Below are 144179 nucleotides of genomic sequence, written 5' to 3' on the forward strand. Positions count from 1 at the left end.
AGAAGAGCTAGGTAGATTTCTGTGTGTTCAGGGATACAGCCAGTATTGGAGACATACGCCTTTAAGACCGGGAGGGCAGTACTTACAGGCAGTGACGAGGCAGTCATGTGGTTGGGTTTACAACCAATGAGAATGCAGAAGAGAAAGACTATTTAAAGACAGACACACAGGAAGAAGCTCTCTTTTGGGGAAGCTAGGAGCACTTCAGGAGGTAAGATTTTATCTCTGAGCTCTGACCTCTCGGCTTTCTCTTTTACATTGGCTCTGTGTTTCTTATTTTAATAAGACAATTGGTTACATCTACACAACAGAAGGATTGATCCTGTTTTTGTATCCATTTTCTCAGCCTATGTCTTTTTATAGGTGAATTGAGACCATTGATATTAATGAATATTAATAACAGTGATTGTTAATTCCTGTTATTTTTGTTGGTAATTGTTGTTTCTCTTCTTTGGTGTTTGTTGGTGTGGAATTATCTATTGCCTGTATTTTCATGGTTGTATCTAACTTCTTTAGGTTGGATTTTTCCTTCTAGTGCTTTCTGTAGGGCTGGATATGTGGATAGGTATTGTTTAAATCTGTTTTTATCATGAAATATTTTGTTTGCTCCATTTATAGTGATTGAGAGTTTTGCTGGATATAATAGTTTGGATTAGCATCTATGGTCTTTTAGTTTCTGTACTAGTTCTGTCCAGGACCTTCTGGCTTTCAGAGTCTCCATTGAGAAGTCAGGTGTTTTTCTGATGGGTCTGCCTTTATATGTTATTTGGCCTTTTTCCTTTGCAGCTCTTAATATTATATCTTTATTCTATATGTTTAGTGGTTTGATTATTATGTGGCAAAGGATCTTTTTTTTTTTTTTAGATCCAGTCTATTTGGTGTTCTATTAGCTTCTTGTACCTTCATAGGCATTTCCTTCTTTAAGTTGGGAAAGCTTTCTTCTATGACGTTTTTGAATATATTTTCTATGCCTTTGAGTTGGTATTCTTTTCCTTCTTCTATCCCTATTATTCTTAGGTCTGGTCTTTTCATGGTGTCAAAGATTTCCTGGATATTTTATGTTAAGACTCTTTTGACTTTAGTGTTTCTTTGACTGATGAATCTGTTTCCTCTATTGTATCTCCAATGCCAGAGATTCTCTCTTCCATCTCTTGCATCTGTTAGTTATGCTTGCATCTGTAGTTCCTGTTTGTTTACTCAGATATTCCATTTCCAGCCTTCCCTCAGTTTGCATCTTCTTTATTGTTGCCTCTATTTCAATTTCCAAATCTTGGACTTTTTCATTCACCTATTTAATTGCTTTTTCTTGGCTTTCTTTAAGGGATTTACTGATTTCTCCCAATTATTTGTTAGTCTTTTCTTTGAGTTCTTTAAGGGCAGTCTTCATTTCCTCTTTAAAGACTTCTATCATCTTCTTACAGTCATTTTAAAAGTCTATTCCTTCTGTTTCTTCTGCTTTGGGATGTTCAGGTCTTACTGATGTAGCACCAATAGGTTCTGATGGTGCCATATTAGTCTTTATGTTGTTGACTGTAATTTTGTACTGGTGTCTACCCATCTTTTCCTCCATTCCATGAAAGTGCTGTCTGGTTTTAACGGAGACTCTATGGGTTCGATTGACACTTTTGGTCTGATGGGCGCTCTTGGTCTAATCCAGGCTCTTGGTCAAATCTGTGCTGATGGATTTTGTGTCTCAGGGAGCAGAACTTAGTCTGCTAAGAGCAGAGTGAGCTCTGTCTCAGGGAGGAGCTATTCCCAATGGGTGCAGAGTGGGACCTGTTTTCAATTCCCAATTGGTGCAGGGTGGGCGTATGTTTCTGGTTTTCACTGGTGTCACACTGGGCTGTTTTCTAGGGAAGGAGGCGGGGAAGGGGCAGCTGGCTAGTCCCTGGGGCTCCAATGGCTTAGAGGAGAGGCACAGGGTGTTCCCTCCAGGGCCTAGGAAATAGGGACCTGGTCTGCCGAGTCTAGAGATGAGGCCTTGCATGTTCCCAATTGGTTCAAGGTGGACTTGTGGCTCTGGGTTTCCCTGGTGTTGCAGTGGGCTGTTCTCTTGGCTGTAATTGAATTTTGAATATGTCTGTTGCCCATTAATTTATAGATAACAAGAATAGCTAAATAAAGTAAATTTTCAGCAGTAGCTTCTATTTGGAAATAGATTGTCTGTATGTGAGACACACTGAGGGGCTCTTCTACTTTATTTAAATATATATTTCAGAAAATCTTACTGAAAAGTTAATTAAGTTCAATTTTTACTATACTAAAGGATTTTATGAAAAAGACTCAATTCATTAAGCAGTCAATGTTTTCTAGATTGTGTTTTGTTCTTAAAATATTTCAAAGAGTTTTCATCAGGTTTAACAAGAATAATGTAGCACTTTGGGAAAAAGATGCATCCTAACAGTCCTGCACTTGAAGTCAAGATGGAGAAGACCTCCACAGCCACCATGGCCTTGTCCTTGGTGCTGTGGTAGACAAGGAGGAAGGTGACCCAGACACTGCAGAACACCAGCATGCTGAATGTCAGGAACTTGGCTTCATTGAATGTGTCAGGCAGGTTCTTGGCCAGGAAAGCCAGAGTGAAACTCCCTAGGGCCAGGATCCCCAAGTATCCCAGCACACAGTAGAAAGCAGTAAGTGAGCCCTTGTTGCACAAAATGATGATGTGACTCTGTTCAGAGTATGCATCTGCCTCAATATAGGGAGGCGAGGTTCCCAGCCAGACTCCAAGAAGAATAAGCTGGATCAGGACACAGATGGGGATGACAGAGTTATGGATGCCTGAGACAAGCAGCCTTCTCATTGTCCTTCCTGGCTTCAGGGCTCTAAAGGCCAGAATTACAGTTATAGTTTTGGTCAAAACAGTAGAAAGAGCCAGAGTGAACACAAGTGCAAATGCAATTTGCTGCAATATGCAGGAGGCTGTGCTTGGGTGGCCAATGAAAAGAAAGGAACATAGAAAACAGAGGAGGAGGGAGATGAGCAGGATGAAGCTGAGCGTCCGGTTATTGGCCTTAACAATGGGTGAGTCTTGGTGTTTGAGAAAGATCCCCAAAACTAAAGCTGTGCTGACAGAGAAGCACAGAGCTGTGCAGGCCAGAGCCTTTCCCAGAGAATCCTCAAAGGACAGGAATGTCAATGACTTGGGAAGGCAGTTGTTTCTTTCAGGGTTTGGATACTCTTGAAGTGGGCAAGGGATACACTCCTGCTGATCTACGGGAGGAAATGAATCAACATTTAAGCTTCTATGATTATTTACATTTTGTACTTCAGCCATGAAGAACACTGAGGTTGTTTGTAGCCTTGTTCATTCTGCCTTACTATCATGTCAAGAAGGACACTAACTCTTTAGACATCCCCTTCCTAATGGCTGCCATGAATACCTCATGGTACACCATGTGTTGACAAGTTTATTCTTGTTTTTCTAGGGTAATGAAAATAAAATTGTAATCTACTTGTTCAATTGAAATAAAACTGTCAAGTAATCCTTTAAAGAATTCTAAACTTAACTCACACCAGCTTGATCAGTCTTCAGGTGCTCATGTGTGTAGTCAGAAAGATTTTTTGTGTCCCCACCTGCTGGCAGTAGGGACATATCTCTCTCAATCACATCCCTCAAGTAAACACACAGAGGCTTATTTTAATTGTAACTATATGGCCATTAACTCAGGCCTACCACTGACTATCTCTTACACTTAAACTCAGCCCATTTTTGTTAATCGATATGTTGCCATGTGTTCTGTGGCTTCACCTGTGTCCTGTTACATGCTGCTCTCTGGACTGCAGGTTGGCCTCTGCTGACTTAGCCTTCCTCTTCCCAGAATTCTTCTTGTCAATTTATCCTGCCTATACATCCTGCCTGGCTACTGGCCAATCAGAATTTTATTTATCAACCAATCAGAGCAACACATTCACAGCATACAGAAAGAGATTCCCCATCACAGATGCGTGCCAAACCAGTCAGAAAACAGTGAACCCCTGCTACACCAAAGGCCAAGCTAACAGCCAGAAGGACAATTTCCAACTTGAACAAGGATTCCCAACTAGGCTAGAAAACTAAAGATTAAACAGAAACCGAGAAAGAAACTACCAAACCAATGAAGAGTAACTCAGAATTCAGGGACTAGAACTAATCATTCCAAACCTAGATGCATAAATGCCAGTATACAAATACAATAAACAACAGCTAGAGCAATATAACCCCACAAGAGCCCACCCATCCTTTGACATCAAGACCTTAGTATTACAACATTGCCAAAGCAAAATAAAATGACCTTGAAACAACTTTATTGAATATGATAGAACTCCTTAAGGAGAAATGAAATACTCCATTAAATAAATTGATGCAAAGCTAATCAAAGAATAAGATGAAATGAACAAATCTCTTAAATGACGTCAGGATAGCCAAGAATAGTGCAAGCAGGTAGAGAAAAGTATTTATGGTATGAAAATTGAAATAGAAGCAATAACAAAAACACAAACTGATGGATTTCAAGAAAAGGACAATCTGGGTGAGCAAACATGAACTACAGATACAAGCAGCACCAACATAATAAAAGAGATGCAAGGTGTTGAATGCAATAGAAATAGTTTCATTGGGCAAATAAAATACTCAATCTAAAAAACTCCTAACACAAAACATCAAGGAAATCTGGGACACCATGAAATGACCAAATTTAGCAATAACCATAAAAGAAAAAGGAGAAGAATCTCAGCATAAAAACATAGAAAATACATTTAACAAAGTCATAGATGAAATTTTCCATTACTTAAAGAAGGACATGCGTACAAAAGAACAAGAAGTTTACCAAAACAACAACAACAAATAGATTAGATCAGAAAAGAAAGTTCCCATGTCACATAATACTCAAAAAGCTACATGTACAGAACAAAGAAAGACTACTAAAAGGTGAAAGGGAAAAAAGGCTAAGTAAAATATAAAGACTGGCCTATAACAACCACACAACTTCTCAACAGAGATTCCAAACCACAGACTTTAAAAGACAACAGATGGTCCCAGCCTGTCCCTGACGACTTTCCTTCTGGACCAGAGGTGAGTGCCTGGGTCCAACCCGAACCACATCCCTGGCCACCAGCCACTCCTGAGAGGCCTGCCCAACTTGGCACCAGGTTCTGGCCACCGGGCAGCTCCCCTTCTAGCCCCATCGGAGGGATCCCCATTTCCAAGGCCCCGGCAGCCCCTGCAGTCTCCGCGCCCTGCCCCCACGCCCATCTGCCCAAGACCCCAGCCACTTCCTGAGACTTAGAGACCGGCCCCCAGCTCCCAGCCTGCCCCCGACAACTTCCCTTCTGGACCAGAGGTGAGTGCCTGGGTCCAGCCCGGACCCCATCCCTGGCCACCAGCCACCCCGGGAGGACCTGCCCAACTTGGCACCAGGTTCTGGCCACCGGGCAGCTCCCCTTCTAGCCCCACCGGGAGGGATCCCCATTTCCAAGCCCCCGGCAGCCCCTGCAGTCTCTGCGCCCTGCCCCCACGCCCATCTGCCCAAGACCCCAGCCACTTCCTGAGATTTAGAGACCGGCCCCCAGCTCCTAGCCTGCCCCCGACGACTTCCCTTCTTGACCAGAGGTGAGTACCCGGGTCCAACCCGGACCCCATTCCTGGGCACCAGCCACTCCTGAGAGGCCTGCCCAACTTGGCACCAGGTTCTGGCCACCGGGCAGCTCCCCTTCTAGCCCCATCGGAGGGATCCCCATTTCCAAGGCCCCGGCAGCCCCTGCAGTCTCCGCGCCCTGCCCCCACGCCCATCTGCCCAAGACCCCAGCCACTTCCTGAGACTTAGAGACCGGCCCCCAGCTCCCAGCCTGCCCCCGACAACTTCCCTTCTGGACCAGAGGTGAGTGCCTGGGTCCAGCCCGGACCCCATCCCTGGCCACCAGCCACCCCGGGAGGACCTGCCCAACTTGGCACCAGGTTCTGGCCACCGGGCAGCTCCCCTTCTAGCCCCACCGGGAGGGATCCCCATTTCCAAGCCCCCGGCAGCCCCTGCAGTCTCTGCGCCCTGCCCCCACGCCCATCTGCCCAAGACCCCAGCCACTTCCTGAGATTTAGAGACCAGCCCCCAGCTCCTAGCCTGCCCCCGACGACTTCCCTTCTTGACCAGAGGTGAGTACCCGGGTCCAACCCGGACCCCATTCCTGGGCACCAGCCACTCCTGAGAGGCCTGCCCAGCTTGGCGCCGGGTTCTGGCCACCGGGCAGCTCCACTTCTAGCCCCACCGGGAGGGATCCCCATTTCCAAGCCCCCGGCAGCCCCTGCAGTCTCTGCGCCCTGCCCCCATGCCCATCTGCCCAAGACCCCAGCCACTTCCTGAGACTTAGAGACCGGCCCCCAGCTCCCAGCCTGCCCCTGACGACTTCCCTTCTGGACCAGAGGTGAGTGCCTGGGTCCAGCCCGGACCCCATCCCTGGCCACCAGCCACTCCTGAGAGGCCTGCCCAACTTGGCACCAGGTTCTGGCCACCGGGCAGCTCCCCTTCTAGCCCCACCGGGAGGGATCCCCATTTCCAAGCCCCCGGCAGCCCCTGCAGTCTCCACGCCCTGCCCCCACGCCCATCTGCCCAAGACCCCAGCCACTTCCTGAGACTTAGAGACCGGCCCCCAGCTCCCAGCCTGTCCCCGACTGCCATTCTGGACCAGAGCTTGCCCCTGACTTCCCTTCTGGACCAAAGAGTTGGACAAGAGAACTCCCTTTTGGACAAGAGAGAGAGTCTTCCTGAGTCTGTCAGCTCTTTGTGAAACAAGTCCACTGATAAGACCAAGAAGGAACCACAAGGAGATGGGCAGACGTCAAAGCAGAAGTACATACAGCAAAATGAAGAGCAATACAGCATCACCAGAACCTAGCTCGCCTCTAACATCTACACCTGAACACCAAAAATTGGAAGAAGCAGAAGAAAGTAGCCTTATGAGTAACTTCATGAAGAAGGTAGAGGCTTGTGTAGAGGAAAAGACAAGAAAATTGGAAGAACGCTGTAAACAACTAGAGGAAAGGGCAAACAAATTAGAAGAAAACAATAAAGCCCTCCAAGAAAACAATAAAGTCCTGGAAGAAAACAATAAAGCACTGAAAGAAAATCATGAAAAAGCAATGAAACAAACAAAGGAAACAGTCCAAGAACTGAAAAGGGAAATTGAAAAAATAAAAAAGACACAAACAGAGGGAATGCTGGAAATAGAAAACCTGAGTAAAAGATCAGGAACTTCGGATGCAAGTATAACCAACAGAATGCAAGAGATGGAAGAGAGGATTTCTGGCATTGAAGATACAGTAGAAGAAATAGTTCCATCAGTCGAAGGAAACACTAAAGCCAACAAAGTCATGAACCAAAATGTCCAAGAAATCTGGGACACCATAAAAAGACCAAACCTACGAATTATAGGGATAGAAGAAGGTGAAGAATACCAACTCAAAGGCACAGAAATATATTCAACAAAATTATAGAAGAAAACTTTCCCAACTTAAAGAAGGAAATGCCTATGAAGATACAAGAAGCCTATAGAACACCAAACAGACTAGACCCCCCAAAAAAGTCCCCTCGACACATAATAATTAAACAACTAAATGTACAGAATAAAGAAAGAATATTAGGAGCAGCCAAGGAAAAAGGCCAAGTGACCTATAAAGGTAAACCCATCAGAATAACACCCGATTTCTCAATGGAGACATTGAAAGCCAGAAGGACCTGGACAGATGTAATGCAGACACTAAGAGACTATGGATGTCAGCCCAGACTAATATACCCAGCAAAACTTTCAATCATCATAGACGGAAGGAACAAGACATTCGAAGACAAAGCCAGATTTAAACAATACCTATCCACAAACCCAGCCCTACAGAAAGCACTAGAAGGAAAATTCCAACCAAGGGAAGTCAGATACACACTTGAAAACACAGGCAATAGATAAAGCCACAAGAGTAAACCCCAAAGAAGAGAAGTACACACACACTACCACCAAAAATAACAGAGATGAAGAATCACTGGTCATTAATATCCCTTAATATCAACGGACTTAATTCACCTATAAAAAGACATAGACTTACAGAATGGATACGAAAGCAGGACCCATCTTTCTGCTGCATACAAGAAACACATCTCAAATTCAAAGATAGACACTACCTAAGAATAAAAGGCTGGGAAAAGACTTTTCAATCAAATGGTCTTAAGAAACAAGCAGGGGTAGCCATCCTGATATCCAACAAAATAGACTTCAAACTAAAATCAATCAAAAGAGATCAAGAAGGACATTACATCCTCGTCACAGGAAAGATCGACCAAGATGAAGTTTCAATTCTGAACATATATGCCCCAAACACAAGGGCACCCACATATGTAAAAGAAACATTACTAAAGCTTAAACCACATATAAAACCCCACACATTAATAGTGGGAGATCTCAACACCCCACTTTCACCACTGGACAGATCTCCCAAATCGAAACTTAACAGAGAAATAAAGGACTTAACTGATGTCATGACCCAATTGGACCTAATAGATATCTACAGAACATTCCATCCTAACAAGAAAGAATATACTTTCTTCTCAGCACCCCATGGAACTTTCTCTAAAATCGACCACATACTTGGCCACAAAGCAAATCTCAACAGATACAAAACAATCAGAATAACCTCCTGTGTTCTATCAGATCACCATGGTTTAAAGCTAGATTTCAACAACAACAAAAACTACAGAAAACCTACAACCTCATGGAAACTGAATAATGCTCAACTGAATCACCAATGGGTTAAGGAAGAAATAAAGAAAGAAATTAAAGACTTCCTAGAGATCAATGAAAATGAAGACACCACATACCCAAACTTATGGGACACTATGAAAGCAGTGTTAAGAGGGAAATTCATAGCACTAAATGCCCACATAAAGAAGTTGGAGAAATCGCACACTAGTGAATTAACAGCACATCTGAAAGCTCTAGAACAAGAAGAAGCAAAGTCTCCCAGGAAGAATAGACGCCAGGAAATTATCAAAGTGAGAGGTGAAATTAATAAATTAGAAACTAAGAGAATAATACAAAAAATTAATGAAACAAAGAGTTGGTTCTTTGAGAAAATCAACAAGATAGACAAGCCCTTATCCAAACTAACCAAAAGACAGAGAGAGAGAATCCAAATCAACAAAATCAGAAATGAAAAGGGGGACATAACAACAGACATTGAGGAAATCCAGAGAATTATAAGGTCATATTTCAAAAACCTCTACTTCACAAAACTGGAAAACCTAAAAGAAATGGACATTTTTCTGGATAGATACCACATACCTAAGTTTAATCAAGACCAGATAAACTATTTAAATAGTCCAATAACCCCTAAGGAAATAGAAACAGTCATTAAAGGTCTCCCAACCAAAAAAAGCCCAGGACCAGATGGTTTCAGCGCAGAATTCTACCAGATCTTCAAAGAAGAGTTAATACCAATACTCTCTAAATTGTTCCACATAATAGAAACAGAAGGAACATTACCAAACTCCTTCTATGAGGCTACAATTACCCTGATTCCTAAACCAAACAAGGATGCAACAAAGAAAGAGAACTACAGACCGATCTCCCTCATGAACATTGATGCAAAAATACTCAATAAAATACTGGCAAACAGACTCCAAGAACACATCAGAACAATTATCCACCATGATCAAGTAGGCTTCTTCCCAGGGATGCAAGGGTGGTTCAACATACGAAAGTCCATCAATGTAATACACCATATAAACAAACTCAAAGAAAAAAACCACATGATCATCTCACTAGATGCAGAAAAGGCATTTGACAAAATCCAACACCCCTTCATGATAAAAGTCTTGGAGCGATCAGGAATACAGGGAACATACCTAAACATAATAAAGGCAATATATAGCAAACCAACAGCCAACATCAAATTAAATGGAGAGAAACTCAAAGCAATTCCACTAAAATCAGGAACGAGACAAGGCTGTCCACTCTCCCCATACTTATTCAATATAGTACTTGAAGTTCTAGCCAGAGCAATAAGACAACATAAGGAGATTAAGGGGATTCAAATTGGAAAGGAAGAAGTCAAGCTTTCCCTATTTGCAGACGACATGATAGTATACTTGAGTGACCCCAAAGATTCCACCCAGGAATTGATAAAGCTTATAAACACCTTCAGCAACATAGCAGGATACAAGATCAACTCAAAAAAATCAGTAGCCCTCCTATATACAATGGACAAAGAAGCTGAGAAGGCAATTAGAGATACATCACCCTTTACAATAGCCAAAAATGACATAAAATACCTTGGGGTAACACTAACCAAGCAAGTGAAGGACCTATATGACAAGAACTTTAAGGCCCTGAAAAAAGAAATTGAAGAAGATCTCAGAAAATGGAAAGATCTCCCATGCTCATGGATAGGCAGGGTTAACATAGTAAAAATGGCAATCTTACCAAAAGCAATTTACAGATTCAATGCAATCCCCATCAAAATACCAACACAATTCTTCACAGATCTGGAAAGAACAATACTCAACTTCATATGGAAAAACAAAAAACCCAGGATAGCTAAAAGAAACCTGTACAATAAAACAACTTCTGGAGGCATCACAATCCCCGACTTCAAGCTCTACTATAGAGCTACAGTAATAAAAACAGCCTGGTATTGGCATAAAAACCGACATGTGGACCAATGGAATCGAATTGAAGACCCTGACATTAACCCACACACCTATGGACATATAATTTTTGACAAAGAAGCCAAAAGTGTACAATGGAAAAAAAAAGCATCTTCAACAAATGGTGCTGGCATAACTGGATATCAGCGTGTAGAAGGCTGCAAATAGATCCATATCTGTCACCGTGCACAAAACTTAAGTCCAAGTGGATCAAAGACCTCAACATAAATCCAGCTACTCTGAACCTGCTAGAAGAAAAAGTAGGAAATAGTCTTGAACGCCTTGGCATAGGAGATCACTTCCTAAATATAACACCAGTAGCACAGACACTGAGACAAACAATCAATCAATGGGACCTCTTGAAACTGAGAAGCTTTTGTAGAGCAATGGATACGGTCAACAAGGCAAAGCGACAGCCTACAGAATGGGAAAAGATCTTCACCAACCCCACATCTGACAGAGGACTGATATCCAGAATATATAAGGAACTCAAGAAATTAGACATCAAAAGGACCAACAGTCCAATTGAGAAATGGGCTTTAGAACTAAACAGAGAATTCTCAACAGAGGAATCCCAAATGGCTGAAAGACATTTAAGGAATTGCTCAACTTCCCTAATCATCAGGGAAATGCAAATCAAGACAACTCTGAGATACCACCTTACGCCTGTCAGAGTGGCTAAGATCAAAAACACTGAAGACACTTTATGCTGGAGAGGATGTGGAACTAGGGGAACTCTCCTCCACTGCTGATGGGAATGCAAGCTTGTACAACCACTTTGGAAATCAATATGGCGCTTTCTTAGAAAATTGGGAATCAATCTCCCCCAAGATCCAGCTATACCACTCCTGGGCATATACCCAAGAAATGCTCAATCATACCACAAGAGCACTTGCTCAGCTATGTTCATATCAGCATTGTTTGTAATAGCCAAAACCTGGAAACAACCTAGGTGCCCTTCAACTGAAGAATGGATAAATAAATTGTGGCACATATACACAATGGAATACTACTCAGCAGAGAAAAACAACGACATCACACGGTTTGCAGGCAAATGGATGGATCTAGAAAAAATCATCCTGAGTGAGGTAACCCAGACTCAGAAAGACAAATATCGTATGTACTCACTCATAGGAAGATGCTAGATGTGGAACAAGGATGACTAGACTGCTACTCACATCACCAGTGAGGCTACCTGGAAAACGGGACCCCAAAAAAAGACACAGAGAAATGGACGAGATCTACATGAATAGCCTGGTCATGAGTGGGAACAATGAAGGGCGACAGTCGAGGGAAAGAGTGGGAGATCCTAGCTGGATCAAGAAAAGAGAGGGAGAACAAGGAATAGGAGACCATAGTAAATGAAGACCACATGAGAAGGTGAGAAGGGGAGGAAGCAGAGAGCTAGGGAGGCCCACGGAGATCCACAAAGATACCCCCTCAAAAGACTGCTGGCAATGGTCGCGAGATGGCAGGAACTGACCTACTCTGGTGATGGGATGGCCAGACACCCAGATAGTGGTGCCATAAACCCCATCCAAGGACTGAGGAATCTGAAGGCAGACATCCACGGCTGGGCCCCTGGTGGAGCACTGGGAGTCTAATTAGTGAGAAAGAAGAGGGTTTATATGAGTGAGAATTGTTGAAGCCAAGGTTGGATAAAGCACAGGGACAAATAACCAAATGAATGGAAGCACAGGATCTATGAACCAAAGGCTGAGGGGGCCCCAACTGGATCAGGCCCCCTGAACGGGTGAGACAGTCATTTGGCTTGATCTGTTTGAGACGCAGCTGTGTGTTGGTGCCGGGTCCTGGGCTCGTTGCATGAGTTGGCTGTTTGAATCCTGGGACTTATGCAGGGACACTTGGCTCGGCCTGGGAGGGGGGAATGGACCTGCCTGGACTGAGTCTACCAGGTCAACCCCGGTCCTCGGGGGAGACCTTGATCTGGAGGAGGTGGGAATGGGGGGTGGGCTGGGGGGAGGGGTGGGCGAGAGGGGGAGAACGGGGGATTCTGTGGCTATTATGTTGAACTGAATGGTGTTGTAAAATAATAATAATAATAATAATAAAACCAAAAAAATAAGGAAAAAGCAAAAAAAAAAAAAAAAGACAACAGATGACAGCCCAGACTAATACACCCAGTGAAACCTTCAATCACCACAGATAGAAAAAAAAGTCAAATTTAAACAATACCTACCCACAAATCCAGTCCTATAGAAGGTACTCAAAGAAAAACTCTAACCCAAGTTAAATAACACCAGACATACACTAGCAATAGATAATCTTTCACAGCAAAATCTAAAGAAGGAAACACACACACACACACACACACACACACAAAAAAAAAAAAAAAACTATCACCAGCACCAAAAACATAATAACAACAATTACAATCACTGGTCATTAATATCTCTCAACATCAAGAGGCTACATTCCACCAATAAAAACACACTGGCTGTGTTTTGTATCCATCCACCAGAATGGATACAAAATAGGATTCACCCTTATATTGTATACAAGAAACATACCTCAACATTAAAGTTAGATATTACCTCAGAGTAAATGATTGAATAAAGATTTTCCAATCAAATGGACCTAAGAAGCAAGCTGATGTAACTCTCTTAATATGTAACAGCATAGGCTCAAACCAAAGTTAATCAAAAGAGATGAAGAAGGAAGTTCATAATTGGAAAAATCCACCAGGATGACATCTCAATTTTGAACATCTATACCTCAAATGCACATTTGTGGCATTTGTGAAAGACACATTTCTAAAGTGTACATCACACATCGAGCCCCCACATTAATAGTGGGAAACTTCAACACAACACTCTTGCCATTGGACAGGCCATCCGGATAGAAACTAAACAAAGAAATAATGGAATTAACAAACATTTGACTCAAATGGACCTATCAGGTAACTAAAAAACATTTCACCCAAACACAAAAGAATATGTCTTCTTCTCAGCACCTCATAGAACCTTCTCCAAAATTGACCATATACTTAGTCATAAAGCAAATCTCTGTAGCTATAAAAAATATTGAAATAGCTCTCTGTATCCTATCAGACCACCATGGGTTAAACGAGATAAAGCCTACAAACTTAGGAAAACTTAACAATTCTCTAAAGAATGACCACTGGGTCCAGGAAGAAATAAAGAAAGGAATTAAAGCCTTCCTAGAATTCAATGAAAATGAACACACAACATAGGCAAACTGATGGTACACAGGGAAAGTGCTGCTAAGAGAAAATTCATAGCACCAATTGCCTTTATAAAGAAATTAGAGAATTTTCATACCAGAAACTTAACAACACACTTGAAAGGTGTACAACAAAGAGAAGAAGGCCTACCCAAGAGGAGTAGGTGTCAAGAAATAAAAGTGAATGCTGAAGTCAATAAATAGAAACAAAGAGAATACAGAGAAATCAATGAAACAAAGAGTTGGTTCTTTGAGAAAATCAGCATGATAGTCAAACCCTTATTAAAACTAACTAGAAATCAATGAGAAAATATTGAAATTTACAAAATCAGAAACCAAAAGCAGGACATAACACACACTGAGGAAATCCAAAGAATCATTAGGTCATAAATCAGTACTTCACAAATCAGTACTCCACTAATTTGAAAAATCTATAGGAAATGGATAGTTTTCTAGATAGGTACCACATCCCAAATTTATATCAAAACAGATAAGCCATATAAATATACCTATAACTCCCAGGGAAATAGAAATCATCATTAAAAGTATCCCAATAAACAAAAGCCCAGGGCCAGACAGTTTTAGTGCCAAATTCTATCAGACCTTCAAAGAATAGCTTATACCAATACTCCTCAAATTATTCCACAAAATAGAAACAGAAGGGACATTGTCAATTCATTTGATGAGGGCACAGTCACCCTGATACCTGCAACACACCAAGACTCAAAAAGAAAGAGATTTACAGACCAACTTCTCTCTTTAACTTTGATGCAAAAATACCCAATAAATTACTTGCAAACCAAATCCAAGAATGTATCACAAAAATCATCCATCAGGATCAATTAGGCTTCTTCTCAGAGATGCAGGGCTGATTCAACATACAAAAATCTGTCAATTCATCCACCACATAAACAAACTGAAAAAAAAACACATGGTCATCTGAATAGATGCTGAAAAATCCTTTCACAAAATCCAACACGCCTTTCTGATAAAAGTCTTTATGAGATCAGGAATACAAGGAACACACTTAAAGATAATCAAGGCAACATATAGCAAGCTGATAGCCAACATTAAATTAAACTGAAATTCAAAAGATTCCACAAAAATCAGGGACAAGACAAGGTTGTCCACTCTCCCCATATTTACTCAACATAGTACTTGAAGTTCTAACTAGAGCACTAAGACAAATAAAGGAGACCAAGAAGACACAAATTGGAAAAGAAGAAGTCAAACTTTCACTATTTGCTGATGATATGATAGTATACATAAGTGACCCAAAAAATTGTACCATGGAACTCCTACACCTGATAAACACATTCAGCAGAGTGGCTGGATACAAAATTAACTAAAAAACCAGTACCCCTTCTTCATACAAAATGATAAAGGGGCTGAGGAAGAAATAAAGGAAAGAATCCCCTTTACCATAGTGTGATGATAATGGAGTAACCTCTGAGAGTATAAAGTAAATTAAATGTTTCTAATTATTAAACTTGGTTTGGTCAAGGTGTCTCTTCATAGTAATTGAAACTCTAAATAAGACACCACAAATTTTATATTCCCTCCCTCCTTTTCTTATTTTCTCCCTCTGTCTTTAGGATAGAAAATATTCTAAACACACACACACACACTCCATAAAAGCAGAAATGAAATTAAACAAACAAAGAAAAAAAAGGAAAAAATTCCCACTAAAGCAAAATGAGAAGAAAAAAGTGTACAAACATACAATTGAGTTCATTTTTTATTGGCTTTCTAATGATTTGAATGGGGCCTGCCCTCAAATGTGTTTAATATATCCAATAGGACCCATTTGTGGGAAATTGATTTTATTCTTTAACAACTGAATTATATCCCAATGTCTAAATGTACCAAATGTGCATTATCTATTATCCATTGCTTGATATTTAAGCTATTTCCAGGCTCTGACTATTGAAAGTAGAGCAGCAATGAACATGGTTGAGTAAGGGTCTCTGTAGTAGGGTGCAGGTCCTTTTGATAGAACCAAAGTGTGGTTTATCTGGATCTAGAGGGAGAATTATTCCCAGCTTCCTGAGGAACCGTCACTGTTTTCATAGGGTCTGTACAAGTCTGCACAACCACTAGTGATGGATAAGTAAACATTCTCCCTTCCAAAGACCTTTGCCAGGGAATACTGTCATTTGTTTCATTGACTTTGCAATCCTGTAGTTTTGATCTGTATTTCCTAGTGACTAGAGATATTGAACATTTTTGAGTGTTTCCCAGCCAATTCAGTTTTATCTTTTAAGAAAACTCTGCTTCCTTCTGTACTCCATTTTAACTGTCTTGTATTTTGATGTTCAGTTCTCTTTTGAGTTCTTTACACATTTTATATATTAGCCATCTCTCAGAAATATAATTGGTAGAAATATTTTCCAACTTAGTAGAATGTAACTTTGCTCAATTCTGGTGTCCTTGTTATACAGAACCACTTCCACACCATGAAGTCGTATATATTAATTGATGTTCTTAGTGATTGTGCTAATGATATTCTCTCCAGAAGGTCATTCCTGTGAAAATTGGTTTAAGGGCACTCCCCACTTTCTCCTCTATGAGGTTCAATGTATCTGGCCTTATGTTGAAGTTATTGATCCATCTGCAGTTTAGTTTTGTGCAGAATAATTAGTATGTGTCTATCTGCATTCTTCTACATGCAGTCATGCAGTTAGATGAGCATCATTTTTTGAAGATGCTATCCTTTATTTAGTGTGTATTTTCAGGTTCTTCATAAAATATCAGGTGTCCATATGTGTGTGGATTTATGTCTGGGTCTTCAATTCAATTCCCTTGGCTTATGTGTTTGCTTTTATGCCAATACCATCCTTTTTTATTACTTTAACCCTATAGTAAAACTTAGAACTGGGATAATAATACCTCCATCACATTTTAATTATTCATGAATGTTTCAGCAACATCCAAATTCTTCATCCAAACTCTGCATCCAGCCGGATGTACCCCTACACTTCAGGCATCAGTAAGGACCCACATGCTGTACAAAAGCCCAGGACATTCGTTGTAATTTATTTCATTACATATAAGCCATTTTCAACCTCTAGACATATCAAACTTATATATAATCTCTTTTGCCACAATTTGCATTGTGTATATGAATATTAGGAGAAATAAAACATCCACATGCCCAAATATTATCAAAAAATACCAATAATATCACAGATAATGACAGTATATTCTCTCCAAATATACCAGTCTGGTAGAAATGTTTGCCAATGAGTATTACCTAATAAAATTCAGGACACAGACTGTAAAAGAACACTCCTTATAATCATAGAGTAATTTAAGCAGTTGAAAGAAGACACAAACAGGGCTGGAGAGATGGCTCAGCGGTTAAGAGCACCGGCTGTTCTTCCAGAGGTCCTGAGTTCAATTCCCAGCAACCACATGGTGGCTCACAACCATCTATAATGAGATCTGGCATGCAGACAGAACACTGTATACATAATAAATAAATAATTCTTTAAAAAAAAAGAAGACACAAACAGTTTAATAAAACTAAAGAGAAATAACTCAAGGAGAATCAATGCCATAATGATGCCCGAGAAAACACAAACATAAACCTGAAGTAAATGATGAAGACAATGCAAGACTTGTACATGGAATTCAACAAAGAAATAGAAAGTGTGATGAAGACTGAAGCTGAAATGAGGACAGGACTGAAAAAACACATCGGCCAGCCAGAAACTCTAGGACAGCCTTCCATGTCAGAGGAAATAAGCAGAAAGGAGAAGTTAGTATCCAAGATAGAATAGAGGATAAAAAATAATCAAGAAATATGAAAAATTGAAACGGAAAAGGAAGTGTGGGATGCTTTGAGAAAACTGAATCTTTACATTATTGGCATAGATGATGGAGAAGAATTTCAGGTCAATGACATAGACCAGTTTTTCAATAAGGTCAGTTTCATAGAAGAAGAGTTACTGAAACCATGGAAAGATATCTCCAAATATGTAGAGGAAGCACAGAGTACACCAATAGACAAGACCAGAAAAGAAAATCCCTACAGCATATTATTACTAAAACACTAACAAAGAAAAATATTTTAGAATAAATTTTAATTATCACTTAAAAAACATAATAAGAAGGTGTGCTGAAAGCTGCAAGAGGAAAACAAAAGACAAGGCAAATATAAATGAAAATCCAAGAGAATAGAAGCTGATTTCTAAATGTAATCCATGAGAGCCAGAAAAGCCTAGAGCAAAGCATATCAAGTCCTGAAAGACTATATTGGCCAGCCTAGAGAAATGTACCCAGCAAAAATAACTGCCAAACTGAAGGAAAAATACAAACTTTCCAAGATATAAACGGCCTACAATATCATATCCACCAAACCAGAACTAAGGAAAATACACGAAGTTATATTTTAGACTGAAGAGAGCAATGAATACAGCAGAGATGTTGGAAAGAAATAAGAAGGCATAATTATTACAACATGAAACACCACTGCGACCACAGAAAACAACAACAGCAGAGTGACCAAAAGTAACATAAGTTTCTACAATATCTTAAATATCAATGGCCTCAATTCTTCATTTAAAAATGTGGACTAGCTGAATGGATCATAAAACAATATCTGTCTGCCTCTTCCCTTCAAGAAATATATCTTGATTTTAAAGATAAACACCACCTTAAAATAAAACGACAGAGAAAATACTCCAGTTACAAACATTCAGGAAGCAAGCATGCATGCCACCATGACATCTGGCAAAGTAGATTTTAATTTAAAACTAATTAGAAAAAGTAAAACAGGAAACTACATTCTAATCAAGGGAAGAGCAATCAAAAAAGACATTACAACTCTACACGTGTATGCATCCAATTCCGGGGCAGCTAATTTTATGAAAATTGTACTGCTGTGTTTAGTGACACATTAACAACAATCTACTAATAGTGTGTGAATTAAAAAGCCCTCTTTCTCCAACAAACAGGGCGTCTGGGAAAAAATAAAGAGAAATATATCAGAATTAAGTCACATCTAAAATCTCCTGAACTCAACAGATATCTACATAGTATCCCCCACAAACTGCAAAGAAAATTTATTCTACTCTTTAACACATGGGAGCACTTCAAAAATAGACCAAATCATGGAACACGAAACAGGTATTTACAAATTCAAAAAGATTGAAATACCTGTCCTATCTTATCCCAATACAACAAAACTTAAGCTTGACAGCAAATATATCTGTAGTAAATACACAGACTGCTTGGAGATGAAACAACTCAGTACTTACTGAAGAATGAGTCAAAGAAGAAATCAAGACAGAAATAAAAAAAAATTCCTGGAACTAAATGAAAATAAACACAAACCAACAAAACTCCTGGGATACATTGAAAGGTGTTTTACAAGGGAAATGTACAGCTCTAAGTGCCTACGTTAAAAGTATCAGATGGAACACAAGTAGATGGCTTAATGATGCAACTCAAAAATTGGAAAAACAAAAAATGCAAACACAAGCCAAAATAATGGCAAGAAATAATAAAATATGTAGCATGAATATTAAAGAGTCTTATTAATAAAAACAAACCTGAGGCCAGTTATTGGGGTGAATGCTGGAAGATCAGAGAAACAGAACAAGCCACAGCTTCCTCACTTTGACAGTTATTCAGCTGATCCTGTTTCCTCAGACAGGAAGCTTCTGTGTCCTCATCCCAATGGCTCTCCGCTGAACTGCTGCTAGAAGCCTAAAAGCTTAACCAGCCAAATGCTTCTAGTTTCTGGCCCTCATGCCTTATATACCTTTCTGCTTTCTACCATCACTCCCTGGGATTAAAGACTTGCTTTCTGGGAATAAAGGAGTGAGTTACCATGCTTGGCTGTATCCTTGAATACATGAATTTCTGCCTCTGGAAAGCTAGGATTAAAGGCACGTAATACCACTGCCTATCCTCTATGTTTAATATTGTGGATATTCTGTCTCTGACCCCAGATAAGTTTATTAAGGTGCACAATATTTCGGGGAACACAAGACCACCACAAAAATCAGAGCAGAAATAAATGAAAGAGAAACAAAGAAAACAATACAAAGAAGCAACCAACATAAGAACTGACTCTTTGAGGAGATAAATAAAGACAGACACTTGGTTCAAGTGGCCCAAAGAAAGAAATAGAGGAGTCAGATTAAGAAATCAGAAATAACCAAAAAGAAAAAAAGAAAGAAAGAAAGGAAGGAAGGAAGGAAGGAAGGAAGGAAGGAAGGAAGGAAGGAAGAAAGGAAGGAAGGAAGGAAGGAAGGAAGAAAGAAAGGAAGAAAGGAAGGAAGAAAGAAAGGAAGAAAGGAAGAAAGAAAAAGAAATCAGAAATGACAGGGAAATATTACAACAAACCCCAAGAAGCATAGACCAATGTAAGGGACTATTATAAAAAACAAAAGAAAATCTGTATTCCAGTATTCTTGAAAACCTATATGAAATGGATAAGTTTTTAGATTCGGCCAAACCATTAAAAAATCAAAACACCAAGTCAACAAGCTAAACAAACACATAATACACAGCAGATTGAAACAATAAATTCCTTCCAGCTATAAAAATGTCCAAGTCCAGATGAACTCACAGCAGAATTCCACCAGACATTCAAAGAAGATATATAGTCAGACCTTCTTAAAATATTTAAAAAATAGAAGAGAAGGATCATTTCCAAGCTCCCTTAGAAAGCCATTTTCATTCTAATACCAAAACCAGGGAATGCCACAACAAAAACAAGAAATCTACATGCCATTATCCCTGAGAAACATAGACTCAATAAAATGGTTGCAAATAGAATACAGACTCACATCAAAACTATTGTATACCATGACTAAGATAGTCTTATCATTGAAATGTAGGAATAGTTCAACATATTTAACTCAATAAATGTAAAATCCACATAAATGGATTATAGACAGAAGTCACATGAACATCTCAATAGATGAAAAAAGGTGACAAAATTCAACTCCCTTTATCATAAATGTTCTAGACAATATACAGAAAGAGGGAACATATCTCAACACAATAAAAGCAATATATAAGGAACCCATAGGCAATATCATTCTCAATGTAGAAAAACTTAAAACAATTCCACTGAAGTAAGAAATCAGACAACTAAGTCCACTACTCCCACTCCTTTTCAATATTTCAAAGTATTAGCTGGAGCAATAAGGCAAGAAAAGTAAGTTAAAGGAATACAAATAGAGAAAGAATTCAAACTATCCCTATTTGCAGATGATATGGTATTATACACTAGAGATCCCCCAAAATATACCAAAAAAAATTCTTGAAATGATTAACAAATTGAACTATGTGACAGGATACAGAATCATCTTGCACAAATAAATGTCCTTTTTTATACACTAACAACAAACATAGGAAGGAGAGCATGGACACACTCCCATTCACAATTCTCCTAAAGAAAATAAATTACTTAGGAATAAATCTAAGCAAGGAAGCAAAGGACTTTGACAGGAGAACTCTAAGCCCTTGAAAAAAAAAACAGGAAAGACAATAGAAAATTAAAAGACATCCCATCCTGTGATCACTGATTGGTAGAATTAAGTTTATAAAAATGAACATTCTACTGAAAGCTATTTATAAATTCAATGCAAACCCAATCAAAATCTTGATCACATTTGTTGCAGATAGAAAACAACTATAACAAAATTCAACACACCAAGGAGACCAAAATAATACTGAATAAGAAATAACTATGACAGAAGGATTACCATTCTGAATTTTATGATATATTACAGAGGCATTGTTAAAAAAAAAACGACCAAAACTTTCCGGAAGCCATTCCCCGGTGGTGGATGGGTCCTGAGGAGGATGTAAGGAGTTCGCAGGCGAATGAAGTGAGCCAGGCCATGGTGGTCAGGAGAATCTTGCAACCTGACTGACTAGCAGCCAGAGTGTTTCTTTATTTATTCAGAATTTAGTTAGCAGAGATACATTCATGATGTTCCAAAACATAGATCATATCATTTTTGTTTTTGACATATGTTTCACTTCCTTTTGCTCATCTTTTAGTCACCATTAATAAACTATGACAGAACAGAGTTATCATTTCCAATCATTTTCCCCCAAGTTTTGACATCATTCATAGAGTTATCATTCTTACTCATAAACCCCATAACCCAATTTTTGAGAATCTAGAGGAATATGACAGCATGTGCTCAGGCTGGTTGTTTTGGTTGCTTCAAGGACATTAGACCAAAACAAAATCTTCAATCACCCTGGGCATTTTGTCATGTCCCAAGCAGTGTATTAATAACTCTTAGTGGTCAGAGTACCCAGGAAAAATCCTCAGGCTAAAGCTGCTGCAGTTATAATTCAAATTCTGGCATAACATAATCAATGTTCACATTTATATCCTTATAGAATTTGTCTATATGTCTAATCCTGGCATTCTGTTATTCCTTGGTCATATGACATTATAGTGGCTCTACATGAGCTAACTTCTAAGAGAGGGAGGACCTAACACCTCATAATTTTATCATCTTTCCACTCCACACTTTGCTCATCAATATGTCTCTACGTAGGGCAGACTTGTGTGGTGGTATTGTGTTCTCCAAAATACTGTGTACCCTAATAAACTTATCTGGGGTCAGAGAACAGAAAAGCCACTAGGTACTTAGGATAGGCAGTGGTAGCACACACCTTTAATCCTAGCATTCCAGAGGCAGAAATCCATCTGTTTAAGGCCACATTGGAAACAGCCAGGCATGGTGACACATATCTTTAATCCCAAGAAGCGAGGCAAATCCCAGGGAGTGATGGCAAAAACAGAATGATATATAAGGCTTGAAGACCAGAAACTAGAAGCATTTGGCTGGTTAAGCTTTCAGGCTTCTAGCAGCAGTTCAGCAGAGACCCATTCTGGATGAGGACTGAGAAGCTTCCAGTCTGAGGAAACAGGATCAGCAGAGGAACTGTCAAGGTGAGGTTGCTGTGGCTTGTTCTGTTTCTCTGATATTCCAGTATTCACTCCAATAACTGGCCTCAGGTTTGATTTTATCAATAAGAACTTTTAAGACTCCTGCTACAGAGTTGTATGCCACATAAATGTCTGAGTGTACAGTGGGAATAGACTTATAATCTGAACTGGGGCCAACTCCTCTAGCCCACCAGACCTTGTTGACCTTTTTGAATTTACTTTGTCTTGAATATCTTGCACCAGTGTAAGCACAGGGACAGATGTGTCAAGAATGTCTCATAACCTCATGAAGAGACCTCTGGCTTCTTCTTTATGTTACAACCTCCAAAGCATAAGGAAGACCTTCAATTAGATAAGTTTATCTCCCTCAAAGTTGGGGGGGGTAGTATGTTCAGGACTTTCCTGGGTAAGCTTAGAAGCAGCATTCCTTGGAGTAGGCATAATTGATTCATATGGAATTTTCCATCAGTCCAACATCCCCAAATTGTACAAATATTAAAAGTAACCCAAGTATGTAACAGGTAGAGATGAAAACCAAAGGTGGCATGGCAGTCATCATGTGGCTCAGATCTGCTGGATCTTTGTCAAGCAGCTGTGCTGGATTTATGACTTCTGCCATTACATTGAGATATGGCTGTGCCAAAAACATCAACAAATTAATATGGCACTGGCAGAAAAATATACCTGTAGATCAATACATAAATCCAAATCTCAAATTTGAGCACCTGTTAGATTAGTCATTTAATATTTAATAAAAACACTAAAAACAAGATTGAGAATTGAAAGCATCATGAAGACATGTTCTTTGAAAAACTGGAGTTCCACAAGTAGAAAAATGAAATTACACCCATATCTAGCACCGTTGCAAATTGTGACTCCAAAGGATCAAAGACCTGAACCTGAAAACAGGAACACTGAAATTGTTAGAAGAAAATATAGGAAAACGTCTCCATGATCCAGGTTCAGGATAAGACTTTCTGAATATGACTCCATTTGACTAAGAATTAATGCTAACAACTGAAAAGTAGGACTTCATGAAATAAAATGCCTCTTTACAGCCAAAGAAACAGTCAACTGAGTGGGGATAAAGCCTGCAGAATGGGAGACAATCTTTGCTGGGTATATATCTGACAGTGGATTGATATCCAGAATATACAAAGAAATGAAAAAAAACAAAGTCTTAAAAAACAAATGACCTATTCTATAAGAAATGATCCTGGAATCTGAAATGAGATTTTCAGTTGGAAATAAAATGGCTAATTAGTAATTTAAAAAAGTCTGCCATCCTTAGCAATTATGGAAACATAAATCAAAACAACTTTAGATTTCATGTTACCACAGGAAGAATATAAAGATCCACAGAACAACCGACAAATGCTTGAGTGACACAAAGGAAAAGGAAATCCTCATTCATTTATGGTGGGATTGTAACTGGGGAAGCCACTGTGGAAATCAGCATGGGGAAAGTAATTCTGCCATATGACCCAGCAGAACCACTCCTTGTCTTACATCCCTAGGACTCCACATCCTACTCCACAGGTATCTGCTCTGCATGTGCAATGCGGCTTTGTTTAAAGAAATTAGGAAATAGAAAAACTTCTAAATACTCTAGAACTGACTAGTGGATAATAAAACTGTGATACACATAATTCATGTAATCCATTTGAGTATAAAGAAAAATGAAATCATAAACACTGTGGATATATGGGTGGAACTAGAAAAGATTATATTGAGTCAAAAAATCCTGACCCACCAAGACAAATGTCACATGTTCTTTCTCATCTGAGGCTCCTATCTCCAAATCTTCAGATGTGAGTACATGTCCTGGAGAAACTGCAGAAGACAGGAAACTGAGCAGGAACACTGCAGGAGCTGGAGAATAACAGAATGGAATAGCAGAGAAGAGATGACCAGAAGGGGGACATGCAAAAGAGGGAGACTCTAATCGTGGAGGTAAGAGAGAGATAAATACAGGTGAGGGAGGAAAGAGACTGAAATAACAATAAGGATGTCCAGAATGAGCAATGTGATCAAAAAGGAAAAAAGGGATGAGGGAACTTTAGGGAAGAGGAAGGGAAGTAAATACAGAACAAGGTGGGAGGTGGTAAAATATCAGTAAGGATGTCTGAAAACCACAGAGTCTCATAATATTACTATAACTAGAAAAACCCTACAATACCATTAATTCTCTTTATACTGATACATATAGCTTTAATAAACCTTTCTCCTCAGGGCTGATGCTCCTCTCTCCAAGAACAAGGCTATAAACACAAACCCAACACCAGACATGAGAAACTTCCTTTGGAGCTGTTGTCCAGGGTTCTTGAAGGGTTCCCAAAGCATACCGCCTATCACTGCTGCCTTGTTCATCCTGCAGAGTTGAAAAGTGAGTCCCTACTGATGACGACACCATGTACTTCAGAAACAGAGTCCAGAGACCCATGAGGTGGAACTTATATAAATGCCCTTTCCCTAAGGACTGGTTTCACAGTACCAGAAGACATCATGCAAGCTTCCAAATGATGGAGACAACCAACAGTCCTAGCCTGCTATGTCCACTAAGAGCCATATCAATGACCAGCATAGTACAAAACCTTAAGGGTGTGGTGGTGGCATGCATACCTTGACAGTAATCAACAGCTCTTTAAATAGGACTCACTCAACAATAAAGAAACCATTCCTATGCCTGAAACCTAAGTACGCAGTGATAGTGAAGTCATGATTATTACTAATTTACAAAACCAGCATGATCTGTAACAACAATCTGTAAATGTTTGCCCTGATTCCCACAGATAATTGTAGTCTTTACTCCCCAGCAAGAAAACTTCTCTTTACAACAGATGAGACCATTATGGACCGACCAATCAAATGCAGAGTTGTGGAGGGCACCTCCAGTGGATAAATCTCCAATACCATTCCCAAACCTAAGGCTCACAGAACATTTCAGATTAGGGTGTGGAAAGATAATAATAAACGAAAGTTCAGGGGTTTGTCTGTGAGATTGTGTCTCCTAGTAACATCATAAGCTAAACCCATACATAAGTCCTACCAACATGACCACCTAGATATGTGGAACTGACCAGAGACAACAGGGGCAGACATGACAAAGTATTCAGGAGAATGATCACAATGCCCCAACCCTACCCAAAGAACAGGATGCAACTACAAAATGTTGAGAGGGGGAGAAATGGTCTTCCCCAGGGAAGAGCACAGTTTGTCACTCAAAACAAAATGGTCAGCCCTAAAAACATATATTCAAGTAGTGTCATATAGAACAATCCAGTTATATTAGTAATTCATATGTATACATGTATCATTGTAATCCAATCTATGAAAAAAAGGCTGTAATGTGAAAGAGAGTAATAAGGTGTATATGACACATTTCACATCAAGGAAAATGAAAGAGAAATAACACAATTTCATTATAATTTCAAAATCAAAGGAAAAGGAAACAAAAAACAAATGCTTGATATAGCAATTGCTCTAAGAATCAGGGTAGGTATTAGTGTAATATATAATTCTGTAGAGAAAAGGGCTTACCATGCAAAACTGATAACCTGAGTTTGAATTCATGTCAAAGTCAAAGAAGATGCCCCAGCTCCACAAAGGTGTCCTGTGTTCTCCATATGTCAGCTAGGGCACATACATGCATCCACACATGCACACACACACATATCAAAATAATCAGAAAAGTTACTTTTAATAATCTTTTCTTTACCTGAAGACATCCACTAAGGAATTAGATATTTCCAGTTATCCTTCCCTTATGATGATGACAATCACAGAGCACTCTGCCAATAATTTCACCTATGGTAACATTAGCTTTCAGAAAAATAAATTCTATTTAATTAATCTCCCTGACTTTCATTTTGTTGTGATAATGTATTCCATTTGTTATACAGTTGCTTAGTGTTGTTTTTATTGAAGCCAGTAGTTAAATAGTAGATTGTCATCATTATTAGAATTTCATATTCTACTTTCACCAATTTTTGTTTATGTTATCTTTCCTTATTTAAATTGTAATATAGTTACCTCATTACCTCTCTTCTCATTTTCCCTCTATTCCCTCTCCTGGACTCATATAGTCATATTTTCTGTTAAATTTATTCCTCTTTTTCATTAATTGTTGATTTGTGTGTGTGCATGAATGCATGTATTCCTAAATACCACCTGTTATATCTGTATAATATTAGCTGTATATATGATCTCAGGGCTGACCATCATCCTAGACAAAGGTCAACAGCTGTACCTTCCGGTATAATGACTTGTCTTTCATACTATGTTTAATATTCCAAATGACAATTCTAAATGTTGTAAACTTAATTCTTTATATGGTACATTTAGGAAACAGCCCCACATGCACTTTTCCAGGACTTATTTTCAGGAAATAATCATTGGATTAATTTATTCAAGGAATGCACATGCATCCTGAACACTTGCATACCTCATGTTGCCTGGCAGTACATAGCATGGATCACTGCAAGAGCTGAGATGAAACTACCAAGTAATGAAAGGCAGTTTGGGGAAGTAGGGATGCAGATGACACAATAACATGAAGACTGCTACTCAAATATTCACACATTGTGTGGCATCAGCAGTGATTACTAATGAATATGGGGATGAGTGGAAAAGATATGGAGAACGCTGCTGCATCACAACACCACGGTCATGTCTTAGTTTTCTCCTTCTACATTCACAAGCAGATTGAGGAAAATATTAATTCTCTACCTGTCTGGTTGGAAATGTAATTCTCTGGACAAAGCATACAAGAAAAACAGCAGATTGGTCTTTCATCTTCTAGAATTTTCCAGAAACCTGGACCGCAGCTCTGTGTACATACAGATTGAGGAGTCTGAGGGCAACACAGAAAAAAATCATCATATTTTGTGCATCAGTCACAGCCTTAAAATATTTTTAAGCTAAACTACCTAAACTGCAAGCAGAATCTGAAAACTGTACATACGTATGAGGCACTGTGATTTCTCCATACAGTAGTGTAGAATGTAGAGTTGAAGTTGTCACACTTCCCGATGCTGAAAGTTCAAAATTTCATTATGGTTTCCCAAATGTGACTAACTTCTCCTGGCTTTTGTGAAATGTGTAGGACATCTATATACTCTCTCCTGTGAGGCAGAAAGCCAGAAATCCTTCCTTGTATGAATTATGGAACAGCTGAGTTGTCAGACATAAACCCAGACACATTTCTCTATCCATTTCTACCTTTACCTTCCCAGCTTGTAGTCACAACCATTCAGTCTGATTCACATTTCCCATGAAAGAAGGTATGACCATTGGTGGATGGCCACAGCTTCTCCTGACACCATCATGTGTGGATAGTCCACAGATGCTGAATTATGATCCATTACTGTGACTTTTATCCTTGACTCCACATATTCAGAATAGTGCTATGTTTTTTTCTTCCAAACATTAGTGACATCATCACTTAGAATTTTCACCAATTGCCTTCTTGGTTAATCACTTAATAACTATACTTCTAAGAGTCTACCAGTGCAGATTAGACTAAGAGGTGAGTCTACTCTCATAGCTGATCATCCCAGCCTCCAGGACGTGGGCCCAAGGGCACAACCCTGTGCACCCTCACCACCCATTGCAGTCCCAGTTTGAGGCTAGCAGGCAGGTCTCTTGCAGGCAGGTCAGAATACCACCATCCCCTACTGGATCCTGTAAGTAAAAGCCCCACCCCACCTCCTAAACCCACTCACCCTTTGAAACCACAGCTGCTCCCTGAGACACAGAATCCATCAGCACCAACAAGACCAAGAGCTCCTATTAGACCAAGAGTTCCCATTGGACCAAGAGTATGAATCTAACTGAGAGGCTCCCTCAGACACAGACACCACTTTCACCAAGTAGAGAAAGAGATGAGTACACACCAGTACAAAAATACAGTCAACAATATAAAGACCAATATGTCAACACCAGAACCTAGTAGTTCTACATCAGTAAGACCTGAACATCCCAATGCAAAAGAAGCAGAATAAATTGACCTTAAAAATGATTTTATGAAGATGATAGAGGTCTTTAAAGAGGAAATGAAAAATTCCCTTAAATAAATTGAGGAAAGATAAACAAAAAACTGGAAGAAATCAATAAATCCCTTAAAGAAAACACAAAAAAAGTAATTAAACAGGTGAAGGAAACAGTTCAAGATTTGAAAACTGAAATAGAGGCAATAAAGAAGATACAAACTGAGGGAAGGCTGGAAATAGAAAATCTGAGTAAATGAACAGGAAACAAAGATGCAAGCATAAATAACAGAATGAAAAAGAAGGAAGAGAGAATCTCTGGTGCTGAATATACGATAGAGGAAATAGATTCCTCAGTCAAAGAAAACATTAAAGCCAACAAAGTCATAACAAAAAATGTCCAGGAAATCTGGGATACCTTGAAAAAAACAAACCTAAGAATAATAGGGATAGAAGAAGGAGAAGAATACCAACTCGAAGGCACAGAAAATATATTCAACATAATCACAAAAGAAAATTTTCCCTTCATAAAGAAGGAAATACCTATGAAGATACAAGAAGCCTATAGAACACCAAATAGACTAGACCCCCAAAAAAGTCCCCTCAACACATAATAATTAAACCATTAAACATACAGAATGAAGAAAGAATATTAAGAGTAGCAGAGGAAAGGCCAAGTGACTTATAAAGGCAGACACATCAGAATAACACTCGACTTCTCAATGGAGACTTTGAAAGCCAGAAGGTACTGGGTAGATGTAATTCAGACACAAAGAGACCATAGATGCCAGCCTGGACTAGTATACCCATCAAACTTTCAGTCAGCATAGATGGAGTGAACAAGGCATTTCAATACAAAACCAGATTTAAACATTACCTATCCACACATCCAGCTCTAGAGAAAGCACTAGTAGGAAAATTCCAACCTAAGGAAGTCAGTTTCTATTGTGTGGAACAATTTGAAGAGTATTGGAATCAGTTCTTCTTTGAAAATCTGGTAGAATTCTACACTGAAGCCAACCCCACAATTGACAGAGGACTGATCTCCACAGTATATAAAGAACTCAAAAAACTAGATATCAAAATGCTGAACAATCCAATTAAAAGTGTGCTAAAGAGCTAAACAGAGAATTCACAAAAGAAGAACCTCAAATGGCTGAAAGACATTTAAAGAAATGCTCAACATCCTTATTCATCAGAGAAATGCAAATCAAAATGACTCTGAGACACCACCTTACACCTGTCAAAATGGCTATGATAAAAACACTAATGACAGTCAATGTTGGAGAGGATGTAGAGCAAAGGGAACACTCTTCTACTATTGGTGGGAATGCAAAATGTACAACCACTGTGGAAATCAGTATGGCAGTTTCTCAGAAAATTGGGACTGTAACTACCTCAAGTCCCAGCCATATCACTGTTGGGTGTATGCCCAAGGAATGCTCAATCATACCACAAGCATACATGCTCAACTATGTTCATAGCAGCACTATTTGTAATAGCCAGAATCTAGAAAAAACCTAGATGCCTGTTAACTGAAGAAAGGATTAAGAAAATGTAGTACATATACACAATGGAGTACTACTCAGCAGAGAAAAACAATGACAGCATGAAATTTGCAGGCAAATGGATGGAACTAGAAATAATTATCTTGAGTGAGGTAACCCAAACCCTGAAGGACAAACATGGTATGTACTCATTCATAAGTGGATTATAGATATAAAGCAAAGAACAATCAGACTGCAACCCACAGAACCATGGAGGCTATATAGCAGGGAGGACTCTAGAATGACTGTGGCTTATAATAAGTTATGGTTTTACTCAATTACTGAGCAGGTCTCAATGAAACATTTCACTATTAAGATAAGAATGTATACTGTATCAAGCTGATAATAGAAAAATAAATAAATTAAAAAAAGAAAAACTAATTTTAAAAAAAGGAAGTCAGATAAATCCACAAAAACACAGGCAATAGATAACCCCGCAGCAGTAAATACCAAAGAAGAGAAAAACACACACACTTCCACCAAAAGATAACAATAATTAACAATCACTGGTCATTAATATCCATCAATATCAATGGGAGTAATTTACCTATAAAGACACACAGGCTAACAGAATGGATACAAAATCAGAAACCATCCTTCTGCTGCATATAAGAAACACACCTCAACTTCAAAAACAGACACTACCTCAGAATAAAAGGCTGGAAAAAGACTTTCCAATCAAATGGATTTAAGAAGCAAGCTGGTGTAGCTAACCTAGTATCTAATAAAATAAACTTCAAACTAAAATTAATCAAAAGAGATCAGGAAGGACATTACATATTAATGACAGGAAAAATCTCCCAAGATGAAATCTCAATTCTGAATATTTATGGCCCCAAATACAAGAGCATCCACATATGTAAAAGAAACATTACTAAAGTTTAAATCACAAATCAAACCCCACATGCTAGTATTGGGAGATGGCAACACCCCACTCTCACCAATGGACAGGTCTGCCAGACAGAAACATAACAGAAAAATAAGGGAACTAGGAGATATTATAACTCAAATGGACTTAATAGATGTCTATAGAACATTCCACTCTAACAACAAAGAATATACCTATTTCTCAGCACCCCATGGAACCTTCTCTAAAACTGGCAACATGCTTGGTTACAAAGCAAATCTTAACAGATTCAAAACAATTGGAATAACCTCCTGTATTTTATCAGACTATCAGAATCTAACTTTAATCAATGAAAATGAATGTACAACATACCGAAACCTGTGGGACACTCTGAAAGCAGTGCTAAGAGCAAAATTCATTGCACTAAATGCCCATATAAAGAAAATGGAGAAAGTTTATACTAGTCACTTAACAGCACACCTGAAAGCTCTAGAGCAAAAAGAAGCAAACTCACCAAGGAGGAATAGATGCCAGGAAATAATCAAATTGAGGGCTGAAATCAATAAAATAGAAACAAAGAAAACAATACAAGAAATCAATGAAAACAAAGAGTTGGTTCTTTGAGAAAATCAACAAGATAGATTAGCTCTTATCCAGACTAACCAAAAGGGAGAGACATAGCATCCAAATTTACAAAATCAAAAAGGAAAAGGGAGACATAGCAACAGATAATGAGGAAATCCAGAGAATCATCATGATTCTGTACTCCACAAAATTGGAAAATCTAAAAGAAATGGATAATTTTCTGGATAGGTACCACATACCAAAGTTAAATCACGATTAGACAAACAATTTAAATACATCTATAACCCCTAAGGATATAGAAACAGTCATTTAAAGTCTTCCAATCTGCCCAGGTGTGGTGGAACATGCCTTTAATTCCAGCACTTGGAAGGCAGAGGCAGGCAGATATCTGTGAGTTATAGGCCAGCCTTCACTAGAGAGCAAGTTCCAGGATAGGCTCCAAAGCTACACAGAGAAATCCTGTCTAAAAAAAAGTCTCTCAACCAAAAAAAAAACCCACAGGACCCAATGGTTTCAGCAGATAATTCTACCAGATTTTCAAAGAAGAGCTAATACCAATACTCTTCAAATTGTTCCACACAATAGAAACAGAAGGAACATTACTAAACTCCTTTTATGAGGCTACAGGTAGCCTGATACCGAAACCACACAAAGAGGCAACAAAGAAAGAGAATTACAGACCAATCTCCCTCATGATCATGGATGAAAAAATATTCAGTAAAATGTTGGCAAACTGAATCCAAGAACACATCAAAAAAGTTATCCCCCATGACCAAGTAGGCTTTATTCAATGGATGCAAGGATTGTTCAACATATAAAAATCTGTCAATGTAATTCATCATATAAACAAACTGAAAGAAAAAAAAACATGATCATCCCATTAGAGGCTAAAAAATCCTTCTACAAAATCCAACACCTATTCATGAAAAAGGTCCTGGAGAGATCAGAAATACAAGGAACATACCTAAACATAATAAAGGCAATTTACAGCATGTTAACAGCCAACAACAAATTAATGGAGAGAAACACAAAGCAATTCCACTAAAATCAGGAATAAGACAAAGCTGTCCACTCTCTTCATATTTATTCAAGATAGTACTCAAATTTCTAGCTATAGTAATGGGACAACAAAAGGAGATCAAGGGAATATAAATTTGAAAGAAGAAGTCAAACTTTTGCTACTTGCAGATGATATGGTAGTATACATAAGTGACCCCAAAGATTCTACCAGGGAACTCCTACATCTGATAAACCCCTTCAGTAATGTGGCAAGATATAAGATTAACTCAAAAAAATCAGGAGCCCTACTATATACAAATGATAAGTGGGCTGAGAAAGAAATCAGATAACATCACCCTTTACAATAGCCACAGATAATATAAAATACTTTGAGGTAACTCTAACTGAGCAAGTGAAAGACCTATATGATAAGAACTTTAAATTTCTGAAAAAAGAAATTGAAGAAGACATCAGAAAATGGAAAGATCTCCCATGTTCATGGATAGATAGGATTAACATAGTAAAAATGACAATCTTACCAAAAGCAATCTACACATTCAATGGAATACCCATCAAAATCTCAACACAATTCTTCACAGACTTGAAAGAACAATATTCAACTTCATATGGAAAAACAAAAAACCCAGGATAGCAAAAAGAATCCTGTACAATAAAGCAACCCCTGGAGGCATCACCATCCCTGACCTCAAGCTTTACTATAGAGCTATAGTTAAAAAAAAAAAGAAAAGAAAGAAAAAATCAGCTTGGTACTGGCATAAAAACTGACATGTAGACCAATGGAATCAAATTGAAGACCCTGACATTAACACACACTCCTATGAACACCTGATTTTTGAAAAACAAGTCAAAACGGTACAATGGAAAAAAGAAAGCATCTTCAACAAATTGTGCTGGCATAACTGGATGTCAACATGCAGAAAACTGCAAATAGATCCATATCTGTCACCATGCATAAAACTCAATTCCAAATGGATCAATGCCCTCAACACAAATCGAGTTACATTGAACTTGATAGAAGAAAAAGTAGGAAGTAGTTGTAGTTGAAAGTTTCCCTGTGTCCTGGCTAGCTGGCTATAGGGACAAATCTCTCCCACTTGTGTCCCCCAAGTAAATACACAGAGGCTTATATTAATTATAACTGCTTATAAAAGCTCAGGCTTATTACTGACTAGCTCTTATACTTAAATTAACCCATAATTCTTATTTATGTTTAAACATGTGGCTTGTAACTTTTCTCAGTTCTGCCTGGTCATCTTGTTTCCTCTGTGTCTGGCTAGCACCTCCTGACTCATCCTTTCCTCTTCCCAGAATTCTCCTCATCTACTCACTCTGCTTATACTTTCTGCCTGGCTACTGGCCAATCAGCATTTTATTAAACCAGTGTACAAGGGCATTATCCCACAACAAGTAGTCTTGAAGGCATTGACATGGGAGACCACTTCCTAAATATAATACCAGTAGCACAGACACTGAGAGCAACAATTAATAAATAGGACCGCCTGAAACTGAAATGCTTTTGTAGGGCAAAGGACAAGGTCATTAAGACAAAACAACAGCCTACAGACCCACATCTGACAGAGGTCTAAATTTCCAAAATATATAAAAAATTCAAGAAACTAGACATCAAAATACCAAACAATCCAATTAAAAAAATGGACTACAGAGCTAAACGAATTCTCAACAGAAGTATCTCAAGTGGCTAAAAGACATTTAAGAAAATGCTCAACAGCCTTAGTCATCAAGAAAATGCAAATAAAAACAACTCTGAGATACCATCTTACACCTGTCAGAGTGGATATGATCAAAAACACTGATAATAGCTTATGTTGGAGAGGATATGGAGCAAGGGAACACTCCTCCACTATTGGTGGGAATGCAAACTTATACAACTACTGTGGAAATCAGTATGGCGGTTTCTCAGAAAATTGGGAAACAATCAATCTCAAGACCCAGCTATACCACTCTTGGGCATGTACCCAAGGAATTTCAGTCATACCACAAGGACACATGCTCAACTGTGTTCATAGCAGCATTATTCATAATAGTCAGAACCTGGAAACAACCTCGATGCCCCTCAGCTGAAGAATGGATAAATAAGGTGGCTCATATACACAATAGAGTACTACTCAGCAGTAAAAATCAATGACAACATGAAATTTGCAGGCAAATGGATATAACTAGAAAATAACACCCTGAGTGAGGTAATCCAGACTTAGAAGGGTAAACCTGGTATGTACTTGCTCATAAGTGGACACTAGATGTAAAGCAAAGGATAACCAGACTACAACCCACAGCTCCAAAGAAGCTAGCTAATAAGGAGGACCCAAAGAGGAATGAATGATCGCCCTGTGAAGGAGAAATAGATGAGATCTCCATGAACAAACTGAGCGGGGGGGCTTCATCTGGTAACTGATGGACACAGGTGCAGAGATTCACAGCCAAGCACAAGGCCAAGCTCTAGGAGTCCAGTTGATGAGAGAAAAGAGGGATTCTATGAGCAAGAAGCATCAAGATCACAATGGGGAAACCTACAGAGATAACCAAACCAAACTAGTGGGAACTCATGAACTGTGGACTAATAGCTGTGGAGTCCCCCTGGATCACACTATGCCTTCTGCATAGGAGAGATAGTTGAATAAATTGAACTGTTTAAGGGGAACCCTAGCAGTGGGATCAGGGTCCATCCCTGGTGCATGATCAGGCCTTTTGGAGCCCAGTGATTATGTTGGGACACCTTACACAACCTTGGTGCAGGGGGAGGGCTTTGGACCTGCCTCTACTGAATGTGCCAGGCTCTTCTGACTCCCCATTCGAGGGCTTGCCTTGGAGGAGGCAGGAATGGGGGGTGGGTTGGGAGGGTAGGCTGTGGGGCGAGAGGAGGGAGGAGAGGGGGATCTGTGGTTGGTAATAAACTGAATAGAAAATTTCTCAATAAAAAAGAGGAAAAAGGAAATTAAAAATATATTTATATTAAAAAACTATATTCCTATTTTAATATTAATAGTTTTGAAAACTGTATATGCAAGGATATATTTCTGTCCTTCCCTTAGACATGCTTCTTGCCATGATTGGAAGTCAGTGCCTGTCTCATAAATATCTACATATTAATAGGCACATGGGGCTGGAGAACCAGCTCAGTGATTCAGAGTACAGGCTGCTCTCACAGAGAAACCTGAGTTCAGCTCCCAGGACACAAACCAGGCAGCTCACAAACATCAGTTATAATGAGAAATTGCATAAACATTGGTAATTTATTTCCTCTTTGTAAAACCTGTGGGCATGTTTGAGTATGAGTTATCTTAAACAGAGGGAAAATTAATCATCAGCATGCATATATATATATATATATATATATATATATATATGGAAAATATGTATATATTTAAACACATGATTGTGTGCATGTATGTGAATACTCACATAAACACACACTCATATATACAGTCATGATCGCTGATTTATTCATTCACTGCAGCATGAATGAACACACCCAAATTGAATTTCAATTTAAACTAATTCTATCTACCAGCATTATCCATCAATATATGTGTGCTTATGTGTATATGTATATGTACCTGAACATGTATATGCATATCTATACATATATCAAAGTCAAAATCAAAAGATTGATTTATTTCTAAATTGAAGATATCAAACAGAACTAAGGAGATGGCTCAGTACTTAATGTACTTGCAATATAAGCATGAGGTCCTGAATTTGATCATGCAAAAGGGAAATATAGAAAAGTGAGGTGTAGAACTGTGTTCCTGTATTCCCAATATTGCATTCATGGAGACAGAGTATCACTGTCCAGTTGAGTACAGCTAAATCAGAAAGCAAGGGGTTCAGAAAGAGACTATGTTTAAAATAAAATGAAGAAAAACTGAGGAAGGTAACCAGTGCTGACTGTGGCCTCAACGAGCACAGGCAGTGACATGCATGAGAATTCACACACAAGCTCACAACAAGAACTAAGAAATTAGAATATAAAAATAATTTAAAATTTCAAAGAGACATCACAATCAGTTCTCATAAATCTTTGCAGATATTTGTCTACATATTAAATATTGAAATTCAGCCAGACCTGATTGAAGTTGCTTGGCCATTTGATCATAACTTCATTGATAAACAAGCCTTGATCTCGTGGACTCCTGGAGACAAACTCTCCTACTTTAACTAGAAATGAATAATGATTTGTATGTCCCATAAAATTTTGTATATCATACTTTTCCACAAGATTCTTGTTCTCATCAAAGCATATTTGGTCTCCAGCAGTATTTGTAAATTGAATTTTTCTCAGAAAAGGATGAAGCTGGAGAGAGACATCAATTGGGTATGAGTAGTGCATACAAATCTCTCACTTGTGGTCCCTAGGAGCAATCCTTTTTCTCTCTCCTGACTCTGGCTATCTTTTTGAAGAGGCTTCATGTGAGCAATTGTCTACCCCACTTGTTCCACTGAGATGAACTTTTCTCCCCATGAAATTAATGTAGAAGTAGCTGAACACAAAGAAAAATGTTGTCAAAAGAGGTGGAACATAGTGCAGGGTGGACCATGTTTTAGTGGGAACAAGGCCCTGTGTCTCTCCCCAGCAAGAGACAAATGTCTCTAATTAGAAAATATAGATGTTTTCAGAGTAAATCTGGAGAAAAATGGAAGCAACACTATGTCTATTGGTTTATAAGTGTTAAGATATTTACCTTCTTTATGGCACACCATGAACCTATGTGTGTATGTTTAGGTAGGTAGGTAGGTATACATGTAGATATAGTGTCTGGACTTGATAATATTAGCAGGGGTTTATTCAAAATTCCAAATTCTTGAAAATATATATTAATATGCAGAAATTTTGTATGCCATTTGTACTTCAGGAAATTGGAAATAGACCCACTGCCTGCCTCCAATCCTTAATTCAGTTTGGGTCACAACTTTTGTCTTTCAACTTTGATAAGAACAATATTGAAGTCAAAATTAAAATCTAAATGTTCTGTGATTAAGCTAGATTTTTTAAAAGATTTCTTATATTTTTATATTAATTTATTTTGTGTATGAATTTCCTTCCTGGACATATGTATGTGCACTAAACATGTTCCTGGTGCCCGTTAAGACCAGAACAGGGTGCTGGATTGAGTGGAAGTGGACTTGGAGACATTTGTAAGCTGCTATGCAGATACTAGAAACTGAACCTGCATCTTGTCCAGAGCAGCAGTTACATCTGACTTCACAGCACTCTCTGGTCCTTAGATTTGTATTATTTTTAATTCTGTGTATTGCCTATGTGTATGTATGTATATTCACAAACTGTATTCCTGATATCTGCAGAGAGCAGAAGAGAGTGTCACATTCCTAAGACCTGGAGTTACAGAAAACTGTGAGCTGCCATGCTAACAACCAAACACAGGTCCTCTGACTGAGCATCAAGTGCCCCTAACTGCTGAGCCATCACTCCAGCTTGATTTCATTACATATTTAAATTAATACAATGGGTTAATTTTTCACATTCTGAGATTCACTATTGTGTTAACTATTTAACAACTCATTTCATAAAGAACCGTTTTTTTTTAGATATTCAGTTTTCTGTACAAGAGACACACTAACTTACCTAATATCACAGCTCTGGAAGCCATGTTCACACTGTGTCAATGTGTATGTCAAATATTATTATTATCCATAATACTAAAAGCTACATAGTACACTAAACATTCAGAGTTCATTTTCTATATATCTACCTTAGACTGAATGAAAATGAAATAAAAATGAAAAGTTTGTTCACAAAACTTCTTGATGATCACCTATTTGAAGGGGAACATCAAGGCTCATAGGTATAATTGAGTCCTAAATTTATATCAGGATGGTTTAAGCCCAAATATACCCACTTGTCACTATAAGAACGAAACATGGCCTAGGCTCATGAGCACCATCTGTATTATAATATTTAATAATGGAGGCATAGTCTTTGGTTTCTCTTTAATTTTATCTTATTTAAGAGTAAATAGTCTGTAAAAAGCAATTTCTTTCTCTGTTACAATTGATGTTATGGCAGCCTATTTTTATTTTCCATCAAAGTTTCTCCCTATGGTCTTGGGTGGTTAAATATATATTATATTTTATGTGAAAAAGCTGCTGTTAGATATGGTGGCTCTGTCTCTATCTGATGGCATCAGACATATTCCATGAAATTGTGTCAATTTTTATTATTGAACTTGCTAATTTTGACAATAATTGATTTTGGATATTTTAACAGAATTTCATCTCATAAAAATAAAACATTTGTTGAAATATGCACAAATTTCATGTCTTGAAGTCAAAGCTACAGTAGCCCAAACCATGCACCATAATTACAGACACATACACACCCACTGTGAAAGAACTCTTTCCATTTTGCCTTTTATTTTTATTATAAGATAAAAATGTGTTGTACTTTTGACTTCAGTGACTCAACTACTAATAAGTTCCCAGTGCTACCCTTGCTTTTGAGATATGCTTACCTGCCAGGGTAGAAGCCTGTCGTGGTTTGTGTCTTCATGAGATCCTATTCCTGTTGTCCTCAAAAGCATTTTATGGAGGGTGTGGGCCACTGCATACACTGCATTCCATATGGAAAAGCTAGGCTCAGAAGTGATCATCACATTTATTTCTTGTTTTGTCTTTAGGGATGTATTCTGTGGGCAGGGTTTATGATTTCCACATAGCAGAGGAGGAGGTGAGCAATAAAAATTGTCAATCCAGAATTTATTAAAGTAAAGCTCTCCTGGGTACTGGGAGGGTGTAAGTGCCTCTAGAAAGGGCTTGAAGCCAGGGATATCTCTCTTCTTGGAAAATGAGAAGCTTCCTTCAAAAAAGTCCTTCAAATAATTTTTTTCATAGAATACAGACTCTAAGTAAACTAAGTGGGACTTTGCCATGATCCACACCTTTCTTTTGGCTTTCATGATTTTATTTTCCATGCAGAAAAATACAAAGTCATCTACATCACCATAGAATACATGCACATTTGCTTGTGTATGTTGGATCAAATTCACCAACCCAACATCATATGTTAACTGAAACTTCCAATTCGCCTGGAGTTTTTCTGTAAAAGCCACACAGATATCTTCTGATACCATCTCTGCTTTTAGGTCAGAGAGGAACTCCTTTCCTTTCAGATCATCAGACACGATGATCCCTACCCACTTCCAGCCAAAGTGCACCAGTAAAGAGGTCACCCCTTGGGTTAGAGCTGTGTCTTTAGGAGACATCTGGTAAAGGGATGGGAATGTATCTCTATCACTTAGCATAGAATCAAAAGTTCCATATGTGACCTGCAGAAGCAAAGAGAAAACAAGGGGATTCTGAGTTTCTAGGTATTTGGAGTCCTCACCCTTAGAGAGAAAGTGAGTTCATTGTTCACATAAGGGGATCAGGAAACTGGATGTTGGTAAGGAGACTGTCTTCTGTGATATTAGCTTCTCTCTCTCATTGTGTGATGGAATATGGTCTTTGTCAAGTACTATAGGCTCCAAAGTTACTAAGAACTCTGAAGCAAGTGAGTGAACAATGTTCTATTCATGTTAGATTTTAAAGGAACCATGGATTTCTCTTGTTCCAATAACAATGGAACAGAGTATGTGTTGTAGAGATAGACTGCAGAAGCATTGCCAAGTGCTTTACTCTGTCCACAGGACATCACCTTCCCTAGAACCTCTGCCTTCAGGGATGTAAATAACACATTTTTTCACTGATTTTGCTCCTGTGTTAGAAAAGAGCAAATCATGAATATCTGGGGGAATTTCACCAAGCATTGTTGTATCATACTCCCCAAATGATAGGTTTGACAAAGTCATTACCAAGAAACTAATTTAAAATGCAAATCTCTGAGATAGATAGAAATTCCTGTGTATATAATTTTTTCTTACTTTAGGGTACATTAAATGTATGAACTGTTTCACTGAGTGATAATAATCAGTTTTACACTGTCTGACTTTCTAATCTTGATTATCCATAAAGTAAGTCACTCACCGAATATTTTCTCTATTTGCAGTGATGTCTACTGATGGTTGCTTTTCTTCAGTAGTGCCTGGCAAGAACCAATTGTCGGGATGTATCTAAGTGGATGTTCTCGTGAGTGGTACTCTGAAATCTACTTTCCAGAATGAGAAAATAAACTCCTTGGAACATCTTCATTTGTGATGGCCCAAGGATTGTCCCAGATTTGTTTACATTTCCTGAACTTACTATTCCTCTATCTGTCTGTCATTGAACACAAGATTAACTAATAGTTATATGTTTATACCCCAGCTTGGGCAGTTAGTTATCTGGGTTGTATGTTTGACTTATGAACAGCACTCAGCTATGAGCTGCCATAGTACATCTTGCCAATGAAGGGAGATAGAATCATGAATATTACTAAGTGATCTTCTTAGAAATACACAGTATTTACTGCTCATGTTTTTCACCATACTCCACTGTTGATCATAACAGGATCCACGTAATTCTTTCACTTACATTTGAAATCACCAGCAGGAAACACAGACAACTTCTCCATTTTCTTTTGGTCAAATTTTTTATGTGATTATGGACACCAAAACTTTGCCAACTTACTTGTGGAATTTTGTAGAGCTCTAAAAGGGTTCCAATTGCAGCCGAAAATTCAGGCCTGGTTCCCGCAATGATTCCAAGAGCTTTGTGTTGAGTTTTGCATTTGTAGTTAGGGATAAACTCACTCCTTCCAGACAGCCACATCAGAGGGCCCTCCAAGGTTCTCCGGTGGGAGTTAAAGGCATTGTAGAGGTGGAAACCCAAGGTCACATTGGGAAGCAGGTGGACATCCTTATTGATCTCCTCAATAGCAAAGTAGAAGGCCAGCAAACATTGATAGTTTTTCCATCTGTCTCTAAACAGGAGGGGCAGAATGTTGTGCACAGTTAGGCCACTATTCTCAGTAGTTCCTTAGCAAATTCAGGAAATTAGAGGTCATTAAGTTCTGAATTCTTTCCTGACACATGAAGCTTGTGTGAATGAGCCCCTGACAGCTCAGAAACATCATGGAATGACTCATGAAGTCTCAGTACTTGGTTTCTTAAAGAGCATTGTGTTTTTAGTGTTACTTGTCTGTGTCCTGTGGCTAATCAGTACATTGTGCTTATGATGTTTCTATTCATGGAAGCATTGGGCAAGGAAAGACACTAATGTTCTCTCTAGGATTGTGAATAAGAGTTTCATATCCTTTTATTTTGTAATGATTTGATTTCATACTCATTCTTGAAAAGTGTAATAATTTTGTTTGCATGCTCGCCTAGTGTTAAAGTGTTTCTTATGGAGATAGACAGAGAGCTAGTCACTAGGCATTCTGCCTCCTGTTGTAGAAAACCTTGCAACAATCCCAGAACCTACATGGTGGCTCAGAACCATCTGTAGATCCAGCCAGGAGCTCCTCTTCTAGCATATTTAGGCCCCAGGCACACATGTGGCATACACACATATACAATAAGGAAAGCACTCAAACACCTGCCATAAAAATAAATAAACTTTTTTGGAAGTGCATCTGGGGCTTGAGAAGTGACTGAGAGGTTAAGACTACTTGCTGTTCTTGGGGAGTGCTCTAACAGGTCAAAGAAGCTACTCTTTGGGTTACAATAGTGTATACCAGTTTTAAGAAGTTATGTGTTCTCCTCTGCCCTCTTCAGTCAGAAGGCACACATATAGTACACAGATAGACATGTAGGGAAAACACTCATAGACATAAAATAAAAAGAATTAAAAATCGAAAAACTAAGAAAGAAAGGAGAGTTTCTCTAAGCTTGCAGATTAAATGAGTGATAGCGTCTCCTGTGTAAGCCAGTGAAAGAATCAAAGATCGTGAAAACAGAATATGAAAAAGAGGAAAACCTCCCAAATCCATGAAGGCAGTGAAGAGTGCTAAGAATGAGAGGAAAGGAAACTTTGGAAGCAGGAAGTTGGGCTGAACTGTCTCACACATGTCATTTGGTGGTTGGGGAGTGGTCTCTAGGAGCTGCTTTCAAAACTTTGCATGACAAGGGCCTGCCTAGTCCCACTGCAGACAAGTCAGAGAATTCATGAGGCCTAAGTCCCCTGGCTTCTGTTCAAGCAGAATCTACCTAGAGGCCTGAGGGCTGCAGGAAGAAATGCACTTTGTTTAAACTGTGTTAATTTGAGATCTACGGCTAGATCCTCTGTTAAGAGAGAATCTGTTGTTCAAAACCTGGTAATTGGAAGCTATGGAGAAAGGGAGAAATTATTCTTCCCCAGGGATTATCCAATACCACATATTCAGCAGTAAAAGTGTATGCATGGCTAAAAATGTATACATGTGTATCAATGTATGCATTGTATAAATGAATACCTGAGCATAAGTGCATCTAGGTGTACAAATGTATGCATATGTACACATGCTGTATAAATGAATACATGTATATAAATGTATGCATGTATATAAATGCATATATTGTAAAAATGAATAGATGTGTATAAATGTATTCATGTATAAAAATGCATATGTGTATATAAATGTATGCATTAGTATAAATGCATGCAGGTTTATAAATGCCTACATATGTATAAATATATGCATGTATAGCATGCTATAGTCTATGCATGCTTATAAAATAATACATGTGTATAAATGCATGTATGTGTATAAATGAATACTTATGTATGGATTATGAATTTCTATAAATGCATACATGTGTACAACAAAATAAATGTGTACAAATGTATACATGTATATAAATATACATGTATAGAAGTATAAGCATGTGTATAAATGCATACCGGTATATAAATGCATACATGTGAATATAATTGCATACTTGTGTATAAATACATATATGTGTACAAATTCATAGATGTGTTTAAATGCATACATGTGTATAATTGTATGCATGTTTATAAATACATACATGAGAATCCCTGGAAAGATCTGTGTCTACAGACTGTCTGAATAGAACTTCTGTGATATGGATAGGTTGAAGTGTTGTAGGTCTAGGGGCCCATTAACTTATTTCAGGCTAACTGTAGCACCCTGAACAGCCATTTCTTGGGCTTGTCGGCAGGTGAGCTAACCTCCTATAACTAGTTAATTAAATATGTTTGAAATCTACTAACTTATGAGACAACTGACTTCCAATAACCTAAAATCTAAAAATGACATTGTATAGAATCTTGGGTCTGTCGGATAAGTTTTCACATCTTGCCTGTGACTGACTTCCTCTCTGTTGTTTTCACTAATCTTTTGATTTACAAATTTCTTATGTTTGACTACAAAAACTTCATGAAACTGCCCCCACCTTGGAACATGGAATCTGGGGTCCGCCAAATCTGTGTTCACCAGCCATAATCACTCAAATTTGGTTCTAGAATGAATTGTCTCTGCTGTTTGATCTGAGGGCTGAGTTTTTTCCTATGACACAAAAGCAATACTCAACACAAAACAATTGGTTCAGCTGGTTAAATCTGTGTACTCATTTGTTTATATACGTGTGCACCCTTCTTCATAAAACAAAATTAATTTGAGATGGAGTAGGGCTGCGAGGACAGGATAGAGTTGGAGGTAGAAAATGAAAGAGGAAATGATAGAATTGTATCTTAAATATTGAGGTGTTGGGGAGCAGAAAGATCAAAATATATTGTCTGAGATATTTTAATGAGTACTGTATTTAGTCTGCCTCATGTCCTGAGTGATAGAAAGTATAGAATGTGTAATTTAGAGAGCAGGAGTGTAGGAAAATTATGGACCAAAGGGATTAGGCAGCAGGCAAGCTATTCCAGGAAGGGCATAAGAAAGAGAGCACAGCCCTGGGCAACCACAAAACAGGCTTCTCCCCACAGAGTTATCCTGGGGTTTGAACAAAACCTCTGAGACCGTGGATCAGTAAAAAATACAGAATTGCAAACCTGTTGGTCATTGCAGGGAAGGACAAGACTGTGACATCCTGTTGTCAGTCTGAGAGTCACTCAGCAACCCTCTCGCCTGGTGATTGATACTGAACAGGTTTTCAAGTGTCAGCGCCTATAATGTTCTCATGCTATGGTGGCTTCCCGGTCTCAAGTCACCAAGGAGACATCCTCCACCTAAACAGTAATCACAGCAGTGTGGTTGGGGTTGGCCCCAAAGAATGAGAAAATCTTGCTAGTTCTCAGAATTCACAGCTCAAAGTGGCTACATGGCTCTGATGTTCAAATGGAGATAATGGCTCCTATGAGCACAGGCTGGTGGACTTCAGATTCTCATCCAATAAAGACTCAGGAACAACATAAGCCAGAGAAAAGAGAAGAGTCCATACTGTCAGCTGACCTCCCTCAATATGTTCATCTTCTTTTTTTAATTTTTATACTTCATTCAATTTTTCTCCACTCCATTTAGCAGAGTATGTATGCTTAAATTACTTGAGAATACCTTATATGAACAGCATATGTGCTCAGCAAATCTGTGCCACCCCCATTACCACATATTCCTCCCTTATCCTTCCTGACACTTTCTCCACCCAAATTCAAGTGCATTCTCTGTAATTCCCCATAGAGTCCACTCTGCATTACCAGCATATACATTGTAGTAAGGCCTTCTGCTGCAGTATGGGAATCCTCTCAGTGTTTACACCCTAAAGAAAACAGAATTTCCCATTCCTGGAAGCTATCAAATGCCAAAGGCTCCTCAGGCAGAAAGGTATTCATGATCCTCTATCCCATTAATGTATTTGGCGTCTTTTCCTGCAGGTCCTGTGCAGTTGGTTTGTGTGTGCCATGACCATGTGATGTAAGGAATAATTTCCCCCCAAATCATGCACTACTTTTGACTCTTAGAAAAGTCTGCCAGTCTTCTGACATGGTCTCTGAGCTTTGGGGAAAAAGTGCATGATAAACATGCCCCATGTAGAGCTGAGCACAGTCTCTTATTATCTGGTTGGTGATCACTTATAGGTCTGTGTAATAACCACCAGCTATTGGAACATGAAGCTTCTCTGAAAAGGTATGAAGGAAGTATGCATTGAACTGCCCATATAAAGGTAAGAACTGAGGAGGCAGGTACAATATTTGTCTATTTAGCATGATAATTATAGTAGTTCTCATTTTGGGTCAATAGCATGTCTATCCAGAGTTTCTTAGGTAAGTTAAGGGAGTGAGGCATGAGATCTGTCTAATGGAACTAGACTTAAATATGATTGTTGGAGACCGACTCTGGACAGCTGTGTCTTGAACCTTGTGTTACCTGCCACGATTTATCAAGCCTCGTGTAAATAAGAGGCTTTTAGTCTAACCTAGGAATGTAGGATTAAATAAACCTCTTTAAATCAGCTAGCTGCAGGGGCCTGGGACCAAAGTGACCTCCTGCTGACCCTCCTTAGGAATTTTCTTTGTCCTCTCCTCACTCCTGCTCCCCCTCCCTACCTGAAGCCCTGTTTATAAGCTCTAACACCCAGTCAATAAACAAGACCTTGACGCAACTCAGACTGACTCTGTCTTTCTTCATGTGCTTGGTCTCCTTTCCCTCTCACCCCCCATTGATTCACAGGTGGTCCCTCCTCGAGACCCTCGAATAACCTGGCCTGCTGGACGGGTCAAGTGGCGCCCGAACGTGGGGCTTGAGGCACGGCGGCTCACTACTGGACGGCAAAGAGAAAACGGGGTCTGGCCAGACTCACTAGGGTAGAGGTGCCCAAACAGCATCACTCGTGCGCCGCGGGCAACCTTGAGGTAAGTGCCGTCTAACAATCAATGGGTAAAGTACTCTCTAAAGAGGCTCTCTTCATTAAGGAAATGAAGATTTCAGGGAGAGGGGAATAAGAGTCAAAAAGAAAGAAAAAAAAAGATTTAATTAAGTTTTTCTATTTTGTGGAAGAAAAATGTCCCTGGCTGGTTATTAATGGTCCGGGCATCCACCCTTTGACGTGGAATAAAGTCAGAAAGGATATCAATAACTTGCTTAAGGACGGAGAGAATGTCCCCGATGCATTCTTTAGTTTCTATGGAGTAATCAGAGATGTTTTATAGGATTCAGAAAAGGATAGTAGGGTGTCACATCTTCTGGCACTTGCTGAGGACCTATTAAATGATGTGTCCGTCCCAGAAGATGGTAAGAGTGAGGTTGTCACAAATCACATTGAACAAAAGACCAAAGGACCCCACCGGGACCCTCAAGGGTCCAGAGGTTTATTGACATCTACCGGTAAGAGCGCTCTCTGTCTTGTCTCTGTCTCTGTCTTGTCTCTGTCTCTGTCTTGTCTCGTTAAGTTTTGTGCCGGTCAACTGATTTGTACTTTGCAGGCTCTCACTGGGACAGACGTGTCCGGACAGTGATCCTGGGAGGGAAAGAGAGACATCTCATTCCCTGATTTGGGCAAGGGACCCCCTAGTCCCGAGCCATTTGGGGCCACCTCAGAGGTGACCATTTGATTTTAGGAGTCTCCTCCAGGGAGTGCTCAGGAGAGGAGCATCTTTGGGTACCTTTCCCCATGGTGGGAGAAAGTGCCACTTTGTATTTTGTCCCGGGAAATTGTTAGAGCCATTTTGTGGGGGGTTTTTTTGTATGTTTTATTGTGGTCATTGTTACTTTACACTCTGTTTCTCTTCCAAGAAATAAGGTGCATGTCTGACTGACAGGGATGTGAAAGCCCCCTGATGTCTGTTTGATCAAGGACAGAGATCCTCAGTCTGGATTGTTTTTGGTGTGATTGAGACTGGAGGGTCACTCTCCATAGAGCACATCAGGCTGTCATTGTTCTTGGAGCTTTGTTGATTGTCTCATTGGGGCAAAGTTTTTCTTTCGAGTGCCCTTGGTCTTATGTGTAGTGTGTTAACTGTTCTCATTGTTGACTTGACTGTGACAGACGCTATGGGACAGTCCCCTTTTTCTCCACTAGACCTTTGCCTAGCCCACCAGAAGGATGTGGGAGCCACAATCAAGGGGCTTGCTTGCTGTGAGTGAGGCCATCATCATCTCAGTGCTGATGTGCTGGTACTTGGATTGTCTGTGTAAATGTCATCTGTTTCTGCTACTCACCTCCCTTATTTTCCTGGGGAGAAGGAGAGAGAGGCACAGCGAGCGCCACCTCCCTCCCTCCCTAGCTCTCTTGCTATCAGGACTGCAGGCAGCTGGCTGCTCTCACGTGGGTTGGGGGGGGTGTGCTCTCGGTACAGGTGGGCTAAGATTCTCATGTCCTGCTCTGGACAGGGCAATGGCTGCCTGCAACTGACAAAACTGTGTGAACACTGAACAGAGAATCTGACTTTAGTCAGAAGAGTTAACAAAAACTTTTTTTTCAGGAACACTGGCAGCCAAGGACATGCTTTATGACCACTGCTCCCCCTCCCTTCCTTTACTGTGATAACTTCAAAGTCTCTTCTGCCAGCCAGGAATTTCTCTTGTTAACCCTTCTCTGTCCTGACTGTGAAACCTCAGTAACCACCCCCCCAACTTCATCCCCTACAGACAAAGAGAAGCTAAAAACAGGATTCTTAAATGTAGATAAGAACTTAGACGCCCTTTTCCAGGTGGCTTTATCAACTACAGAAACTTAAGAAAACACAGAGTTAGGATATATGACCATCTGACAGAGACTAAGTGGTCATAAAACATCCCAAACTCCCCAAACCCCAGAGACAGCTCATAAAACTCCTAAATACGGTTGCTGAACAAACGAGAAATAAAGATAACATAAAAAACTACTGATATGAACCTAAAAGAGGGATGCGGGTGGTGGGAGACGAAGTATGTGGTCTGTGCTTTTAAAAACTAGCCTCACAAAGAAAGGCAGTACTCCTTCCAACCTCCCTGCTGTGTGTGAGAGGTTTGGAATGAGCTCCCCTGCCTAGGCTTGTAAACTTCATTTGAATAAACCTTGCTTTTGCCTTCTGTACCTGAGGTCTCCGGTGGCATCTGTGGCTTCTTTGGGGACTCGATCTGGGCATAACAGTGATATTGCTTGAAAAAGAAATGTTAAATTACCAGTTCAAGATACTGGGGAAATTATGCTTTTGTTTCTACAGGAGAAATAAAAATTTACATGGGTTTTGGTCATTTGAGTTCAATGTGTTACAAATATTTGTCATCATTTAAGAAAATTGGTTTCAAATTATTGTTGGTTAAGATAAAAGTTTAAATAAATGATTTTTTGACTTGAGAAAGCAGTTTAAGATCTAAAAATTTAAAGGCTTAAGCATGTCATGAGGGTTTAAAAAATATAATAAAACTTTAAGGTCTAACTTTAAAGTTTAAGTAAACATGTTTCAGATTTCTTTCTCTTGCTATTCTGCTGTTACATGGAGACTCCAAAGGGTCATAGTTTTAAAAATATCTGTCTATTCTGCAGGTATGAATGAAAATGTGGCCACATGTATGTTTGGTTTTGAATGTCTGAGTATGCATGCATGTCCTTCTGTGTTAAGGAATACAAGCTAATACTAGTCATCTGGCTATCCAGATACTAGTTTAAAGCATAAACGGTTCTATTTAAATAAAAACAAACTGAGAGGTATATTTGACTAATATATCTAGAGGAGAACAAATTAGCCTGGTCATTATTACCAAACTTAGAGATATTTTCAAGATTAGGCATAGATTTGTTTGGCTCAGATACATTTAATAGATAATGGTCCTCAAACCTGTCAATGATCTGATGAATATGACATTTAAATTATTTGATTAAAAAATTACTATCGGAAACAGAGACTCCCAGCTCCCCAGCTCCTAGCAATGACTCCCAAGGTCTCCAAAGATATGGAATGACAAGAAGATGCCACCTGAATTGCGAACGACACTGACCACAGGGCAAGATGCCCCAATGCAACGCCTGCCTCCAGGACCCAGCCCAGACTGTGGACAAGTAGTAGGACACTGTCAGCCTTGCATGTCCCTATTCCACTTTCTCTATTTGTAGACGATATGATAGTATACATAAGTGACGCCCAAAATTCTACCAGGGAACTTCTGCAGCTGATAAAAACTTTCATTAATGTGTCAGGATACAAGATTAACTCAATAAAAATTTAGCTCTCCTGCATACAAATGATAAATGGGCTGAAAAAGAAATCAGAGAAACATCACCCTTTACCATAGCCACAAATAATATAAAATACCTTGGGGCAACTCTAACTATGCAAGTGAAAGATCTGTATCACAAATACTTCAAGTCTTTGAAGAAAGAAACTGAAGGCAATATCAGAAAATGGAAAGATCTTCCACTCTCATTGATAGGTAGGATTAACATAGTTAAAATGACAATTTTACCAAAAGCAGTCTACTGATTGAATGCAGTCTCCATCAAAATCCCAACAAAATTTTTCCCATACCTGGAAAGAACAATGCTCAACTTCATATGGAAAAACAAAAACCCAAGATAAATAAAACAAACCTCTACAATAAAGCAACCTCTGGAGGCATCACCATCCCTGACCTCAAGTTCTACTACAGTTATAGTCATAAAAACAGCTTTGTATTGGCATAAAAAAAAAACGATGTGTGGACCAACAGAATCAAATTGAAGACCTGACATTAATCCACATGCCTATGAATATCTGATTCCTGACAAAGAAGCTAAACTGTACAATGTGGACTGTATTTATGGTTTTAGGTTTTATTTTGATGCTAAAGGATCTTCAATTAAATCTTCAACTCAAAATTTTAAGGCTCAGATTGATAGGGATAAAACTGTAAAATTCTAATCTTATACAAACTATGAACTTGGTATAAATTGTAGAAGATCATTAAGACATGCAAGTTAATGGTCAGTTGTAGTTAGATAGGCCCATAGGGTCGAGGAAATTGGCTCAGACCAGGAGCCAAGACATGCAAATAATGTACTTCCAACCTGGAGCCAACCTGGAGTCTGGCTGAGGGCAGGCAACAGGAGCTATCAGAGTTCCTGGTCACTGTCAGAGGTCCTGACTGCTGTCAGAGTTCCTGATCATGCAGAGTCTGCCTAGGACCAAGCAACAGTCCCTGTCTAAGTTCCTGATCATGCCCAGCCAATGAGGGATGACCACACAGACTAGGCACTGGGAAGAGGGTATATAAGGGCTTCCCTGTTATTGAAAAAGAGAGTTCGTTATTTGCCTTCAATGGACTCTTGGTGTCTGTGCCGATGATGCTGTGCCTTCTCACCTGCACCAATAAGGGAGCCATTAGAATCTAAGCAACAGTCAGTTACTTTATAAATGATGAAACTTTTACTGTGATCTGAACTGTGTTTTTGGCAATGCTGAGTATAAATGTAATTCATTTACAGAGGGACAAGCCATAGCCTTCTGTACATGCTATCAAGGACAAGCACAAAGCAAGTAACTGAAAATAACTAAAGGTTGTTTAAAATCAGGTATAGTTAATAAATTAGATGATGTCCCTCACACTGCTCAGAGAGATCTGCTGAATAGGGAATGTAGACTATTTAACAAAAAAAGCTTCCCCTGATACACAAAAATACCATCTTCTAGAATCAGCTTTTAAGACTATTCACAAATATGGTGGAAGAACATACTCCACCTTGACCTTTCCTCAGTTGTGCTAATGTTTACAACTGGTCTCATACCTGGCACACAATTTACCCACCACCAGGTCCGTGCCAAAATGTGGACACTATTGTGTTAGATGCCCTACTCTGCCCAGCCAAAGTAGGTCAGTTTTCCCTAGTTCCTCCTTCACAGAAACCTCTCTCAGACCTCATGAGTCTGGTGTTTGAAGGTAGATGCTCCACTGTGTGGCAACCAAAGTCTTAATAGTGTCTTGTGTGACACCCAAAAAGTGACAGCCCTGCTCCCAACAGAGTCATAGAAACCACCATGGAGAATTCCAGATGGATGCTTAGGTATCAGGTAAGTCTATGTCATTTTAACTGATACAGGAGTAGTTTTGATATACTTCCTGCTCAAATTTGTCTCTCTGATTACTGATGGTGGTGCTAACAAGTTGTTGTTTTATAAGTTTAGCAGAAGCAAGCAGACCTACCCAGCTCCTCCCAACAAGGTTACAGCTGCATGGTCAGTCCACATAATATGTGAAAATTATGTCTTGTTTATTTTTAAATAATAGGTCATCTGCTGAAGAAGGCAGACTCACAGACAGGGTCATCTTGCTGACAGGCTTCATACTGAAAAAGATACCCGCACAAACTAGGTTAAATGAAAACCAAACTGAAGCTTTCATGCTCTTACTCAGCAAAAAGAAAAAAAACCTTTTTACTATGTATTCATTAAAAGAACTTGCTTTTCAATCATTCTTCCTATTAATCAGCCATATATGTCTTCTGGTAAATGGTTGGATAGAAAAAAAAGGATTAAAGTTTATGTAAGTTTGAGGGTCTTAGGAAGGGATATATTATGTACACACAAGTTGGAAAGGTCTGAGGAAGTGACTTAAGGTATGTGAACATAAGACTTAAAGATTTCTAAGTTTCAGAGTTTTATGTTAGTAGTATGTGGAGTTCTAATAAGCTATTAATCTAGCCTTGGTAAAGTACTGGCTACTATTATTATAGTCACAGGCCAAAATTTTTAATTTTCTTTAATAGTTTACTAAACATAGGTGTAAAAGTGCTGCTGGCTGACTGTACTGAAAATATCCATGTCATGTATATATATATATATATATATATATATATGGAGAGAGAGAGAGAGAGAGAGACAGAGACAGAGACAGAGACAGAGACAGAGACAGAGAATAAAACTTGGCCAGAAGAAAAAGTACTCATGTTTGTAACTGAGAACCATCCTTTGGGTCCCCAAGTTTTTACTAAGTCTATAAAGTACAAATCTACACCAGCTGTACACAAACACTGGTTTTGTTCTTTTATACAATGAGGATTTAAGCATGAATTACATACAGTGTTCATGACAATATATCTAAAACTTTTATCTCCGAGAGTAAACTTAAAAAAATTAATGTAATCTTCAGGAAGTCTTGACTTGAATCTACCTATGACAGATCAAACAGACTCCCGAAAAAAGCTCCTGTCAGTTAACAGTTCAAGCTTCGCTCTCTACTGCCTATCCCTGAAGATAGACTCTTTCCTTCTCCTGGCCTTGGGACTCAATCCGCCTCCTGCTGTAGCATGATACTGAACTACATACAGTCTTTTCATCCTGTAAAAGCATTCCTAAGAGAACTTGAAGTGCTAAATAAATTAGGCATGTATGTTGGCATTTTTCTTTTCACATACTCCATAATAACACAACTACCAGGACTACAGGCCTGGAAGACTGTTTCCTGCTCACAGAGCAGTGCATGAATTGGACCTTCAAGAAGATACTTCTCATTAGAGGACCATCTTAATCTAGAATTAATGTTCAAATGAACAAAGGTACCAACAATAACAACAATAGAAAAAAAAGTAGGAAATATGAAAAAGCAAAGCCAAATAACTCCTCCACAATATCATAACAAACCAACAAATGAACTCAAAGATACTGAGAGAGACCAAGTGCCAGATGAGTAGTTCAAAAGGCAAAAAGATGACGTCCTAAAAGAACATAGAAACAAGCAAGCAAAACCAACTGGGCATTGAGACGAGATGCAACACTGTACATGAAAACAAAGGCTAAGGGACAAGAACAACAGCAATTATATATATATATATTACTCAGTACCAAGAAAGTCAAATCCTAAATGGAAACTGAGATTCTTCCAGGGGAGAGAACAGATAGAAATGTTGGAAATGAAAAACACAAAACCTCCAATAAAAACACAGGGGAAAGTGACCCCAGCAGAACTGACTGAGCAGAAGACAGTCTATCAGGCATGAAGAATGTGATTTCAGAACACTGCATTAAAATATCAATAAGGAATTAATAAGTAATAAATATGACCACAGTGTCCAAACTCTGAGATATTTTAAAGAGACCAATGGAAGAACCTGAGGGAGAGGAGATGCTAAACCATGTACTAAGGACATAGGGATTTAGAAGAAACTATCCAGGTCTATAGAAATAAAGAGACATTCTGACAGGAGGCATTTTAGATTCTCAAAAATGAGAACAGGGTAGAGCCTCTCCTTGTCATGTTAGAGTCAATGTGTGAAAACAATATAAGAATGTCTGTGGAATCACAGAATGGACAGACACAAAAGTTGTTTTCCCTCTTTGATCTCTACTTGACTAAAAAATAAACAAGAGGAAAGCAAAGGTCTGTAAGATTCATAATGAAGGAGGAAAGTTTGCAAATGAGCTTCACATTTTTGTGTATACAGTTCATTATACTCAAAGGAATTAAATGTGCACAGAGGAGCACGCACTGTCATGTAGCCAGAACCCTTAGCACAGTCACACAATTACTTACGGAAAATTATCAAATATATCCGGTTTGATCTCGAAAAGTATATGGCTTTTGAAGAATCCTTCCATTGTGATGTAAATGGGGACAAATGCACCTAGAATCATGTCAGCCTTCATGTAGGTGCTGGGCTTCCAGTAATCAAAGCATCTCTGATGATCCATTTCACCTAATGTAAACAAAGACTGCAGGAGTAGGAAGAGACAAAGCAAAGGAAGGGACATGTCAGGGTCTGCACCACACAGAGACAATGCCCTGCAACTAGACTGAGCTGTGGAGGAGATGATTGACTTAGGTAATGGAACAGGCTCAGACATCAACAGTGTCAGAGAAGACTATATGCTACAGCTGGCTCCTGATGTTGCATCAGGCTCTCAGGCTGCACATAGTCTATGGTTCTCATGAAAGACAAAGGCACAGACAGAAGCAAAGTCCAGACAACTGAGGGTAAGTCAGAGTGCTGAACTTCTCCTCTAACTGTAACTAGAGTGGCCCTGAATGGGCTGGCCTTTCTTGATTCTATTCCCCTCTCACACATGTGCTCTGGGGATCTCCTAGTCCTGGGGCTCTGCACCTGCATCCTCTATACTGGTAGAAAATATGTTTGTTTCTTTCCTTCTTCACCCACCTCTATGATTTCATAATGGTCCACAGTGGCTTTGACGAGCACCATAGCCCGAGACAAAATTGTAGGTCATCAATCCAGATTTTTTATTTAGATTGCTGTTTTGGAAGACACAGATAAAATTATAAACAATGAGAAAAAGCAATAGCTGGCAGCCACAAGGCATGCACTTGTAATATTCCATACAATGATTTAACAAGAGGGTGTAGTGGTGATGACAGTTTCTAGTGTCTGCCATTCAGAAGCACAATGAACTTGTATCTATCTTGACTTCCTGGTCTCCTTTCTCCTCCTTGTAGAAATAATTATAAAGATGGAGAAAGGAGTAAGGACATTCCAGACAAGTACAGATCATTTCCCACCTCAACCATTCAAAATATTAAGATTCCCAAGCAGTAATCTGTGTTCTGCTATTAGTAGACTCTGATACATCCTTTCCCCTCTACATTTTTAAAAATTCACAATGAAATAGAATCATACTTGAATTATACACTTCTTCCTCGCTCCTGTAATGCTATTAATCAGAAATACCATTGCTATACTGTTATATATTATGGATAATTATTATATTAATTAATAATATATGATTAATTAATATTTAAATTAATAACTAATATTTTAAAATAATTAATTTAATTATTAATTTATTAATAATTAAATTAATTAATATAGATCCATATAATTAAACATTATATATTAAAATAGTATAAGACAAATCAAATTTTGTGTGTGTATATATATATATTAGATAGGTAGCAACAATTTATGAAAAAAAGAGGCCATGGATTTTCAAAGGAGCAATGAGGACTACACTGGGGAATTTGGAGTACATAAATGGAAGGAGAAATCATGCAGTAAATTAAAAAATGGATGCCTCTTATGTATAACCTTACAAAATTTTGATTATTGGAATCCTCAAAAAATATACAGAGTTCTTTTCAATTCAACAATGTATATTATCATTATCATCATCATTATTATTATTATTATTATTATTATTATTATCTGTTCTGCGCACCCTGAAGTATTTCTTTAAATTACCCCTCTTTTGTCACTGAAATGTGTTCTTTGACATGCAATTCCTCACCACCCTGATATTCAGCCTCTCACAGTCACCATTCAAACATAGATCAGGGGATTGACTTTAGGATCCAGTTTTGAATGAGGTCAGACAGCATTTGATTTTTTGTGCCTTGCTCATGTTCCTGAACATAATCTTTGCATTCATCTATATGTTCAAAATAATAGGATTGGCTTTATTGAAAGGTTGAATAGTACTTATATGTATGTATCAATACATATGTATATATATATATATATATATATATATATATATATATATGCTTGATGCATGTAACAACAGTAACTGATGATAAAATTCCTGATAATCAAAGAGCCCATAAATGCCTGTATGAGAAAAATTGGAGGGAGGAAATGGATGTGAGAGCAGGCATGATTATATTACAATCTCAAAACCAAAGAAAAATGTTTTCTCTGCAAAAAAAAATCAAATAATACAATATCTTGTATTCATGAGTTGAAGGACAATCAAGTCATTTCTAATTGTGTGCACTCTAAATTATGCTTCAGTAAACATGAATGAAGATGTGTCCTTGACCAGCACATGTCATATGTTATTTTCATATGTATGATGGTGGAATCACTCACTTAGTGTATACAGTGAATACTCTATTTTTAACTGACTGAGGAATTTCGTGGTATTTTCCTTGATAACTGTGTAATATTAAATTCTCTCTGTCTTAGTTAGCGTTTCTATAAACTCTTATGAGGGAAAACATTTAATTTTTGTGGCTCTCTTACAGTTCAGAGTTTTACTTCTTGATCATGAAGGTGAGAAGCAAGGCAACAGGCAGGCAGACACGGTGCTAGAGCAGGAGCTGAGAGTCACTACATCTTGACTTGGAAACAACATCATGCAGTCTGATTCACTGAGTGGGCATGTATGAGAACTCAAAGCCTGCCTCCACAGTGACACACTTCCTCCAATAAGGCCACACCCATACCAACAAAACTATACCTTCTAATAGTGCCCCTCTGTGGCGAGCCATCCCTCACCCCCACATTTCCCCCAGAGTACTCTTGATTAGGAGCAGCAGGAAATATTAGTTAGAAGGATAGAGGAGAGAGAAATGCAGGATAGCCTCATAGGGCCTGGATCCCAGTCCATCAAGAGATGATTATTTCTGCACTAGGGTATTTAAAGGAATGCCAAGGGGTGGACCATAATGCCTCCCACCAGCACAACCAAGTGAACCAAGTGCACACCATTTCAGATACTTGCACTCAAGCCTATGGTCTAATTATCCTCTCTATGCAGACCTACTGGGTAAAGCCACTAGGAATCCTAAAAATGGGCTCCAACAGGTCCACCCTTTCTTAATATATAAAAAGCTCACAGGAATATCCATAGCTGTCATACCTCCAAGTATGGGAGTAGAGGATGATAAAGATGGCATTTCTTTTTTGAAATTGGTCTAAGATGACTACAGCAGTCTAGGCTGCATCAAGCCCTTAAAAAAAAAAAAAAAAACTCCTGATGCAACTGTATCAGACTTAAAAACTCCCATAGTGTCATCAATGACATTAACAGGTTAACATAATTCTAACATGAATATTGCTATACATAGTTACAATTCTCTCAATCTTACATCTTAAAGCAAACTCTTAATAGAACCATTTGAATTTCTTGCTAACAAAACATAGGATAAATTTCTGATGTTTTCACATCAAACTTAAATACTTCCTTAACTTCAACAAACCATGGAGCATTATATCAATAGGTTAATATAATAATTTTAACATGAACATTACTATGAACCATTATAATTCCTACAAACATACATTCAAAGGCAATATTCTCACTAAACTCATCAATACTTTCTTATAAACCTACATACAAAAACAATTTCTTAATAGAACTATACAAAACACAACATTAATTCACTCAGGAAACACTAAAATGTTTTTAAATTTAATAGACTAAGGAATATTAACACTCCCCTTTCATTTATAATTTTTTAAGCAGTTTCATTTTTACCTAAACAGTTCCATTTTAACACAAAACAATTCATGAATCACCACAATTAGCAAAGCATATGTGCATACACAAAACTGAATCTTGAGCCTAGGTAAAATTAATAATAATAATTATTATTATTAATAATAATAAATAATAATTTCTCTCCATTTTAGCAGTTCCGTTTTTAACACAAATAATTCCATAAAACTGTTTCTAAGTCACCACCATGGATACAGACTATATGCATAAGTAAATTCAAACTGTCCCATTGTAATGAAATCATTACTGTCCAACTCATTTCTTTAGTCCAAAAATTCAAATAATAAATTATGGTACCAGCCTTCCAAATATGAAGAAACCCATAACCAAAACCTTTTTGTAGTTTTATTTCATTTTTTTGTAAGTTCAAAAAGTTCAAATAAATCTGGTACTAGAATTTCACTTCCAAATATGAAGAAACATTTTACAGTCAAAAACATTTTGCAGTTAACAATTTTAGTTCAAACAAGCATCTCTGCTGCTTTCATTCTCAGGCCAGAGACACATTTGTTACAGCAGCATTTTTTGGCAGTTTTTCCTTCAGGGTGAAACTATTAGTTCCATGAGAGCTGGTTGTGGAAAGTCCTCTCTAAAGAGACTTTCTTTTAGCTATCAAATTGAAACTGTAATGTTTTTACTGCTAGGTTTTTCCATACTGTGTTGATGTTCTGCAGGTCTCAGCTGTGGATGCCTGGCCATGGCTGTTGTGCTTGCTTTGGCATCTGCCATTCTTAGCAGCATCTGAAGTTTCTGAAACCACTCAGATTGACAGCCAACAATCTGTCATGGATGCTGTTTTCTGTGTCCCAGGTTCCTTTACCACACACATTAAGCATAGACTCACATTTAACATTAGCACTTTTTCATAAACTCACATTCAACATATACTTATTTGTATTCTTACAAGCTTATATTCTTAAGGAAAGTCTACAGGACTATCTTAGCAAATGTACTTCTTATATTCATATAAGTGTATGTTCTTAAAGAAATTCTATAGGACTACCATTCAAATTTATACTCTCACTACATGTCTTAAAGGAATTTTATAGATCTATTTTACAAACTTAAGAAAACTTTCTATAGGGCTACCATAAGCAAATACCTAACTTGGAAAAAACCTAAAAGATTTCTTAACATTTACATTATTTTCCAACAAGACAGAGAGTAATTTTTCAAACTCACAAAAAGAATGAGAAGAAAAACCTTCTAAGGGGCATATCATACCTCTAAGTGACTTAGCTCTTTGAACAACATAGTGTCATTGTTAAGGCTGTAATCCTTGGTGTAAAGTTGTTTTTCCTAGTCATCGTTCTCACCAGGCTCTCTTAGCTGTTCCTGAACTGACAGAGAATGCACTCAGGAGCAGTTTTTAACTAGAGGCTGTCCCTTTACACAAATTCAAAACAGCTCCCTGTTCCATAATTCAGACAAATGTTTCTGTTACAACAGAACTTTTGCTTTGCTTTACAGAAAGCTTGGCTTTGGGATGAGGGTAAAATTACCATATTGAACTGCTGCTGTAAAGCTCTTAGCAAAAATTTTTTGTGCAGCTATTAGGCAATATAAGGCATTTTCTCAAAGGAGCCTGTATGTCAGATCTGCTACTGGTCAAAGGCAGAGCAGCTCCAAGCTCACAGTCCTTTTAGATTTTCATAGGAGCTGACATTCAACAAACTCTTAAGACAATTTTCCTTCTTCTTAATTTTTTAAAAGCTGCATTTAAAGTTTACTATGAGCTTCTTTTAATGCTGTACATGTTTCTCTGGAATCTTAAATACAACTCAAACTCATAAGCTTTTTTTTTCCTTTAAAATTATCTCTTGTGAGGCAAGCTGTTTATTTGTTTTCAACTTTTTGGAAAGTAAACCTAAGCTTTCTAGCAATGCTTGGGAAAGAAACTTCATTTTGAGTTGAAAAAGTGTTTCTGGGAAGGATCACCATCTTTGGTGGAAAAACTACCTTTCCCAGAATGCATTTCTCATATATCAGCCTGTAGCTAGAGTTTTCCTGCCTTGCCCACAGTCAGGACAAATCTTTGTCTCCCGCCAGACAGCCGCTCAGACCCAACCAAGTCAACATAGAGACTTATATTGCTTCAAACTCTATGGCCGTGGCAGGCTTATTACTAACTGTTCTCATAGCTTAAATTAATCCATTTCTACAAATCTATACCTTGACACATGGCTCATAGCTTACCAGCATTTTCACATGCTTCTTGTCCTGGTGGGTGGCTGGCAGTGACTTCTGCCTTCCTATTCTTTTATTTCTCCTTTCTGTTAGTCCCACCTATAATTCCTGCCTATCCACAGCCAATCAGTTTTTATTTATTGACCAATCAGAGCAACACATTTGCCATACAGACCATCCCCCAGCACAGCCAAGTGCAGACCATCTCAGACACCTGCACTCAGGCCCATGGTCCTAATCATCCTCTATGCAGACCTGCTGGGTAAAGTCACAAGGAACCGGAGAATGGGCTCCCACAGGACATACAGAATATTCCACAGCATCAGCCTACTGTTGTAATCTACCTTTCAGACTCCAATTCCCACAAATATCTTTGGCTCTGGGAGTCAACTTCTGGTTCCCTTTTACCAGGCTTGTTTTCATGCGTCTAGCCTGGGAGGTTTGAGTCAAGTTTTTTGTTTTGTTTTGTTTTCCACTTTTTCAACATGGGAGATGGAGAGATTTCTGTTCTCCCTGAGCTGCCCTAGCTAGGTGATTTTCTTTCATCTGATACTGGCCCCAGATCAGATTCACTCATGCCCCATTAGTGTGCACAGAGGGGAGCATCCCTAATACCAAAATTCTCTCTGGGCTTGTTCATTTGCCTCAGCCAGTCAGTGAAAAGGAACAAAAGCAATTAAAGCAGAGCTTTCCTGCAGCTCCTTTCAGAGAGACTTTCCCTGAAAGATCTTTATCTAGTCCTGCTGGTTCCTTCCTCCCAGAAGCAGAGCTTCAGATGCCTCAGGCTGCAGTTCTGTTCCTCTGTTAGCTGCCTCTGGAGGTAGGAGCTTTACTCTGCTTCTGTTTTCAGGGTCTGTGTAGTTTGTGTTCATAAATCAAGCTTCTGCTTTTCATCAAGGGAGGTATTTGTAATCCCTAAGCTCACATTAGGACAAGTGTACTTCCCTAATCAGACCTTTCTCCTGGATTAGTTCCCCAGTAGTTTGTGTTCATCTGTCTGTGCACTCTCAGACAATGGCTTAGTCACAGAGGCAACTACCCTTGAGGGCTTCACTCCCTCACTTCACTGGGAGTCAGTGGGGGAAACCAAAAGTGCTTGAAACAAAGCTTTTCTCAGAAAGGCCCTTTCTCTGATAGAAGAGAGTTTTACTCCTGGATAGTTCTTCATTCTGTCCTGGCTCAGATCTTCGCCCCAGATGGAGTTTCTATTGCTGCCTCTACTGCTGCTGCAGACAGGGCTCAGCTTTATTGCTTTCTCCAAGCCAGGAACTTCCTCAAGCTGCCCTGCACTTTCTCGAGCATCTTTGGTTAGGTTCTAGTTGCGGAGGGATTTTTGATCACCCTTTACTGGCTAGAAGAGTCAGAACTTTACCAGAGAGGATTTGCCCTGTTCTAAGTGGTTTGTTGTTTTTTTCTTAGAGTGAACCACAGGTGAGTTCCTGCACTAATATCGCCAGGTGATTCTTACTTTTTGTCCTTACAGAAAGAGAAACTGAGAATGTTCTGAAAGCTTTTCAGTTTTATAGACAGATACTAAGTTTTTTAAAGAAAGCTTTTAGTTTGAGAGAAACACAACCAAGATTTTTACTAGAAAGATTTTAGTTTGAGAGAGACAAATTTTTCCCAAGACCTCTAAACTTTGGTTTATTTCAACCACGTTTTTTACCTCTGGGAGAATTACTTTCTCCTGCCACTAGGGAACAAAAGCTACCAATAGGAATCCCTTTTCTGCCCAATAAGCTTAAGGAAGAGCTTATTTCTGCCTGTTAATCTCAAAGAAGAGCTTTTTTCTTCCCAGTTTGTGTTCAAAGCCCTAAAATTGGAAAATTAAAGACTTGGTTTCTCTGTCTTGTAGCTTAATATATTATGTTTTCCTTATGCTATTTTTCTAAATTTTTCTACACTGCCTTACTCTAAGTTTCTTCCTGCACTGTATTGCTACACTCTACCTTCCTTATATTTCATACATAGAAATTAAGAGAGAGAGAGAGAGAGAGAGAGAGAGAGAGAGAGAGAGAGAGAGAGAGAGAGAGAGAGAGAGAAATCTTGACAGAGAAGATTCTATGCTGCAGCCTTATACTTGAACATCTTTCCAGGCCATTTTTTTCTTTTTCTCTTGAGGATAACACCCCCTGCCCTATTTAACTTTTTTCACTACAAAACCAGGTCAGACCCTCTCTCCCTGGAAGGGCCTAACTCGTTCTTTCACCAAGCACTATGGATATTTCTGTTTGTTTTAATCCCTGTTCAATGGTTACATCTGTGGTGGTCCATCCCTCACCCCCACATTTGCCCCAGACTACTCTTGAGTAGGAGCAGCAGGAAATATTAGTTAGAAAGATAGAGAGGAGAGAAACAGAGAGAAATGCAGGATAGCCTCATAGGGCCTCGATCTTAATCCATAGGGCCTTGACTGTCTCTGCCCTATGGTATTTAAGGGAATGCCAAGGGGTGGAGAACAAGACCTCTCCCCAGCACAGCCAAGTGTAGACCATCTCAAACACCTGCAGTCAGCTCATGGTCCAATCATCCTCTCTATACAGACCTGCATGGTAAAGTCCATAGGAAACCTGAAAATGGGCTCCATCACCCTTCCCTTTGGGAGCCATTTTCTTTTAAACCATCATTTTCTACTCACTGGCCTCAAAAAATTGTAACAAATTAATGCAAAATACTTTCAGTCCATCTTCAAAAGTCCCCATAGTCAGTAACACTGCCAAACTCATTAAAAAGTCTGAACTTCAAAGTCTCTTCTGAGATTCATTTAATATCTTAACTCTAATCACCTGTAAAAATAAAAATACAAAGTCAGATAATATACTTCCATCATGAAATGATGGCACAGGATATACATTACCATTCCAAAATGTAGAGAAGGGAGCACAATGAGGAAATATTGGACCAAAGCAAGATCAAAAACTGGCTGAGCAAACTCCAAACTCTGCATCTCTATGTCTGATGTCAGAAAGCTCTTCAGATCACCAAGCTTGTTTAACTTGGTTGACTGCAACACAATTCTTTCTCTTGGGCCATTTGCACTCCCTGTTATCAGCTCCACTAGGCAGGTATTGCAAGGCTCTGGCATCCCCAACATCATAGAGCCTCCAACGCAATCCAGGCTACAACTTCAAAGCTTCTCACAATGTCCTCTCTAGGCCTCCAGTCAGGGACAACACTGACACATGTCTGGACTCAGTGACTTTCTTTTTCACATGGGCAATTTCCACTGCTCCTTTCTTCTGTCCTTAATTACAGAACTATATGAATGGAGCTGCCAATTTCTGCTGCTTCCTGGGACTGGAACATGCACCCCATCGTTTAAATACATCTACACCAATTTTCTGTTTTCAATGAGTACCTTCACACCTAAATTTGGGTGTTCTAAAACTTACTCTTTGACCAGGCTGGCCTCAAAACTGAGAGTTTTTCTAGCCTCTGCCTTCCAGGTGCTAGGATTAAAGGCATGTACCATCACACCTGGATCTAAGCTTTTCTTAAATTCCTTTTTACAAGTTGGAAACTTAGCTGGGTGGGATCTTGCCCTGAGGTCATCACTCCATTTATACCATTTCTAAATCTGTTTATCTCTTTGCGCAGCTTGCACCTTTTTATTATGAATCTTTATTAGAGTTACCACTAATAACCACAGGACAGAGTCTATACTAGGCTGTTTTCAGATTTTTTTCTGCCAGTGGAATTAATCCAAATTATTTTATATCTCTTCACTTTAGCTTCAGGCAGACTCCTCTGACAAGGGCAAAAATCAAGCACATTCTTTGCCAAATTATCAAAAGAATAATCTCTTGTCCATATATTAATATTCTTCTATTCTGTAACATCTTGAGCAAGGCCCCAGAGGTACATCAAATCATACTAAGTATCACCATGTTCCATGCTCATATTGGTACGGCCCATTAAGCAGGATTTAAAGTTTTCAACTGCTTTTCTAATCCACTGTTCCAAGGTCCATATTTCATGAAACAAAATCATGGTCAGGTCTATCACAGCATTACCTCAGTCCCTGGTACCGACTTCTGTCTTAGTTATAGTTTCTATTTCTGTGAAGAGACACCATGACCACAGCAAGTATTGTAAACGAAAACATTTAATTGTGGTGCCTCACAATTCTGAGGTTTAGTTCATTATCATAATGGTGGGAGGCAAGGGAGCATGGAGGCAGACCTGGTGCTAGAGTAAGAGCTGAGAGTCTTCACATATTGACTCACAGGCAACAGGAACTGGATATTATCTTGAGAATATGTGAGCCTCCAAAGCCTGCCTCCACAGTGATACACTTCCTCCAATAAGGCCACACCTACTCCAACAAGGCCTTGGCTTCTAATAGTCCAATCCCTTTGGTGGCCATTTTCTTTCAAAACATCATACCCTCTAAACTATTTTTCATGCTCCACTTTCTTGTAATGTCTCATTCTGTCCTTTTTTCCAGTAGTGATATCAATCCTTGATGGTAAAGCATTTTTAATAGATAAAGAAGAAGGATGGATCTTGTTTTCTAATCCATTCTGTTAATCTGTGTCCTTTTATTGGGGAATTGAAACTATTCTGTTGAGAGTTTTCCATGAACAATGGCTATTCATTCCTGTTATTTTGTTATAGTAGTGTGGATTTTTCTACAAGTTCTGATATGTCTCTCTGGAGATATTTATTCCCTTTTTCACCTTAGGTGTGGTTAACCTCTTCAGACTGAAGTTTTCCTTCTATTGCCTTCTGTAGAGTTGGAGGTATATATAAATATTGCTTACATTTGATTTTATCATGGAATTTTTGTATTTCTCCCTTTTTTTCTGATTGAAAGGACTCCTGGGTATAGCAGTCTGTGTCTCTTAATGTTTGTATCTATTTAGGCCCTTCTGCATTTTAGAGTCTCCCTTTAGAGGACAGGTGTTATTCTAATGGGCGTGAATTTGTATATTATTAGTCTGTTCCCCTTACAGCTTTCAATAATCCTTCATTTTTCTGTGCACTTACTGTTTGATTATTATGTGTTGATGGTAATTTCTTTTATGGTCCAGTCTTATTTGGTGTTCTTCATGCTTCTTGTAACTTTAAGGCCCTCTGTCTTTAGGATGAGGACATTTTCTTCTATTATTTTGTTGAAAATATTTTTTGACCTTAGCCTGACTCTAGACTTCTTCCTTTATTTCTATTAAGCATAGATTTTTTTCACACTGTCTTACATTTCCTGGATTTTCCCATATATGTTTTTCAGGTAACATTTCCTTTAACTGAAGAATCTCCAATGATAGGAGTCAGAGAAGTAGTACAGGCCCCTGCAATAGGATCTTTTTTTTTCTAATTGAATGTTGATTTTTTTTCAGTTTTTTTCTGGAATTGAGTCCCTTAACATTGAGTTATTATCAAAAGATGGGTACTAATTCTTGATTTTTTTTATTTTTGGTTCTATATGTGAGAGTTATTTTTTTTTAATTGATTAAAATTTATTCCTATTTAACTACAGTCACTTAGAGCCATTTATTCTTGTTTTAAATAGAAAATACAGGCCAAAAAAGTACAACAAAGAAACTGTGGTAGTTTGAACAGCCATATCCTCTACGGGCTCATATATTAAATGCATGGTCATTAGTGAGTGGCCCTGTTTGACAGGAATTAGGAGGTGTTGCCTTTTTGGAACAGGGGTTGCCTTGTTGGAGGAGGAATGTTATTGGGTATAGGCTCTGTCATTTCAGAAGACCAAGCCAGGCCCAGAGGCTCTCTGTTTCTCTCTCTCATCCTGCTATCTATGGGTTTCAATGTGGAACTCCCAGTAACTTCTACAATGTCATGATTGCCTCCATGCTACCACACAACCTGTCATTCTGTAAATGAACTAAACTTCTGAGATTGTAAGCCAAGGCTAATTAATTTTTTCCTTTATAAGTGTTGCCATGGTGTCTCTTAACTGCAGTAGCATACTCATTAAGACAATAACCAGTTGATTATATTTTTTCCAATATCATTTCCATTTATACTTCTTGGCTACAAATATAAACAAAGGAATGTTATTCATAATATTTTTATTATTTACTTTTTGAGATTATAATATAATTACATCATTTCCTCCTTTTTCATTTCCCCCTCTGAATCTTCTAATATACCTACTGCTGATTTTATTCAAATTCATTCATGGCCTGTATGGTCATTAATTTTTGTTACATATATATGTGTTTATACACACAGAGTTACACACACAAACACACAACACAAGTACAATTTGCTCAGTATGCATATTTTTACTTGAAATTACATTTTCAGGGCTGATCATTGGTAAATGATCATTTAATAATCAATTGATGTGTTCATTCATGGGAAAGAGTGTCACAGAAAATGACACAGAGACTTATTATTAATTATAAAAGAGCACCCTACTACTTAGACTTGTCCCCCCCCAGCTCCTATAATGTATTAACCCATGTCTCTTAATCTAATTTATTTTATATGACTCAGTTATCTTTACTCTGTAATGTCCATCCTGCTTTCTCTCCATCTGGCTGGTGACCCTGCCTTTCTTATTCCCAGCACTCTCTCTGTACAGAAATCCCTGCTCTAACTCTTACTAGCTATTGGTCATTTAGCTTTTTATCAAACCACAGTGACACATCTTCATACAGTGTAAAGGAATATTCCACAATATCCCCTCCCACTTTTTCTAAATAAAAAAAAGGTTTTAACTCTAACACAGTAAGATTATATACAATAAGAACAATATCAGATAAGAATAATATTCACAATTTCCTGTCCATTTGTATTTGTCAAATTTAGAGAAAATACTCAGTTTTCTGTCCTATCTTAGTCCAGTTTTATACCTAAACCATTTTGGTCATAACGTGTGTTACCATCCTAACAATATGTTTTTAGACCTTAAAACATCTTTTTGGAAAAACAGTTTAAGCTTTTATGTTTCTCAACCTTAGAAACTTTATGCCTCTTATGTAAGTTTCTTTTCTGAATTTAGTAACAAAGGAAATTGTAAAACTATAACTATCTATATCATAGACTCAAAAAGGATAGAATATTAATTGACTAAACAGGAAGTGTAGAGAAATCAACTTCTAAAACTAAGAGAAATGACAGAAACAGCTGGCTGCCAATCAGTCACCCAAGGTTCCTCTGTAAAGTTGGGTAATTCATCTTTGGCCTACAGGCCTAGCACATGTCACAGACTTTTCTGTAAAGCAGGAATTTTGAAGGATTCTCCTTCTTTGTCTTGACAAAGTTTGGCAGACACTTTCCTTTGTATACATCTTATCCAGTTTGCAGAGTGCACTGTCAGCAGTTGAGGAAAGGACAGTTTCTTATCCAAATAGCTAGCTTTGCCACAAAGAAAGCAAACTACATATGGAGGTTCTTCAATATCCATCATCCTTTTCTGCAGTAAATTGATGCTGACAGGCAAAGACATGTCTCACTGTCAAAAAAATCCTTATGTTATTAAAACATTTCAAATGCCATATTCTGTAGGTCACCTATCTACCTAAAATATATTTCTGTATCAACTTGAAACATAGATACCATCATTTTATAAATTTGATTTTTATAGAGTATTATTAACCCATATTACTTTATTATGCTAAATATCTTTCAAGGATGAAAACTTGACATTACTATTACAAATGAGCTGCATATGTACAGTACAAGAATAGAAACATATATACAGTATAACAAAAATAATGTTAATTTGTATCAATAAACAAAAATATCTTAAACAATATAGTAGAAACATAAAGTATAGATGCAGTATAACAAAAACAACCTTAAATTTGTATTAATATACAAAAATTCATAACTGTGAAATATTTGAGACTAGACATTTTCAAAAGTAGACTCAACAATCCATCCTTTTATCCCATGATTTCTATACAATATTCCCTCTTTCCCTTCAGAAAGAGATTCCTGAATCTAATCACCTTTCTTTAGTTTTTCCCTGGCCATGTCAAGCAGCAATATGTAACTAACCCCCCAAATGATGACAAACATCCATAACCCATTGAATGGCCAAAAAACACCCACCTACCTCTTGGGAAAGTTAACATCATATTCTGTATACTGCATCCTGTTTTCTGGGGGTGATGGCCTCATTGGAGGACCCTGAGAAAATTAGGATAATGCTCAAGTCCTAATTAGAATAGTCTGTGAGTCTTAACATCCAAACCAGCAAACTTGAAGCTGTTCTGGTTGCAGAACTCTGAAGAAATGGCAAGAGAAGTATTATGAAAGGCTGGATCACCTGGACCACCCATTTTCATTTCAAGATCCCCTTGTTCTGAAAACACACAACCTTCAAAGTAACATATATATCTACATTAACAAAAGTAAAGAATGTGCAGTGTGTACAAAGCAGGCAAAAATGATTTTTTTGTTTTATATTTAAGCAGGTAAAATATCATCATTATGTTGGGTTTTTTAGGTTTATTTCCTGATGTCGGTAACTAGGATTTTCAAACAGTGTCCCCTGATGAAATGTAATCTCTATCAATATTCAATGAATCCACAGCCTTTATTTTCTGTGGAAACAAAAGCATAACCTCTTCCCCAATGCAACATATATTTACTTCCATTTTGAAGTTAACACATTTATAAAATATATAAATTGGTTCAGTTTTGCAGTTTCCATAATCCAATGTTCTCAGCAGCTATTGTCCATGCCTCAGCAATCAAAAAATTTAAAGTCAACAAAACACTACATAGAATCCAGAATCTTTGTATATTTTCTCTCTATACATGGCTTATGGTTTTATATTATTTTATTTTCCTTTAAAGACTTATTTTATTATTTATGAACTATTTTTCCTTTGACTGTCTATACTCATTTTCTTTTCTTTTGAACCCTTCACAGGTTTTTTTTTAAACACACTGTAACCTGTTTAGATATCTTTTCCTTTCTGGATGTGTCTTTATTGAGCTTCTTAAACTGCTATGTCATCCAATGGTGTGGCTCATTGCTGGAGACACAACCAAACACAAACTACCTGTTCTTCTGGTTCTTAGAATGTTTACATCCCTTCCCCTGCAATGGTCCCTGAGTTTTAAGTTCAGGAGTTATATTGTAGATGTAACCTTGAGACAGGGATACAAAACTCTTCCTTTCAGTTGGTTGTGGTTTTCTGTAGTGGTCTCTGTCTGTTTCCTTCATAAGGGTTGGTTGCTTTACATTTCTTTGGTGAAAAGAACAAAGATTTAGAGTATAGTTAGGGGTTATGCTGATTTAGTAAAATGAGGCTTGTACGTGCCCTTCCAACATCCATAGGTTCGTTAGCCATGGGTCATATTTAGGTTTACATTACCAGTTATGGTTTATCTCTTGTTGATCAGATCTTAAGTCTAAGTAGACAATTGTTGGCTATCAGCATGATCTACATGCCTCTATTGCAGCTTTCATGTTATTTTGTCATGCTGATATTTTGTGTGGTTCACACTTTTATGAGATGCATGGTACCTTTGCTCCTTTGAAATCTTACATATCACTGAATATAAAAATATAGATTCTTGCTTTCTTTAAAATGAATAGCAGAAAGAGCAATGTATTGTTCTCTCCATTTGCTATATTTTTTATTTTTGCTCTGTATTATCTTTGTTTTTATTGAAAATGAAGTCCTCTCTCATACAATATATTCAGACCACACTTTCCCCTCTCTCCACTGCTCCCAGCTCATCCCAACCTATCCTCTCCCTCAGATCTACTCCCTTCATTTTTTCTTCAGAAAAGAGTGTGCCTATAAGAGTCAAAAATTCCAACAGGACAAAACAAGATACACTAAAACATGGCAAAAGCCTTCATATAGAGGCACATATGTGCTTAGATTAGGAGCTAGAAACCTCAGAAGAGAGAGAATGTTCAAGGTTTATATAATGGATCTAGGTTAGTTCATTCAATATTTTCTTCTAGTTTTATCCAATTTTCTGCAAATTTCATTTATTAAACAACTGAATACTTTTTCTTTTTTTAAGTTATAATATAGTTACATCATTTTCTGCCTTACATTTCTTCATCTAAACATTCACAAAAAGCTTTCCTGACTTTTTCAAATCTATGGCCTCTTCTTCATTGTTATTACAGGCATATATGTATGTGTACATACTCTCTATATAACTTGTTCAGTCTTTATGTTATTTGTATGTATGTTTTCAGTGCTTACCATTTGGTATTGGATAACTGATATGTGTGCTTTTTCCAAGGGAAGACTATTTTTCCCACTTTCAGCCTTTATTCATTCAATGTAGTTTTTTTGTGTGTGAGGTTTGGGCCTTAAAGTCTCTTCCTGAACTACTTTGTAATGTCTATTAGCATTTTCCTTGTTCAGTTTATGTTTATGCATCACATTGGTAAGACATAAGAGTTTAGCTCCTGATATTGGGATACACAATCTCAGCAAAAAAAAAAAAAAAAAAAAAAAAAAAAAAAAAAAAAAAACTCTGATCCTCTGCCTTTCACAGTCTTTTAGCCCCCTATTCTGCATGTTCTCTGAGCCTTAGATATGGGAATTGTTTTGTAGATGTATCAGACATGACTAGGCTCCAGAATTCTACCATTTGATTAGTTATGGTTTTCTCCCACAAATTGTTGCAAAGAAATTTTTCTTTGGTGAGGGAGAAACTATATTTATATGAGGGTATAATGATATTTTTGTTTAACATTAGCCTATTTTCTTAAAGTGATGGTTGTAGGTTTTCCATTTAAACTGCATTTGTATATTTATATCCAAAGTAACATCTATTATAGGTATTTTTAGATAGATAGTTCATAGTATGGCTGCTTAGTATTCTTTCAGATATATTTGAGTTATTCTTGTATTCTGCCACATTGCTGAAAAAGTGTACAGCTGTAGGAATTCCCTGGTAGAATTTTTGGGGTCACTTATGTACACTATCATATCACCTGCAAATAGTGAAAATTTGACTTTTTCCTTTCCAATCTCTATCCGTTTGGTCTCCTTTTGTTGTCTTATTGCTCTAGCTAGAACTTCAAGTACTATATTGAATAAATATGGGGAGAGATAACAGTTTTGTCTTGTTCCTGATTTTAGTGCAATCACTTTGAGTTTCTCTCCATTTAATTTGATCTTGGAGGTCAGCTTGTTGTAAAATGCCTTTATTATGTTTAGGTATGTTCCTTTTATTCCTGATCTCTCCAAGACCTTTATCATGAAGAGATGTTACATTTTGTCAAAGGCTTTTTTGGCATCTGAGATGATCATATGGTTTTTTTTTTCTTTCAGTTTGTTTATGTGGTGTATTACATGGACAAATTTTTGTATGTTGAATCATCCTTGCATCCCTGGGGTGAAGCCTACTTGGTCATGGTGAACAATTGTATTGATGTGTTCTTGGATTTGGTTTGCCAATATTATATTCAGTATTTTGCATCAATGTCATGAGGGAGATTGGTCTGTAATTCTTTTTCTTTGTTGCATTTTTGTGTAGTTTGGGTTTCAGAACAACTGTAGCCTCATAAAAAGTGTTTGGTAATGTTCCTTCTGTTTCTACTGTATAGAACAATTTGAAGAATATTGGAATTAGCCCTTCTTTGAAATTCTGGTAGAATTCTGTGCTGAAACTATCTGGTCCTGGACTGTGATTGGTTGGAGATTTTAATGACTGTTTCTATTTCCTTAAGGGGTTATTGGCCCATTTAAATTGTTTATCTGGTCTTGATTTAACTTTGGTATATGGTACCTATTTCCATTTCTTTCAGATTTTCCAATTTTTGTGGAGTACAGGTGTTTGAAGTATGACCTGGTGATTCTCTGGATTTCCTCATTGTCTGTTGTTATGTTTCCCTTTTCATTTCTGATTTTGTTGATTTAGATGCTCTCTTTCTGCCTTTTGGTTAATTTGGATAAGGGCTTATCTATCTTCTTGATTTTTTCAAAGAACCAACTCTTTGTTTTATTTATTGTATCTTTCTCTTTGTTTCTATGTCATTGATTTTAGCCCTCAATTTGATTATTTCCTGGAATCAATGCCTTCTGGGTGAAGTTTGCTTCTTTTTGTTCTAGAGCTTTCAGATGTGCTATTAAGTCATGAGTGTTAGATTTCTCCATCTTCTTTATGTGGGCATTTAGAGCTATGAATTTTCCTCTTAGCCCTGCTTTCATAGTGTTCCATAAGTTTGGGTATGAAGTACTATCATTTTCATTGAATTCTAGGAAATCTTAATTTCTTTCTTTATTTCTTCTTTGACTCATTGGTGATTCACTTGGGCACTGTCCAGTTTCTATAAGCTTTCTGTAAATGTTGTTGTTGTTGAAATCTAACTATGTGCCGTGGTGGTCCAATAGGATACAGGAGTCTATTCCAATTTTTTCAATCCATTCAGATTTGCTTTGTGATAAATCATGTGTTTGATTACAGAGAAGGTTCCCTGGGGTGCTGAGAAGAAGATATATTCTTTTGTGTTTAAGTGAAATGTTCTGTATATATCTATTAAGTCCATTTGAGTCATAATCTGTTAGAACCCTTATTTCTCTGTTAGGTTTCAATCTAGCATATTCACCCAGTGGTAAGTTGGGGTGTTGAAATCTCCCACTATTAATGTGTGGGGCTTGATGTGCGATTTAACCTTTAGTAATGTTTTTTTTTACATATGTGGGTGTTCTTGTATTTGGGGCATAAATGTTCAGAATTAAGACTTCATCTTGGTTGATTTTCCCTTTGAAAAGGTTATCAGGGCTGGGAGGTGAAAACCACTAGGTACTCCTGGACTTTCTTGCATCACATCAGATATGAGATGACAATTTCAAAACAACATGGCCAGCCTTGCTTATGTCATGAACTCCTGGACTTTCTTGCATCACATCAGATATGAGATGACAATTTCAAAACAACATGGCCAGCCTTGCTTATGTCTTTCATGACCGGGGGGGCTTCAGTAAGGGCTGAGGCATATATCTAGCCATAATAATTGGAGACAGAAACATGGCTTATGAGGCCCAGCTTAAGGAGAGCTGTTCTGATCTTTAAGGGTTTCACTGGGTTCCATGCTTTTCCTCTTCCACAGGCCTCCTCTTGGGACTCCACATGATCTTCATAGCTTATGCCAAGCTATGAGACAGGCAGTAGGGTGTAAGATCACAACATGCATTTCAAGAGGCCTTGACAGGTGTTGACTTGTAGGAGATGCTGAGTGCTCTGAGTTTAACCCAAGTCTCTGTATTTGACAAGACACTTATTTTTGCTTGTTGTTCTGGGAGCAGATTGAAAGGCCTGGTGATCCTTCTTGCTCCATCTGTGTGTGAATGGAAGACCTGGAGTCCATCCCAGCTCCTCTCTGGTCTTGTTCCTTAATCTGTGAGACAATGCCACCCACCTGCATTTCTCTGACATCCTAACTGTGTATGGGTTTGTGTGCATGTGAATTGCCCTATTAGGGCTCAAATATCACAAACATGGCAGTGGCAGGTTTTGCCCTTTTCACCACCCTCTCCCTTAATCATTAGATTACATTCCTAAATTTAGTCCCCAAAGTTCATTCCCTTTTGTGGACACTGACTCATTCTTGATACTGAACACCAAAGTCCAGCAATCAAAATTCATTACTCAGGTACACTTGCCAACCGGTCCAATCAGATCTCAGCAACTCACCCTAGCACAGACTTAACCTTTCTATTTAAAATTCCAATGCTGAAAAAAGCCTGCTGTGTGTTATCTGCCTTTGCCTGACTCAGAGGTGGCTCCCAATGCCATGCTTGCCCTGCTGGGAATGCATCTCTTTGTGCTGAGTATTTGGTGTCTCAGTGTGTTCTGTACTGTCTCTGAGAGGCTCCCTTACACTGTGTGTGTGTGTGTATGTGTATTGTGTGTGTGTGTGTGTGTGTGTGTGTGTCTTCAGATCTTGTAAGTTGGAGATTGATAGTAGACCTGAGGATATGCCTGATTCAAAGATTTCAGGTGCTATAAGTGCTGAGACCAGGGAGCTCCACTTTGAGCATCAATGTTCTCAGTCTTTGTACTCACCCTGGTGCCTCATTGGAATCCCATTGTGAGTTGATAAAGCCATGCTCATGGAGTGCCTCCTCCATGGCAATACTTATGATGAGTTTTGGATATCATTGTAAATACAAAATATTTCTGTTCTCACGAGAGTGGAAATGTCATCACAGATTTCAGGTAGGCCCACACCTGTGGACCTTCTAGGAGAGCTACTCTACCTCTCCAGGCCTACTGAGGGAGCTCATGGATCCCTGTCTCCCTCCCTGTTGACACCCAGCCTTTCCTGGCCCTGGGGCAGGGTAGCAAGTCTAATGCACATCAGGAGTTCCCAGTACATAGGATTCAGGATGTGACATCCAGTAGACTTGGGTAGTGCAAAATACAACCTTAATTCATGGGGTCCCTGAGGCCTGTGTTCATAGGGTTCTTTGCTCCTGGGGCTATGCCCTACCACAGGCTGAATTTGGTGAATGAGATGCAGAACACAGAGCATAAGGAGGATATGTCAGATGTAAAGAAATTACCCAAGGAGATTAGTGAGGCCTTGTACAAGTGCATGGAGCTGAGTGAGAAGACAAAAACCTACCGATGAGTGCCTGACTTGGGTGGACCCCAGAACTTGCTAGGGACAGCTTCTTGTTGTCTGAAGTTTCTCCAGTCCTGCCTGACACTGCTGTCAGGATGAATCTATCCCAGGTGCCTTCTGCAGCAAAATGACCCAAATAAACACACAGAGGCACACATTACTTACAAACTCTATGGCCAATGGCTTAAGTTTCAGGCTAGCTAGCTCTATCATCTTAAATTAACCAAATTCTATTCATCTGTGTTTTCCCACATGGCTGCTGCATTGCCAGGCTGCTGGCATGTTGCTCCTTGGGTGGCAGCTGGCATCTCTTACACCTCCGCCTTTCTTCTCTGTCTCTCCTGGACTTTCCTGCCAGAACTTTCCTGCCTTGCCATAGGACAAAGCACCTTATTTATTAACCAATGGGAGCAATACATATTCATGACATACAGAAAGACATCCCACAGCATCTTCTTCCCTTCTCCACCTTTAAACCAAAGAGAGGGCTGTGGTTCTAGTCTGTTTACCTCTTAGCAAGCAGCCTGCCTTATCGATAAGCTCTTGGACTTGTGCCTCCTAGACTGAGTTCTCCTAAGTGTTAAGAGTCTGAGAGCCCCTCCCAACATTTTCCTGTCAGCTTCCAGAACTTCTAGACAGAAAACATGGTTTGCACCATGGTTTCTATGGCTCTGGCAGGAGCTTAGAGAGCTGGTTTCTATGGGACACATGGATGGAAACTATTCCTGATGGGTCTTCTGTCTCCCTCAGACTATGGTTTCCCTCTACCTGCTCATGTTTTCCCAATACTGTGAAGAGTTAAGTACCAGGGTATGTGTTCAGGAGGTAGCAGATCCAGTCTTCAGAGGTACATGCATCCCTTTTGCTTTCAGGGTCTTCAGAAGTAGTGTAAATCTTTCGGGAATTTGGCTATTCTCTGGCTTTGGCCTGCACCACAGTGATGCTACCATGGCTAATGTGGGTTCCAGTGCAGGGTTGTTGGGAATGGGGACATGGGACCTTGCAGGAATCATGGTATTGGGTGTCAGGATTGGCAGATGGAGGTGGAGCTCATCATTTTTGGTGATATTTCAGCACCCTCTACAGTCAGCACCTGAGTGAACAGACTCAGCTGAAGGAAAAAGTGAGAATGTTGCTAGAGGACAAGAAAAAGCTACAGGGGAGCAGATTTTACTACAAGAGTCCTGTGAGGAGGCAAAGAGGCATTGTGAAGAGGCCCATGAGAAGATCTATGACCTCTGGACAAGGCAGCTGCAGGTAGGTTGAAGCAGCAGGGCCCACCTGTCTTACCATACACACATACACACATGTAACCAACCATCTACTCACTTACCCCACTGACGTACCCCATCCAATAGTTCACTTCTGTGATCATTCACAAGTCTTTTGGGGAGTTAACCTCTTAGAACAAGTGAACCCTACTGCTCTGCTGGAAGCCACAGTCCATTGAGGGAGACTGGTCAATCACATACCACTCACCTGTATGTCAGTATGGGAGGATCCATGCTATGATGGAGCCACAGAGATCTGAGTGAGTCAGGTCAAGGGTCTGGGTCTCGTTTGCTTGGCAGGAGTCATGGGAGATCAGAGGCAGACAAAGCATGGAAGGAGGAAAGCCCCCTGAGAAAGCAAAATGACTGGGGCTCATAGACATCTTTTTGGGTGGCATGTGGCATTTTACCCCCTTGTTCCCAGACTGCCATGGTGTTCTCTTTACCTGGCCAAGCTCTTGGTTCACAGTGACAGAAACTAAACACTTTGTTAGTACTGTTTGCTGTGAGTGGCATTGGCTAGTTTTCCCATCCTGGATCTTACATTCAGAAGCTTACTGGACGACCAGGGATGTGGCAAGATCTTATGACAGGCGGGGATCACTGTGGCAGATTTGAGCCAACTGCATCAATATAGCCTGCAGAAACACAGCATGCTTCCCCAGGTACTTTTAGTCCATAATGATGCAGAATTGTGGGACTCAATTATAACAGCTAGTGTGAGGAGTCTTAATCCAACTGGTAATGTCATCCTCATCCATTGTGATGTCCTCCTCACTGCATTCTGATCACTGATGATTTGAAGGGTGTTTGTCTGTGTGTGAGTATGCCTGTCTCAGTGCACATACATCTGTGGGTGTTTTGGAAGGTCTGATTATGACATCGAGTGTCCTCTGTTGCTTTCTCCCTTACTCCCTTCAGGCCGAGTCTCTCACTGAACCTAAAAATTTCTGTTCTGGCTAAGCTGGATAGCCATAGATCTTTGGATTTCCTGTCTCTTTACAGTAGAGCGTCCTGTCTTTTTCTGCCTCATATTGTTGCTAAATGGTTCATTTGGTCAGAAAGAGAACTGACTTCTTGGTTTCTCTTAATTTTTAAACATTTTTATTGCTTTGGAATTAATGTGTCTTGTAATAATAACAGAAATCAAACAATGGAGCTATTTTTAATATAAAAAGTAGACTTCTTTTCTTTCACGGCATAGAGGTAACTTCCCAGGAAAGGTCTGGTTTGTCTACAGGCTTCACAACATGGAACCTGACATTTTGATGCTCACTCTATCGTGTATGTGTCTGTGTCTAAGGAGAAATTCCAACTGATAGTTGAATGGAGTGCTGCATTTTAGAAAAGTGCTGTGGATGATCTAAGTAGCCTTCCACTGACTGACCTGAAGCTGTTTTCATATAATGTGAACTGTAATCTGGTCAAAAGTTGTTGGGTAATGACAATTGGTGAGTTCCATTCTCTGGTGCTGTCAATGTGCTCTGTGAAGGAGTTAGGTAAGTTTAGTGAGGAGATAATGATGGGTCAACTTAAATCTAACAGGAGGCTTCATGTCCTGCCCTTTTCCTCTGACAAGTGGTCCTGTGTGGTCCAACTCAGTTGTACAGAGGCTGTTACTTATCTGTATGATCAGTGAGTCTGGTGATAAGAACTTCCCTGGAAAGGGAAATAAGTTCAGGCCAGGGCAGAAGAGGCTTGTAGACAGCAGGGAGGACCCACTACCTCCCCCTGGAATAGAAAAGGTGCTGCAACATTCTTGTCTTCTCCCTTGCCTTTCTGGATTCAAGAAAAGTGTGTGTGTGTGTGTGTGTGTGTGTGTGTGTGTGTGTGTGTGTGTGTGTGTGTGTGTGTGTTTTATGTGCATCTTTGGGGAATGAGAATGTGTGTTTGAGACTCTATGTGTATGTTCCCTCTCTCATGGAACAATAGAACATCTTTAAGAATGATGGAGATGGATTTCAATGCGAAAGTACTGTGCCTAATCTAGTTAGTACCAGTTTGCCTCAGTCAAAGAACAGAAGCTGCCCATCCTTCTGCATGTCCACACAGCTAACTACAACCAAAGGCCACATAACTGATGTAAACTAAAGTTTTTCATGTATTTGTAGAGGCAGAATCATTTTTCTGCAAAGAAATTCTCTGGAGAAAAACAAAGTAATGGGGTCCGTGACGGTGAGAAAGAGGATACTGAGAGGCAGGAAAGGCTGCCTGAGGGTTTGAATCCTTCTCTACTCTGGGTTAAAGGTTGCTGACCACTGATGACTTCCCTGCATCCTGTTTTGTTTTTCTCCTCATCGCCTGCTGCCATTTTCCTTTCACCTTTGCCTAACCTTGGTTCAGTTAACCTGGTCCTTGGAGCATGGCATGGATTTTATTCTCTGAGAAATTCTGAACTTCAGAGGGTCTTGTGGTTACATCCCAGCCCAGCAGAAGTCCCACAGCTATGCTGAGGTGTGAGGTGAGGCTGTCTCAGGGCACCGCTTAGGCTCACCATACTCTCAAGTACCCACTCCATGTTGTGTCTGCAGCACTCAGAAACTGCTTTTATTCCAAACTGCTTCATACTGAGTTAAAATCAGCCTGATGGAGAGTTGGGAGAAATGAGAACTCTCAGACATTGCGAATAGTGTAAAAAGGTGCAGTCCTGTGAGAGGCTATGTATACTTACTCAGAAAGTGGAACTGCAGTCTTCAGGTGGAGCATTGATTCCAGAATGGAAAGTGGTGTCCACAGAGAATAGGGGACAACAGGGATACAGCAGGACTCTTGAGAACACCCCAGCTAGAAACGATTCAGATACCCATCATTCATGAGTGCAAACATACAATGTGGTCCATGGGATATTGTTAAATATGGAATAATATATGCAATCATTTGGCCGTGAGTTAGTCAACCTTATGTTACTTAAAGAAATAACTGACACAATCATCTTACTTGGAGGAAAGGTTACTATAGACTCCTGATTGGAGAGATTTTCTAGTTTTCTGAGGTCATTCCTTTGGGCCTAAATTGAGGCAACCTGTGGTACAGAGAGCTTCTTTTGGAGGAAGCTGCCCTCCTCGGAGGCACTGGGAAGCACTGAGTGAGAGCAAAGGACTGGTCCACTGCCAATCAGTGGTCCTGTGCTGGGGAACTAAGCCTTCAATGCACAGACTGGGAAACTTGCTAGGAGAGCTTAGGTTACGGATCATGGAACCCTGGTGTTCACCTGTCTGTGTACAGGTTTTCAAGGCAAGCAAGACATTGACTTATCTGCCCACTGAGTTCTTCTCCCAGGTCACAAGGCATGCAAGTATCACACAGACACATGGGCAGGCTGAAAATCTGCACATATAAACTAAAAATAACCTGAAAATTTATCAAAACCAAGTAAAAGTACACAATCTTCTCCACATCCCTGTTCTCAGAGCATCCTGTGTTTCCTACCTCTGGGCAGGAATATGGGTAGAGAGGGTGTATGTTAATGAAAGGTAACTTTGTTCTCCATAGTATCCCAGGTGATCTCTTCTTACATTAGTGTTTGCTGGGAAACTAAGTGTGGATGGAATGTAGTGTGCTTATATGTGTGCATGCATATAAATGTGTGTGCTGGAGAGAGAGAGTGAGAGTGAGAGCAAGAGCGAGAGAGAGACAGAGACAGAGACAGAGACAGAAAGAGAGAGACAGAGAGTGACAGAGAGAGCGCATCCATGTTTATGTACATGGTGAGGATAACCTCTCCTAAAAACACAATCTTCCAATGAACAGGAACATCAAAGACTTGAGGAAAATCTTCAGTCCCTGATGGAAAGAACCCCTTCGAGTGTCCTTGCTGGCTCAGTCAACATGAATTATGACCAGGAAACAATATGCTTCTCCTTGGTCTTATGGGGATTGTGTCCCCTTCTTCCCTTCTGAGACCTCTAGTATGCTCTGAGTATCTCATCTCTTAGATTAGATCTCCCCACAAATATTCTCACAGCAGCCAGAAACCTGGAAAGGAGATTCATTGATCGTGAAGGAAAGTGTGTCCTCCTGCATCTTTTCCATCAGGAACATCACGTTTAGAGAGAAGTGTCCACCCTTTGCAGATTTGCATACAGCACACTCCTGGTGACTGCAGACTCTCTGCGGTGTTTATCAGTTTCTCATGTGAAGATTTACTCTGGTCATAAACCGAGTAGGATCTGACAAGTTAATCCCATGCAGGGTTCTGAGCTGTAGGAATAACCAGAGCCTTCTCTGCATTGCTGTGTAGGCTCCACTAGAGGGCAGGCATAGAGTTTTCCAGGAGGTTCACATTCACCTGGATCTAATCAAAGACAGGGATATCTTTCCTGAACTGTTCCTCAGACCTTGACATACTGATATTTCTTCAAAATGATGTCTTTGGACTGTTGGAGAAATATGCTGTTTTTATTTTTTTTTAATCCAGCACAGTGTGAATTTACCATTTCAACTTCTAGCAGTTTTTTTTTTTTTTTTTGGTTTTTCGATACAGGGTTTCTCTGTGTAGCTTTGCGCCTTTCCTGGAACTCACTTGGTAACCCAGGCTGGTTTCGAACTCACAGAGATCCGCTTGCCTCTGCCTCCCAAGTGCTGGGATTAAAGGCGTGCGCCACCACCGCCCGGCTAGCAGTTTTTAAAAGCTGAGAAAAAAATTCTGCCTAGGTGCTCTCCGACCCTTTTCCCTTGGGGAAGCAGGGAATGAACTCAGCTGAAAGGTCATGCTCGATTGTCTAGCTGACTAGAGCTGGTGGGGGCTCAAAAGCTAACATGGCAGGTCCCACCAGGCTTGTGCCCCAGCTGCCTTCCTCCCCTAGGTGAAAACCTCCAGCAGGAACTGTAGCAGACCACAGCCCAGGAAGAGAGCCTCCTACAGATGGAGCTGCTGGGGCAGAAACACTATGTTCCAGGCAAGTAAGCCACCATTGAGTCCCATCCCCAGCAGCCAGGGTGTTCATGGGGTGTGTTTTCTTTCTTAACTTTTGTTTACTAGGGATGAATAGGCCCTGAATTTTCTTGCCAGTGGCACAGCAAAACTGTTTCTAAATCCTATTTTCTTTACCAATTTCTCCTGACAGCACCTCTTAGGAAAACTGAGAAGGCTGGGAGAAGCCAGAGATACCTTGAAGGCATGACATTCTACACTCCAGGTTCACAGCCTCCTCAGAAAATACCACCTATTTTCAGCTATGAACTCACTAGTGAGGCAAATATCAACCTACCATCAGGCCATCCAGCCACAGTCTTATCTACATCCATTGACTCACTATTCCCAGACAAAAGACTGTATCAGAAATAGTCTGAGATTCAGAGGACATATCACAGATTACTAAGACCCGTGACATCCATCAGCACATGGCCCCAGTGAAGGGCAAAATAACATGAAAGAGGACATGTGAGTGAGCAAGAGTTCTTCTGTCGACTTAAAATCAAGGGCTTTGACAAGCTGACTTCATATGTAATAGAAATCTGACAAGGAAGACTGTGTGAACATCACACTGCCATCCAGACAGACCACACCCAAAAGCATAAGATTCTCTCTGGTGCAGTGCTGAAGTTGACGCCATGTCATGTGCTAGTGTTGCTGAAGATAATTCACTGCAGAGAATAAGACAGTTCCTCACCTCATTTGCTCTCCCATAATGAAATTCCAACGGATCCTGAAATTTGCTTAATTTTTTGGTTATATGTTGGGATATTTATGTTTTAGATTTTGGTTTTCTTCTTTTTGGTTTAAGGTTTTGTTAATTGTTGTTATTTCTTTTATTTTTGTCACTGTTTTAAAGGTTTGCTAAGGCTATACATTGTATATAAGGAATGCTGTTTTTGAAAGCCCCCAGTGAGTAAAATGAATGTATTTTTATGAATAAAATCCAATTTCAAATTTCACTCTGAGACTCTTCTTTAGTCAGATGAAGTTTCACACTCTGTAATCCCAGAACTCACAGGCTTGGATTTATCTCAGTTAGTTCCAGGAATCTTGAGCTGCACAAGTATTTCCCAGCCATGGGTGTCAGGGCTATACAGGGGGATGACACCTTGGATGTGGAATGAATAGCCTACTCCATGGATACCCACTACATAATAGAAAAAGTAGATGTATTGTATCATTGACGTCATATATTTAGCTGCCAGTAAAATGTGATACACTGTACACACAAACTCACGAAATCATCATGTAGACCAGATTCAAAGAAAACACAAGTATATTGTTCTAGGCCTCTCAGTAAATAAGAACATTCATTAAAATTGTATAAAAGAAATCAGAAAATGACAAGCAATCTGCCTCTGGTTTTATTGAAATTAACATGAATGATAACCAGGAAGAAGAGATAATTTCCTGCAAGACATGTTGGGATATTTTGTGGTGCTTTTCTTTATACTTAAGGGTGTTTGGCCACCATGTACATGCAACTCCCACAGAGGCCAGGTAAGCGCAGATTCCACCTGGGATTTAGGTTAAAGAGGTTTGTTAGCTGTCCTGTGTGTCTTCTGAGACAGCATTGAGTGCTCTTCATGGATGAGCCATCTCTCCAGTCCCTGCAATTGACCTTTTCTTCCCAGCCATGTGTGCTGTCTTAGGTGGATTGGATCACTCCCAATCAATATTTCTTGAAACCTGTTGGGACAAGCATACTAACTGTCTTAGGTTGCCACACATCCATGCAGGGCTCTCATAGGTTCAAGATCCTGCCCCAGTATCACTGACTGTCAGACTGGCACAGATTTGCTAGATCTCTTCTAGGTTGGCAACACATATTAAGACTGTGTGATGAAATACAGAATTGAGAAGACTGTCCTGGGGTGCAAACGGGGTGAGGTCCCTCTTGATGATCCAGATAAGCATTGTTGGTAGGAACCTCTTGACAAGGTCAAGTGGATGGAGCCTGCATCAGGGGCCCCATGTCTCTGGTGCAGATTGATTCTGTACAAGACTAAACACAGGAGAGAGGTGGTTGATGCTGCTCTTTTACCACAGCAGATCTCAGATTATATTGAGAAAGTTCTTCCAGATGACTGATTGACTCTTGTGAAGCTCCTCTGGAATAGATCTGACTCCTGAGACTGACAGTGAGTCAGAGAGTTCATGTGGAAAGGAAGTTATCACATGGGTGTCCAGACTGGAGCCGTCTCATCAAGGGTGAAAAGAACCTTGTGTCCTCTGGTCTTCATGCACGTGGGAGGGGGTGCCAGGTCTTGGCCCACAGAAGCTAAGACATCTGGTTTTTCACTCCTCACTTAAGCTAGAATCTCTCCATATCATATAATTACTTGTTTAATTAGATTACTGTGTTTTATTTGAGAAATTTCAGACTCGTGTTATTTTTCTTTCTTGCCCAGAAGCTATAGAAAACTTGTAGGCTAGCATCAAAGCATCATCTGCAAAACAGGTTAATGGAATGTGACCATGTGGAATTTAGAACTGAGATAAGGCTGTTGTCAGGCCTAAACTACTCTAAAAGTTCTATACCTGTCTGGTGCACTGGTCAGGGTTTTATGGGGTAATGGGGTAACTTCTCACAGAATTAATTTCTTTTTTTTTTTTTTTTTTTTGGTTTTTCGAGACAGGGTTTCTCTTGTGTAGCTTTGTGCCTTTCCTGGAGCTCACTTGGTAGCCCAGGCTGGCCTCGAACTCACAGAGATCCGCCTGCCTCTGCCTCCCAAGTGCTGGGATTAAAGGCGTGCGCCACCACCGCCCGGCCCAGAATTAATTTCTATATATACAAAAAGATATATTTTAGAATGACTTTGAGGCTGTGGTCCAGCTAATGGAACATTGGCTGGCTAAAATGGCAAAGTCCTTGAATGCAGTAGTTGTTCAGTCCACTATGCTTGATGTCTCAGCCCATCAGCAGTATAGTCTGGAATCCCAAAGCAGTTGGCTCCAATGCCAGTGAAGGAATGGACTTGCTAGCAAGGTGAGAGCAAGCAGCTAAAGAGCAAAAGCCCCCTTCTTCCATTTCTTTATATAGGCTTCCAGTACAAGGCCTGGCTGAGATTATAGGTGAGGTTTTTTGGCTCAAAACATCTGAGGGAAAGGCATTTCTTTCCCCATCAATATTCAGATTAAAGGAATTCTTCATACTGCAAAAATCAGGATTACATGTGGATATTCTCTTTTCTAATTAAGCAAAAATACTTCACAGGTGTGCCCTTCCACTTTGGGGTTTTAGTTAATTCCATATGTAATAAATTTGGCAAACAAAAATAGCTATCACAATTGCACCCTTGTCAACTTGATACAAAATTATATCTTTTTATAACATGATTAATTTCCAAATGTAAAACAATAACCAGGTCATAACAATGCCTAAACATGATATAAATATTCCAAGTACATTGCAACCACATTAAGTATTAGACCAGCTCAAAAGTATGCCTAATATTATCTAACTATTATGTACAAATGAAAACCCTTTATAAAATTAGAATAAGTGGCAATGTACCTTGAGGTACATGCATTTAGTATCTCAAATTTAAATATGATAATCAATATTCTCCCTCTTTTGGAATGAATGTTTTTATCTATTTGTTTATTTTTGTTTTTACATCCTAACCAAAATTTCCCCTCCATCCTCTCCTCTCAGTCCCTCCCCCAACCTCCACTCTTCCTGCTCCCCATCCATTCCTCCTTCTCTTTTTTCTCTTCAGAAATGGACAGGCCTCCTGCGCATATCTGCCTGCCATGTTGTATCATGTTGTGGTGAGACTAGGCATGACTTCTTACATTGAGGCTGGACGGAGCAATTCAGTAGGAGGAATGGGTCCCAGAAGCAGGCATTAGAGACAAGTCCTGCTCCCACTGTTAGGAGTCTCACTGTAAAATACATACAGAGGACATAGGTCAGTCCCATGCATGCTCCCTGGTTGGTGGTTCAGTCTCTGAGTCATTATGAGCCTAGGTTATTTAGTTCTGTGGGATGCTTTTGGGGCTCCTGACCCCACTAGATCCTACAAATATTTAATTGTTTATTCAGTATTTTTTGTACATTAGTGTTTTGTCTTCATGTATGCCTGTGGGAGGGTGTCATAACCTCTGGAACTAGAGTTACAAACAGTTGTGAGCTGCATGCAATCTTTTTCATTTTTTAAAAATTAATTATTTCATATGATGATTGTATGGAAATCTTCCTATTGGTGTTTAAAGAAATAACATTTATCTATTTACTCATTTAGAGACAGAGAAATACATACATACATACGATAGAGAGAGAATGAAAATAGAATACACGCCATGCCATTTTGTCATTCTGTTCATATGAAGGTCAATGAACAAATTAGGAGGAGTCAGCTCCTTCCTTCCACCCAGTTACCCATCTCATTGGCCCTTCCCTGGTACTTTTCATGATCGACTCATGGCTTTCTGCCTTAGAGGGTTTTCTTGTGGTTCTGAAAGTTAGAGAAATATTTTAATATTAAGGGGCATTGTGAAAATTTTCTGCAAAATTTTGTTTCAAATGAATGATACTCTCAATACTCAATAAGAGCTCACCTTGAGTAAGAATTCTTTTCTCTCTCTCTCTCTCTCTCTCTCTCTCTCTCTCTCTCTCTCTCTCTTGGTTTTTTTGAGACAGGGTTTCTCTGTGTAGATTTGCGCTTTTCCTGGGACTCACTTGGTAGTCCAGGCTGGCCTCGAACTCACAGAGATCTGCCTGCCTCTGCCTCCCGAGGGCTCGGATTAAAGGCGTGCGCCACCACCGCCCAGCTGAGTAAGAATTCTTGGTGGGAAGAGGTTTGCTGTGTGTCTAGCTTGCAGAAACTGCTGGTCCAGAGTAATTCATGCGAAAAGGCAAAAGTGAAGTTACTCTGCCATGCAGGTAAGTGAGTTCACTGGAAACCACCAGTGAAAATGAAAAAGCACCAGGAAGGTTCCAGAATGAGTCAATGAAATGGCATGTTCTTCTTGGCATTGTGCCTTTGAGAGTCTGTCCTGTGTTCCTAGTGCACTTCTCAGGTCTAAGGCTATTGTTCACCAGTAGTGCTCTGGAGGCCCCTGGGAACAGTTCAGGTTTCAGCATTTAAACAGTTACAACAATCACCACATACTTAACCAAATGCAACATTCTTACAAGGGTCAAAATTTCCAAGGTACTTCATAAGTTAAATATCCTTCATGGTTACTGCGCATTTTAGAATAACAAAGTCTCAAAGACTTAATGAAAAACATTCCAGTTAGATGAATTACCTTATATATTTCAACCACTAAATACTTTTAAAACAAGAATTACTGAAAAGTTGATGCAAAATGACATGCACAGAACATAATATGAACACAGTCATTAATTATACCCAGGGCCCAATGCCATGCCACATGGTTGAAATGACTGGGCTCACCAGGAGGTGAATATCAGGGAAGACGCCCCAGTTGTGAAGGGTAGGGGTTTTGGGAAATATGGGGGATACATAAAGGCATCATTCCATGGTAAGGAAGGAACTCTGGTGGACATGAAGGCTATAGCCCACCCTAAGGTTCAGGACCATAACGAAATCTAGAGTAAGGGCCTATCAGTTCTGGGGCCATGTGCTCTTCTGTCCATATACATTGTAGAATTTGGGAACAGAAGCCTGATTTGAGACCAGATGAGTGTTTGGAAGACTCCCTTTCTTTGGTAGACTTGTCCTGGTCTCTAGCTACCTGCAGGGTCAGTAATTTCTCTTGAGATCATCACCACAGCAGCACTGATGCCCTTTCACCATCTCCATGGGCTCCATGGGTCACTCTGACCAGTGCCTGGGATGGTACCCCACTTCAAAACTAAGGAGTATTATGGGGCTGCTGGGTGTCACTTGGGACAGTTTTTGGCAGGAGTCTGTGAAGCTTGTGGTGACTGCCATTTGGTAGAGGCATGGGGACTCTTGGGGGTGGACTACTCCTGTTTGCTTGCTTATCCTATTGAGACTTTAGGCACTAGTGAGACATTGATGTCCTTGACTTTGTTCTTGGCTTTGAGGCTTGAAAGGCTGGCTAGGGCTGGCATAGACCAGGCAATGTGTCCTTTTCTAAGACATGCAGGTATGTACAGGGGTAACAGCTACTCTTATACCCTCACACATATCAACATTTTGAGTGAGAGTTACCTCTTTCCATCCTTCCCCCTGATAGCTGGAAGCTCATTAAGTTGGGTCTAAGAGGGACCTCTCTAAATGAGCCTGGTGCCTGGTTGGGTACACGGGGGTCCAGGTTCATGGTTAGATACTCCCCAGGGCACAGGACAGTGAGGTGGGGATGGATGGCAGCTGATGATGCTGTGTTCATCTTCTCTGATCTTCCTTGCTCACTCAGTGGCTGGGCATCAATACTATATGCTTTTATGATTAAATAATTTGATACTGATTAAGTGAAGTCCAAAATGTTGCTATTAATGTACATTTAAAATAACTGACTTTTAATTGTATAATTGCATATTCAATTAATATTACTTGAAAATACGCACATTTGAGGATTACTTCTTAAGCAAAGGATATTTTATGTAATGACAGCTAATTCTGAACCAAAATAATCTTGAAAAATGATCTCAGGTCTAAGCATTTGGGGGGGGCTTGATCCTTAGGAAGACGTGCACTGTGATAGTTTGTACTAGGTGAGTGTTCATGCTTTTCTCTGGTTAATCTCTGTTTTGTTGTGGAGTCTCTATCAAGGAACCTAAGATAGGTAGAACCAAACGATAAGACTATCCATTTTAAAAAAAAGTGCTCTCCTCTCCAAAACATCTTCTATTAGCACCACCAAAATATTGTTTTATTATGCCTTTTAAAGATATCTTGGAGGTTTGTTAATTTGAATATAAGAAGCTCCCATAAGCTTACAGGGAGTGGCACTATTAGGAGGTGTGGCTTTGTTGGAGAGAGTGTGGCCTTGTTGGAGGATGTATGTCACTGTGGGGGAGGGGGTTGTTGAGATCTCTTATGCTCATGCCATGCCTAGTGTCTCAGAAAACTTTTTGTTGCCTGTGGGATCAAGTTGGAGCTCCTTCTCCAGGAACATGTCTGCCTGCATGCCTCCATGTCCTGCCATGATCATAATGGACTACACCTCTGAAACTGTAAGCCTCCTGATTCAATGTTTTCTTTATAATTGTTGCTGTGGTCACTGTGTCCCTTCACAGCAATAGAAACCCTAACTAAGACAGTATGTATCCAACATAGTCACAGAGAACAATGGACTCAAAAAAGAATTTTACTTTTGGACCACCCTTTGGGCATGGATCTCTTACATAAACCAGCTCAGATGCAGAATACCTTGAAAGGGTTTGTACACTTAGGTGTATTTGTTACAAATGCTTTTAGACCAGTATCCTCTATGTAGACATACATCACTGCAGAGCAAGCCCAGGTCAATCAATTCACCTTGCTAAGTGGAAATCTGGGACAGCCATGTGTCATGCAGTGGGGAAGACTGAGTAGCAGCGTGCAGAGTCAGAAATACCTTTCTCTTTGTGTTCTGCCTTTTTGCCTCCTATTACCTCAGATGTGATCTTTCACCCATTTAAATAGAACTTTCCCAACACATGCAGACAGCCCACCCCCACCATCTCCTTCCCATGCTACTCACCCTAGTTACTTCTGTGTCTCCAAAGCCTAGTGTAATAAATGTTTCCTAAGCCTACACAGAACCATAAATGAGTACATGAAGAAATTAACAACTCGACTTCTAGGCAACTAGAAGATGCTTTAAATAGAGACAGTAGTGGCCACTACCATCATGGAGAATGATACCTCATGAAGTATATATATTGAACACTGCATTATTCAGGGGAGAAAAAATTAAATACAGAAAAAATTAAAATATAGGATTAATATTAAATTACTGAAATGATATGCAGGTATAGAAAAATGCATTGAAGGAAGTTTTGATATTCATTTCTAGATACTGATAGCAAAGTTTATTTCTCATATTTCTGCTTTTTGAAAGTTACATGTTGCATATTTTCTAATAAGGCAAATACAAATACAGTGCCTCAGTTGTGAATTAAAAAATGATGCCTTTCCAAAAAAAATATAACAGGCACTCATATTTGAGGCAGCAAAGAGCCAACACAGCAATCCGGGCACTTGGAAAGTTCTGCTGCCTCCTTGACTGGTGTCTGGGAGTTGGTATTTCAGTTTATCTTTATATTTATATACACATGTATATGCAGTTAGATATGGTTCTACACAATATGTATACCATATAGATACTTATAAATCATGAATATAACTATACTCATAGCTATGCATACCATACACATGCATGCCAATACAACAAAGTTGTTTCTTTTTGATTTTTTGTTATGCCAATTTATTGTACATTTAATTCAATTTCAAAGTATATTTGTGTGTGTGTGTGTATGTGTGTGTGTGTGTGTGTATGTGTGTACATGCAATTGTGTAGATAAACACATTATCTTAAATGTATGAATGTGGGCACATAATTGTGTGTGTTGTATGAAAACAAGCATATGTGTATTGTGGCACAACATGATGGTGCCCTCATCCTTTACAATGGACTAGTTGCATTATTACAGTGAGGTGGGGCATGCTTGATCATGCTACATTCTGTGCATGGTTACAAATACTAGCCATCATTTAAGGGAATTGGTTAAAAATTATTATTGGCTAAGATAAGAAAAAACTGGATCAAATTTCAAGCAGAGGATAACTCAATGAATTAAACAGAAAAAAAGGTATTTTAAGATGTAATATGTTTACAAAAATTTAAAGGCTTAAGCATGTCATGAAAGATTGAATACATTCTGTATTCGACCTGGGGAAGTAGTTTAAGATATAAAAATATGGAACATTAAAGCTAAATAAGATTTGAATATAAATAAACTTTATATGGGGTCTAAGATAAAATGGTTTAAGGTATGGAAATATAAACAGAATATTTAGGGAAAAAAGGAAATATATGAAAGGCAACTTCACTTAGATAAAGTTTCTTTTTTTTTTTGATTTTTCGAGACAGGGTTTCTCTATGTAGCTTTGGGCCTTTTCCTGGAACTCACTTGGTAGTCAAGGCTGGCCTCGAATTCACAGAGATCTGCCTGCCTCTGTCTCCCGAGTGCTGGGATTAAAGGCGTGTGCCACCTCCGCCCGGCCCACTTAGATAAAGTTTATAATGAAGCAGAAAGCTAGCTTTCTGACTTTGGAAGGAGGATCTACCTAAAGGCTTCCATTGTGACCACAGAGGTTCATGGAAATGGCACCTTGGTTTCCAGTCACTTTTGGGTGAGGTATGAAGCAGGGATGAAATAGCTATACCATGTGACATCAGCACATGGACATTCTACTGTCTCCTGGAGAGCCCTGGCATTCCATGTGATGTCACCAGTGTTGTGGCAACACCAACTGTCATTGGGGCATTTGTGCAGTGTCTCGTGTTTCACCTACAGACATGCTGACTAGACTGAACAGGATTCTTAGGAGACAGGATGGCGAGCAAAGGGAGATCAGAGGAGTCAGAAGGAAGATGGCCTTCAGTCTCAATGTCACTCATCAAGAAAAAAATGGTCCTGGGGAAAGCACAGTGAGTCCTGGGAAAGGGAAGGGGAGCTTCCTGAAAGAGGAAGGCTTCAGCTGATCCTTTCAGGAGTAGGGCTCAGGAGGGGAGAGTTTCTGAGAAGCAATGGGCCTATCCTGGTCCTCTGAGTTCTTCAAGCGCAGACCCAGAGTTGAGCATTTTCCATGGTTAGTTTGACAGAGAGCCAGGGATGGTCAAGGCTAAAGCTGCTCTGTTGAGGGCCCTCTGCTTTCACTCTGAGTGGGAAGGAAGCACAGAGGAACTAAAGAGGTTTCAGTTCCAGCCCTGCACTTCACCCACACTGGATTTCTTTTGGTGTGTGTCACTAATAATCGGGAGAGTAAAGTCCCCTGGCCAGAGCTAGAGAGTCTCACATTTTAAATAACAACCACTAGCAGGGCAGGAGCCACCAAGTATTGCCACATGTCAGAGACCCTTAAGGTTTCTGAGTTCCTGCCCTCTCACTAGCCAGTCCTCTTTCCTCTACCTTGAGTACAGGACTGGGACATGACTCTTCTTGTAAGTATTTGTTCTTGGTGACTGAAAGCTCACCTGGGGATGCCCAGTCCTTAGGTAGTTTCAGTCATACCTTTCAATGGCTGATAACCCCTCTGCTAATACCATGATGTTTGGAATGTATTTTGCATCATTTCCTATGTGACTCATCATTGTTCCGACAAAACCCCATAATCCTTCACCATTCCCATACATTGTAACTGCCCAGTGGATCTTCCCTAATGTGCTTGTTCACTTCATGGAACTGATCTTCCTTCCCCATTGTCCTTAGCTAATTTCTTAGCATCCTTAATTTCTCATCTTATTAGCTGGCGATCATCAGGATGAACAGCCATTCCTGGGTGGTGTGTGGAAAGTGAGTCTTGCTCTCCACACATGATGAACTATTGAATTAGAATGAACTAGATTCTAATGAGTCAGAGCGATCACGGGGTGGAAGGAGGAGGTGCTGAAGGCCTCCCCCTGTGTCTCAGGAAAGAATCCTGGAAAGGGCAGCTTGGCTTTTGGTGAATTATTGAAGAGCTTGTTATCAGATAGGTAATGACCATTGGCAGTGGCCCTAACAGTCCATTTTCTGGAAATTCTATTGTACCCTGGAGAGCCTGTGGCATTTCCTGTGAAATCACCAGTGTTGTGGCAAGGCCAGCTGCCATTGAGGCATTCACTAAGTGCTTATAGAGTTCACCAATTGACATATTGACATGACTGATCACACTGATTGGCAGAGAAAGCCCTAGTATCCTAAGAAGGAGGTGAGGCTAGAAATGAACCTTCTAGTAATGGGGTCCCGTAGCTGTGATCATGAAGCAATGGGCCTATGCTGCTTGTCCGGGTTCCTAAAGAGCAGATCAAAGGTGGAGGATTCCTGATGGTTAGTTGGCAGAGGGCCAGGATTGGTCAAGGCTGCAGCTGCTGTGCAGGAACCTCCTTCGGTTCATTCTGCATGGCAAAAAATGCAACAGGAGGCCCAGAACCACTAATGCGGTATCAGAATGGGATGTTGTTGCACTTTATATCTGATATAAATAGGAAGAAGGGAAACCTTCCATCCATGTACCCAGGTCTGAAACATTCAGTTCGTTTTAGTCGTGGACACAGGTTATCACGGCTGGGAAGTGAAAACCACTAGGCTGGACTTTTTTGTATCACATCAGGTATGAGATGACAATTTCAAAACAACATGGCCGGCCTTGCTTATGTCTTTCAGACCCGGGGGGGGCTTCAGTAAGGCCTGAGGCATATATCTAGCCATAATGATTGGAGACAGACACATGGCTTATGGGGCCCAGCTTAAGGAGAGATGTTCTGATCTTTAAGGGCTTCACTGGGTTCCATGCTTTTCCTCTTCCTCAGGCCTCCTCTTGGGACTCCACATGATCTTCTTGGCTTATGCCATTCATCTGTACAAATTCACATGTGTTTGTGTACCTACAGGGACTGCTAAGAAGGCATCATCCACATCCTTCTTCCTCACTGAGCAGGAGCACCAGCTGAACCAGGTGGAAAAACTGAAACTTCAGCTACAGATGATGACCAATGACAGGAATGAACTGCGTGATTTCCTGGCCCATTACAACAATGAGTTGAACAACAGGTATTCATCATGCCCTGTTCTCTAGTGAATGTCTTGACCCAACTGTGTCAATTCCAGCAGTCCTTGGGTCACTGGAAGCTACACCTGCAGGGCGACCTGCACAAACAAATTTTCCTGAATGCATCTGAGAGGCAGAACTGAAGCCTGTAGGAGTGAGATGGGACACAGGCTGTTCTGATTCCTCCTAATGAAACCCACAGCCTGTGGCCTGAATCACAATCCACAGAGAGGGGCAGTAGGGTGTAAGATCACAAAATGCATGTCAAGAGACTTGACAGTGTTGGCTTGTCGGAGATGCTGGGTGCTCTGAGTTTAACCTGAGTCTCTGTATTTGACAAGATATTTTTGCTTGTTGCTCTGGGAGTAGCTTGAAGGGCCTGGTGGTTCTACTTGGTCCTTCTGTGTGTGACTGAAAGGACTGGTGTCCATCTCTGCTCCTCTCTGGTCTTGTTCCTTATACTGTGAGACAATGCCACCTATCTAAATTTCTTGTCATCCTAATTGTGTGTGGGTTTGTGTGTGTGTGAATTGCTCTCTAAGGATCCCAAACATCACAATCATGGCAGTGGCATGTTTTGCCCTTTTCAGTTCCCTCTCCCTTGATTAACCATTAGATTACATTCCTAAATTTAGTCCCCCATTTCATTCCCTTTTGTGGACACTGACTCATTCTTGAAACTAAACACCAAATCCAACAATCAAAATTCATTACCCGCCTACACTTGTCAACCTGTCCAATCAGATCTCAGCAACTCACCCTAGCACAGAATCAAACTTTGTATTTCAAATCCCACTGCTGAAAAAAGCCTGCTGCATGTTGTCTGCCTTTGCCTGATCCAGCGGCAGGCTCCCAATGCCATGCTTGCCCTGAGGGGAAATGCATCTCTTTGTGCTGAGGATTTGGTATCTCAGTGTGTTCTGTACTGTCTCTGAGAGGCTCCCTTACAGTGTGTGTATGTGTGTGTGTGTGTGTGTGTGTGTGTGTGTGTGTGTGTGTGTGTATGTTGTGTGTGTATGTGTGTGTCCCTTCAGATCGTGTGAGTTGGGGGTTGATAGTAGGCCTGAGGATTTGCCTGTTTCAAAGATTTCAGGTGATATAAGTGCTGAGACCAGGGAGCTCCTCTTTGAGCATCACGGTTCTCAGTCTTTGTGCTCACCCAGGTGCTGTTCGGAATACCCCTGGGAGTTTTATAAAGCCATCCACATGGAGTGCCTACTCAAGCCAATACAGACTATGAGTTCTGGATATCCTTGTAAGGACAAACCATTTCTATTCTAACAAAGGTGGAAATGTCATCACAGATTTCATGGAGGCCCACGCCTCTGGGCCTACATAGAGAACTAATCTACTCCTCCAGGCCTACTGAGGGAGCTCATGCAGGTCTGTCTCCCTCCCTGTTGACACCCAGCCTTTCCTGGCCCTGGGGCAGGGTAGGAAGTCTATTGCACATCAGGAGTTCCCAGTACATAGGATTCAGGGTGTGACATCCAGTGGGCTAGGGTAGTGCAAAATACATCCTTAATTCATGGGGTCCCTGAGGCCTGTGTTCACAGGGTTCTTTGCTCCTGGGGCTATGCCCTACCACAGGCTGAATTCTGATCATGAGATGCAGAACACAGAGCATAAGATGGATATGGCAGATGTGATGAAATTACCCAAGGAAATTAGTGAGGCCTTGTACAAGTGTATGGAGCTGAGTGAGAAGACCAAAATCTCGCGGTGAGTGCCTGTCTGGGTGGACTCCAGAACTTGGTAAGGACTGCTTCTTGTTGTCTGAAGTTTCTCCAGTCCTGCCTGACCTGCTGTCAGGAGGAATCTGTCCCACCTGCCTCCTGCAGCCAAATGACCCAAATAAACACACAGAGGAACACATTACTTACAAACTGTATGGCCAATGGCTTAAATTTTCAGGCTAGCTAGCTCTTTCATCTTAAATTAACCCAATTCTATTATTCTGTGTTTTCCCACATGGCAGCTGCATTGCCAGGCTGCTGGCATGTTGCTCCTTGGGTTGCGGCTGGCACTTCCTCCACCTCTGCCTTTCTTCTCTGTCTCTCCTGGATTTTCCTGCCTGGATCCTTCCTGCTGGGCCATAGGCCAAAGCAGCTTATTTATTAACCAATGTGTAGCTAGAGTTTTCCTGCCTTGCCCACAGTCAGGACAAATCTTTGTCACCAGCCAGTCCCACAGCCGCTCAGACACAACCAAGAAAACACAGATACTTATATTGCTTACAAACTGTATGGCCATGGCAGGCTTCTTGTTAACTGTTCTTATAGATTAAATTAATCAATTTCCATAAATTTATAACTTGCCAAGTGGCTTGTGACTTATTGGCATCGTCACATGCTGCTTGTCATGGTGGCGGCCTGCAGTGACTCCTTCCACCTTCCTGTTTTTTCTCTTCTGCTCTCTGTAAGTCCCGCCTATTCTTCCTGCCTAGCCACTGACCAATCAGTGTTTTATTTATTGACCAATCAGAGTAATTTGACATACAGACTATCCCATAGCACCAATGAGAGCAATACATATTCACAGCATACAGAAAGACACCCCACAGCATCTTCTTCCCTTCTCCACCTTTGAACCAAAGTAAGGGCTGAAGTTCTAGTCTGTTTACCTCTTAGCAAGCAGCCTGCCTTATAGCTCATGGATTTGTGCCTCCTAGACTGAGTTCTCCTAAGTGTGAAGAGTCGAAGAGCCCCTTCCAACTTTTCCTGGTCAGCTTCTGGAACCTCTAGACAGAAAATATACTTTGCACCATGGTTTATGTCTCTTTGGCATGAGGTTACAGAGCTGGTTTCCATGGGACACACAGATGGAATGTACTCCAGATGGGTCTTCTGGCTCCCTCAGAGCATGGTTTCCCTCTACCTACTCATGTTTTCCCAATACCATGAACAGTTAAGCACCAGGGTGTGTGTGCAGGAGGTAGGAGATCCAGTCTTCATAGGTACATGGATCTCTTTTGCTGTCAGGGTCTTCAAAAGTAGTGTAAATCTTTCTGGAATTTGGCTATTCTCTGCCTTTGGCCTGCACCTGAGTGATGCCGCCATGGCTAATGAGAGCTCCAGCCCAGGGCTGTTGGGGATGGGGACATGGGACCTTGCAGGAATCATGGTATTAGGAGGCAGGAGTGCCAGATGGAGGTGGACCTCATCATTTCTTGTGATACTTCACCACCCTCTACAGTCAGCACCTGAGTGAACAGACTCAGCTGAAGGAAAAAGTGAAAATGTTGCTAGAAGACAAGAAAAAGCTGCAGGGGGAGCAGATTTTACTACAAGATTCCTGTGAGGAGGCAAAGAGGCTCTGTGAGGAGGCCCATGGGAAGATGTATGACCTCTGGACAAGGCAGCTGCAGGTAGGTTGAAGCAGTAGGGCCAACTTGGCCACCAATTTGGCCATACACACACATATGCACACACCCATGTAACCATCTATTTACTTATCCAACTGACCCATCCCATCCAATAGTTCACTTCTGTGATCATTTACAAGTCTTTCTGGGGAGTTAGCCTCTTAGAGCAAGCAAACCCTACTGCTCTGCTGGAAGTCACAATCCATTGAGGGAGACTGGTCAATCACATAAGCAACTCACCTGTATGTCAGTATAGGAAGAGCCATGCTATGATGGAGCCACAGAGATCTGAGTGAGTCAGGTCAAGGGTCTGGGTCTCATTTGCTTGGCAGGGGTCATGTGAGATCAGAGGCAGACACAGCATGGAAGGAGGAACGCCCCCTAAAAAAGCAACATGACCGGGGCTCATAGACATCTTTTTGGGTGTCATATGGCATTTTACCCTCTTGTTCCCAGACTGCCATGGTGTTCTCTTTACTTGGCCAATCTCTTGGTTCACAATTCAAAAAACTAAATTAACAGTTTGTCACTACTATTTGCTGTGAGTGGCATTGGCCAGTTCTCCCATCCTGGATCTTACATTCAGAAGCCCATTGGATGACCAGGGATGTGGCAAGGGCTTTTAACAGGCAGGGTTCAGGGTGGCAGATTTGAGCCAAATGCATAAACATAGCCTGCAGAAACACAGCATGCTTCCCCAGGCATTTTTAGTCCAAAATGATGCAGAATTGTGGGACTCACATATAACAGCTATTGTGAGGAGTATTAATCCAACTGGTAATGTCATCCTCATTCTGTGTGATGTCCTCCTCACTGCGTTCTGATCACTGATGATTTGAGGGGTATGTGTCTGTGTATGAGTTTGTCTGTCTGAGGGTGCATACATCTGTGGGTGTTTTGGAAGGTCTGATGATGACATCGAGTGTCCTCTGTTGCTTTCTCCCTTATGCTCTTCAGCCTGGGTCTCTCACTGAACCTGAAAATTTCTGTTCTGGCTAAGCTGGATAGCCACAGACCTTTGGATCTCCTGTCTCCTCACAGTTGAGTGTCCTGTCTTTTTCTGTCTCATTTCATTGCTAAGTGGTACATTTGGTCAGAAAGAGAATTGACTTGTTGGTTTCTCTTCATTTTTAAACATTTTTATTACATTGGAATTAATGCATCTTATAATAAATAACAAAAATCAAACAATGGAGCTACTTTAAAAATAAAAAAGTAGATTACTAGCCGGGCGTTGGTGGCGCACGCCTTTAATCCCAGCACTTGGGAGGCAGAGTCAGGCGGATCTCTGTGAGTTCGAGGCCAGCCTGGGCTACCAAGTGAGCTCCAGGAAAGGCGCAAAGCTACACAGAGAAACCCTGTCTCGAAAAACCAAAAAAAAAAAAAAAAAAAAAAAAAAAAAAGTAGATTACTTTTCTTTCCCAGCATAGAGGTAACTTCCCAGGAAAGGTCTGTTTTGTCTACTGGCTTCACAACATGTAACCTAATACTTTGAAGCTCACTCTTAGGACAAAGTACAACTCATAGTTGAATAGAGTGCTGCACTTTAGAAAAGTGCTGTGGATGACCTAAATAACCTTCCACTGACTGGCCTGGGGCTGTTTTCATATAATGTGCACTGTAATCTGGTCAAAAGTTGTTGGTTAATGACAATGGGTGACTTCTAGTCTCTGGTGCTGTCAATGTCTTCTGTGGAGGAGTCAGGGTAAGTTCAGTGAGGAGATTATGATGGTTCAACTTAAATCTGTCGGGAGGCTTCATGTCCCACCCTCTTCCCCCAGCACTTGGTTTTGTGTGGTCCAACTCAGTTGTGCAGAGGTTGTTACTTATCTGTACGACCAGTGAGTCTGGTGTTAAGAACTTCCCTTGGAAGGGAAATAATTTCAGGCCAGGGCAGAAGAGCTTAGCTGGGTCTAAGAGGCTTGTAGACAGCTGGAAGGACCCACTACCTCCCCCTGGAGTATAAAAGGTGCTGCAGCATTCTAGTCTTGTACCTTGCCTTTCTGGATTCAAGAAAGGTGTGTGTGTGTGTGTGTGTGTGTGTGTGTGTGTGTGTGTGTGTGTGTGTGTATGTGTGTGTGTGTATGTGTTGTCTCTATGTGTATCTTTGGGGAATGAGAATGTGTGTTTGAGCTTCTGTGGGTATGTTCACTCTCTCACGGAAGAATGGAACATCTTTAAGAATGATGGAGATGGATTTCAATGAGAAAGTACTGTGCCTAATCTGGTTAGTACCACTTTGCCTCCATCAAAGAACAGATGTTGTTGCCCATCCTTCTGCATGTCCACACAGCTAACTACCACCAAAGGCCACATAACTGATGCAAGCTAAAAGTTTTTCAGGTATTTGTAGAGGCAGAATTATATTTATATGCAAAGAAATCCTCTGGAGAAAAACAAAGTAAAGGGGTCCATGAAGGTGAGGGAGAGGCTACTGAGAGGCAGGAAAGGCCAGAAAGGTTTGTGTCTCTCTCAGCTCTGGGTGAAAGGATGCTGGTGACTGATGACGTCCCTGCATCCTGTTTTGTTCTTCTCCTCATCGCTTGCTGCCATTTTCCATTCACCTTTGCCTAACTTTGGTTCAGCTAACCTTGCCTTTGGAGCTGGCCTGAACTTTATTCTCAGAGAAATTCTGAACGGCAGAGGTGCTTGTGGCTGCATCCCAGCCCAGCAGAAATCCCACAGCCATGCTGAGGTGTGAGATGAGGTTGTCTTAGGGCACCACTTAGGCTCATCATACTCTCAACTACCCACTCCATGTTGTGTCTGCAGCACTCAGAATCTGCTTCTATTCCAAACTTCTTCATACTGAGTTAAATTGAGCCTGATGGAGAGTTGGGAGAAATGAGAACTCTCAGACATTGCTAGTAGTATAAAATGGGGCAGCCCTGTGAGAAGCTATGTGCAATTATTCAGAAAGTGGAACTACAGACTTCAGGTGGAGCATTAATTCCAGAATGGAAAGAGGTGTCCACAGAGAATAGGGGAAAACAGGGATACAGCAGGACTCATCAGAACAGCCCAACTAGAAACTCTTCAGATACCCATTACTGATGAGTGCAAACATAAAATGTGGTCCATGGGATATTGTTAAGTATGGAATAATATATGTAGTCATTTGGCTGTGAGTTATTCAACCTTCTGTTACTCAAAGAAATCCCTGACACAATCAACTTACTTGGAGGAAAGGTTACTATAGACTCCGGATTGTAGAGATTTTCTAGTTTTCTGAGCTCATTCCTTTGGGCCTAAATGGAGGCAACCTGTGGTACAGAGAGCTTCTTTAGGAGGAAGCTGCCTTCCTTGGAGGCACTGGGAAGCACTGAGTGAGAGCAAGGGGCTGGTCCACTGCCATCCAGTGGTCCTGTGCTGGGGAACTAAGCCTTCAATGCACAGACTGGGGAACTTGCTAGGAGAGTTTAGATTGCAGATCAAGGAACCCTGGTGTTCACATGTCTGTGTACAGGTTTTCAAGGCAAGCACTGCATTGACTTATCTACCCACTGAGTTCTTCTCCCAGGTCACCAGGCATGCACATGTTACACAGACACACAAGCAGACTGTACATCTGCACATATAAACTAAAAATAAACTAAAAAAATTATCAAATCGGAGTAAAAGTACACAATATTCTCCACATCCTTGTGCTCAAAGCATCCTGTGTTTCCTGCCTCCAGGCAGGAATATGGGTAGAGAGGTTGTAGGTTAATGAAAGGTAACTTTGTTTGCCATAGTATCCCAGGTGATCTCTTCTTACATAAGAGTTATCTGGAAAACTAAGTGTTGATGGAATGTAGTGTGCTTGTATGTGTGCATCCACATGCATGTGTGTGCTAGAGAGAGAGAGAGAGAGACAGAGACAGAGACAGAGACAGAGAGAGACAGAGAGAATGCATGTTTATGTACATGGTGGGGACAACCTCCCCTAAAAACACAATCTTCTAATGAACAGGAACATCAAAGACTTAAGGAACATCTTCAGTCCCTGATGAAGCAGAAGGAGCTGTTCACCAGGCAAAGGGACTTGGCAGTAAAGCTGCAGCATCACTTCACTGTGTCCCAGATGAGGTAGGAGCCCAGGCTTCCAGAAGTGGGTGGATCCAAGTAGGTCCGCTGTACCTGGATCTCCATCCTTTTTCAGTTTTGTAAATTGGCAAAGCTGCCAGCCACGGGCAGGGAAATAATGCCTCAGAGTGTCATTGCTGGCTCAGTCAACAGGAAGCAATATGTTCTCTCTTTGGTCTTATGGGGACTGTGTCCCCTTATTCCTTTCTGAGAACTCCTGTATGCTCTAGTATCTCATCTCTTAGATTAGATCTCCCCAAAAATATCCCTATGGCAGCCAGAAACGTGGAAAGGAGAATCATTGATCATGAAGGAAAGTGTGTCCCCTGCATCTTTTCCATCAGGAACATCACGTTTAGAAACAAGTGTCCACCTTTTGCAAATCTGCATAAAGCACACTTCGGCTGATTGCAGGCTCTCTGCAGTGTTTATCAGTTTCTCATGAGAAGATTTACTATGGTCATGAACAGAGTAGGAGCTGACAAGTTAATCCCATGCAGGGTTCTAAGCTGTAGGAATAACCAGAACCTTCTTTGCATTGCTGTGTAGGCTCCACTAGAGGGCGGGCATAGAGTTTTCCAGGAAGTTCACATTCACCTGGTATCTAATCAAGGCCAGGGATATCTTTCCTGAACTGTGCCTAAGACTTTAACATACTGATATTTCTCCAAAATGATGTCTTTGGACTGTTGGAGAAATATGCTGGGTTTTTTTCTAATCCAGCACAGTATGTACTTACCAGTTCAACTTCTAGCAGTTTTTAAAAGCTGAGAAAAAAAATCCTGCCCAGGTGCTCTCTGACCCTTTTCCCTTGGTGAAGCAAGGAATGAACTCAGGTGAAAGGTAATGCTCAATTGTCTAGCTGAGTAGAGCTGGTGGGGGCTCAAAAGCTGACATGGTAGGTCCCCACCAGGCTTGTTCCCCAGCTGCCTTCCTCCCCTAGGTTTGAAAACTTCCAGCAGGAACTGGAGCAGACCACAGCCCAGGAAGAGAGCCTCCTGCAGAAGGAGTTGCTGGTGCAGAAACACTATGTTCCAGGCAAGTAAGCCACCATTGAGCCCCATCCCCAGCAGCCAGGGTATTCATGGGGTGTGTTTTCTTCCTTAACTTTTGATTACTAGGGATGAATAGGCCCTGATTTTTCTTGACAGTGGCACAGCACAACTGTTTCTGAATATTTTCTTTGCTGATTTTCCCTAACAGCACGTCTTCAGAGAACTGAGAAGGCTGGAAGAAGCCAGAGACACCTTGAAGGCATGATATTCTACACTCCAGGTTCACGGCCTCCTCAGAAAATGCCACCACTTTTCAGCCGTGAACTCACTAGTGAGGCAAATATCAACCTACCATCAGGCAATCCAGCCACCATCTGATTCACATCTGTGGCTCACTATTCCCAGAGAAAAGTTTGTATCACAAATAGTCTGAGATTCAGAGAATACAACACAAATTACTAAGAACCCTGACATCCATCAGCACGTGGCCCCAGTGAGGGGCAAAACAAAATGAAGAGGACATGTGGGTGAGCAAGATTTCTTCTGTCAGCTTCCTATCAAGGGCTTTGACAAGCTGACTCCATATGTGATGGGAAATCTGACAAGGAAGTCTGTGTTAACATCACATTGCCATCCAGACAGACCACACCCAAAAGCATAAGATTCTCTCCAGTGCAGTGCTGAAGCTGACTTGTGCAAGCTGACTTGAAGCCATGTCATGTGCAAGTTTTGCTGAAGATAATTCACTGAGGAGAATAAGCTAGTTCCTCACCTCATTTGCTCTCCCCTAATGAAATTCTAAGTGATCCTGAAATTTGCTTAATTTTTTTGTTTATGTGTGGGGATATTTATGCTTTGGATTTTGGTGTTCTTCATTTTGGTTTAATGTTTTGTTAATTTTTGTTATTTCTTATATTCTTGTCAGTGTTTTAATAGTTTGCTAAGGCTATACACTGTATATAAGGACTGCTGTTTTGAAAGACCCATTGAGTAAAATGAATGTGTTTTATGAATAAAATGCAATGAAACTTCACTCTGAGACTCTTCTTTAGGCATGTGAGGTTTCACACTCCTGTAACCCCTGAACTCACAGGCTTTGATGTATCTCAGTAAGTTCCAGGATTCTTGAGCTACACAAGGATTTCCTATCCATGGGACTCAGAGCTGTTGTCAGAACCAAACTACTCTAAAAATTCTATACCTGTCTGGTGCATTGGTCAGGGTTTTATGGGGTAACAGAATGAATTTCTAGATATACAAAAGGCTATGTTTTAGAATGACTTAGAGGCTGTGGTCCAGCTAATTGAACATTGGCTGGCTATAATCCAACATCCTTAAATCCAGGAGTAGCTCAGTCCACTATGCTTGATGTCTCAGCCCATCAGCAGTATAGTCTGGAATCCCAAGGAAGTTGGCTCCAATGCCAGTGAAGGCATGGACTTGCTAGCAAGGTGAGAGCAAGCAACTAAAGAGCAAAACTCCCTTCTTCCATTTTGTTATATGGGCTTCCAGCACAAGGCCTGGCTGAGATTACAAGTGTGGTTTTGGGGTTCAAAACATCTGAGTTATAGTTGTTTCTTTCCCCATTAATATCCAGATTAATGGAATGTCTTTCTAATGCAAAGATCAGGATTACATGTGGATCTTCTGTCTCCAGATTAAGCAAAAGTACCTCACAGGCATGCCCCTCCATTTTGGGGTTTTAATGAACTTCAGATGTAATAAATTTGACAAACAAAAATAGCTCTCACAATTGCATCCTTGTCAACTTGACACACAATTATATCTTTTGATGTCATGACTAATTTCCCAATGTAAAACAATAACCAGGTCTTATTATTGCCTAAACATGATATAATTATTCCAAGTACAACACAAAGGCATTATGTATTAGACCAGCTCAAAATTATGCCTAACATGGTTTAATTATCCTTTGTAGTTGGAGTTTTCCTGTGTCTACCCAGCTCCTTCAGCAGCTCAGACCCAAGTAAACACACAGAGACTTACATTACTTATAAACTGTATGGCCACGGCAGGCTTCTTGCTATCTCGTTCTTATGTCTTAAATTAACACATTTCTATTAATCTATAAGTTGCCATGAGGCTTGTGGCTTACCTGTACTTTACATCTTACTTCTCTTGGTGGCAGTGGCTTCTCCTGACTCAGCCTTCCACTCCCAACATTCTCCTCTCTGCTTATCCTGCCAATACTATACTTCCTGCCTGGCTACTGTCCAACCAGCTGTTTTTGTTTTTTTTTTTAATCAATCACTCAGAGGAACACATTCACAGCATACAGAAAGACATCCCCAGCTATCCTTGTACATCTGCAAACACATTATAAAGTTAGAATAAGTGGCAATATCTCTAGAGGGACATTCTTTTAGTATCTCAAATTTAAATATGATGACCATCAATATTCTCTCTCTTTTGGAATAAATTTGGTTTTATTTATTTGTTTATTTTTGTTTTTACATCCTAACCAAAATTTCCCCTCCATCCTCTCCTCTCAGTCCTTCTCCCAACCTTTACTCTTCCTGCTCCCCATCTGTTCCTCCTTGTTTTTTATCTTCAGAAATGGGCAGACATCCTGTGCATATGTGCCTGCCATGTTATATCAAGGCATGACTTTTTATATTAAGGCTGGACACAGGAATTCAGTAGGAGGAATGGGTCCCAAAAGCAGGCATTACAGACAAGCCCTGCTCCCACCGTTAGGAGTCTCACAAGAAGATCAAGTTATACAATTGTAAAATACATGGAGAGGACATAGGTCAGTCCCATGCATGCTCCTTGGTTAGTCGTTCAGTCTCTGAGTCACTAAGAGCCTAGGTTAGTTAGTTCTGTGGGATGATTGTGGGGGCTCCTGACCCCACTAGCTCTTACAAATATTTAATTGTTTATTCACTATTTTATGTTCATTGGTGTTTTGCCTTTATGTATGCCTCTGTGAGACTGTCAACTCCTCTGGTCCTGGAGTTACAAACAGTTGTGAGGTGTATGAGATTTTTTTTGTTATTTTAAAAAATTAATTATATCATATGATAAGTGTATAGAAATCTTCTGATTGGTATTTTGTAGCAGGAATCTTAAAAGTTCTTATTAATAAAGTCAAACCTGAGGCCAGTTATTGGGGTCAATGCTGGTAGATCAGAGAGACAGAATAAGCCACAGCTATCTCACCTCACCAGTTCCTTAGCTGGTCCTGTTTCCTCGGACTGGAAGCTTCTGTGTCCTCATCCCAATGGCTCTCAGCTGAACTGTGTTGCTCCAAAGCCTGAATGCTTAACCAGCCACATGCTTAACCAGCCAAATGCCTCTAGTTTCTGGTCCTCACGCCTTATATATCTTTCTACTTTCTACCACCCCTCCCTGGGATTAAAGGCTGGCTTTCTGGGATTAAAGGTGTGTGTCACCATGCTTGGCTATTTCCAATGTGGCCTTGAACTCACAGAGATCCAGAGGGATTTCTATCTCTGGAATGCTAGGATTAAAGGCGTGTGCTATCACTGACTAACTAGTGGCTTGTCTGTTCTCTGACCCCAGGTAAGTTTATTAAGGTACACAATATTTTGGTGAACACAATACCACCACAGTATTTAAAATAATAACATCTATCTATCTACTTATTTTGTGATGGGGAAATAAATACATCTATACAACAGAGAGAGAATGAACACATAATATCTGCTATGCCATTCTGTTATTCTGTTCATATGAAGGTCAGTGAACAAATTAGGAGGAGTCAGCTCTTTCCTTCCACCCAACTACCCATCTCATTGGCCCTTCCTGGTACTTTTCATGATTGACTCATGGCTTTCTGCCTTAGAGGGTTTTCTTGTGGTTCTGAAAGTTAGAGAATATTTTAATATTAAAAGGCATTGTGAAAAATTTGTGCAGAATTTTGTTTCAAATGAATGATACTGTTAATAAACATAATAGCCACTCAGAGTTGAAGGCAGGAAAGAGCTGACACATCAAGCCAGCCACTCGGAAAGTTCTGCTGCTTCTTTGGCTGGTGTCTGGGAGTTGGGATTTCAGTTTATCTTTATATTTATATACGCATGTATATGCAGTTAGATATGGTTGTACATATTAGGTATATCATATAGATACTTATAAAAATATGCACATAACTATACTCATAGTTCTGTATACAACATGCATACCATACACATGCATACCAATGTCACAAAGGTTGCTTGTTTATATTTAATTTCTTGTTATGCCAATTTATTGTATATCTAATTGGAATTCAAATATAATTCTGCTTGTGTGTGTGTGTGTCTGTGTGTGCATGCAAAGGTGTAGACACATACATGTTCTTAAATGTATGAATGTGGGCACATATTTGTGTGTGTTGTACAGAAACAAGCATGTGTGTATTGTTGCACAACACTGATGGTGCCTTCTGTGGTGATATTTTATTTGTACTGAAATGTGATTTTAATTTTATGTTAATAAATAAAGTTGCCCTGGGGTCAGAGCTATTAGAGCCATAGCAAGAGCATGGTGGTTAGAAGAGCTAGGTAGATTTCTGTGTGTTCAGGGATACAGCCAGTATTGGAGACATACGCCTTTAAGATCTGGAGGGCGGTACTTACAGGCAGTGATGAGGCAGTCATGTGGTTGGGTTTACAACCAATGAGAAGGCAGAACAGAAAGATTATTTAAACAGAGACACAGGAAGTACCTCCCTCTCTCGGGGAAGCTAGGAGTACTGCAGGAGGTAAGATTGTATCTCTGAGCTCTGACCTCTCGGCTTTTCTCTTTTACCTTGGCTCTGTGTTTCTTATTTTAATAATACAATTGGTTACATCTACATCTGGCGCCCAACGTGACAAGAATCCATTAAAAACTGCTTGGGGCCGGCTCCCTAGCCGGAGCAGCTGGCTCCCTAGCCCCGGCCCAGGTCTGCTTGGGCTCAGGCTGGACTGTGAGCTGCTTGCTTAAAGCCAGTGCTACAAACAGCTCAGGCCTGCCCTGCTAAACAGGGCCCCTGCCTGTAAAGCCAAGCCTTGACTCCGCTCAAGAGGGAACAAGTGGCTGGCTTTAAGCTTTAGCCGGCTACCCCTTCGCTTTCACTTTCACTTTCGCTTTCGCTTTCTCTCTTGCTTTCTCTCTGTCTCTCTGTTTCTGTCTCTCTCTCTCTCTCTCTCTCTCTCTCTCTCTCTCTGGATTTACACCTAGGACTCTAGGTGGCTGTTTTGAAATTCGCTCGGATTTCTACTGTTCTACGCAGATTTGGTAAGTCATAAAGGAAACTATTTAAATGACAAATTTTTTTCCACATTTAAAAAAAAATGGGTTTTCTGTGTACATTGGAAGAAAATTGGGTTTTTGAAATTTTAGGCAGTCTGACAATGGAACAACTATATGAAAAGATTAGTATTATGGGAATTATGCATTTTATCACCATGCTTATTCTCATTTTACTATTTAAAAAGATAGTCGATTTAAGTGCCAGGATAACAGCTTTAGAAAAACCTGTTAATTTTAACAGTGAAGTTGGTTCAAGTTTGGATCATAAGGTTACAGAAAGAAAGCCTGTTTTCACACAGTCATCCTTAATTTATCCTGTAACCGTACAGCAGATGCCTGATCAAATGGCTACACAAAATATCTGGGCTCCAATTGAACTGATGGATTTTAAAAGGTTTAAGGAGGCAATAGTATCTTATGGCATGCATTCCCCATATGTAAAGCAAATGTTAAACTCTTGGTCAACATATAATAGGATTATACCACAGGACTGGCGGGACCTTGCACAAGCTGTTCTGGAACCCAGCCAGAGACTTCAATTTCTAACGTGGTTTAAGGAGGAAGCTAGAAACGTAGAAACACAATGGAGGGATAAAGGAATACAAGTTTGTCAGGATCAGCTTATTGGAGAAGGCCAATATGCTTCAATACAAACACAATGTTTATATGATGTTCAAACCGTAATTTTATGTCGAATGGCAGCCTTGAATGCATGGGACAGAGTTGATGAACCAGGAAAAAAACCTGAGTCATTCACAAAGGTTATGCAAGGCCCAAAAGAATCTTTCACAGATTTTTTAGAAAGACTGGCTTCAGCAGTAAACAGAATGGTCTCAGGATCAGAAGCTAGTAAGGCAATAATTGAAGCTTTGGCATTTGAGAATGCGAATGCAGCATGCAAAAGAATAATCAGGCCATTAAGGGCAAGATCTGCACCTTTGGAAGATTGGATTAGAGAAACAATTAATGTTGAGGCTGATGAACATGATGATACGTGGGTAGGAGAAGTAATTTCAAAAGGTGTGAGGAGTGTTAGATGTTTTGGGTGTGGAAAGCAAGGACATTTTAAAAGGGACTGTAAACAGGTCATTCCTAGAAGCAATGTTTCTTCAAGGAACAATGGCAACAGAATGCCCCTTCCTTCTGGAGTATGCAGAAGGTGTGGTAAGGGAAAACACTGGACCAACGAATGTAGATCAACAAAGGACAGACAGGGTAATCCTTTGCCTCAGTTTTTGGGAAACTCCCGGAGGGGCCTCATGCAGGCCCCCATAGCAAAACCAGTTCAAACCTTTCCTGCAGCTGTAGAGGAAATCCCTGCTCTGAGCGATTAAATAACCAAATGACTATTGGAATAAATCATGCTGGTCAGGATGATGAAACAGAGAGAATAGAAAATTCAGGAGAAAACATAAAGAAAATTTTTTGGCAAACTTCTATTAATGAACAGAGACCAAAATTAATGATAAAAATAAATGGTGTTTTGTTGTCTGCTCTGGTAGACACAGGTGCGGACATTACCATAATTGCACCAGAATTTTGGCATCCAGCTTGGCCTCTTCAGGAGGTAAACGTTCAACTGTTAGGAATTGGGACATTATCTGGAGTGAAACAGAGTGCAAGATGGCTGGAATGTATAGGTCCAGAAGGACAGAGAGGAAAATTAAAACCATATGTCGCTAACATAGCTATGAACCTGTGGGGTCGAGACTTGTTGCAACAATGGAATACTCAGATTAAAATCCCTCCAATCTCAGAAACAAATCATAAACTAGCACATGTTGCTGAGAGAAATATTAGAAGGCATTATTTTGAGTGGTCACCAGCCATCCATATTATACAGGAACAGGGCACAACAACTGATAATCTTCCAAAAATACCAACAGCTCTACCTTTAAAATGGTTAACAGACAAGCCTGTATGGGTTCAGCAATGGCCTTTAACAACAGAGAAACTCCAGGCTTTAGAAGAGCTGGTAGAAGAACAGTTAAATGCTCAGCATATTGAACAGTCAACCAGCCCTTGGAATTCTCCTGTATTTGTTATTAAAAAGAAATCTGGTAAATGGAGAATGGTAACAGACCTTAGAGCAATTAACAAAGTAATTCAGCCGATGGGCTCTCTACAATCTGGAATTCCTTTGCCTACTCTGTTACCAAAAGGATGGCCTCTCATAGTTATTGATTTAAAAGACTGTTTCTTTTCAATACCCTTACAAGAAAAAGACAAAGAAAGATTTGCTTTCACAGTGCCTACTTATAATAATTCTCAACCGGTTAAAAGATTTCAATGGAGGGTCCTCCCACAGGGAATGTTAAATAGCCCAACTCTGTGCCAATATTTTGTACAACAGCCATTGGAAGTGATACGTAAAAAAATTCCTAAATCTATAATTTATCATTATATGGATGATATTTTACTAGCTGACTCAAATGCAGAAACTTTAGAAAGAATGTTTGAAGAAGTAAAGAAAATTTTGCCTTGCTGGGGATTACAAATTGCTCCTGAAAAAATACAAAGAGGGGATTCTATTAATTATTTAGGATATAAAATAGAGCTACAAAAAATTAGACCCCAAAAGGTGCAAATTAGGAGAGATAGACTACAGACTCTTAATGACTTTCAAAGATTATTTGGAGATATTTCTCATCTACGAACTATTGTTGGGGTAAAAAATGATGAACTGACTAATTTGTTCAAAACCTTAGAAGGTGACAAGGACTTAAATAGTCCAAGAGAATTATCACCTGAAGCTGAGAAAGAATTGGCCTTGGTAGAAAAGAAAGTACATGAAGGGCACGTGGATCGTATTGATCCAAAGCTGGATTGCATTTTGGTTATTTTACCTTCTAGGCATTCCCCTACTGGAATATTAATGCAGAGGGAAGATATTATATTGGAATGGATATTTTTACCAAATAAACCAAATAAAAAATTAAAAAATTATGGGGAAAAAAATCTCTGACTTGATTTGGAAAGGAAAATTGAGACTTCGTCAGTTAGCAGGAATAGACCCAGCAGAAATTGTCGTACCTTTAACTAAGGAGGACATTGAAAAATTATGGACAGAAAGTGAACCTTGGCAAAGAGCTTGCAGTAATTTTTTGGGAGAAATTAACAGCAAATATCCCAAAAGCAACAGAATTGATTTTATAAAGAGAGCTGATTGGATCTTGCCTCGAATTGTACGGCAAAAACCCATATCTGGAGTTCGTACATTTTATACAGATGCCAATAAACAAGGAAAGGCAGGTTACAAATCAGAAAATTTAAGTAAAGTGGTACAAAGTCCTTATAATTCAGTGCAAAAATCAGAATTGTATGCTATTCTGTTGGTATTAATGGATTTTTCAGAACCTTTCAACATAGTAACTGACTCTCAGTATGCTGAAAGAGTGGTGTTACATATTGAGACTGCAGAATTTATCCCTGATGCTTCAGAATTAACTTCACTATTTATTCAATTACAAGATACAATCAGGAAAAGGAGTCATCCTTTATATATAACTCACATCCGATCTCATACTGGTCTGCCAGGCCCTCTAGCACAAGGCAATGATGAGATTGATAAATTATTGATAGGAAATGTGCTGGAGGCCTCAGACTTTCATAAAAAACATCACGTCAATAGTAAAGGTTTAAAAAAAGATTTTTCCATAACCTGGCAACAAGCCAAAGAAATAGTAAAGAAATGTCCTACTTGTTCCTTCTATAATCAAACGCCATTACCAGCAGGATGTAACCCAAAGGGTACTCAGAGGAATGAAATCTGGCAGATGGACGTGTTTCACTTTGCAGAATTTGGAAAACTGAAATATGTACACCACACTATCGATACTTATTCAGGATTTCAATGGGCAACTGCTCTGAGTTCTGAAAAAGCTGATTCTGTAATCACTCATTTGCTAGAAGTTATGGCCATTATGGGTATACCTGCACAAATCAAAACTGACAATGCTCCATCATATGTCTCTGTTAAAATGAAACAGTTTTTTGATTATTACAAAATAAAGCATATTACAGGTATACCACATAATCCTACAGGTCAAGCAGTTATAGAAAGATCAAACAGAACTCTAAAGGATATGCTAAATAAACAGAAAGGAGTAACAAAAACCCCCAGAAATAGACTGCATAATGCTCTATTAACTTTGAATTTTCTGAATGCCAATGAGAAAGGAACAACAGCTGCAGAGAGACATTGGGTAATAGAAAAAACTACAGAATTAAATCAGCCTATATACTTTAAGGATGTGCTGACCTCAGAATGGAAAGCAGGGTATGTATTACGTTGGGGACGAGGTTTTGCTTTTGTTTCTACAGGAGAAGATAAGCTGTGGATACCATCAAAATTGATAAAGGTTCGATTTGAACAAGAAAAACCTCTTAATTAGAGGAGGTGATAGTTCATCAACCAGCATGAACATCCAATTTAAACTAACTTGTACCTATAACACATGTCTTTTCATTTAATCAGATAATAACTTGCCAAAAAGGAACATCCCCAAAATTAGTCTTGGGGGAAGGTTTTTGTTTTTGTCTTTTAGGAGAATGAAGGTTAAGGAATCTGAAGGACACAAGACAAGTGAGACAACTGAAGAAAAGGGACAAATCATCTATCCCAGGAAACAGAGTATATGGGAGTATATGGCATATGGGTATATATTATCTCAAAAATTTTATGTCTTCTTAAATGTTTGTTTCTGCTTTTCTCTAAAGATTTAACACTATTGGTTTTCTAATAGTCCCAGTTCAATTAAAATTTAAAGCTGACTTTGGAGTTGGAGAATGGCTCTCTCCTTCTTTAAACTCAAGCATGTTGTTAAAATGAAAATACAAACTCCCTGTATCATGCCAGAATAAAAGAGCCATTTTCTGCTATGGGACAGGACAAAAGCCAAATTAATTAAGGGACTATTCTATTACTAATCTCAACTCTTTGATTCTATTCTGATTCTTTAAACTTTTCTTAAAGTATAAATTTTATATCAAAATTTACAAGATTGATATATATATATATACATTTTAAACTTTGTTAAGATATGAATGGTCATATAGAGTACTAACTAATTCTAGAAAAAAGGCTTCAATTAGCTGCATATATATGTCTTTGTGTTCGAGTCTCTTATCAGTTTTTCTGCAGGAAATCATGGCCAGGCCTAACATCAACTGAAGTCTCCAGGAAGAAAATGGGGCCCCACAACAACAACAACAATTCCACGTGGACAATAATAATATCACTGAACTGACAAACATCATCTACAGATCAGCTTTGAACTACAAGGTGCTCAGAGCAATTTTGAGATGACTAGCTGAGATAATCCAGTCTCAAAGACTACTTGAATAAGGACTTGAGATAAACCCTGAACTTTGGCATTATACACAGACTGGATAATAATGAAGGATATAGTTACCTTTCCTAGAATTTGACAATTAAATTTTTCTTTCAGGATAAAGATAACTTCGCCCATACCCAGCAGGAAGCAATTTTAAGAATGACGCCCACATTCCCAAAGAGGTGGTGTGGGGCGGGTGGTTTTTTTTTTTGGTTCTTTTTAATGGGTTTTGGGTCTGGGATAATTTTCATTATTTAGGGGGGTAGGTTACAAGTTGTCAAGGGTTAGGAAAAAGGCTAAGCAAAGGAGATTAGATTTAAGGTTTTTGTTTAAAAAAAAAAAAGAAAGAAAAGAAAAAGACAATTACTAGTTTTAAATACTTTACATTATTACCAACTATTAGGATATAAAGAAATGAAAGTTAGTAGTTAGACATTACAATAGAAATTGTAGTCATATTAGATATGTTTTAAAAATTGAGCAGATATATTTTAGACAGGTCATCTTCAAACCCTTCAGAAATCTACCAAATATGGCATTTAAAATGTTTTAATAACTTAGAAATTTTTCTTTTTTGAGACATGTCGGCTCCTGGCAGTACCAATCTACTTCAGAGAAAATATGGGCATTGAAGAAACTGCATATGGAGTTAATTTTCATTGTGGCAAAAGTTAGCCACTGGACAACAAAGTATCCTCAAATCAACAGAAAAAATGGACAGACAGAACACAAAACAAAGGACTACTGATTCCTGCCAAAACAAGTGTGGTTATGGCTTTATCAAAAGGCATCTTCTGAGGCCAGGACAATATGGCACCATGCCTGAAGTCGCCTTCACAATCTGGAAAAGGTACAGTACCCTTTTCTTAGAAGGCAGCTGAACAGGCAGTGGGCAGATGGCTTCTGTTGTGCAATGGAACAGCAACTGAAAGCTCACGCCTCTCAATAGTAGACTGGCATTTAATAGAGGGATGTGGAGAAGGGGATGCTTAGATGAAGCCATATATACACAGCCAAGAAGAATGGACAGCTGAATTCAAAAACCATCAACAATTTCCAGAATTTAAAATCCTGAATCATGACATGACACTAGTGGAATTCAGGTGTTTCTGGTACATGGACTGCTCTCACCCAATGTGAGGTTGAACTGTTGACCTTGTGTACAACCTACTTCACAAATGAGTCTGTCAGATACCATAAGCCTATAGGCTGAAGATGATGCCCCAACACTGTGGAGAAACCTCAGGTGACTGTCCAGGCAGCTGCCTGTTTCTGTCAACTCACAAAATTTTTGGAAGCTGCTTTTGTGCACTTCTTGTTTTTATTTTTGTTAGCTAATATTATTTCCTTCTTGGGTCTCTGAGGGAGTTGAAGATTAGTTAGTTATAGTTGAAGATTAATTAGGATAGAAAGTGAATTAGATACATTTTGGACTTACTAAAATAGGATAGATAAGGGAATTATTTTCTCTGATTTGTCAAATACAAATGGACTAGACATCGTTTAGGTATTTGTTACTTGTATATATTGTATATAGTTATTGTACTTTTGTATATAGTTTTTCTTTTGTTAGTTATAACCTTTTGCCTTTTTTCTTTTTATTAAAATAGAAAAGGGGAAATGTGGTGATATTTTATTTGTACTGAAATGTGATTTTAATTTTATGTTAATAAATAAAGTTGCCCTGGGGTCAGAGCTATTAGAGCCATAGCAAGAGCATGGTGGTTAGAAGAGCTAGGTAGATTTCTGTGTGTTCAGGGATACAGCCAGTATTGGAGACATACGCCTTTAAGATCTGGAGGGCGGTACTTACAGGCAGTGATGAGGCAGTCATGTGGTTGGGTTTACAACCAATGAGAAGGCAGAACAGAAAGATTATTTAAACAGAGACACAGGAAGTACCTCCCTCTCTCGGGGAAGCTAGGAGCACTGCAGGAGGTAAGATTTTCTCTCTGAGCTCTGACCTCTCGGCTTTTCTCTTTTACCTTGGCTCTGTGTTTCTTATTTTAATAATACAATTGGTTACATCTACAGCCTTCATCCTTTACAATGGGGTAGTAGCACTATTACAGTGGGGTGGGCATGCTTGATCATGCTTCACTCTGTGCATGGAACTTGCATGCTTCTAGAGCACTGATGTTGTCTACCATGTTACTAACAACGTGTCAATGTTTCAGGATCTTTCTTAGTTGGATATTTACAATCTATGTCACATGTTAAGTCCCTCAGATACCATTTGACACCAAGTACAGATAAGTTTTCAGTTTCTCCTTCCTCCTCCACTGCACTTTCAGATTAGAGGAAATCACCCTCATCAAGTAAGTCTAACTATGCTTACTGGCTATCAAGAATTTGGTGAAGAGCAGGAAATTGTGGGTACCCAGGTTCCAATGATGCTGACAGGAAGATTTCCAGGTGGGCTGTTCCTACTGCAACTGTTGCCACAGGCATCTAGGCTGAGACAGCAAAGGGGCATCTCTGCTGGGCAACTGTATAACTTCTCTTCTTCCAGACTCTGCTGCTACAGACAGGAAAAGGATTTCAAGCTCTGTGATTAGATAGCTGGTTTGTTTTATTTATTTATTTATTTATTTATTTATTTATTTATTTATTTATTTATTTATTTATTTATTCATTCATTTATTTATTTATGTACACAGAAGAGGGTACCAAATCTCATTACAGATGGTTGTGAGCCACCATATGGGTGCTGGGAATTGAACTCAGGACCTCTGGAAGAACAGTTGGTGCTCTTAACCTCTGAGCCTTGAGGCCACCCTCCCTAAATCCTGTTAGGCTTTGAGGGTAGCACAATGCTTACACTTAATCTAGAAATCATAGGAAGAATTTCCCCACAGTTTTTCTTTTATAAGTGAGATTTGATGGTTGAGGACCAGTAGAAAAAGATGTTAATTTAGTTTTGTTCTCTTTCTTTTTGTATGCCACAATTCTTAAGTGTATGTTTCCTTCCACAATAAGAAAGAGGAATGGAACACTGTGATACCTTGTCTAACTCCTCAGATCTCTAAGATGGCTCCTTCCCATTGTCCTTCAAATGTCATGTTAGGGCAGGAAAAAAAGCATCCATGGAAAAGAAGAATAAAAAGGAAATCCAACAATTAAGGACCCTGAGTAAGAAGGATTGCTGGAAATCTGAGACCAGCCTTCAGGGATAAACTTTCAGGGAAGGGGAGAGGCATGAAGGCAAAGGACAGTGGGAGATTGGGAAGGAGTATGCCCAGAGTGGGATATGTCCATTGTTTTCTACTCCTAATCTCCACTAGTGTTTCTTAGAAAAGATGAAAACAGCTGAGGCAGAGGCACCACCTGTCCCAGGACTCCACTTTCCGAATGGGACAGGATGAACTGCTGTTACCCTGCTATCCAGTGAGTGACAGCCTCAGAAGCGATCAACTACCATGATGAGAGGAGGTATGGAAAGCCTCATGGCTTTCTGCTTTCTGGTCAATCCCACTTCAAGGTGTGTTTAATGATGGTGAAGGGACAGGCTGGATGGCACATTTCAAACAGCTCTGTTCCCCCAAGACCCAGGTACTGCATATGGCACAATAAAAGCTTCATAATGAGACACTCTTCATGATAAACTGAGCATCAGAAATGATACACCAATATTTGAACCGTGTACATATGGACTGAGTCTGACCTTTCCCCAATGACCTTCCTCTTCTCAGCAGTGAAGTTCTGTAGTATGAAATGATGATGGGATGGGAAACTGTCCCCAAGCAATGGTGATAACTGAAGCCTTCAGGCACCTCCCCTAATTACTAGTCAAAAGACATCTGCATAGCTTCACCACCTATGTGTTTCCCTGAGCAGAGTGTGGCCTGGCTTCTGTGACACTACACAAGGAATCATTGTCATGGTTACATGTGTGCGCTTGACAGGATGGCAGCTCACTCTATTAAAGTTGGCTGTGATTCACAACAATAATAACATGAGCAGGAATCAATTTATTGTCAGTCAGTGCAGACATTTTTGTGGGAAGACCTGATCTCACATCAGTGTGTGGACATGACAAGGAGATTTCTTGAAAGAGATCACGAAGGCATGGTTCATTGTTCCAGGGATTTTCAAGGTAGAAGACAAATGACATTTTGAGAAGTGTTTCCATAGCAAGGACCAGAGGAACACCCTCATAGTGCATGCAATAAATGACATACAGGAGAGGACACCATGCCCACACTGCATAAGAGGCCCCATGAAGATCTGTACAATCCTCAGGTGCCTATCAAGGCAGCATCTAGATCAATGGAGGACCAGCCTCTGTTGTTATATTACCTCGCTGTGATATCACTTCATGGGAGCAGATAATGGAAGGAAAGGCAGCAGGGATCTTGTTGGGACTCTATTTTGTTATCTTTATTGAGAAGCAACAATTTTCCACATGAGCTCATGGTGCCTCTTTACCATGGCCACAGTCACCAATGCAACAGCAAGGACTCTCCCAAGCACCACTGTCTCTTCCCTACTTCCCTTTTCTATTTGTGTAATATGTAGTTTATTTCATCTGGAGTCTGTGCAGTGTGTCGGTATCTGTGCCCATTTCCCTTGGAAAGAGACAATGTTCCTCAAGATATACTTGAGATGTAAGGGAAGAACAATAAATACAGTCCTCTATCAATATCCACATGTTATTTTTATTCAGAATGGCTGAGCATAATTAAGGCTAATTACAAATACAAAGTAGCTACAGTCAAACCTCCACTCAAAAGTATCCGCTGCTTCAACCCTGAAGAGAAACAGGTACCAACAGTCCCAGAATATCAATATAACCAGGCTTAACTCTAACACAAAAACTGCCTGGACACAGCCACACCCTTAAAGTACCCCAGGCCAACATGGCCCCTGAAAAGACCCATGCTAAGCACCTAAAGTGAAAGTAGACCAGGATTAAACATTAAACCGAGATGTCAAGAGAGAAGTATTCCAAGGCATAAGGATGAACCTGATGAAGACCAGAAATAATGCCTACATTAGCAATGGCTTACCTCACCCAGAAAGGCCAGGGACCAACCCTAGGAATGAAAGGCCAAACCATGACCTAAAAGAGGCCTTCACCAAAACCTGAAACTGAATAAGCTCTGGCTCAGAGGAAAAACAGAGGTATCCCTGGACCAGTCCATTAAATGGAAGAGCCAAGGGCAAAGGAGAAGAAGGAAAAGTAACAAAATGAACTGAAACAAAAAGAAAATAAAAGAACAATCATGCCTAACCTTGACCCTGAAGAAGGCTGGCCCACCAAGAGGGAGATGAGTTCTACCCTATCCCTCAGAAGAAAAAGACCTGGCTCAAAGAAAGAAAAGGAGAGTATCCATGCCCCAACTTTACCTGGACTGAAGCCAGGGCCTTCACCAAGATGAGAAGTTGGCCTCAGCACACCTCTGACCCTGAAGAAGACTGGGCCAAACTAAGGAAGGACGTGGGCCCAGACCAATCCAAGTGAAAGAAGCTGGGGGCAAAGCAGGAAAAGGAGAATGCAAGAGTGCTAACACTTACCATGACAAAAGAATGAACCAAAACAGGGAGAGAGGACGACCAGTGACGTTCTGCAAGGACCAAATGAAGAAGCAGGTCTGGGGCAAATTTTGACTGGGAAGAAATCAGAGCTCATACAAAACTCATAGAACAAGCCAGGCAAAATCAAAAGTGGAAATGTTACAGGCCAACAATAGACCTTCATGAAGATGAACCACAAAATTTAAAATCAAGGGAGCTCCTGCCAACCCAATGAGAGATATGTGGTCAGACTTAATGTTGACCCTAGGAAGCACAGTTTGAAGAGACAATTTAAATGGAACCTGCTCCAATCACAGTGAAGAACTCTTCCTAGGCCAAACACTGATATCAAGTAGCCAAGGACCAAGCCCTGTGTGAAAGGAGACAAGGCAATCCAAGAGAAGAAACATCCTGACCATAAACTGGTATCACTGGAAACCTGCAGGCTACTGAGCAAGAATTAAACTCAGAAGCCCTGAACTTTAAGGATGTGTGGGCAGAATATTCTCTTCTTCATCCAACACCCTAACCAAAAGGGAGCCAGAAACACCTCAATTGTTTTCACTTGAGCCGAAAGCTCCCTTACAGTTGAAAGCAAATGGACATCATTAACATATTTGGTAGTTAGAAGGAACCTTGAGGCACACTGATCCCATACCTCAATTTCACTCGATGTTTACAGTCAATCAAGGCCTCAAAAGAGACACACAGAAGAATGTTTATTGAAGAACTTAGACTCACAGACTTCATGTACAAATATAAGTTGACATCCTGGCCAAGACTGAGAGCTGAAGAGATCTATGTGTAAAACAAAAATATTTACAAAGCAGTTGCTACTACACTAAGTAACAATAGCAGCATCATCTAAAGGATTATGACCTGTCAAGCCAGTGTCTTTTGACCAGGTACGCAGTACCAGGTACTAATTCCTTCCTATAGTGCAGGCCTCACCAGATCAGAAGGAAGTTAATTATTCAATAACACTCATGCCACTATTACACTAGTGATTTTATCATATTCTATATGCTACCACTTAAATTATATTTTCTTATGCTAAAATAAAAAGTCTTAATTTCATAAGATCCTATTTGTTGATTTTTGGTCTCATTTACTATTGGACAAGAGTCCTATTCAGGAAATCCTTACCTGTGCTTAGCATTGGGAGTATATTCTCTACTGTGTCCTTTGGCATTTTCAGGGTATCAGGTCTATGGCACATTTGGTGCAGAGCTTGTGTATGGTAGAAGATAGAGAGCAGAGTTTCATTTTCTGCATGATGAAAACAATTTTTCACAATCAGCATATCTTAGACAGTATCTCAAATGCCAACAAATATGTGAAATACAAATATGGGGGCAAAGTTAAACTACATACTCACAAGTACATTCTCCTTACCAAATGGACCACTTTGAGGTAACCAGCCATGCAGTAATATGAGGTCAAGCTCTGACCACTAAGAATAATACATGGCAACCATTTCAATTAGAATAAATTTTCAGCAGGACTTATAGCCTGGCTCAAATACTATAGATTCTGTGGTCATTTTTTTGGGTCCTCAGACCCATTTGTCACATTATTAAAATAATATTCAGATTAACCCATAATTCCAGGTTTAAGTGTCTTTTAAATGTTAAATTTTTCACCAAATCTAATTTTTTAAGTGCTGCAAAGTAGGTGGAACAAGAACATACACACTATGTTCATTGTAAACTAAAACATTCCAGGTGCTGTGGACACTGTAATGATGGTTATGAATGAAAATTTAACATAGACATGCCCGCTGTACCACTCTTGGTCTCAGAGAACCACCATTATATGAATGACTAAAGACCACACAATATCCATAGATAATGCAAGATAATTCAAAATAAAAATTATAGAAAAAAAGTTGTAAGGTTCTCAAGAAAATTGTTCCAACTATGTATCAACAAGTTTAGAAAAAGACAACTCTCCAAAAATAATTAACATATATCTTCTCTCATAAATGGAATCTACAAAAATAGGAAAAAGGGTTAAAATTTTTGAGGAAGTGTGAGGGGAAATATTTTAAATGGAGGGAGTATAACTGGGAAACAAGGTGGTGTACAGAAACAAATGACTTATTTTTATAATTAAAATGTACAGAATAATAAGATTAATTTTAGAAGTAACAAAACAGAAAAAGAATTACTTATTTGCACAAGGGCTCATATATTTTTAAACAACTAAACATAATGACTACATTTTTACTATCTTCCAAACTTCTCTTAATGTTTTTGAATGATGGGGCTAGAGTTGGCCTAACAGAAAAAACACACTGTATGCTTTCAAAGGACTTGAGTTCAGTTCCCATCACCCATCACAGTGACCCAAAATGAAACACCAATATCTCTAGTTCCAGGGAATCTGGAGCCTCTTCTCGTCTCTGTGGAAACTGCACTCATGTGTACATACCTACATGTCTAATCACATATGTGCAATTTTCAAATCATTTAATAATTTCTAAGTTTATTTTTATGGACCCAGGGAGGCAGAGAGGCTTGCAACCATGCAGTACATGATGTCAGTTCATTGTCATACTCTCAGTTGTAAGAAAAAAGGATTGTGACCAAACAGAATATAAGTACTATAAGGTCATTCGGGAAACCAGAACCATAAAAAGATAATACCAGGGAAATATAAAATAATTGGATCATGCAAGACATCTGTACAGAGTTGTACAGAGTTGATGCAAATATATCTGCATAAAAATTAAACATTATAAGGGATTTCTTAGCATTTCATTAGTTTTACTCACTAAAAGTCACAGTGTTCCATCAATATATTGTCATTCATCATGTGTATTTAATTAAGAGAGGTTTACAAAGGTCTTGAATTCCACCATAACAAAAGACAGAAATTTTGGCACAAATAATGTGTAAAATATAAACTATTATTGGCTCAGCTGATATAACACACAATGGATGAGCTCCAGAGGTCTGGCAGCTTTCTGGCATGTTTAGCAAGGAAGGAGCTCTGAGTTTAGTAGCTCTCAGGCCTTCAGTGCCTGAAAAGCAGCTATTAATTTTTTTAAAAGATGTCTAAATAACAACGTAGGTGAGGGGATAAATAGAATGATAAACTGAACGCAAAACCAGACACAAAAGACATTTTTGACAGAAACAGTGAACTTAACACAATCTAGAGAGAAGACTCAAACTAAAAATGTAAGTGCATTAAACATTAAGTTCTAGATGGGAGAAACCACCAGAGAAGATAAACAACCACACAGGATTTCACTCTATGATGAATAGAAAACAAATGTATGGGCAGAGTGTCAGAGTAATGAGGCAGGAAAAGGCAGAATTCTTAAAAACGCCCTAGTATCCATGTTACTACCAAAGTAAATTGCTGGACAGTAAGTTTTACTAGGGAAAGTATCTATTCTGAATAACACAAATATTATAATATGCATGTGTGTGGTGAAAAGGGATCAATTTTCCAGGCAGACAGAACACTCCACTTGCAAAGTATTTAACTACAAATCCTCCAACCTGGATGAGAAAGTGGATGGAAACTGACAATTCCACAATTAAAGTTGGAGATGGGAGTCAACAGAACAAAAAGAGGGAAAGTCCAACAGATTCACTTGCAAATGTTCGTTGTGTAGCAGGTGTTGGTCAGGTTCAAGGCCCCTAGCTTCAGTACACCGTCAATACTAGACCTGCATGATACAGCAGCTCCCAATGCCACTAATGATGGAGAGGTGATGGAGAGGTGATGGAGAGTTGATGGAGAGGTGGGAAAGACGGGGCCTGGGGGAACAAAGTGCTTTACTGTTTTCTTCTTCTTTTTTATTATTGTTTATTTTTATCTTATTTTTATTCCTTTTTTGCTTTCCTTTGTGGCAGGACTCTACAAGAGGTAGGGGCAGATATGGAGGGTCTGGGAGAGGAGTGGGATTAGAGTGTACGGTATGAAGTTCCCAAAGAATCAATAAAAAATATAATACATAGGTAAAAAATTGACTTTCACTTTCTACCATTTGTTAATATGAACTAAATAATAAGAAGTTGTCAAATGAATGAGGTTTTAGAGTTTTAAAGAACATGACCATATTGAATAATTCAGTGCAATTTTGACATAGGGAAAGAAGTTCCTATACAACAAGGCTTCCAGATGTTGTATTTGGAATAGAAAATTCCATTTAACTCCTGATATATCCACATGATAAGATTTGGTAATAAGAAAATTTTAAATTATAACCAAATTAAGTTCTTTTACTGTAAAAAGAGAAAAGAAAGAATGAAAAGCAGTGAAAGTCATTAAGGACAAGGAGAACATGAACACTGCTGTCAATCAATTTGACCTGACAGACATTTACAAAACACCTCCTCAAATGACAGCTTAAGACAGCATTTCCTGAACACACAAGTCACTTTTCAACATACTCCACGTTACAAGCTACTAAACAGGTTTAAATAAACATAGAAGACCTGATATAAAGTGATGTGTGCAATCTGACTACAAGGAAATTAAAATACAAGTTAATAACAGAACAGTATCTTGATAATCCCCAATAAATGAAAATTAAACATTTCATTCTTAAAATAATAAATAGATTAAAAGAGAAAGTCACCATGAAAGTAAAGTATCAAAGAGGAAATAAAACATAACAAAATTTCTGGAATAAGCTAAACCATGATTAGAAAAACTAAAACATTAAATGACTTTATATGAAAGTGAATACATTTGGATTTTGTTTGTATGTTCTACAATAAGATCTCACTCTGTAGCATAGCCCATTGTATCCAGAGCTACGTGTGTGACCCACACTGTTCTCAAACTCATGGAATCCTGATTCCCAAGGGCTTGGATTGTAGATATGAAATACTTAACACCTGACTTAAGTAGATTTGTAATCTGTGACATAAATTTTATATAAATATTAAAAACAAACTGATTAAGAAGCCCCTAGTCAATTTTTAAAATTCAATTGACAAATAAAGATGACAAGGGGTAAGAAAAAGATGTATGTCTATACAACTCTGATATATCTCTAGGCCCACTAGCAAAGAAAAATGAAAGATTATTAAAGTTACTCACATAAGGAATGAGAAAGGGGATATTGCAGATCCCACAGGCACTAAGATGAAGTAAAGAAATATGGAAAACGTTAATCCCATAATAATCTGGATGAAAGCCTATAATTTTTTTTCAGAACTGCATCCTGCTATCCTGGATCTTCACTGAGGGCATCTCAGCCTCATGAGGACTGGGCTGTGAGGAGTCTCAGGCTCTGAGAAGATGGCCTCACTAGACCTGGTCTAAGAGGAGACTGCTGTCAAGAAGGTGGGTTTGTCTTCACCTCAGCTTCCTCAGAACCGGGGCTGTGAGGAAGTCCAGACTCTGAAAAGACCCTGAGCCTGGCCACCCTGACCTGGGACTGCCCTCACCAGATGAACTCCACAGTCCCACTCCACAGACCCCCTCCACAACGGCTCAGCAGCTCCTCAGCAGTTCCTTAACGACTTCAAGTCTGAGCATGCTCAATGTCCCAGGCAGGAAGACCAAGGTGGAACGGGGGAGGTTTAGAGACTCGGCCCGGATGTTCATTGGGCCAGAGGGCTTCAGGGGCGGGCTTAAGCCTCACATGCCATTTATGATTGGATGTGTTGCATGTGGCTCTATTTGGATGCTGGCATTTTCGGGTGGGATGTGGCTTTGGTGGAAAAGGTCTGCAGTGTTTCAAAGGCACAGATATTGTAGAGCCCCTCAACTAGGGTCTTCACATCTCAGACTTCCAGCTCAGCACAGGACAAGTGGGACGCTCATAAGTTACAGAGGGAGGCCTTGTGGCCAGAGCTGCACACCTACCATCCCATAGTTCTTGTTCTGTCTCACCTTGCCACATTTACTGACCTAGCCTCACATCCTCTTACCTTAGCAGAAAACCTATTTGGTCCTCTAGGAGGCCACCAGATAGCGCTGCTTTATTGCAAAGAGGAGAAAATTAAAATGACAACCAGAGCCGGGCAGTGCTGGCACACGCCTTTAATCCCAGCACTTGGGAGGCAGAGGCAGACTGATCTTTGTGTGCTCGAGGCCAGCCTGGTCTACAGAGTGAGTTCCAGGAAAGGCACAAAGCTACACAGAGAAACCCTGTCTCGGAAAAAAAAAATGACAACCAGATAGTCTTTTTCTCAAAATCACACAGCTGCTGGTATGGGACAGGGACCCTCGTCAAGTCAGTTCCACAGACAGCTAGATTAGAGTTGACTTCTATTCCACAGAAGTTTAGTCCCAGTGAGGAAGCAGTACCTAATAATGCTGATTTTGTATCAGGTCATCAGCTTGGTGTTCCTGTGACTCAGCATGGACAAGGAGCTTGCATCAGCGGGACTGCACCCTTATCATTCACCTGCCACGTGGTTTGGTAAACATTCGGCATGTAAAATGGCTTTGTGGCTCATGGCTGAGAAATGTAAAAGCATATGTGTGAGTGATTTTATCATTTTTAAGATAAGAACTGTCATGCAGAAGAGAAAGGAGGAAAACAGTTTGTGTCCAGGAAAACAGATTTTACTTTAGTCTTACTGTGAGGCTTCTCAAGTTGTGCCTCCTCTGTCTTCCATCAGGGTCACTGTTGATCCTGAAGGTTGTAATAATGATAATCTGCACTGGTTACGAGCGCTGGTTCCTGTGAGGAAAGGTCATGGCCACAACAAACCCCAGTATCAGTATCAGAGCTTTATTAGCAGGAAGAGGTTTAGGGGAGAACAAGAGAACCAGGCCTGGGGAAGAGAGAGAGAGAGAGAGAGAGAGAGAGAGAGAGAGAGAGAGAGAGAGAGAGAGAGAGAGAGAGAGAGAGAGAGAGAGATGGGGGGGGCAGGAGAACAGAACAGACTGGGAGGAGGTGGGGTCTGTGTCTGGCTCTTTAAGGTGCAGGTGAGCTTACAGAGCTACACCATGCATGCTAGATTGCTTGACCACTCTGCACATATGTAATCACGAGTGCACACTGACTTAAGACATAAGATCCCAGACCCCTTGCATAGGTCCTGAACTGCGCATGTGTGGTCATGCAGTTGGAGCCTGGCAAAATCCCAACAAAGGTGTTGTTGAATCAGTTGCCAAGATAGGAAATGATTTGGGGCTGGGATAAGTTTGAAAGGATGTAGCAAGTTCCACCTTCATCAAAGTATCTCATCTAGAGTTTGTTCATGCAAACTTCCACTCAATATCAGTAGGACCCTATGAAAGACACAAGTGCAAGGGTTGAGAGAGTAAACTAGAAAATAGACCTATGTTTCATTTTAAGCTCTGGAGTTGCTTCTAGAGAGGGCAACCTGGCAGTAGCTATATAAACTCCAATTACATATACCTTATAAATGCAAGTACATAGATCTGACCATCCAATTTGAGAAATATATTTTATTTGGTATGGCGATGCATATGTTGTGCCCAGATCGTGACCCCCAGAGAGACCACCAAAGACGAGCATGCTGGAATGCAAAAGCAAGGTTTAATTCTGCATAAACCATCCTGGGTGGGGACTTCGTCCAATACATCCAGCGCAGTGGAGGCTAGAGGAAGTGCCCACCTATCTGCAAGCTCAGCTTTTAATGGGAAAAATCACAAGGTTACATCATTTAGGGGTGCTAGTACGGGTACAATTCTGATTGGCTCGCTTCTAGGAACTTCTAGAAAATACTTCTAAGGGACTGGTTGCACGCCATCATTTCTCATTGGCTGCCCTCAGGTGGGGGCATTTCTGTGGTCAGTTACGCTGGAAACCAGGGAGAGGACATTCCATAGTCTGGCAGGCATTACCTTGTGAATATCTTGTGACTCTGTACGTTTACTCTTCCTGGTTTCTGGAATCTGAACTGACTAGTTTCAGTAACTAATGGTCTCTTCCCAAAAGGAGAAATCTTAGGCCTTAATTTTACGGTGAAAGCATTTTAGTCTTATTTCTAAGATGGCTTATTTTGGTCTCACACATATTTCCAAAGCTACCAACTTGGGAAGCTGAGGCAGGAAGATCATGAATTTGAGCCTGGTCTTAGTGTGAGTGCCCTTCAGCTTTAAAAAATATAAAATTATAAAATTCAACATAAATGGTATTTTTTCAATTTGTTAATAAAATGAGAATACATACATTAAAGAGATAAGTGTTGTTTTCTTATTTCTATTTGTAATTTAATGTAATATTGAATGAGGTACTATTACCAATTGAATGCTGTAAATCTATATATTATCAAAGTTAAGTTATGGGACACTAAAAGAATTGTTCCTCAAAAGAATTTACTACCCAATCTATTTCTGACTTCATAATACTACATTCCAAATTCAGGATGTTGCTCATTGGAACACCAGGTTTTGTGTTTTCTTTTCTGGATTGCCCATTTGCTATGGCCTTGTATTTTTTCACTGTTGGAATTACAATAGACACTACTACTGTAAGGAAAAATCAGGAGCCCTCTTGAAAGATGCCCTCTCGCCCTCCTCCTCTAAAGGTATTTGCTGACCAGCAGTTTTAGAGCCAACTGGAGATTGATTTTATGGGAAAATAGGACTGAAACAATAGATCTAAATGTATATATCCTGGGATCAGGACATAGGGAGTAAAATTTATGTCTCTGTAGATACCCTGCCTCCTGTTAGCCATTAATAACCTCATAGTTACCTTATAGTTCAGCCAGTAACTTCAAAGAACTACCTCACTCCTAGTCCCCTCATCCAATCCCGAGATGTAACCCTCTGCACATAAACTTTTCCTATATAAACCCCTTAAAGTGAATGTTCAGGGCCGCCCTCCTCTGTAGCTAGAGTTTTCCTGCCTTGCCCATAGTCAGGACAAATCTTTGTCACCGGCCAGTCCCACAGCCACTCAGACCCAAGCAAGTAAACATAGAGACTTACATTGCTTACAAACTGTATGGCTGTGGCAGGCTTCTTGCTAACTGTTCTTATAGCTTAAATTAATCCATTTCCATGAATCTATACCTTGCCTCGTGGCTTACCGGTGTCTTCACATGGTGCTTGTCCTGGCGGCGGCTAGCAGTGTTGTCTTCCTGTTGTCTCAATTTTCCTCTCTGTTAGTCCCGCCTATACTTCCTGCCTGGACGCTGGCCAATCAGTGTTTTATTTATTGACCAATCAGAGCAATTTGACATACACACCATCCCACAGCACTCCTCTACCTGCTGTGTTGAGTGTTGGACACAGACCAAGTCTGGGCTGGCTTTGCTGTTAATAAACCCCCTATGTGCTTGCATAGGATATGGGCTCTGTGATGGTCTTGCTCAGGGGTCTTGCGATGTGGGCACAACATTTAGGGGCTCATCCTGGATCCTCTGCTACCCCTAGACCCTGATCTGAGGGTTTCCTAACTGGCTGGTAAGTTTCTGTGTCTTTGCTTGTCCTTGTCTTTTTGTGACTCTGTACATTCATTTTCTGAGGCACAGTAGATTTGTGAAATGGTCCAGTAATGGTCAATACCAGTGGCAGCCACTGGACACACTGGAACCAGGATCACAGGATTTCAGAAGAAATTCTGGACCCTGTTAATGGGGCTGTGGTAGTCCCAAGGTCTGTTTAAATGAGGACAGAGAGCCTCGAGTCTGGAAGATTTTTGGTGTGGCTGAGCCTGGGGGGATCGCTCCCTCCAGAGCACATCAGGCTGTCATTGTTCTTGGAACTTTGTTGGTTGTCTCTTGGCTCAAAGTTTTGTGTGTGCCCTTGGACTTGTGTGTATTTTGTTCATTGTTCTCATTGTTGACTTGACTAAGATGGATGCCATGGGACAGACACCCTCTTCCTCCCTGGACTTTCACCTAGCATACTGGAAGGATGTGTGATCCACTGCTCACAATAGAATGATGGATTCACCAAGGGAAGTTTGTCACCTTTTGCAGTTCAGAATGGGTCTCTTACAATGTTTACTTGGTCTCCGGAAGCAACCTTTGATGCTGGCCAAGGAAGAGCTCCCCATGGTTCCCACAAACCCTGCCCTAGGGGGAGGACCAGCTGTGAAGGTACACAGAGGCAGAGAGGAGAAACTCCTGATCCTGGTTAGATTGCCCTTCCCACAAGAGCTACTGTTCCCCTTGATCAAGGTGGGGATCAACCCTTTCACCACTGGCCCTTCTGGCACTTATGTCCTTGTAAATGTTTCTTGTTTCTGTCTACTAGCTTCCCTTATTGCTATCAGGCCCACAGCACTGGCAGGTGAGGGAAGCTCATCAGCAGGGACACAAGTTGGGTGCTTATCACTTGCTGGCCCCTGGGAAGTTCTGAGACTGGGCCCTCCCCAAGAAAGCAGGGAGGTGAATTCCCAGAGCAGGCAGACCCTGCCGGAGAGGCCCTGGGTGGGCGGCAGATGCCTCCCTCACAGGAACTTGGAAGAGACTCAGGGCCAGGATGCACAGGGCTGGTATTAGCCTACAGGAGAGACTCCTGTGGCTCTCACCGAAGATGGAAATGCATTCTCTCTACAGGCAGGCAGAGGTGGGGGAGATATGTGAGGTTGGGAGTTTACTGCCTGCACCCTCTGAATCTAAATCCCCCTCCCTTCCTTCCTAAGCTCATCATTAGCTTCCCATGTTAAACCTCCTCTGTCCTGGTAATGCTTAGAAAAAATGTTAAAGATACATTACGTTTAAAAAATTATGATTTTGTTTCCACATACACACACAAAATACATGGATTTTGGTCATTTCAGTTCAATGGGTTACAAATACTTGCCATCATTTAAGAGAATTGGTTACAAATTATTATTGGTTAAGATAAGAAAAAACTGTATCAAATTCCAAGTAGAGGATAACTCAATGAATTAAACAGAAAAAAGATATTTTAAGATGTAATATTTTTATAAAAAATTAAAGGCTTAAGTATGTCATTAGAGACTGAATACATACTGTACTGGGTCTGAGGAAGTAGTTTAAGATATAAAAATATGAATCTTTAAATTTTAAATAAGTTATGAGATTTGAATATGAATAAAGTTTATATGGAGTCTAAGATATAAATGTTTTAGGTATGGGAATATAAAAAGAATGTTTGGGGAAGAAGGAACGTATATGAAATGCAAGTTATTAGACTATGTAAAAGCAAGTTATAAAAGTCTGAGGATAAAAAGGCTTAAGTAATGTTAAGAAATGATTTGAGATGTATAAAAAATAAAACATGTTCTGGATTTCTTTCTCTTGCTATTCTGCTGTTACACTGAGACTCCAAAGGTTTATAGTTTTAAAAATGACTGTCTACTGTGTAGGTATGAATAAAAATGTGGCCATATGTATGTTTGGTTTTGAATGTCTGAGTTTTCATGTCCTTTGTATTATGGAATACATGCTAATAGTAGTCATCTGGCTATCCAGATACTAGTTTAAAGCATAAACTGTTAACTCTTATGTAATAATAAGCTATTTAAAAAGAAATAAAACAGAACCTGAGAGGTCCATTTGACTAATATATCTACAGAATAACAAATTGACCTGGTTATTGTTACCAAACTTGGAGATGTTTTCAAGATTAGGCTTAGATTTGTTTAGCTCAGATATATTTAATAGACAATGATCCTCAAACCTGTCAAAGATCTGATGAATATGGCATTTAAATTATTTGATAAAAAGCTTACTAGCTCACTAGAACAAACAGAGACTCCCAGCTCCTAGCTTTAACTCCCAAGGTTTCCAAGAAGCCATGGAACAAAGACAAGATGACACCCAGACTCAACACCTGCTGCCAGGGATCTGGCCTAGAATGGACATATGAGACACTGACAAGATAAGCTCAGTCTTTCCCAAAGTTGCCCCTACACAGAGAACTTTAATGGTATAGGCCCAGCAGCCAAGACTGATGCTGTCCTGACACCTGTCCTGCCAAGACTATGAAGACTACAGGAGCCTGGGATGATGGCAGTCTGGGCAATGGATAGTCTCTCTCATTCTTTAATAGATTTGGAAGTCTGTACTCAGGTAAAATTTGTCCTTCTCAGAACTCTGATGGCATTGACGATTAGGTAGCTACAACTTTGTCAGCTTAGCAACATCAGGCAACCAGAGTCTTCCACGGGGTTGTAGCCACCTTATTAATTCATTGAACAATGAATAAATAATTAAAGCTACTAGGTCTCCTGAAAAAAAGAGAGACAAACAGGTTTGCCTTACAAGCTTCATATTAAGGGACAAACAGGTTTTAAACATAATTTGAAGTGGCTGTTCATATAAAAGATACTACAAAATTTCTTTCCTTTACCATACTGTCATTACATTAAAACTTAAAAAGGTCAGAATTTAACATTAATAGAATTCTGATAATATTATAGAGCAATAACTGCTTACTGTTTGGATTATGAGCTCAAGATTTTGGATTTCTTATGGTTATCTTCTGAATGTAGACTTACAGATGGATTCCTGTTACCTGCTTTTTCTACAATATGTATTTCACTACTAATTGGTAACACCAATATATTTACTAAGGCTGTGGGCCTAAAAATTCCAAATAAGTTAACTTTTGTCTCTAGTCTACATCTGTTTCATTGGGCTTCCATTTGGCTGGCAGACAGATCCAGGCATCAGCTACTGACTTCAACCTGTGACACATGGACTTGCTGAAATCTGATATGGACCAATCCAGCCAATATAAATGCTGTTTCTTCAGCTGGTCAATGAACCAGATGCTTCTAAATCCCCTCCTTGCTTTTGACTAACATTCTGGCTTTCTAGGACCCTGAAAACAACGTCCCAACATCAGCAGGAAATAATTACAGAAACGAAAACATCTCCCTTATTCCCTTCTTGAACATTCGATAGAAAAAAAAAATCTTGTCATGGAGAACCTTAGATAAAATAATAACTGTCCCTATTTTCATTTCCAAGTTCCTTCAGGATAAGGAACTCTGTCAGCCAACACAGGGCTTTTGGCCCTTCTGCTTCTGCTAATTACTGTTGGCTCTTACATCATTGAAGTCTTATCTAAACAATAATTCCTGTTTGGATGCCACTAAACTGATGATACTAGAATCCCTCACCTTGCTTTCTGAGGTCATGTTACAGAATAGGCTAGGGCTAGACCTCCAATTCTTACAACAAGGGGGACTATGTGCAGCCCTGGGAGAGAAATGATATTTTTATATAGATCACTCTGGGCTGGTTAAGGACTCTCTGGCCAAAGTAATAAAAGGCCTCAACAAGTGGAAAAGGGACAGGGAAGCTGGCCAGGGATGGTTCGAATGTTGGTATAACAGTTCCCCCTGGCTAACAACTCTAACCTCCATTCTTTTGGGACCCTACTGCTACTAGCCCTCATATTAACCTTTGGGCCTCACCTTGTAAACAAGCTGATGCAGTTCATCAGAAAAAGTTTGGAGACCACCAAAATAATGGAGCAAAAGTCTCAACCTCAATATGAGATCCTCAACCAAGATATAAAAATGGGCCATTCAACTTAGGGTACATATTTGCAAACTAGGTATTGATAACCCATGACTGGGTGTCCTCGAGTTACTAGGAGAGGAGGGAATTTAAGGGGAAAATCAGTAGCCCTCTTGAGAGATGCTCCCTCTCCCTCCTCTAAAGGTATTTGCTGACCTGCAATTTTAGAACTGACCAGAAGTTGAACTCATGGGAAGATACAGCTGAAATAATAAATCTATATATCCTGGGTTTGGTAAAAACAGGATATGGGGCGTAATGGACTCAACTGACCAGAAGTTAAACTCATGGGAGAATAGGATAGGAACAATAAATCTGAATGTATATATCCTGGGCTCAGCAAAAGTACGACATAGGAAGTAAAAGATTTATGTCTCTAGAGATACCCTGCATCCTGTTAGCCATCAGTAACCTCATGCTTATAGTTCAGCCAGTAACTTCAAAGAACTACCTCACCCCTAGGCCTCTCGTCCAGTCCTGAGATACGTAACTCTCTGCACATAAATCTTTCTTATAGAAACTCCTTGAAGTGAGTCTCGGGGCCATCCTCCTGCACTTGCTGTGTTAAGGGTTGGACACAGACAAAGCCTGGGTTTGTTTTGTTATTAACAAACCCCTGTGTGCTTTCATCAGATATTGGCTCTGTGGTGGTCTTACTCAGGGTACAACACACTGAATCAAATTTTCACATAGGTAGGTGGATTTAAAAGGCAATCTGACATATTAGCCTATGTCTCTGCTCCCAACTCTTAGATCTGGTTCCTGTTGATTGTGTACCAAGAAGGTGTTGGTATTTAAGGAAAACAATCAACAAATGGCTAGACAGTTGTTAAATTAAAATGTTTATTAAAAATTGATATTTCGGTAAATGAATTCCATCCAGGGTTGGTGGTACATGCCTTTACTTTAATCCTACCACTCAGGAAACAGAGACAGGAGGATCTCTGTGAGTTTGAGTGCAGTTTGAGTACAGATTTATATAACATGTTCCTGGCTAGCCAACACTACATAATAAAACCATGACTCAAAAATAAATGAGAAAATAAATAAAATATTAAATATAAATTATTAACAATTTTGGAAAACCATCTCTCACCAGAATTTTAGCAGTTTCTGGTACTTAACTACATTTCTGAGGAAGGTGGTAACATTAATACAAGGAGTTTCTCTAATATTGTGTGATTAGACTTGTTTACAAATACTTTGCAAAAGAAGAAAATATAGCAATAGAAAAATCACACATGGTTAAAAGATCCACTTAGAGGTATAGGATATAAAAGAGCTCAAACTGTGCCACATTATGGGGTGCCTTATAAGACCCACTTCCCAGAGGCAAGAAACATGGGGGTGGCCTTTTTCCTTTGATACCGAGGACAAAGAGTGCCAGTTGCAGAAGGAGAAGAAAATAAAAGAAATGCAGAAAGGGAAGGTGCCCAAGTTCAAGGCCCTTCCTGTGCCCCATTTTGACACCATTAACTTGTCAGAACAAAAGGTAAAGAATGTGACTCAAGCTGAGCCTTTCTCCCTGGAGACAGACAAGAGGGGTGCCTATAAGGCTAAGGTGTGGTAGCAACAGCTAGAGGAAGAACCGAAGCAGCAGAAGGAAGCAGCTTGCTTCAAGGCTTGTCCAAACACTATCGTCTTCCAGGAGCACTTTGTTCCCAGGAAAGAGAAGAAATCAGCAGGCAGTGAGGACTACCACACCCTCCTTCTACTGGCCAGTCTCGTGAACAAACTCCTTTTCATCTTTCAGAGCCCCTCTTTTAGGTTACCATACCATTCCTATCGCGAGATGTAGGTTTTCTTAGAGCTTTTTCACATGCCCTTCATTCTAGTTGACTTTTCCGATCGCGTCACTTCCCCATCCATGTTTGAACCTTTCCACTCCGACCATTTCCCCTCTCTACCTTGATTTTTTTTTACCTGTATCCACCTGCCCTCATAAGTCCATCCCCAATGGCCTGTCTCTAATTAACTAGCTTCCACATGTGAAAACTTTAGCAAGTTTCTGTAGTCAGCAAGAGTCTTTACACCTGTCCCTTAGCCAGGCTCCTTCTACTTTTCTGTCTCTTACTCCCGTCAGTTAACTCTGAAAGCATGGGCTCCATGACCACCCCTGATCATGTTCAGGAATGTCTGTGTTTAGACTCCTTTTCACTGTGCTTGTTGATTGCAAGAATTTTCCAATGCACTTTGGGATGCATGAACTCAGCACTGGTCACTTGTGGAAAAGGGTGGAGAGAGAGAAGGCATGGCAGGGACCAGGGCCTGGTTTCTGCTGGGTATGGAGGAGAATCAGATTGAAGCAGGATGGCAGGAATAGTCAGGGATGATGGAGGCCTGATTCAAGGAAAGTGTTTGGGTGGGAGCTCCATCTCCACCCCTGGCACCCTGGCATCTCTACACCCAAAGAGTCCAGGATGTTTGTAAGGAGTCTGGTGGAAGATCCACCTCAACTTTCCTCCCGTCTCTTTCCCCAAATTCGCCTGTTCAAAGCCCACCAAACACAGCTCCTCCCCCAGAGAGGCTCAAGACCACTCTGACAGGGTATATAAGCAGCATCCCTGAAAACAGACACTTGGTTCTTCTGGCTTCTTGGCCCTGTCTCCTTTCTGAGGGGCTGGGAATCACCCTGGAAATGTTTTACCCATTAAACCTGGGCTTTTCCAGTTCAGTCTGATTCGGTTTGTTGTGACTGGCTCAGGGCCTCGTGGTGGGAAAACACCCCTCTGCCAGCACCTGCTCTGTGCCAGACTGAAACTGGCTCCCAGTTAGGTAAGTTTCCTTTTCCAGTTATTGCCTAGGAGGCCCAGGGCCTCTTCATTTTGGGGGCAGGGGGTGTCCTGCCAAAGATGCAACTGCACCAGGCCCCAACCCATTCCAGAGCACAGGGCTGCCTTTCCTCTGCCCAACCTGTTCCAGGGCGAAGGGCTGCCTTTGTTCCATGGCACCCCTTCTCCATAAGATGTCCTGTTGAAGGAAATTTCTCCCACACACCCATTTTTTGACCTAAGACTTACCACAGTGGATGTACTCTGCTAGGCTTCAGATCCCCAACATAGACTTGAGAAATGGCACTTGCCATTCAAAGCCTGATCCCCAAACAACCCTGTAGGGTCTTTTACAAAATCTATTCAAGTTGGGGCTATTTGATATAATTGAACAGAACTGCTCTACATCCATGGTTTTTGGGTTTTGCATTCCTGCCCTCCCTACAGGGGCCAATGTCTCACAGCACAATCCATTCACTGCTGGAGACACTAACTGCCACCTTCCCCTAAACTCTACCTACCCAACCTCCTCCTCAGGGGCCACAAATCTAAGACCAAATTCCTCCTCCTTACCTTCCTTCCTGTCCTCCCCTGCCCCCACTGCTCCCCCTATCTCCCAATGCCTCAAACTACACACTGGCCTATCACCCCCAAATCTTCCCAGGTTTCTTCTTTTCCTTGGTCTGACCAGACTCCAGCCTTCCCATCCAATTCATTTCTCAGTCAGTGCCAGATATTAGAAAGAAATATTAAAAGGCCGGGGAGGATCCCCAAACTCCCCAACAGGAATTGGTGAAAATGGCTTTTAAAGTTTTTAATGCTTGAGAATGACAGCTGAGTCAACCCCACAGACAGAGCTGTAACAGAATAGGCTCCAAGTCCAAGCCCTAGCAGCTTCTCTGAGGACACCAGGGCCCCCACAAGGGGTACAAGGGAAGTCAGCCATGAGGCCCCATCCCGCTGGAGCTCAGCCCAAATCAACCACCAAAAACTTGCTTCAAATGTGGCAAGCAGGGCCACTAGTCACGGTATTGCCCTGACCCCCAGCCACCCAGGAGGCCATGCCCTGTCTGCAGACAGCCTGGGCACTGGAAATGCCCCCATGCAGGCTCATCCTGGCAACTGAGAATTCCTAAGCCTGACAGAGAACTGACACAGTCTAGACCTGCTGACTCCCATTGCGCTCTCCAAGCCTAGGGTGACGCTGCAGGTACCGGGTAAGTCCACTGACTTTCTTTTGGACATGGGAACTACATATTCTGTTTTGACATCTCACTCAGGTCCTACAGTTCGCTCACCAAATTCCATCACAGGGGTGGACAGGATCCCTTCCTTCCCACTTGAGACCCTGACACTTCCCTGTATTCTTTCAGGGCGATTCTTCTCACACTCTTTTTCTGGTCATACCTGCTTGCCCTGCACCTCTGCTTGGTCGCAATATTCTCAGCCTTTTTGGGGCCATACTCACCTTGGCCCCCACAGTCTCCTGAATATATTTCACAGGCCCATTCACAGGGGTCCTCCACATATGTCATCCTCTGTGCCAGCTTTGAGGACACCAACCAGGCTAGAATTGGCAGGTGGGCTTCACTCACATGCCCACACATAAAGAACTCACTTATCCCCTAACTATGGCTGACACCTTTATACTCCGGAAAGGTTGAGAAGGGCAATGGACTCATCAAACAACAGCTCACCAAGCTCTCCATTGTACTCAGGTTATCTTGGCCCTCCCATCTCCCCATTGCCCTTACCCACCTCCAGGCCACCCCATGCTCTCCCACATGTTTGAGCCCTTTTGAGATCCTTTATGGTAGGCCTTTCCTCCTCAATCACTACCTCCCAGCCAAAACTCCCCCACTATCTGGGTACCTCCCCTCCCTCTCTCTCCTGAGATCTCTTCTCCATTCATACCTGATCCTCACCACCCCCTCAACTGCCAAGCTCCTGGGACATCCATGCTAGTACCATCTCTCCAGGCTCAAATGGGCACCTATTCAGGATACAAGGTCTGTCTAGCAGCTGGGACCCTCGACCCTCTGTAGCTGAAGTTTTCCTGATCCTGCCTGGCTACTGTGTCCCTGCGGCTGCTTAGTAAACACAGAGAGGCTTATGTTAATTAAAAGTGCTTGGTCATTAGCTCAGGCTAACTATTGACTAGCTCTTACACTTTAATTAACTCATAATTCTTATGTATGTTTATCCATGTGGCTTGGTACATTTCTCAGATCTGCCTTGTCATCTTGCTTCCTCTGTGTCTGGCTGATGATTCCTGACTCAACCTTCCTGATCCCAGAATTCTCCTCCCTACTTATCCCACCTACACTATACTTCCTGCCTGGCTACTGGCCAATCAGTATTTTATTTATCAACCAAATCAGGGCAACACACATTCACAGCATACAGAAAGACATCCCCAGCAACCCTCTGTTTTCCAAGATGTCCCAATAAAGGGTCTGTCTGCTCTTCTACTCTGTACATTCATCTTTACAGTACAACTAGAGCATGTTAATGATCTATTTTTTTTCGTAGAAACTTGCCTTCCTTGCTGCCTCAGGAAACAGATGCCTGAGGTCTCCAGGATGACAATTGACTGGAGGCTCCTCCCCTCACACCTCCTGCTGTATGTGAGCCCAGCAACCCCCAACTCCTCTTCCTCATGTCGCTCCATGCCTGAAGGAAGTAGTCAGACTTGAACCAGTGCCCCTATACCCAAAGATTCTGGAATATTTGGGTGGGCGCTCCACCTCAGCCCCTGGCACCCTGGCTTCCCTATACCCAAAGAGTCCGGAATGTTTGGAAGGAGTGTGGTGGAAGATCCATCTCAACTCTCCTCCCCCATTTCTTTCCCCAAACCTGCCCCTTCAAAGCTCACCAAACACAGTTCCTCCCCAAATCCACCCCTTCAAAGCCTGCCAAACACAGCTCCTCCCCCAGAGCTGCATCCCAAAAAACAGACATATGCTTCTTCCAGTCTACCATCCCTTCTCCTCTCTGAGGGACTGGGGATTCATCTGGGAACACTTTAACCACTAAACCTGGGCTTTTATAATTCTTCTGATTCAGTTTAATTTGGATTGCCTTCAGGGTTCAAAAACTTATCAGAAAGTTCAATGACTTTCCTAGCAGATTGAGGGCCTGTTTCAGGTAAGTCACGCACAAGTCAGGGTTACTTTGTTTTCAGATCTTGGCATAAGGGATGACGGCCAGGGCAGTGTGCATATGTAACCCTAGGCCCCTGGTTTACCTGCCAGGACTGTAAAATCTAAATGCAAAGGTAATGTTCACCGCATCGCCAAAAGTCTTCTGAGAATTTAAGAACTGGATAGATGCGAACCAGGGAAAACCAGGGCTGCAGATGATTTCCAAACCAGTGTTCATTGAGCTCTGAGATTCTGAAGTTCAGTCCCAATCTTGATTTGAAGGGGAGTGGTTAGATGAAAGGAGGGGCCAACAGTCTCAAAGGGACTGAAAATGGGTAGTGCTCTCCCTTTGTCTTCCCCACAGAACTATGTGATCCCTGAGAAGTCATCAATACAAGGTGGAATCAGAATCTTCAGTTGTGTCTACATGTGAGTCAGGGTACTAAAGAGGTGACCAGGACTGGCTCAGTGATGGCTGCAAAAGACAGGGTACCTGAGGGTGAAGACAGATCCTCAGTTGCTCCTTAGTGATTGGGGACCACTTGCCTGGTATAAGGTATAAGGTGTGTTAGTGTAGGAAATGAAGTGCCAAGGCCTCTTACCCACTCAGCTGCTCCTGGCATGGGCTGCTATGGAACTTTTTACCTTCATCCAATCTCCCCACTCTGCTGAGCTTTCATTCCCAAAGAACTCTCATGGTATGCATTCTATCTCGTTCTTTCTGGTGGGCAATGAACCAGCAATGAGCAGACCCCATAGTCATTAGTGCCATGCAACTTGCCCTTTGGCCTTGGTCTTTAACTTCATTCTTACAGTCCATGGAGGATCAACATTATTTGGGTGTTGTTTTCTATATGAGATCTTGGTCATTAACATATAACACTGAATGGCTATGTAGTATGATGTAAAACCAAGGTGGGAAGGGAGCTATTCTGTGGCCCAGACACAGCTGAAGATCAATGGTCATGGCATTCCACTTTGCTTTCCTGGGGTTTGCATCACTGTGGAGCTGTCCTCCTTAAGTCTCACCAGGTGGTCTCCATAGCCCACTGCTCTCAGAGTGCTTTAACTTTCCTGGGGTTCCACCAATGGGCAAGCTGGGGAGTAAGCTGCTGGGTGAGGTCAGAAAAGACATGCATAATAACAAGCCTTACCCAGCGGGGACATTACTCATGGGCAGTTTGCTCCCACTAATGGAGCATCAGTCCTTCCTTGACATGGTCCCTGCCATGTGGGTTATCCTAGTCACCACCCAGCACTGGATCTGCCAGATCTTCAAAAGTGCTCACAGCCTACACCCCACAACAGTATCTGCCAATGACACCAATATATTCCCAAAGTAATAGCCATGTTTTCTTGTCCATCTAAGGACCTCACATTATCTCAGTGTCCTCTACCCTTCTGTGAGTCAGGACTTGTCCAATTGGCAGTATGTGTTGGGAAGCAGAGCGGTGCACAGCATGGACTCACAAATAGGTTCCCAAGAGCCAGCCAAAGCCCGAGGGACAGCCCCTGTTACCATTGTTAGGAGTCACACAAGTAGACCCAGTTACACAGCTGTCAGATATATGTAGAGGGCCTACTCAGTCTCATGTAGGCTCTCTGGTTGTTGGTTCAGACAGAGTTCCTATAAACCAGGTTAGTTGTTTCTGTTTTCTTATGATGTTCTTGACCCCTGTGACTCCTACAATCCTTCCTCCCTTTTTTCAGCAAGATTCCCTGAAACCCCAAAGAAATGTAATTTTTGGCTGTGGGTGTCTGCATCTATTTCCATCAGTTACTGGATGAAGACTCTCTGACAATTGGTAGCCAACAATCTGATCACAGGAGATTGCCAGTTCAGGCTGTGTATCCGATATTACTAGACATCTTAGTTGGGTTCATCCTCATCGATTTCGGGGAGTTCCCCTTGCATCATGTTCTACCTGACCCCATTATGCTCCCCTGTTCCAGTCATCTCTCAGTAGAGTGCCCCTTCATGCACCTCCCAACTCAAACCCTCATGTTCCCATTCTCACCTGCCCCCAGATGATATTCTTTTATTTCCCCCTCCCAGGGAGATCCATGCATCTGCCTTTGGGCTTTCCCTGTTACCCAGCTTTGAATTTGGTTAAGCCTCTCTACTTTGGAATTGGTCATTTTGGGAGGAGTTATGTTGTCCTGGGTTTTTCATGTTACTTCTGCTTTTGTCATGGGTCTTGTTACTTGAGTCTTTCTGTTTCCTTTGTGTTGGGGAGTGTTTAGGTTGATATTTGGTGTTCAGAGTTTGGCTATGCTAGGTTCATCTGTGTTCTACTTGAGCTCAGGTGTGGAGACACATGGTGCTGTTTTGTAGGTGGGATAAATTCCTGATACTGGATGATCTAGGAGTAGTATCCCTTCTGACCTCACCAACCAGAATACAGGAGTTGAGATGAGATGTCTGCTGGGGCAGGATTCAGAATATCCCACATCATCTGATCTCATGAGCCAGGTTATGTGTATTACAATGGTTGTGTGTGCTGGTCACGATGTGCTAACATGTATTCTGACCTCATGAGCCATGTTCCACAGAGTACAGTGGGTATATTCACCAACATTGGATCCAGAGATTGAACAAGCCATGATGTTTTCAGACTTCTGCCAGCCTCCTAAACTGACCTTCCTGCAACCACTGTTGCTGCTTATACGTCCCATGATTATCTCAAGTCATAGGATTTCACTCCTGTGTTTATACCCTCTGATTGGTGCTTAACATACTAAAAATACACTCAGATTCCTCTCCTGTCTCTGTATATATCATTAGGCACTATTTGTTGTGTCTGTCTTCATTCATCAGTATTTCTCCAATCTGTCTACTTGAGATGTGTTCTATGTTTAACTTCATTAAAATAACCTCATCCCATGGATTTGTATTGTACTGATCCTTGATTTCTTTTCTCCCTGAGATCTAGACAACCTTAAAACTTCTATTGTTTATATAGGTTTATATTACAGTCTTAAAGCCAGCAGTCAGTAGGTGATGTTTGGAGGATTACAAATTGAGGCCAGTCCTGGGAAACTGTCCTAGTATAGTTTGTATTGTTTATAAACAGGTCCTGGGATATTGTCCTAGTATACTTAGTATTGTTTATAGACAGTTGTGACATAACTCAGTGTGGTAGAAAGAGTTTAATAGGTTCCTGTGTTCTGTTCAAAGTCCATCATATGGGAAGTTTTCTAGGAACTCTAGGAGATTCAGAGGACGGCTCTTTACTGGCTTGCTCTTCACAGCTACTTCACTTTACTTTCTTACACAATTCCGGACCAAAATACAGGAGTGGAGGCACCCACAGTTGGCCATTTTCTCCCACATTAGACATTCATAAAGAAATGGTCCTGTAAGCTGCATGCAACTGCAAAATCACAGGCCTAGTTTCAGACACTCAGCACAATCATCCTCTTTGTTTTTAAGTCGTCTTTTTGCGTAAATGGATGGATGTGGAAAAGATATTGAGAGAACCCAGATCCAGAAAGACAAATGCCAGAGATCATAACCATCAGCTGTTTCTGAATCACAAACTTCTGAAGTGAGTATGAAACATGGAGGTACAGAGAGGGGAGGGGATACCAAAAGTACCTGACACCTGGCTTTTTGTGTCTAGCTTTGGCTGTATGTATATTTCTCTTCCAGAGCTTGATACCATGCCTTCTTAGAGATCTTCCTGAGATCCTCCTAGGGAGATTGTACCCAGCAGGAGTAGAAATCTAGACCTGTGTGTGTATGTGGGGCTTTTGCTGTGGGGAGGAAATGTCTAGAAGTAACGGACACATAGTTGTGTATGTGTATGAGAGATGGGCTAGAGGTAAGGTTTTACCTAGCAGGGCCTGCACATACATTGTGTGTGTGTGTGTGTGTGTGTGTGTGTGTGTGTGTGTGTGTGTGTGCGCGCGCGCGCTTTTGTGTGTATTTGTGTGTGTATGAGAGACAGAGAACAGAGGGAGCAGAAGGGAGAGAGAGAGAGAGAGAGAGAGAGAGAGAGAGAGAGAGAGAGAGAGGAGAGAGAGAGATTGGCTGTAGGTAATGGACACCTAGCAGCAGAAGCACCTTGTTGGCTGTGTGTAAATAGGGCTTTGGCTCTATGTGTGACACCTCAAAGGACCTAACACCTAGAGGTGTATGTGGGGTTGTTTTTTGTATGGGTGATACCTATACCTCACAGGACTTAACACCTGGAAGTATATGTGGGGTTTTCCTTATATGGTGGCTATCTTCTAGGACCTGATAGCTAGCTGAGAGTGCATTGAGTTTGTGAAGGCATTTGTAGGGGCATGCATGCCTGAGTGTGTTTCTGAGTGTGTGAGTGTGTACCTAGCATTTGATTATAGGGGAGGGGGTGCATACTGGTAAACTAGATGTGAAAGAATATTGCACTTTGAATATAGGAACAGAGGTAGCTATCAGGACCTGACACCTAGCCTTGAGTAGACAGCTTTGTCTGTTGTAGAGTGTGAAAAGCAGGACCTGATCTCGGACTCTGTGTCTCTCTGTTTCTATCTCTTTGTCTCTGTCTGTCTATCTGTTGCTCTCTGTGTATGTGTTTGGCTGCAGGGGATGGACACCCAGAAGGGCAGCACTTTGACAGCTGTGTGTAAATAGGGCTTTGGCTGGATGGGGGAGACCTTGTTGACATGACAGCTAGATGAGAGTGCATGAGCACGTGCATGGGATCATACAAGCATGTGTGTCTGAGTGTGTTTGTGAGTGTGGGGCTGTGTACAAGGCATTTGACTATAGGGGAGGGGTACCAGTACTAGAAGACTAGCTGTGTAACTGTGTGGTCTTTTGGATGTAGGGGAAGAGGTGCCCAGCAGGATCTGATGCCTAGCTCTGATGTAGCTGAGACGATTCCTATCAGGAATGTGACCTAACCATGTATGTATATGTGCTTCTATGGGAAGAGATAAATACTGGCCCCTGACACTTGTGTTATAGTAAGTGGGCATCTGTTTATGGCTTCTGCTGCTGTAGGTAAGGGGATCCTTAGAAACACCAGATATCCAGCCCTGTGAATGGGGCTTTAGCCATTGCATTGTTGATCTCGTGGAGGACAAGCTACCCAACTCTATGAGAGGAGCATTTTCTTTAGTAGACAGTTGACCTAGCAGGACCTCACACCTAGGCAGCTGTGATTGGCATCTGCTGTAGAAGACATTTTTCAGAGTAGAAGCTGATACCTAGCAACGTGGGGGTGGGTTTTAAGTGTGAGGACACCTTAGAGATGATGATACCTAGTGTTGTTGGCAAAGAGAAAACATGGCTTCTTGGTACAGTAAAAATAAAGTCAAATTCCTCCCCCAGGACTGTATTCATCAAGCCTCACATTTCTTGTTTTCTACCCTTACTCTTCCAAATCTCTCAAATCCATGTCTTGAAGATACTTTCTCTGATCAACTTCATTAATAATATACTGACCCTGGGCTTCTATTTGCCTAGTCACTGACTCATTTTCTCTAAGACAGCAATCCCCATGACAATACACCACACTCTCTGACCACTCACCACAAGTTCAAGCACACACACACACACACACACACACACACACACACACACACACACACTTTTCTTTATAACATCATCATCTTCACCACTGCTCCACATATATTACTATTGAACAGGCATGGCTGGAAATCCTACATAGCCTGCTAGGTGTCATGTCCTAAGGAATCCAGACAGGTCCCAACTGCTGCCACCAAACATACACCATTGTGTTCATAAGACACACTGCAGAGCATCCCCCTGCTTCTCACACAGACTCATCCCACTATCAGGAACTGCCCCATGACAGGAATTACTATCTACTGCCCCCCCTAGTCCTGGTGCCAAACCCACCTATGTATCACTAGTTACCAGGCCCGGCTGGACACTCCTACCCCTGCCATATAGCCTGAAACACACTGCTTTGTTTCAGGCTTTGCTGCACACCTGCCTGAGGCCTGGATGCCCCACTGTGTATCACATCCTCAGGACTCCCCGGTCCTAACCCGGATGTTGTGCAGGATAACAGGCCTCATCTAATAAGTTTCTCTTCCTACACCCATCCTGCTGCCACAATAGCCCTGCTAATTGTCAGGTGTGCTTAGACCCATGCCCCTGTCTGGTAGTGTATGTTGTCAATAGAATGGTGCTATGTTGGGTAAGACTTGAAGACAATTATTGTATATGCATACAATATACTTCAATATACATGACTGAAATCTGCACAGAGTGGTAGTGTCTGATAGCAAGAAACTTGATATGTCAGTGATGGAGGTGTCTAGAAGAGCCTTGAAATTGCAATGTTCACTGGGTCAGTAATGCATATCGGGGTTAAGGGTGTGTGTCAACATTGTCTGGTATCTAGCATGTCCCATGTGATGGAGCCTGGTGCTCAAGTGAACCTGACACACAGCACTTTATATGCACTGTGGTTTGGACAGGGGTTATGTCCAGCATGGCCCAGTAACTAGCAGTAGAGACTGTGACCCAGCACATGGTATAGCATAGGAAGGAGTCCAGTAGAAGTTGATGCCTAGCAGTGTGGATGTGTCTTCAGCAGAAGGAGGGGGTCCATCAATGCTAATTGTTAGGTATTGTGCAAGACCTGACAGGGGAATGTTCCCCACATGGTCTGATGGCTGTCGATTAATGTGGGGTATGAGGTCAAACTGGACCTGTTACCTAGAGTGGATGTGTGGTCACAGGGGTGGTGGTGTGTCCAGTGTGTTTGATGATAACTGTATGTCAGAGGGGAGCAGTGGAAGAATGGGGTGTCGAGCTCTGCACACTTCCTACTGAGTGTGTGTCAGCTCATGGCTGAGCTGGTGTCTGTCAAGGTCTGATCACATTTTGAAGTACGTTGGCAGTGTGCAATGTGATGTCCGAGTGTGCTTGACACTTCCGAGTGTGTGTGAGGCATTGAGGGATCCAGCAGTGCCTGACACCTAGCAGTGAATGTGAGGCAGCTGTAGGGTGAGGTGTGCATTCCAGGGCCTTCAGCTAGCCTTGTAGGAGTTGCCATGGAGTTTGGAATGACCAGCAGTCTGATATCCAACAGGGATATATGGGTTGATTAAATGTGATATCCTTTGGGCACTGATGCTATAATTGTACATTATAGTGGTTGGGTGTGATATTCAAGAGGGTGTGAACCCTAGCAGTGTATGTTGAATTTCAGTGATATTAGGGTGTCAACTGGGGACCAATACTAGCAGAGTATTTTGGTATAGGGGCAAGATAGTGTCCTGTATGACCTGATAAGTAGCTGTTAGTAAAGGATTGTGTGGGTTACATTCTGGATCCAGACCTAAAAATATCTGAGAGGTATGTGAGAGTATTTGTTTTGCAATACCTGATATCTAGCAGTCAATGTGTGGTTTGGTAGGAAGTCATGCATGGCCCAATTCTTAGAAGTGTATTAGAGCATGTGTGTATGTGTGTGTGTGTGTGTGTGTGTGTGTGTGTGTGTGTGTGTGTGTGATGTAGAGATTGTTTTTCATGGTCTGACAGCTGCTAGTTCAAGTGAGGATGCATGGCTGTGGTGTCACACGCTGCATTATACCTAGTGTTGTACATCAGTGCAGGAAGATTCCAGGAGTGTTTGAACCACGCAGTAACTGTGTGTCCTTGTAGGAGGTCAAGTGTCCAACAGGGACTGATACCTTTCCCCATGTCTTAGTACACTGTGGTTGGAGGCATGTCTAGCATTGTCTAGAATCTAGCATTGTCTGGGGGACATCAGAAGGGAGTTGAATATCTAGTCCTAAAACCTAGAGACCTAAGTGGTGAGTGTGGATGAGAGGAGTCCTTCATGTCCTTACACTGACACTGTATGTAAGTTGTTAACAAGGGGAGGGGCAAGGGTAGCACATGTGAGTATCTAAGTGCCAGCCCTGCTGCTTTCCCCAGCTGACTGGACCATCCATACAGTGCTATTATCAGATCAGCTGCACAGCTCATCTCCATCCCACATGGTGTGATAGGTTTCAGCCCTCGTCACAC

At 40.4% G+C, this 144179-nt stretch overlaps 2 protein-coding genes across 2 annotated transcripts; one reads left to right on the forward strand and one right to left on the reverse strand.

Moving 5' to 3' along the window:
* Positions 1-2299: 2299 nt before the first annotated feature.
* On the reverse strand, positions 2300-54331 carry LOC143270412 (vomeronasal type-2 receptor 116-like). The gene is made up of 6 exons (XM_076560338.1): positions 54043-54331; positions 41364-41655; positions 39272-40084; positions 36868-37095; positions 27526-27649; positions 2300-3213 (listed from the first exon to the last, which is right to left on the reverse strand). The coding sequence occupies exons 1-6, from the start codon at positions 54258-54260 to the stop codon at positions 2300-2302; spliced, it is 2589 nt and encodes an 862-aa protein (XP_076416453.1). The 5' UTR covers positions 54261-54331.
* A 37892-nt stretch (positions 54332-92223) lies between these two features.
* LOC143270413 (uncharacterized) lies at positions 92224-100802 on the forward strand. The gene is made up of 4 exons (XM_076560339.1): positions 92224-92329; positions 93918-95694; positions 99644-99759; positions 100700-100802. Exons 2-4 carry the CDS (start codon positions 95566-95568, stop codon positions 100800-100802), a joined length of 348 nt encoding a protein of 115 aa, XP_076416454.1. The 5' UTR covers positions 92224-92329; positions 93918-95565.
* Positions 100803-144179: the final 43377 nt, after the last annotated feature.

This window comes from Peromyscus maniculatus, chromosome 23, assembly GCF_049852395.1.
Source record: "Peromyscus maniculatus bairdii isolate BWxNUB_F1_BW_parent chromosome 23, HU_Pman_BW_mat_3.1, whole genome shotgun sequence".
NCBI classification, from domain to species: domain Eukaryota; kingdom Metazoa; phylum Chordata; class Mammalia; order Rodentia; family Cricetidae; genus Peromyscus; species Peromyscus maniculatus.

What these genes read in the sequence shown, in the direction of transcription:
- LOC143270412 (XM_076560338.1), bottom strand. Translation starts at nt 54,260, where the DNA reads ATGTCCCTTCCTTTGCTTTGTCTCTTCCTACTCCTGCAGTCTTTGTTT. An exon ending in ACAGGCTTCTACCCTGGCAG is followed by an intron (nt 37,096 to 39,271) that starts GTAAGCATATCT and finishes GTCTCTCTCCAG; the next exon opens with CTTCATCCTTTTCTGAGAAA. An exon ending in TTACATTTCCAACCAGACAG is followed by an intron (nt 3,214 to 27,525) that starts GTAGAGAATTAA and finishes TTCCTCCCGTAG; the next exon opens with ATCAGCAGGAGTGTATCCCT.
- LOC143270413 (XM_076560339.1), top strand. Translation starts at nt 95,566, where the DNA reads ATGTTGCTAGAAGACAAGAAAAAGCTGCAGGGGGAGCAGATTTTACTA. An exon ending in TCTGGACAAGGCAGCTGCAG is followed by an intron (nt 95,695 to 99,643) that starts GTAGGTTGAAGC and finishes TCTAATGAACAG; the next exon opens with GAACATCAAAGACTTAAGGA. An exon ending in TTCACTGTGTCCCAGATGAG is followed by an intron (nt 99,760 to 100,699) that starts GTAGGAGCCCAG and finishes TTCCTCCCCTAG; the next exon opens with GTTTGAAAACTTCCAGCAGG.